Here is a 144,179-nt window from a genome sequence, read left to right as displayed (position 1 = left end):
CTTTGGAAATCTCTCCTTAGGCAACCTCCGCTTTCAAGTTTCGTCTGAAGCAGAAGCACGCAGAAACGATTCCTGCCTCTGGCGACGATGCCAATCACCTGATAACAGTACTGAGTGTAACTGCTAGCCTTCTTCAGGAATGAAAAATAACAAAAAAAAAATGTTTTTCCTTGTATATGGGCGATGGTGGTACGTGTCTACTCTGTGGCAATCAGAAACGGAAGTCCCCTGAAAGGAGCAAAGACACTCTGATCAATTTCAAGCGCCGGAGGTCGTCAACCAGTAAAACAGAATCCACTTAAGTCCTGACAAGTGACAAATCAAATTTGGAACAAAGGACAATTACTTACCAGCCACCTCTTCTAGAGAAGTAATCACTGTCCAAGGAAATCGCGAGAGCAAGAGCCACTGCCCTTTCAGGCAAAGTCAGCTGGCGAACAACATGCAATTCTTCAACCTGGAGCATATTTGAGACAAGCTAACTGGGAAAGGTGGGCACCCATACATTCAGGCATAACAAACGGCAAGTGATAACACTTACATCTGAAGCGAGAGCAAACTTGTGGCTTTGCCCCTCATCACCAAACCGGATAGCATACTGGCCAGCATCCGTGAAGAGCTACAGTGGTCATAAAAACATGGTAATGTTTATCATTCCAAACTCATTCATTCTTACAATCCCATTCCTTATATAGTCTAGGAGCAAATGTAGCATAGTTGAGAAATAAAAACAGTCCAAGAAGATGCAGGGTGTAGCATAATTAAATCAGATGCATCAGACTCCAACATGGATCTGTTGTGAGATAGAATATCACCATAATTGTGTGATCAGGCAATGACATGTCTAAAAAGTTCCTTACAAAATTTCCAAGTGTAGAAGCAAGCAAAAGCACCACGGCAATTTAGATAGACAGTTCTTAGCGATCTAAGTTTAAATCATTAATCTGTATCCATGTTGATGAAAACATTGTTTGCTGTCCAATATGCAATCAGTTCATAAGAGCATGCATGGACATGGACGCCCATTAGGTATAACAAAAGTGTATACTTTGATCAATATACAATGAAAAGGATATTACCTCAAAGCCGATGCCCCTCCAGTTACGATCAATCTGAGCCAACAGTTTATCATCTTCATCTACCAGGCTAAAGGTCCAGTTCCAGAATCCCGGATTCTCAACAACTGCAAATTGCCTATTCCTGAAATATGATGAGATGGTTTCAGGATAGTAAGACAGGAACGGCTCAGTGAACTGGGAGATTTGTGCTTAGTCAACAAGATAAGGGAAATGTATCAGAATACCATATTACCCTAAGTACAGGTCATAAATTCTCCGCCAAAGGTGCCAACGCCTGTGTACTACACCTACCTCCTGACAAAACCCAAACAATGAAGCTTTATCAGCACTTCCCCATAGAGTCATATGCAGATGATAGTTCTACCCTAGTTAGAGCAATCTAGTGAAGAATATTTACATACCTTACCATCCACTTCTGCATAAATTGAGCTGTTGATCCACCAAAATGGCCTGCGAACCTAAACCCAGTAGCACAATTCAATATTTTTTTCCACAAAACACCATAGTGGCTTGCAGAAATATTACCTTAAATATCTCGTTACCCATAGCATCCGTTATTTCTGCAACAAATGGCCGCCTTGTTCTAAGTAGCTGAAACATGAACAAAAGGGGATTGGATTTGCACTAGTAATCTCCAAGAAGTAAAAATAAATTATAAGGATACACTCTTTTCTTCCTAAAATCACAATTATAAAGCCAATACATATTTAATGCTTGACATCACGGTATCTATATACCAGTTATGAACTTTATGATAATAAGGCAATGCACTATTGAGATAATGTGCAATAACATGTCTAGACTAAATCAACAAGCACAACACCAAACATACCTTAAGAGGGGAAATAAGCATACAGAACAATTCTGAGAAACAACACCATCTACTGTACAAGATTAAAGACTGGGATGGCCAGCAACTTGCCACAAATTCCAAGAGTTGCCACACTTCAACCCACCCAATTATCCTCTTTGTCCATTTTACCAATCACAGAAGCTGGATTTAACTACCTTTAACGTTACATGGGAATATATTTAATTTAAATGTCTTGATGTGTGGTCTTACAGAAAACATTGCTGCCAACTCTAATTGCATCAGCCGCTACAATAACAAATTATTTGCCAAACCACCCAAGATAAGATAAGAGCAAAATAATATAACGGAGCCCTGATTAAGAAACTTTAGTTATCAGTCCAACCTACTCAATAATGATTCATGACTGAAAGTGAAAGCCTGCCAATACTTGTTCTCTAGCACAGGGGGAACAAAGATATTTTTTCAGTCTCTCAGTAGCACATGATGCATGAGGTAGTGATGATGTTTCATATGGAGATAAAATACAGTAGATAGTGACAAGGTACAATTAACAATATTGACTGCACATAGAGTATATAAGAATAACTAAATCCAAAATCCCAAGTATGCAACCAATTTGAAGTGAATGCGAAATCAGATACTTCCAACATAGGGACTAGCGGATTGCTACGCAGGTCAATTGAATTTTCTTGACCCTTGACTCAATTTAAAAAAAATGCCATGAAGACATAGAACAAGCTAACACAAGTTTATTTAGGATCAAGAAACCACATAGAATCATAGACATACCTGCCTAAAGATGACGTTGCTTTTCTCTCGAATAAAACCTACTGGCTGGACATTGCAAGAACAAGGAAGTCAATGCTCAAAACATAGGAGTAAAGAGTTAGAATACATAGATAATGCAGCAAGGGAACCGATTACAACAAGGACAGAATAAAAAACTTACAGATTGTGGAAAGAGTGGGTCCATTATGATATACCTGCTCTCCTGCAATCCAGATGATAATATATAAGATTTTGAAAAGAAATGGTGAAGCATCTTAAACCAGAAACTTGTTGCACATGCACTAGTCTGTACACACAATTCACCTGCTCAAAAGCAAACATGATGTTCGCCCACTCAATATCCCTGGCAATGATGAGGTTAGCTCTTGCAAGAAGCGGAGCCAGTTTGGCCTATAAACACATTAAAAATATATTATCGGTTATTCCAATAAAAAAAAAGGGCGTACCCAGTGCAGAGAGCTCCCGCTCTGTGCGGGGTCTGGGGAAGAGTGTCAGTGGCAAGCCTTACCCTCGCCTGTGCAATGCGAGGAGACCGCGACTCGAACCCGGGACCTTCCGCTCACAAGCGGTAAGACTCTACCGCTTGCACCAGGCCCGCCCTTCATTATCGGTTATTCCAATAGCTACAGAATAATTCTTCAAATTTGAGCACAGGGAACATTGCCAATCAAGATAAAGCACAAGTAGCCAGGCACAATCAAGCAAAGAAGGTAGGAAAGATTAAGAAATAGGGGATACTAATTCAATACATTTCTAAAGGATTGGACAGTATATAAAAACTGACAGGGCAGCATAGGATTCACGGATCAATTACTCTGCCTAACAAATGCATGTTGACCTCCAATTCCAACATTTTTTCTTAATTTTTGAAATACTGACTATATTATCTTCGTGCAATCTCTGAAGCCAGTTTGGCCTATAAATACATTTAAAAACATTATCAGTTATTACAATAGCTACAGAAAATAGTTCTTCAAATTTGAGCACAGGGAACATTCCCAATTCCCAATGAAGTTAAAACATCAAGTAACCAGGTACAATGGCCCCGTTCGCTTCGCTGAAAAAACAAGCCGAAACACTGTTCCGGCTGATTTAGTCGAGAGAGAAAAACACTCTTATAAGAGAAGCGAACAGGGCCAATCAAGCAAATAAGTTAGGAAAGATTAAGAAATATGGAACAATAAAACAGATGGTTAACTGGGTGAGAAGTTTTTAACTGACTGGGCAGTATAGGATTCTCACACTAATTAGTAATTATATTACTCAGCCTAACAAATGCATATTGACCTCCAATTCCATATTTTTTCTTAACTTCTGAAAAGTGAAAATAACGAGAGTATACTCTCTTTGTGCACTCTCTGTAGCCCAATTATCGAATAGTCTAACATAACATCGGATCAAATCAAATGTTACCACACACAACAATGTAAACCAAACTACAAACAGAAGGTTCAATTAGAATTTCAGAATCCGCTTGCCTCGAAGGGGTTGAGGTCCCGGTATTCGTACTGATAGTTCCTTGACGGTGCCTCCCTGGTCGCTCCCGCAGCCTCCACAGAACTCGCGTACGCGCCGAGCGAAGGCTCCGCACCGCCGCCGGCGTTCCCGGGTGACGCGCCGACGCCCCACCTCCTCGCGGCCTCCTTCTGCTTCCTCAGCTCGTCTACCCACAGCTTCCGCAGCCACTCCCGGGGCACCGCCGGTGACCCATCCCGGCCGCCGCTGGCGAACCCGTGGGATCCTCCCTTGACGAGACTAGGGGTGGACCTCGCCGCCGCGGAGGCCCTCCCGGCCGCGGCGGCGTGAGAGAGCAGCCTCGATAGCCACCGCATCGCCGCAGCGCAGAGAGGCTGGGAGCCGGGAAGGGGAGAGACGCGGGTGTTCTGAATTCTGACGTTCTAGAGGATTCTAGAAGTTTGATTGATGGATGGATGAGTTCCAGTCTGTGACTCGGTGCTGACTCCCCCCGGAGATCGAGAAGGTGGTTGTTGCTGCGGGTGGGCTTGTGTCAAGTTGGGCTATGAGCCTTTATGCGGGCCGTAGCTCAGAACTGGGCTTTGTGTACTCCAGCCCACAGGACGAAGCCGCCGTTGCCCGGGAGCTCGGCCGCGAGCTAGGCGGTGACGAGCGACTCCGGCCTATAGTAGCTCAAAGTGTTCCACACATGATGGTATCACATCTCATAAAGCCATACGAGCATATCAGGATTGGGGGAAATCCAATATGTGTGAAAAGTTTTTACATGCCAGCTCAAATAGTCGGAGTAGTTCGCTGGCACACTGTTTCGTGAATGCATTAATATACTATTGTGTGTATGTGTGCACGCGTGAGCAAGAGGATGGCCAGATTCATAGCTGGAATAATAAATAAGGTATTTCACCACTGGATCATAAGCTTTTGCTATATGGACATCTCTAGCAGTAGCATGAGTGTGTGACAGAATTTGGAAATGTCAACCATAGTATGTCCCCAAAAACTTGTCCTGTCTGAAGCCATAACTTTCATTAAACAATAGAACCATTGGCTCTGATACAAGTGCATCTCTAACACTTCACAATGATCAGAATTCAGAAACGTTTGGTATGCTTTTTGATCTTACCTTGTGACATTAAAGAGTAATTAGCAATGGAAATCAGGCATGGAGTCGCAAGCAGGTACCTGTAATGATTTTCTATATGAATGCCCGGAGTTCACATTTTTTAGGAGTGTGCAGTTACAGGTCCCTGTATTGATCCAATCACACAGCTACTTCTGTATGCAGTATCCATGGGCTATGTCTGCAACTACCATTTTCTCATTTGACTGAATATGAAGCACATCAGCAAGACAGTACACACCGGATAATTAGGATTCCTCACGTTCACAAACCTGTCAACAAGTAAGATGTGGTTTTAGATGTACATAACTAAGGTTAATATACAAACTGTAGTTGCAGTTACACTCACTTTTTACGTTTTCTTGCTAGAAAACGCTAAACTTCGTTCTAACTCCTGAAGATTTATATTCAGGCTCAGAGCGCAGCTGAAATTAGAAAGCTGTTTATCTGCAATTTTGTCAATCCACTCAAGACCGCTTGATTGCAGAAGCAACTCCATCACTGCATTCTAGTGCAATGTACTGACCGTTACATGCGGGATTGAAGCCCTGAAGGAGCATCAAGAAAGTGATTTCAGTAGCTGAGTGACAGGATCTTTTTTGGGAGGGCTGAGTAACAAACTCTGCGACACTAGGTACTGACTAGGCCGTTTTTTCGGTCGCTTGTTTGTATTAATAACTTTTGAATCTTGTGCAGCCTGAGCCACTTCTAGGTTCGGGTACGTGTTTGATCACACTTGCTTTCTTCTTAGGTCCTGTTTGAATCCTTAGAATTGAATTCATCTTAATAATCATAATTTAGACACATATTAATTAAGTTAATATGGTCGTATATAGATTATATTTGTATATATTATTGGCTACATAAGAGAGATACTTATATGTTGCATTTCTACCGTAGGGGAGCGAGTTGAAGAAGGTGTTATAGTAGAAACATAGAATATTGATCTATAGAATCAACTTCCATCTCCCACCCTATAATTTTGAGATAGGTTTATATGTGAACTGTAGAGAGTGGTGGAATGTCCAAATTCCAAACAAAATAGCCTAATTTATTAAGTAGATTTTAATTCCTCTAAATAAAATGGATCTAAATGCCCCCTTAATGACATACGAGCAAATGAGCTTGTAGCTCAGTGGTAGGACATCCAGTAGATGTGCCACCCACCCAGGCTCAAATCCGGGATGCTGCACAATAAAAATCCCCATCAGCTGGCGCAGCCAGGGTTTGGGTTTTTTTCGTGACCGGGACAAGTCGCTTCGTTTTAATGAACTAGGGTAGGAGGCATCTCCCTCTCAGCAGCTTTTTTTAATGAAATACGCGCTCAGGCATGTGTTGCGAAAGCATCTGGCAAGTAAAAAAACTCGACTTGAAGGGGTTAAGACTGCCCCCGCAACATTCCAAATAAGAAGAAGACCTTCTCACCAGGACCAAGAAAATCCCCGAACCCCCGCCCCCCCCTTACACGGTGGCTTTCCGCCGCCCAAGTGAGAATTGGGCCGGTGCTCCCCACTGCTTTGGATATGGAACGAACAAGGAGATTTTTTAACCCTCAGCCTGAAATTCGCTCCCATGAGGAGTCGAACCCAGGACCTGAGTAGTGTCGCCGGGTACTCTGACCAACTGGACTAGAGGACCCTTAAGAATGATGAAGGTTTCAAGCAGTATGGAGCTGGCGGGGTTGACCAACGAGGATGCGTTCCCTGCGGCTGCGGACTTGGCTCGTCGGCTCGATCTGGTAGGGGTCAGGCCACGCGTCGGCCATCCAGGTGATGTTGGGTTCATGCCCTCATGGTTAATATACACAGCGGATAATTATGATTCCTCACATTCACAAACATGTCAACAAGTAAAATGTGGTTTTAGGTGTACAAAATGAAGGCTAATATGCAAACTGTAGTTTCAGTTACACTCACTTTTTACGTCGGGCTCGGACCAGGCCCGTTGGTCAGGTTCGCATCCGCAGGCACCAACAACACGTCTGCGCGTGGCCTGAGAAGGTCTCCTCGGTGCGTGGACCCATGAAGCGTGAGGGAAGTCAGTAGAAGCTGGTATTTTTTAGGTCTCCCCAACGCAGGCAGCCCTCAGCGGCAAATCCAGGACTTCTCCCCGGGAAGCAGCACGCCAGATAGCCGTTTGGTTATTGAAGCTGAAATTATGAAGTTGCCTTGAAGCGGTACTAAACAGGCACTAACGACATGGCCCAGCTCTGAGGGCTGATGCGGGAGCGATGCCAGCCATCCAATCAGAGTGGGAGGTCGGGATTTGACCAGCCGAAGTTAATGGGTATAAGTGACCCGACGCTATAGATGGCCAACGGGCCTGAAAGCATCTAGGTCCCCTAGTTGGGTTTCAGTGATTAATGACAATACACAATTACTACGATTAGCGTGTGTTTTGCAGAGGCAATTAAGTTAGGTCATGGTAATGGAGATCGATTGGGCTATCATGGTGGTCATGCCCCTACGATGGAAATCGTTTCAGTTTTTAAAGGATGGACGACAAGGTTAAGGATGGACTAGTTCTAAGTGTCGATTGGAGTTGAAGAGACACTTAGAGTAGTTTAGGACTTTGTTTTTTCCTTTGGCCGTACTATTAAGGGGGTATGGATGGGTAGCTTGACCTAGGTGAGTCTAGTGAGTTAGGTGTGGTGCACACTTGATAAATCTAGCACTAGGTAGCTCCTAAAAAGCCCTTAGATCCATTGGAGCAAACTTTATTCACATATGATCGAGAGTTAGAAGTGAATGGAGGGTCAAATATTGACCAGATGCTGGCTCCGGAGTGACCGGACGCTGGCGCAGAGTCCGGTCAGTTCATTTGATCAAGGTGAAATCGTCTGGTGCGACCGGACGCTGAGAGGTGAAGTGACCGGACGCTAAGTCCCAGCATCCGGTCAACTCCAGTAAGGTTCCATAGAGGGAAAATCATGGCCGGATGCGTCCGGTCAACACAGACAGCGCCTCCCAGATGCCCTCATGGCGGTATGGTACCCCCTACAGATCTAGTCCGCTATTGCTTCACAGAGCCATTCGGCGAGGGGTCTAGTAGGACACCTAGTGATCTCACTCCCACTGCTAGAGTGCTTGATGCTATTATGATGAGGACACTGCTTCCGAGGATGAGGTATCGTGAGGGCCTGACTCACATACAACTATGACTACTGAACTCTCTAATGCAGCAGACTGTTTGACATTTGGGATCTCCTTCTATTAGAGACGGAGGATACTATTGCAAAGGGGTTTAGGGGTCATAGGAAGCTGTCATATGCTCACTGGATTACATTCCTGATCCATAGGGCAGTTACTGTGAGGCCACCTGAGATGCTAGCAGAGTATAGTGGTGCTACCACAGAGTTTCCTGCATACAACATGACTCAGATGATCCAACATAGTGCAGTGAGGACACCCAGCCAGCCGAGCCGATGTCCAGAGGTGCCAGAGACCGCAGCTCAGCAGGATGAGACCATTAGAGGCATAGCGGCTATAGAGGAGGAGCAATTTGATGCTCAGTAGGAGGGGATGGTCGAGAGCGACCCCAACGATAGCTCAGATGAGGACTACCACGATATCCCTCAGATGCCTCCACGACGACATGACCATGAGGCCGGTAGCTCTAGTTCAGCTCCACCTGCGTCACAGACAGACCCCGCTCTTCTTGCCATCCTTGAGCGAATGAGGCAGGATCAGGCTCCCAGGCACAAGAGACCGCCCCTACTTTTGCACAGTTCCAGACTCGACAAGATGAGTTCAAGCGACAGCAGCAGGCGATCCAGCAGCAGCAGCAGGCTATACAGCAACAGCATAGGCCATGCATCAGCAGCAGCTCCTCATGCAGCAACAGCTACTTGGGTTTATGTAGCATGTTGTGACAGCTATTGGGGCTCCACCACCACAGCCTTCACCTTAGATTGGCCCGCCTGCCACCACTTCTATGACTCCAGCATTACAGCCTAGTGGGGGACAGCCACTGGCACAGTTTGCTTCACCTACAGAGCAGGTGTCCTAGTGGTTTGCCTCGCCAGTGCTAGCCTCGTAGTTCACATCTCTTCAGACGGGCTTCACACTGGCTTAGACTTCCTCGCTGCTAGTGTCAGATACCTCAGTCTCTAGGAGCCTTGGAGCGACTTTCAGTGAGTTGACAAGGCAGCCTACTTCACCATATTTACATGTCCTAGGTCCTTCTATAGTTGCACCTATTATTGGGACTACAGAGATGCTCCCTTCTTCTGTTGCATCATCAGAGCTACCTGCTTCAGTAATACCTGCACAGTCTACGGCCGCTCCAGTCCCTGATCTGACCTAGACCGCTTAAGCATCGCTTCCAGCTACACAGGGTCAGATAGCTCAGAGCTCAGGATCAGATGATGATGGCACACAGTTCTAGCTTGCTCCTCATACCTCAGCGCCCGACTCGTCCGCTACAGCCCCACCGATCAACCCTTAGGTTTTGGTGTTTGATGCCAAAGGGGGAGATGGATCGAGTATGTTAGTCATAGGGGGAGCGATACATTTAGGGGGAGTCTATCTATTAGCTTATGTATTACATTGGAGTTTTATGTGTGATACATTATGCATTCATGTTTACTATTATGCATTGAACTACTTAAGTGTGATCGTAATCGTGATATTTATGTGATATGTGACATGTGTGCTCTCTACTTTGAATCATTTAAATGTCATATCACTTGTGTTATGCTCATTTGCTTTGCTTACGTGTTTTACTCCCATGCAAATGAGCTTTATTACTTGTACTCATGCTTATTTCATATCTTTTGAGTACATCATGTTGGTTTGGGTCATATAAGCTTGCCTAACTCCTTTGTTCTTATTGTCAAAAGCTTATATGAACTAAGCATGTTAAAAACCTCAACTCTTTCACATACTCGAGGTGGTATTGTCATCAATCACCAAAAAGGGGGGATTGAAAGCATCTAGGCCCCTAGTTGGGTTTCAGTGATTAATGACAATATGTGATTACTATGACTAATATGTGTTTTGCAGAGGCAATTAAGTTAGGTCATGGTAATGGAAATCGATTGGGCTATCATGGTGGTCATGCCCCTACGATGGAAATCATTTTGGTTTTCAAAGGATGGACGACAAGGTTAAGGATGGACTAGTTCTAAGTGTTGATTGGAGTTGAAGAGATACTTAGAGTAGTTTAGGACTTTGTTTTTTTTTCCTTTGGTTGTACTATTAAGAGGGGTATGGATGGGTAGCTTGACCTAGGTGAGTCTAGTGAGTTAGGTGTGGTGCACACTTGCTAAATCAAGCACTAGGTAGCTCCTAAAAGCCCTTAGATCCATTGGAGCAAACTTCATTCACATATGATTGAGAGTTGGAAGTGAATGGAGGGTCAAATGCTGACCAGACGCTGGCTCTGGAGTGATCGGACACTGGCGTAGAGTCCGGTCAGTTTATTTGATCAAGGTGAAATCATCTGGTGCGACCGGACGCTGAGAGGTGAAGTGATCGGACGCTGAGTCCCAGCATTCCAGTCGACTCTAGTAAGGTTTCAGAGAGGGAAAATCACGACCGGACATGTCCGGTCAGTGTTGACCGAACGTTGTCCAGCGTCCGGTCACAACTTAAACACTAGAGTTTGGGAAAAACTGACTAGAGCGTCCGGTCAACATGACCGGAGCATCCGGTCACCCCGCAGAGGCACATAACGATTCGTTTTTCAGCCATGGTTATAAATACTTCCTCCATTCGTGTGTGGAGGCACTTTTTGCTCATTCCAATAGTCGAGAAACACCTTTGAGAGTGCCAAAAAGAGTAAGGTCCTAGTGAGGTGATTGAGATTTGAGAATCCCAAAGAGAGCCCTCATTAGTGAAAGCAAGAGTAGCAAAGTGTGCATCCACCCTTCTCATTAGGCTTGTCGTGATCAAGTGAGAGTTCATACTTGTTACTCTTGATGATCGCCATCACCTAGATGGCTTGGTGGTGATTGGGAGTTTGGTGATCATCTAGCAGAGCTTATGGATGACCCAACTCAAGTTGTGAGTGGTTGTGGGTGATTTACCGTGACGGAGTGTCAAAGAATCAACCCGTAGAGGGCACTTGATCCTTGCGCGGATCAAGGGGGAGCTACACCCTTGCGTGGGTGCTCCAACGAGGACTAGTGGGGAGTGGCGACTCTCCGATACCTTAGCAAAATATCGCCGCGTTCCTCCTTCTCTCTTTACTTTAAGCATTTACTTTAAGCAATTCAATTCTTGTCATTTACATTCATAGAATTGCCATGCTAGAGTAGGATTAGAACCTAGGTTGCTAAACTTTTGTGCAATAGATCAATAGAAACACTTTCTAGGCACAAGAGGTTAATTGAGCTAACCGTAGGACTTAATTATTGCAAAGAAATTTAGGATTAGCCTAATTCACCCTCCTCTTGGGCATCTTGATCCTTTCAATTGGTATCAGAGCCTCGTGCTCACGTATTTAGGCTTAACTGCCTAGAGAAAGATATCTCATGGGGATAGACCTCCTCCTATCTTTGAGGGGGATGATTTTCCATATTGGAAAATCCACATGGAGGCGTATCTAGAAGCTCTAGATGTTGGAATACTTAGAGCCGCCTCACAAGGCTTTCCAAAACCTTGGGATGCTACACACCTACAAGGCGATAAGGTGAATTATAAAAAGTGGAATGCAAAGGCTTGAAACACCATCTTTAGAGGCCTTTGTAAAGATGTGTAAACAAGAGGCCTTTGTAAACACCTCAAGTTGGAGAAAGAGCATCTCAAGATTGGATTGAGCAAGTTCACAAGAGGCAAGCATCTTCAAAGTGAGCTACTAATGAATACCACCATGAAGATGGATAGAAGTGGCATGAGGTACTTGGCAAACCAAGAGAAGAAGGCTCAAGCCCAACAACAACATAAGTCAAAGCCAAAGCCAAAACCAAAGAGATATTTTGAGTGTGGACAAGAAGGCCACTTTGCCCATGAGTGCCAAACTCCACCACCACAACCCTTGCCCAAGCATGCTAGATCTTTTGCCTTCAATGTTCATTACATGCATAGAAAGGATTCTAGTGGAAAGATGAAAGTCATGTTCTTAGAACCTCCAAACAAGAATAGGCCTAAGAAAATTTAGGTTGTAAAGTCACTTGTTGAGAAGGTGAAGGGCCCTCAACAAGTTTAGGTTCCTAAAGCTTAATCTCTTGTGTGTAGGTGAATTACAAGACCGATGGAAGTCTTTGGGTTATTGATAGTGGTTACACACAACATATGACCGGTGATCCTCGTATGTTCACCTCACTAGATAAAAAAGTAGATGGACAAGAAAGAATTACATTTGGAGATAATTCAAAGGGCAAGGTTAAAGGATTGAGCAAAGTGGCAATATCAAATGATCATTCTATCTCAAATGTGCTATTGTTGCTTCATTGAGCTTCAACTTGCTATCCATTGGACAATTGTGTGATCTTGACTTCCAATGCTTGTTTATCGAGAAGGAAGTTGTTGTATCTAAGAAGGATGATGATCAAGTGATATTCAAAGGATTTAGATACAACAACCTATATCTAGTAGACTTTACCTCTGAAGATGCTAACTTGAAGACATGTCTATTCACCAAAACAATACTTGGGTGGCTATGGCATAGAAGACTTGCTCATATTGGGATGAGTTCACTCAAGAAGCTAATGAAGAATGATTTGGTGAGAGGGTTGAAGGATGTGAAGTTTGAGAAGGACAAGCTTTGTAGTGCATGTCAAGCCAGCAAGCAAGTTGCAAATACTCATCCAACAAAATCTTTCATGTCAACCATAATAGTGCTAGAACTCCTTCATATGAACTTATTTGGACCAACAACATACAAGAGTTTGAGAGGAAATCTTTATTGTCTTGTGATCATTGATGACTATTCAAGATACACATGGGTATTCTTCCTTCATGATAAATCTGAAGTTGCATCTTGCTTCAAGAAGTTTGCCAAGAGAGCACAAAATGAGTTTGAAGTGAAGCTCAAAAAGATTAGAAGTGACAACGGTAAAGAATTTGACAACACAAATATAGAAGCCTATTGTGATGAAGTTGGGATCAAGCATGAGGTCTCCGCAACTTATACTCCTCAACAAAATGGTGTAGTTGAGAGAAAGAACCAGACATTGATCACTCTTGCAAAAACAATGCTAGATGAGTACAACATCCCTGAAGCTCTATGGGCGGAAGCTATCAACGCCGCATGCTATGCATCCAATCGCCTATTCCTTCAAAAGTTCCTTGGCAAGACACCTTATGAGTTGCTCAATGGGAAGAAGCCGAACGTCTCCTTTAGGGTGTTTGGTTGCAAATGCTACATCTACAAGAAGCGGCAACACCTAGGGAAGTTTTAAAGATGTTGTGATATTAGTTTTCTTGTTGGTTACTCATCAAAGTCCAAAGCATATGGAGTATTTAATTATGCCACCAGCTTGGTTGAAGAAATATATGATGTGGAATTTGATGAATCTAATGGCTCCCACGGAGCACATGAGAATCTTGATGATGTAGGTGATGAACCATTGAGGGAGGCTACGAAGAACATTCTGGTTGGAGATATCAAGCCTAAAGATGATGAAGATGATGTACAAGTGATTGATCCACCTTCTTCATCAAATATGGCACAAGATGGTGATAAAGATGGGAGAGTAAAAAATAAAGACACTCATGTCTCCCATGATCAAATGGTGGTACAAGCACAAGATGTTGATGCTCCACAACCTCCTTCTCAAGTGGTCAATAGAAGAAACACACCTCTACTACAAGATCATCCACAAGATCTCATCATAGGGAGTCCATCAAAGGGTATAATGACTCGCTCACAAAAACTTGCTTCATTTATTGCATATTACTCCTTTGTCTCTTGCTTTGAGCCTACTAAGGTAGAAGAAGCTCTTCAAGATCCGAATTAGATAAATGTCAAGCATGAAGAGTTGAACAACTTCACCCGCAATGAAGTTTGGATTCTTGAAGAGCGGCCAAAAGGTGCAAGAGTCATTAGAAAAAAGTGGGTGTTCCGCAACAAGCAAGATGATCAAGGCGTAGTTGTGAGGAATAAGGTAAGACTAGTTGCAAAGGGGTTCTCTCAAGTTGAAGGTTTAGATTTTGAAGAGACCTTTGCACCGGTTGTAAGATTAGAAGCCATCCATATCCTTCTTGCATATGCATCACATCATGAAATGAAATTATATCAAATGGATATGAAAAGTGCATTTTTAAATGGCTTTATTAATGAACTAGTCTATGTTGATCAACCTTTCGGGTTTGAAGACCCTAGATATCCTAATCATATTTATAGGTTGTCCAAGGCGTTATATGGGCTTAAGCAAGCCCTAAGAGCTTGGTATGAGTGCCTTCGCGACTTCCTCATTGTGAAGGGCTTCACCATTGGGAAGGTCGGACACCACACTATTTATCAAGAAGCTTGATGGGCATATCTTCATTTATCAAGTGTATGTTGATGATATCATCTTTGGATCATCAAATGAAGATTCTTGCAAAGAGTTTGGTGAATTGATGTCGAAGGAGTTCGAGATGTCAATGATTGGAGAGCTTACATTCTTTCTTGGTTTTCAAGTCAAGCAAATGAGAGAAGGGATTTTCATCTCTCAAGAGAAATATACAAATAATCTTCTCAAGAGATTCAAGATGGATGAATGTAAGCCAATCAAGAGACCAATGCCAACTAATGGACATCTCGACCTAGATGAGGGAGGTAACATAAGAATCCTTAGGTATCTTAAGCACACACCAAGCATTGGCCTTTGGTATCCCAAAGGAGCTATATTTGAATTAGTTGGTTATTCTGATTCGGATTATGCCGGTTGCAAAGTGGATAGAAAAAGCACATCCGAAGGGTGCCATTTGCTTGGTAGATCACTTGTGTCTTGGTCCTTCAAGAAACAAAATAGTGTGGCTTTGTCCACCGTCGAAGCGGAATATATTGCTACGGGTGCTTGTTGTGCACAAATACTTTATATGAAACAAACTTTGCTAGACTATGGTGTAGTTCTAGAAAAAGTAACTCTTTTGTGTGACAATGAAAGTGTGGTAAAACTTGCAAATAATCCGGTTCAACACTCTCGCACCAAGCACATAGATATCCATCATCACTTTCTTAGAGATCATGTTGTAAAGAATGATATTTCATTAGAAGGTGTAAGGACCAAGGATCAATTGGCGGATATCTTCACTAAACTGCTAGATGAAGCAACTTTTTGTCAATTGCGGAATGTGCTCAATGTGCTTGATTTTAGTAACTTCACTAAAAAATGAGCTTGTGTTGTCCCTTGCATTGCATTGTAATATACAACAATTTTAATCTTTGGTAATGCATATAGGGCGTGTATAACATGGTTAAGATAACCGTTGTAAAGCGAGTGAAGAAGCTTAACCTTGGATCAAACTTGACAAGCAACTAGATTTACTTTCAAGTATTGCATTGCATATGCATGAATGTTGCTTTGTTGTTTATCTTCAATTGCCCTCTTATTGCCTATTTTCTTAAAAAGAATTATAGCCTAAGGCAAAATATTTTAAAATTTTTTGAGGGTTTCAGAGAGGTCACTCACATCAGTCCCAATTGGTGTTTATTTGAATCTTATTGAAGTTGGGACTTGATTGAGAACAGGCATCACGAAGGACTTTGAAGATTAGCTGGAAAAAGAGTGACCGGACGCTGCACCGGACTCTGAAGTCCAGCGTCCGATCAGTTCACAAGAGGTGAACTGCTGTTGTGAAGGAGTGACTGAATGCTGAAATAGTGCTTTCCCAGCATCCGGTCAGATGGCGATCCAGCGTCTGATCAAGCGAAGAAGACGAAGTCAGGATCGATCGGACTCTGCCTACGTTCAGTCAGTGGTGATCGGACACGTCCGGTCTTGATTCTATGGGTTTTGGACCTCTCTGGAATCGACTGGACGCTGGGTGGCAGCGTTCGGTCAGTAGAAAATGTACGGGATCCGGTTTTTTCTCTGTTTCCTTTTCTAATCCATCGGGGGTCACCATAAATCGCATCGCGCCAAGACCTAAAGCCGCATACGCCATCATCGTCGCCGTGCCTCCTTCGCTCGGACCCTAGCCGCTGAATCCATGCCAGCGCCGCCACCCGCTATGCCACCTCCTGTGCCGTCGTGCTGCACCACTGCCTACCCGCAGCTGCACCGCCACACCCCGTTCGCACCCGCGCCCGTGTGCCACCACGCCGCACCACGCCTTATCGAGCCCGCACACCGCCGTACGCCTCGCGCACCATGCCATCATAGCTTGCTCGCGCCGAGCCCACGCCACCAGCAGCACTTTTGCGCCATGCCCTAGCTCTGCTCTGCTCCGCCATCCATGTGCCAGTGCCGCCACCAGACTTGCCGGAACCCTAGCTATCCTCCACGCCGTGCAGCATTGCTCCAGTGCCTACATTGGATCTTCCCCACTGCCTTCACGGGCATCTCTAGTGCCCACATTGGATCTCCATGGCCGATCCACGCCGACCAGTGCACCCTAACCCTAGGATTCCCAGTGGTTCCCCGCTTGTCGTTCCTCTTCTCGTTAATTTGCCTGTTCGTCAGGTTGCAAGCCCTCATTTCAATTCCGCATCTATTGCTTGCTTCTTAGGGTTTCGTATCTCTACATATGTTGTAATTATTTATAAATCAAATCTGTTCTAACATGCAGCGAGTTGGTGTTTCTGAGGTCTCAGTGGCAGTTGACAGTCAACTCGGGGCCAACCTACAGTTGCAAAAGGCAAGGCGACAAAGAAGCTAGCAATGAGGAAGCACAAGTATCCTGATGCAGATATAACGAGAGCAGCCGCAGTTGTAGAGGCCACAGAGCGTGCAGAAAGAGGAGATACTCAGAGTGGTGTTGTTATTGCAGATCAGCTTTTATTATCTACGAGGGCTGCACTTGAGTAGGTTGAGCGTCGTCATGGTGGTCTAGCTAGGACTATCATGGTTGGAGGACGGCATGTGGCTATTGATGAGAGTCAGCCTCAGGGGGAGTCACAGCAGCAGCCACAGCTAGCAGAGTAGACTTAGGAGGGTGAGCATGCCGAGGAGGCAGAGCAGGCACCTCAACCATAGCTTCACTGCTCTGGTCGTACCCGTGCTCTAGTCACACTGAGATCAGAGACACAGCGGAGGGGTTCTCGTCCACCGCCTAGACCACAGGGTTAGCCTCTAGTGCCTCATCTAGATTTGAGGGCCGCCACGGCCAAGCAGGTGTAGCAACTCAGATTTGTGGACTTTGAGCAGTGGTTCCTGTTGAGAAGGGATGAGCGAGCTTCAGAGGGCTTCTACACACCACTGCAGGAAGAATTTTATAATGCATATATTAACAGTGGGGCAGTATTTAGATCTCAGAGGGTGTGCAATATTGAGTTCATTGTAGCAGCAGCTGGAGAGCATATTCGCCCTTACCTAGCTTACCTACCAGGGCTGACAGATTTACTTGGATGGATAGGCTTATATGTTTCATCTTGGGTCCATCAGTTCTATGCTTCACTCTGGATTGAGCCACAGCATAGATTCATTCACTTTGCTTTCAGAGGCAGAGATTACAAGCTGATGAGCTCTAGGGTCAGAGAGATTATCAGGCTTCAAGAGCAGCCCGTCCAGCTACATGAGGCTTTCTATGGACATATAGTGCCTCCCAGATGCCCTCATGGTGATATGGTGCCCCCTACAGATCTAGTCTGCCATTGCTTCATAGAGCCATTCGGCGAGGGGTCTAGCAGGACACTTAGTGATCTCACTCCCACTGCTAGAGTGCTTGATGCTATTATGAGGAGGACACTGCTTCCGAACAATGGTGTACCATGAGGGCCTAACTCGCATACAGCTATGGCTTACTGAACTCTCTGATGCAGCAGACTGTGTTTGACATTTGGGATCTCCTTCTATTAGAGATGGAGGATACTATTGCAGAGGGATTCAGGGGTCACAGGCAGCTACCATATGCTCACTGGATTACATTCCTAATCCACAGGGCAGTTACTGTGAGCCCACCTGAGATGCTGGCAGAGTATAGTGGTGCTACTATAGAGTTCCCTACATACAACATGACTCAGATGATCTGACATAGTGCAGTGAGGACACCTAGCCAGCCAAGCCAATGTCCAAAGGTGCCAGAGACTGCAGCTCAGCGGGATGAGACCATCAGGGGCATAGCAGCTATAAAGGAGGAGTAGCTTGATGCTTAGCAGGAGGGGATGGTCGAGAGCGACCCCAGCGATAGCTTAGATGAGGACTACCGCGATATCCCTCAGATGCCTCCACAACGACATGACCATGAGGCCGGTAGCTCCAGTTTAGCTCCACCTGCGCTGCAGACAGACCTCACTCTCCTTGCCATCCTTGAGTGGATGAGGCAGGATCAGGCTCGCCAGGCATAGGAGACCACCGCTACTTTTGCACAGTTCCAGACTCGGCAAGATGAGTTCTAGCGACAGCAGCAGGCGATCCAGCAGCAGCAGTAGGCTATGCATCAATAGTAGCTTCTCATGCAAGCAGCAGCTACTTGGATTTATGCAGCATGTTGTGATAGCTATTGGGGTTCCACCGCCACAGCCTTCACCCTAGATTGGCTAGCCTGCCACCACTTCTATGACTCCAGCATTACAGCCTAGTGGGCTTCAGAGTCAGGGACAGCCACCGGCATAGTTTGCTTCACCTACAGAGCAGGCGTCCTAGTGGTTTGCCTCACCAGTGCTAGCCCCGTAGTTCACACCTCTTCAGACAGGCTTCACACCGGCTCAGACTTCCTCGCTGCTAGTGTCAGATACCTCAGTCTCTAGGAGCCTTGGAGCGACTTTCAGTGAGTTGATAGGGTAGCCTACTTTGCCATATTTACATGTCCCAGGTCCTTCTATAGTTGCACCTATTATCAGGATTACATAGATGCTCCCTTCTTCTGTTGCATCATCAGAGCCACCTGCTTTAGTGATACCTGCACAGTCTACGGCCGCTCCAGTCCCTGATCCGACCTAGATCGCTTAAGCATCGCTTCTAGCTACATAGGGTCAGATAGCTCAGAGCTCAGGATTAGATGATGATGGCACACAGTTCCAGCTTGCTCCTCGTACCTCAACGCCCAACTTGTTCGCTGAGAAACACCTTTGAGAGTGCTAAGAAGAGCAAGGTCCTAGTGAGGTGATTGAGATTTGAGAATCCCAAAAAGAGCCCTCATTAGTGAAAGCAAGAGTAGCAAAGTGTGCATCCACCCTCTCATTAGGCTTATCGTGGTCAAGTGAGAGTTCGTGCTTGTTACTCTTGGTGATTGCCATCACCTAAACGGCTTAGGGTTAATTGGGCTAACCGTAGGACTTAATTATTGCAAAGAAATTTAGAATTAGACTAATTCACCCCCCTCTTGGGCATCTTGATCCTTTCAATTGGTATCAGAGCCTCGTGCTCACATATTTAGGCTTAACCGCCTAGAGAAAGATGTCTCACAGGGATAGACCTCCTCCTATCTTTGAGGGGGATGATTTTCCATATTGGAAAATCCGCATGGAGGCGTATCTAGAAGCTCTAGATGTTGGAATACTTAGAGCCACCTCACAAGGCTTCCCAAAACCTTGGGATTCTACACACCTACAAGACGATGAGGTGAATTATGAAAAGTGGAATGCAAAGGCTCGAAACACCATCTTTAGAGGCCTTTGCAAAGATGTGTTCAACTGGGTGAGGAACCACAAAGACGCCCATGCATTATGGTCGGACGTTTGTGCGCTTCATGAGGGAACAAAGACTGAGTGTGAGGAACGCTATCATCTTGTCATGAAAAAGCTTAACTCTTTTGAGATGCTTCCCAAAGAATGTGCTAATGAAATATACTCATGCTTGAATGTTATTGTAGAGGAAGTCAATGGGCTTGGAATCACTCAAATGCAACCATCCGATGTTGTAAGAAAGATCTTGAGTGTCCTCCCCATTGACAAATATGGGCGTATTGTGACCGTGCTTCATCAAGGTGATCTTTCCACTGCTACACCGACACAAATCTTGGGAAAGATCAATGCTCATGAGATGTACATGCACATCACACCTCAAGATGGCTCATCCTCTAACAAAGAGAAAGATAAAGACTTGGCATTCAAGGCTAGCCAAGAGAAGGGCAAAGCAAGACTTGAATATGAGAGCTCAAGTGATGATGAAGTTGATGATGCAAGCCTTGCTCTCATGGTGAAAAGAACCACCAAGATGCTAAAGAAGCTCAACAAGAGTGGCATCAAGTTCGATGGCAAGAAGAAGTTCTTCACAAGCTCTAGAAGGAAGCCAATCTCAGAGATGGATTGCTACAATTATGGAGAACTTGGTAATCTAGCACATCAATGCACAAAGCCCAAGAAAGACAAGTACAAGGGCAAGAATAACCTTTTTAACAGGCCAGGCCGACCCGGTCCATGGCCTACCAAGTGCCAGGAGAGATCCAAAGACTCTTCCTCATCGTAGCTGAGCTAGAAAGAGTGAGCGGTGGGGGAAAGAAGACGCAGTCGCGGCAGCAAGGGAGGTGGAGGCCGGTTCCACCGCATAGAACACCAGATCCGCCGCCTAGAAGGTGAAAGCTCTAGTTTGGTTTTAGTGAATTGATGAAACTCTAAGTGCTAACCTAGTTCATCTTAGTGGTCATGAGATAGGTAGCATTATTCCAAGTGGTGAAGCAACAGTGAAGATCATGATGATGGTGATGCCATGGTGATGATCAAAGTGCTTGGACTTGGAAAAGAAGAAAGAAAACAAAAAGCTCAAGGCAAAGGTGAAATTGATAGGAGCTTTTCGGTTTAGTGATCGAGACACTTAGTGAGTGTGATCACATTTAGGATTGATAGCCGTACTATTAAGAGGGGTGACACTCGTATCGAAATGCGGTTATCAAAGTGCCACTAGATGCTCTAACTCATTGCATATGCATTTAGGATCTAGTGGAGTGCTAACACATATGCACAAGGTGATACACTTGGTGGTTGGCACATTTGAGCAAGGGTGGAGAAGTTGGTGATGTGAAGGAGGTGAAAGTCAGTGAAAAACAATGACAGGACGCCGGTCACGTGGTGCCCGGACTTGGGGGAGCAGCGTCCGCTCATTTATAAAATCAGTGGTGTGCTCGGGCTACTCTTGGCCTGAGACTAGATGCAGGTGATCGGACTCTGGCTAAACATTATTCAGCGTCCGGTCCTGCTGATGTGGCGGCGCGTAGAGAAGAGGAGGAACGGACGCACCAACGCGTCCGATCATGGTGGACCAGACGCGTCCGGTCGAAGAAAACCTGGCTATGGTGTCTTACTAGAAACGACCAGACTCCAGTGATGGAGCATCCAGTCACTTTGAGCAGTGTGTTCGATTGCAACTTAACACGTGGTGCGAAGCAGACTAGCTGTTAAGATCGGGCGCTCAACATTTGAGGCTAATGACACGTGGCCAGCATCGGGCGATCGGACACTGGGGTCCTATGTCCGGTCAACCTGACCGGCGTGTCCGGTCAGCCCGTGTTTCACTAGACAGAGGAGCTAACGGCTCTATTTGTGGAGGCTCTCTATTTAAGCCCCATGGCCGGCTGAAGCTCACTCTCTTGGCCATTTACATTGACATAGCAACCTTGTGAGCTTAGCCAAAGCCCTCCCACTCATCTCCATCATTGATTCATCATCTTTGTGAGATTAGGAGTGAATCCAAGTGCATTGCTTGAGTGTTTGCATCTAGAGGCACTTGGTGTTCGTGTTTCGCTATGGAATTCGCTTGTTACTCTTGGTGGTTGTCACCACCTAGACGGCTTGGAGCAGCGAGGATCGTCAAGCGAAGATTGATGATTGTCTCTGGCTCAGATCATGGTGATTGTGAGGGGTTCTTGACCTAGCTCCGGTGAAGAGCCAAAAGGTACTCTAGTGGATTGCTCATGCTTGTGTGATCCTCATCTTGTGTTGGTTGTGCGGAACCCTATTGAGGGTTTGGCGTGTGATGCCAATTAGCACGTGAACCTCCAAGTGAGTGAATCGCCACAACGAGGACTAGTTTGACGGCAAGCAAGTGAACCTTGGTAAAAAATCATTGTGTCATCATTTGATTCCAATGTGATTGGTCTTCATTGGTATTCATTCCTCTGATTGATTGGTCCATTCCTCTACTCGGCAGTATAACCATTTTTCTCTCTCTCTTTACATTATCGCAAACTAGTTGTCAAGCTCTTTAGTGTAGCTAATCGTGAGAGCTTGTTAGTTTAGTTAGTGTAGCTCTTTAGTTAACCTTTGAGAGCACACTAACTTAGTGTAGTGAATAGCCATTGTGTGGATAGAGACTATAGAAACTAGAATTGTGATAGGTGGCTTGCATTTTAGTAGGCTAGCGTAACAATCACTTCGTCTCATATTTGTCTAACCGGTTTGCTAAGTGTTGTTGTAGAATTTTTTTAATAGGCTATTCACCCCTAAAAGCTCTAGTTTGGTTTTGGTGAATTGATGAAACCCTAAGTGCTAACCTAGTTTATCAAGTGATCATGAGATAGGTAGCATATTCCAAGTGGTGAAGCAAATGAAGATCATGACATGATGATGGTGATGCCATGGTGATGATCAATTGCTTGGACTTAGAAAAGGATAAAGAAAAACAAAAGGCTCGAGGCAAAGGTATAAGTGGTAGGAGCCATTTTGTTTCAGTGATCAAGACACTTAGCGAGCTGTGATCACATTTAGGTTTGATAGCCGTACTATTAAGAGGGGTGAAACTCATTTCGAAATGAGGTTATCAAAGTGCCACTAGATGCTCTAAATCATTGCATATGCATTTAGGATCTAGTGGAGTGCTGACACCCTTGAAAATGTTTGTGAAAATATGCTAACACACATGCACAAAGGTGATACACATTGTGTTTAGCACTTGGGAGCAAGGGTAAGAAACTTCACCATCGAAGTGTCCGCCCATAGAGTGCGGATAGTCTGACGGTGCCACCGATGCCCTATACAGAAAAAATAGGGCTTCACAGAGTGCATCGGAACGCTGGCATCTACTGGACCGGAGCGTCCGGTCAGTGGAAGTAGTGAAGACACTAGTGTCAGTCTTCGACCAGACTGCTGGGTCACTTCATGACCGGACGTTGATGGGGTGCGTCCGGTCCTACTGACATGGCACGCACAGAGGAGACGTTGAGTGACCTGGACGCTGGGTGAGTCCGGTCGTGATTTTTCACGAATGAAACCTTACTAGAAATGACCGGACGCTGGGGTCCTATGTCCGGTCACTTCGAAGCAGCGCGTTTGGTCATAACTTAAATGTACTGATGACCATTGAGATCGAGCGATCAACGTTTGAAGTAGGGGACACGTGGCGTGCATCGCGTGACCAGACGCGGTCGATCTGACCGACGCGTCCGGTTGCCCCGATTTTCAGTAGACTGAGGATTCAACGGCTCTATTTCATGGGGGCTTCTATTTAAGCCCCATGGCTGGCTCAAGCTCACTCTCTTGGCCATTTGTATTGACATAGCAACCTTGTGAGCTTAGCCAAAGCCCTCCCACTCATCTCCATCATTGATCCATCATCATTGTGAGATTGTGAGAGAATCCAAGTGCATTGCTTGAGTGATTACATCTAGAGGCACTTGGTATTCGTGTTTCGCTGTGGGATTCTCTTGTTTCTCTTGGTGGTTGCCACCACCTAGATGGCTTGGAGCAGCGAGGATCGTCGAGCGGAGGTTGGTGATTATCTCCGGCTCCACGTGGTGATTGTGAGGGGTCTTGTGCCTTCCCCGGCGGAGCGCCAAAAGGTAACTCTAGTGGATTGCTCGTGTCATTGAGTTACCTCACTTGCGGGTAGGTTTTTGCGGTATCCAATTGTGTGGACGAGGTTCATGCAACACCTCTTAGCCGTCGAACCATCAAGTGTTTGTTGACACAACGGGGACTAGCGTGCCGGCAAGCACGTGAACATCGAGAGAAAAATTGGTTGTCTCTTGCCCTTTGGTATTCTCCCGGTGATTGATTTAATATTCATCTTGTGATTGGTTCACTCCTCTACACGGCGGTATAATCACCCTACTCATTCATTTATATTCTTGCAAACTAGTGGTAGCAAGCTCTTTAGTGTAACTAGAATTGAGAGCTTGCTTTGTAGTTTAAGTTCATCTAGTGGAGCTCTTTAGTGTAGCAAGTGTGAGCGCTCTTAGTGAGTAGTGACATAGCAAATTGTGTGTTTAGTGATCATAGCAACTAGAATTGTTGGATAGGTGGCTTGCAACCCTTGTAGAGCTAGAGCAAGTTTGCATTTTGCTATTTGTTATTCTAATCAAATTGCTCTAGTTGATTTGTAGATTTTCAAATAGGCTATTCACCCCCTCTAGCCATATTAGGACCTTTCAACCCCCTCTAGCCATTAGGACATTTCAGAAGGCCAGATCCGTCGCCTAGAAGGCCAGATCATTCTGCTTCCTCGCCCTCTTCTTCGTCGCTCGCGGGAGCCGGGAGGTGGAGGCTGGATCCGCTCCGCTTGAAGCCGCAGCCGCCACTGCAGGGGCACCAGGCATGGAGGAAGAGGCTGAGCGAGCCGCTGACAGCGTGGAGGAGGCCGCTGCTCGCTGGCTTCTCTTGCGCGTGGACGAGGCGAGCAGGGTGAGTGCGGCGTCTACGAGACATCGAGAGTGAGCGCGGGCTGTCGGGCGGTGCCCGCGCGGGGTGGGGGAGGGGGTGCGTGCAGGGGGCTTAGGTTTAGGAGGGTGTTGTGTGCTGGGCTGGACTAGGGCGTAGGGATTTTTAGCAGGCCACACTAGCCATCGAGCCGCCACTAGGCCGACCTCTAAATGTTGGGCCATGTCCGGGTCGGCCCACATGCCTAGGGTGTAGCCCAAGCATGGCCCTGTGCATCGTACCGGTCTAGTCCGGGTCTACACAACATCGAACCGTGCCAGTGTTTTTGGTAGACTAAAAAAACCGTGCCTCGGCCGGGCCATCAGGGCTACCGGCTGTATGGCCATTTATACCCGACGCCGGTTGAAAACCCTCACACCCTCTTCTCACTCCCTCTAGTGGCTTAGTCCCTCCCCCCTGCGCCTGCCCTGGCACCACAGCAGCCACCTACAGCGCCCCTGCCCGGCCCCTTCGGCACCACGGTGGCGCGTCTCGCCGGCGCGCGCGTGCAGCAAATCCACGCGCGGCTACGTCGAGACCGCTACCGGGTGCCCTCATCGACCTTAAGGTGGCAGCGCGGACAAGGCGCACGCCGCCCGTGCGAGCGGGTCAAGGCGGTGGCGCCCCGAGGCGAATCGCAGGCAGGCGCCTGTCTGTAGATGCGGCGGCGGCCGGGGGCCCATCTTTTGGCCGTCGGGGTGCGAGGCCTGTGCCTGGTGCCGTGCCCTTATGTCACGCCGGTCGCGGGAGGATGACCAGGCCATGCGCATGGCGGCTGTCCTCATGACCATCAAGGTGGTGCATGTCCCAGACGCCTGTATCCCAGCGCGGCCGGACTACAGGTGATTATGCTTATGGTTAGGTTTCGGGATTGAGGAAAATTTGGGGATTTTGGTACTTTGTTCGGGATTATTTAAGGAAAAATTGGGGATTTGGGGGCTTTGTTGTGGATTTGCAATCGCCTCCTTCTAATTGCTTATCTCGGTCTGATTTGGTGAAAAGAAACATTAATTGTCTGGGATTCATACTAATGCGAGATTATGAATACCTATTTAAACATGGACACAATGTTTAATTAGGATTAATGAGCCAAATTGCTAAGAAGCAACATCTAATCCGAGGATGAATCTTTAGAACCGTGAGACCCTATGCTATTTGCTCGTTGATGCGTGTCTTTTGCATCTCAATCAAGTATTAAGAGATCAAAATGACTTAGGCCTGATTGGATTCATTAGCTGCTAATAGTTATTAGGTAGCTGATAGCCCATAGCCAATATGAGCTAGCTAACCATTAGATAGCTATCTATTAGCCGGGGGTGTTCGAATACGCAAATGTTTGAATAGGTGTCCATGCCCAACCAGAACTCAACGCTGATCATCTACCTCAGCGCTACCACTGCAGTGAGATGTCATAGATCTGCCCCTTGATGGTCATCAGCAGCGGTTTCTCGGGGTCGAATAAAGAGACGGGACCCAACCTTGTAGATCGCCACTGCGGAGCGCGGTGCAAGGAGAATGGGCCCACGCCCAACCTCAGGATGGCACCGACAAAGAAACTGGACCCAACCTTGTAGGTCGCCACTGCTGCCGCCACACCCGCGAGCACAAGGCGAGAGGAGGTGCCCCCTTCACCGCCGCCCACATCTCCGCCGCTGCGGCATCCACCAATAAAACAGTTTCCATGCGAACTCTACCCGAGAGGTTAGAGATTCAATGCCAGAGCTGCTTTGAAGGGACCTTGACCCTACCCCAGGCGCTACACCGCAAGCAGCAGGACACAGCCCTGCCATGGCAAACACCCTAGACACGTCGGCCGGAGGGCGCCGAGGCGAGAGCAAGGATGGAACAAGAAGCCATTCAGAAACCTGCTCCAGTGGAGAGTGGAGATTGTCTAGGGGTGGAGGAGCCCTTGCGCGAGGCCTCGTCCAAGGCCGGAGTCACTCTGGAGGGCCACCTGAGGCTGCCACCTGCCACCCGAGGCTGCCCTCGCCAGAGGGCCTGCTTGAGACCGGCAGCGGTGGATGAGCTCCCATGAGGCGCGTCCTAAGGCTGCCGCTGCTGGGATGGAGGAGCTCGTGGTGCAACTAGCCGGCATCTACGGCAGCAGGGCCAACGTGTGGCTGCTTGCAACACCTTGGTTTATGTGGGAGTGGATAAGGTGGGAAGTTTCACGTAACTCTGCTGCTAGCTAGGTTGGAGCAGCTAGTAAAAAACAATTAGCTGGGTATCTAACTAATAATTAGCTGCTCTATTAGCTAAACATGTATGGAATTTGGATCCATCCCAGCTAATTTTAGCAGCTAACTATTAGGCCTTGTTTGGATACACTCGTATTCATCTCAATCCACGTGTGTTAGAATGGATTGGGATGAAAACTAAATTAAGTTCTATCCCAATTCACTCAAACACACGTGGATTGAGATAGATACGGGTGTATCAAACAAGCCTTTAGCTAGGTGGATCCAAATAGGCCCTTAGCCCTTAGGCATGTGCAGAAAACAATCTGTCTTAGGCTAACCATGCATCAAACAATTTTTCTTAATCTAACTGGTATTTATCAGTGCTTATGGTCATCAGCAGCATGAATTTGAAGTAAAAATCGCTAGTATCTATCTAACCATAGGCTAACACGCCCTTAATCATAAAAACAGATCTAATATTGAGCTAACAGCTGACTAATCATGCTTTAGTTGATCTAACCTTATGCAGCCTTAACGGAATCATGTAGTACTGATCTAAATTGACATTAACAAAGGTTTGGACTTCAGTTGCTCTGGGTTAGGACCATGTTAGAACTAAGAAGGCTCTTAATAGCTAATCGTTGAAATTATGTTCTGAAGGTAAAAGACACATGATTCAGAACAAAGACATGATGAGTGATTTTTTTTATTTCCTTGACAGTCTCCTATAAGAACAGCAAGGTTATTGAAGGTTTTCTAGGTTTTGTAAAGGTAATGTGATACTCCCTTCGTCCCTGAATATAAGACGTGGTTTGACTTGGTGTGGTCTTCAGGAATATATTTTGACCTATAATTTCTCTTATAGTATACAATTTATAGGAACAAAAGTTTAATGGTTAGAAAGTATTTCTAAATACAAATCTAATGTAACTACTTTTATAATACAAACTTTTGATATAATTAGGCTAATTGTTAGTCAAGGCCTGGTGCAGTGGTGAGAGCTGTCTCGCTGAGTCATCCAGGTTGTGGGTTCGAAGCAGCCTCTCCGCATATTTGCGGGGAAAGACTTGCCTCAGTTTTTTTCCCTTCCCCAGACCCCACTCATGTGGGAGCCTACTGGGTCTGCCCCCCCCCCCTTAATTGTTAGTCAAAGATAACAAAGTTTAAATTTTGAAAGACGTGCATGCCTTATATTCGGGGACGGAGGGAGTATAACATTGAGCATGTATTTTACTATCAAGAGAAAAGGCTAACTATGTTATCAAGCAGTTTCTTTTGCATGCAAGTCTCAACAACAACATGAGTTAAGTTGGAAGAAACCCAGTGACAACGACAGGTAACCAACAATTAAATCAGGGTAAACATCTGGCATACCACACAAACTAGTAGTAACAGGTAAATATCACACCTCTTTATCAGGCACAAAAATAAAATAAAATGATGCTGCCAACTACGCTCCTGCTGCTTCACCACCTGAACATTTTGGGAGATATAGTTCTGCCTGTTTATGTAATTTGTGCATCCAGGAAAGAGATAAAATCAAAAGAAGCCCTTGCTATCTCAACATGCTTTACAATGTATCTGTGCACAATGCGGATAACCATAGAATAATTAATTTTTAACTTCAATTTTCTCTCTAACCAGAGAACTGGAACTTACAGAAAGAAAGAACAAACAAAAAAGTGATAATCACAGAAACACTGGTTTTGTTAGAAAACTTTTTCAACAGCTAGCATCTTGTATTTTAGGCCATAGAATTAACAAAGCCGGTTAACTTGACATTAAGTAAAGATCTATGGCCCCAAGATCAATTGATCCGGTGCTGAAGAGGACTAATAGGCAGCAGAACTGATTGTGCAGACATGCACATCATTCCCTGTTTACTCACTGCATTTGTTTATGTGGTTTTACATTGTTCTCTGACCTATTATCCAGTTTCAAATATTTTAGTAAGAAAAATGAACAAACCTGAAGCTCTGAAGCCTTGTGATTTATTTAGAAGTAAAGATGTTAAGTTATTCAGATCCTTGGTATTACACGAAATAAATGTGAATCACGGGTAGCATGGATGGAACTGATATAGGAAATATTTCATTAGCAAAATTTAGCAAGAAACAAGTCAAATATAGTATTGACTCTGCATTATCAAACCATAGCATGCTCTAAGTTTAGATCTGCTAAGTATGCAGCAATGTACATGGCTTCCATAGATTCGGGAAGATGATGGGATAAGTCTCTGTGTTGGCTGGTTTTTGTGGGGCTGCAGCATATGGTCCTTGTGGCTGCATGGTGGTCTTGCTGCCCATCAAGGACAGCATCCTTAACTGGCTAGGACAGCATCTTAGCATCTAGGACAACATCCGTTTTATGACAGCATATTAGCATCTAGCATTTTGGCATATGCTTGACTGGCTAGCAGCCTATAAATATATATCCCCAACCCCTCAGGTTGGCATGACATTTGTGTAAGAAATAAACCAGAAAATTGCCCCAACTCCTAGTGTCATCCTCTCTCGATGACAGTAAGAATTCTGCTACTACCAAGAGTAAGAATTCAGCGACTAACAAGTGGTATCAGAGCCATATTATCCGGTAGCCTGAGCATCTCATGCTCATCTCCCTTCCCAGCCTCGTAACAGCCCAGCTGGGAGGAGCAGCAGCTTCGGCCGCTCCTGCTCACTCCTCTCCCTCCGCGATCTCGTCTAAAGCAGCCCTCTCCCCATGCAGCAGCCCCCTGGTAGCGCGTCATGTCCGCAGGACAGTCTCAGCGCTCGATCGCCTCGAGCACGCGGCGTCGGCAGGAGGCCGAACTTGCCGCGGTAGAGGAACGCGAGCGAGCGGCGACAGAGACTGCTGCGGCGGCGGAGCTGACAGCAGCCAGAGCGGAGGCGGAAGCGGTGGCGGCGGCGGATGCAGCGCGTGCGGCGGCAGCAGAGGTCGAGGTTCTGCGCGACAGCATCAGCAGCTCCATTTCTGCTGATGACAACATCGACGCGGACCTCGAGTTGCTGGGGAGGGAGGTAGCGCGAGCGCGGGCGGCGTGGTGGGCAGCCATGCACGTCCACGAGAGCGGCGGCAGCCTAGATAGGCGCGGACGCGCCGGCGGCGCTCCTGGAGGAGGCGCGCACGGCAACGGTGGCGGACGGGTCGATGGAGAGCGCGGCCTTCACAGGCAGTGTGGCTCTCTCTCCCCAGATCGGTACCGTGGTTACCACGGGCTCCAGGCTATTGTTAGGGACGTCGGCCCCGGTGGTGGGTGGCCTACCCTCACTAAGAGCAACTACATCGAGTGGGCTGCGGTGATGAGGGTAAAGCTCTAGGTGCGGCACATGTGGGAGGCAGTCCGGTACGACGACATCGAACTACGACCAGGATCGACGGGCGCTGGATGCCCTCATCGCTGCAGTCCCATTCGAGATGTAGTTCTCACTAACCAACAAGCGGACTGCTAAGGAGGCTTGGGACGCCATCGCTGCGACATGCATCGGCAGCGACCGCGCCCATAAATCCACACTATAGGCACTTCGCAAGGAGTGGGAGAACCTGACCTTCAAGCTAGGTGAGGATGTTGATGACTTTGCTCTCCGTCTCAACACTCTGTTGCAGAAAGATGGTGCAGTTCGGCGATGACACCTACGACGAGGAGAGAGCTATCGAAAAGCTCTTTCGCTACGTCCTCGAGAAGTACAAGTAGATGGCTCACTCGATCAAGTCTCCGCTGGACCTCTCCATAATGTCGATCGAGGAGGCGATAGGTCACCTCAAGGTCGTCGATAGCGATGAGCCACAGTATCTCTCGGGGCCCATCACCACTGGCGGGAAGCTCCTTCTCACTCGGGAGCAGTGGGTTATTTGCCAAAGTAACCGGAAGAAGGGGGAGCCTTTTTCCGCGACAGGCGGCCACAAGTGTGGCAAGCCGCGCAAGACGCGCAGAGACGCCTAGGCCGGGGCGTGAGGACGTGCTGAGGGTGATGCCTATAGAGGCTCCCAGGGCGGCGCTACCGACAAGCACAAGCCGACATGAGACGACACCTACCGCAACAGCGGCCAGCTTGGCCATTGGGCCAAGGACTGTCGACAGCCACGATGTGGCTAGGCCCATGTCGCACAGGCGGAGGAGGAGCCGGCTCTGTTCATGGCACATGCAAGTATCGAGCTACCTCCAGCGGCACTGGCCGTAGCGGCTCTCCTCCACCTTGATGAGCCAAAAGCACACGCCCTCCTCGGCGACGGCTCTGGCAACGACAAGACTAACGGGTGGTGTCTCGACACCGGCGCCACCCATCACATGACCGGTCGACTGGAGTTCTTCATCGAGCTTGACTCTAGCGTCCGAGGCTCCATCAAGTTTGGGGATGCCTCCGGCATGGAGATCAAGGGCGTCGACTCCGTCACCTTCACCGCCATGTCTAGTGAGCACAGGCTGCTCATCGGAGTCTACTACATCTCCGTGTTGAGGAACTCTATCATCAGCTTGGGACAAGCTGGATATGAACGAATTTGCGCGTGGTGGTTGAGGATGGAGTCATGAGGATTTGGGATCGCCGTCGTCGCCTTCTTGCCAAGGTAACCAGAAGCGCAAATCGACTCTACGTCTTTAACGTGTAGGTGGCACAACCCCTCTGTCTCGCTGCTCGTTGGGATGACGAGGCGTGGCAGTGGCACGAGCGCTTCGGGCACCTTCACTTCGAGGCCCTGAAGCGGCTCAGTGCCACGGAGATGGTGCGAGGCCTGCCATGCTTCGACCATGTGGAGCAACTCTGCGATGTCTGCGTGTTGACGAGCGAGCTTTCAAGCCAAGGAGAGGCTTGACCTTGTGCACGGAGACTTGTGTGGCCTGGTGACACCAGCCACACCGGGAGGACGACGCTACTTCCTGCTGCTCATCGACGACCTCTCCCGCTACATGTGGGTGATGGTCCTCGGTAGCAAGGGAGAGGCTATGGACATCATCAGGCGCGCACACGCTGCTACGGAGGCGGAGTGCAGCCGCAAGCTGCGCGTGCTACGCACCGACAACGGCGGCGAATTCACGGTGGCTGAATTCACGTCGTACTGCGCTGATATGGGCATTCAACGTCACTACTCCGCGCTGTACAGCTCACAGCAGAACGGCGTCATCGAGCGACGCAACCAGACGATTGTGGGGATGCCTCGGGCTCTTCTCAAGTAGAGGGGGATGTCGGCTATCTTCTGGGGAGAGGCGGTGGTGTCAGTCGTCTACATCCTCAACCGCTCGCCTACCAAGGCGCTCGATAGTAGGACATTGTACGAGGCTTGGCATGGGCGCAAGCCGGCAGTCTCCCACTTGCGGATCTTTGGCTGCCTCACGTTCGCCAAGGAGCTTGGCCACATCAGCAAGCTCGACGACAGGAGCACTTTGAGAGTGTTCATCGGCTACGCGGAGGGCTCGAAGGCCTACCGCATCCTCGACCCAAAGACATAGCGTGTGCGCACAGCACACGATGTTGTGTTCAACGAAGGGCGAGGATGGGCATGGGACAAGGCGGTGGATGACGGCTCGGCTCCGACGTACGATGACTTCACTGTCGAGTACATTCACTTTGAGGGAGCTGGGGGAGTAGGCAGCTCTTCTTCGATGAGCGCATCTACCCTAGTCCCTGAGCCTCCACCGATCCTGGCGCCTGCTACTCTGATAGCACCACGCTCTCCAGCTCGGACCTTGGCTGCGATGAGTTCTTTGCCGGCTCCACCACAGCTGGCACTACCACGCACTCCAGCACCGATAGACACCTCTTCGGGCAAGTCTACTCCAACACCAGCTCATGTCGAGCATAGCTCGGTTGAGCTCGCTACTCCGCTCTCTCACGACGAGGAGCGCATCGACGCGTACCACGATGACGAGCCGTTGCGGTACCATACGATGGAGAACCTTCTCGGTGACCAGCCGGTGCTAGGACTGGTGCCTCATGACCTGGAGGCGTAGTTGCACCTTGCATGTGACGACGGCGAGCCTTGGTCGTTTGCTGAGGCCGAGAGACACGCGGCATGGCGCGCTGCGATGCAGTTGGAGATGGATGCGATTGAGAAGAACCGCACCTGGGAGCTTGCTGACCTTCCTCGTGGCCACCGCGCGATCACCCTTAAGTGGGTGTACATGCTGAAGAGGGATGAAGCCGGCACCATCGTCAAGCACAAGGCTCGCTTGGTGGCACGAGGTTTCGTGCAGCAGGAGGGGGTCGACTTCGACGACGCCTTTGCTCCCGTGGCATGGATGGAGTCCGTGTGACTCCTCCTTGCGCTAGCTGCCCAGAAGGGCTGGCGTGTTCATCACATAGACGTCAAGTCGGCGTTCCTTAACGGCGACTTGAAGGAGGAGGTCTACGTGCACCAGTCGTCGGGATTTGCGATCCCCAATAAGGAGGGCAAGGTGCTCCACCTGCGCAAGGCCCTCTATGGCTTGCGGTAGGCACCGAGGGCGTGGAATGCCAAGTTGGATTCCACGCTAAAGGGGATGTGCTTCGAGCAAAGCCCGCACGAGGCGGCCATCTACCGACGGGGCAGTGGAGGAAATGCTCTGCTGGTGGATGTCTACGTCGACGACTTGGTGATCACCGGCACCAAGGATGCGGAGGTGGCGGCATTCAAGGAAGAGATGAAGGCCACCTTCCAGATGAGTGACCTAGGGTCTCTCTACTTCTACCTGGGAATCGAGGTGCACCAGGATGACTCCAGGATCATGCTTCGACAGACCGCCTACGCCAAACGCGTCATTGAGCTAGCTGGGCTCACCGACTGGAACCCAGCTCTCACTCCGATGGAGGAGAGACTGAAGCTGAGCCACGATAGCACGATGGAGAAGGTGGACGCTACGCAGTACCAGTATCTTGTGGGGAGCCTTCGCTACCTCGCCCACACACGGCCGGACTTGGCATTCTCTGTCGGCTACGTTAGTGGGTTCATGCAGCGACCGACGACGGAGCACCAGCAGGCTGTGAAGAGGATCATCCGCTACGTTGCGGGGACTCTCGACCACGGCCTCTACTACCCTAGGTGCCCTGGGGCGGCACACTTCGTCGGGTACAGCGACAGCGACCACGCCGGCGACATCGACACCAGCAAGAGCACAAGCAGGGATCCTCTTCCTCCTCGGCAAGTACTTCGTTAGCTGGCAGTCGGTCAAGCAGTAGGTGGTGGCCCTGTCCAGCTACGAGGCCGAGTACATAGCTGGCCTCCACCACTTCGACTCAGGCAGCTCTGGCTCGCTTCGACTGCTTGGTGATCTCCTCGGTAGAGACACTAGAGCGGTGGAGCTCAGGATGGACAGCAAGTCCGCTCTAGGCCCTGGTAAAGAACCCTCGTTTTCATGAACGGAGTAAGCACATCCGGGTGAGGTACCACTTCATCCTGAGACTGTTTGGAGGAAGGGAGCATTAAGGCAAGCTACGTCAACACCAAGGACCAGCTTACGGACCTGCTTATCAAGCCTCTTGAGAGGATCAAGTTTTTTGAGCTCTGCTCCAGGACCGGGATGGTTCAACTTCCCACAGGACGACGCACAAGACTTAGGGGAAGAATGATGGGATAAGTCTCTGTGTTGGCTGGTCTTTGTGGGGCTGCAAGCATATGGTCCTTGTGGCTGCATGGTGGTCTTGCTGCCCATCAAGGACAACATCCTTGACTGGCTAGGACAGCATCTTAGCATCTAGGACAGCATCTATTTTAGGACAGCATATTAGCATCTAGCATCTTAGCATATGCTTGGCATATGCTTGGCTGGCTAGCAGCCTATAAATATAGTATCCCCAATCCCCTCAGGTTGACATGACATTTGTGTGAGAAATAAACCAAAAATTTACCCCAATGATGGGGGTATATCTTGTTGCTAGCCAATAGCTTAAGCGAGACTGCTCGATCATTTTCCTCTGTATCTTCATTCCAGTCTTGGTAATCACACTCAGTTTTTTGCTTCCTGAAAAAGTTCGTTGTTAAAAAAGGTCTAATCACAAATACACTGAACATTGGTGTTATAAATTAACCATTTACAACCAAAACACCCAGTTAAAGCCCAAAATATCCCCCCCCCCCCCCCCCCCCAATTTGTCAGGCTGTAGAGCTATCAAATGTCTATTTGCACAAGTAATTTTACAAGTATACATCAGTAATTATAAAAAGTTGTGCAATAACGGCTTTACACGTTGTAAGCATCAAATCAAGAAATAACAAGTAGTCGCATCAGAATTTTATCTCCAATTGTGCAAATAACATGTAAATTTAACAACACAGGAAAGATACTCGCTATCAAAATTCAATTGGCACCCTAAGTACCATCATTCTTCTTTGTTTTTATTTTGGTCACACTCATTGCAAGATAATCAAAAAACAAGGAATGCAGATATTTTTTTTACCCAGCACCATAGCTTGGGTCAACTATTTTATGTTTTGGAAAGATTGTTAAGACAGTGACACCGAATGTCCGAATAAGCTCATTGGAAATACTTTAAGACAAGACACCGAATAAGCTCACCGGAATACTTTACAACAATCTTGAATATGTTGTTTGAGAATGTAGTGACCTTTATATTGAATGGCCACAAGAAAATAGAAAATAACTCCATGGTGGAACAAGGCTAACATAAAACCTAACTTCCTATATGTTGCAGCTCAGAATTGTCAGACCAAGCATACCTTGATCTTGGATGGCTCCTGAGAGGCCAGTTCCAGTAATCCATCTCTATTTCTGTGTATGCCAATGTTGGCTCCTTCATCCTTTTCCTTAGCTCCGGCTCCATTGTTGGGCACCTTAATCATCGTAGAGGGATATGTTGACTTAATTTAATGATAGAAAGGAATGGACTCAGAAGCTAATGTTTTTAGATGACAAACAAATGATAGAATCACATAAAGGAGCGTAGTAAGACTATCTCCAATAGCTGACCCATATGGACACCCAAACCCAAAATGGGTAGCAGAAGATCCAAAATCAGCCTCCAACAGAGTACCTATACGGGAGACCCATTTTAGGTTGTCTGAGAGACACAACCCAAATATGAGTATCCTCTCTCTTAGAAACCCATTTGCAGAACGGATTCTCTTTTGGGTCCTGTTGTTGGAGAGGATATCGAATGGGTATCGAACCCTTTGACTGTAGCACTACCCAAACGTTGAATGGGTCTTGTATTTTGGGTGTTGTTGTTGGAGATAGTCTAAGAAGCTGACTGGGAATGTCAGCATAGGTAAACGGCGACCCAAACGCAAATTGCCTAGTGCACAGTGTTTTGGGTCGCAAAATCACGGTCCAACGGAGAACACAAACACGGCAGCCATCTTGCGTAGCAACCGACTCGAAAGGCAAAAAAGCGTCGTCGTTCTCGACGACGCAAAACACTGCAGAGAGAGAGAGGGAGGAGGGAGCAGGGGTAGGCGGCATCGGGCAGGGGAGGGGCTGCGGCGGCCATCGGAGGGAGCAGGGGAGGGGTTGCGGTCGTCGATGGAGGTCGGTGGGAGCAGGGACAGGCGGCATCGGGCAGGGGAGGGAGGATCCCGCCGGCGAGGTCCGCCTGCGGTGGAGTAGCGCCGCTGGCAAGGGCCACTCGCCGCCCTGCGGAGAAGAGCGCGAGCTCGGGGGAGCCGCCGCCACGCGCGAGCTTGGGGAGCCGCCGTCGCTTGGATCCGGGGGGCCACCGCCGCACGCGCCTGGACCTCGCCGGCCGCGGGTCAAGAGCTCACCCCCATGCCGGCGCATGTAGGGGAGACGACGCCATGGGCGCTCGTGCGGTGAAGCCTCACCGGGCAGGGGCAGACTCGCCGGAGCGCCGGAGTGCAGCTTCGCCGAGCGGGGGGCGGACTCGCCGGGGCGCAGAAGTGGATCTGCCAGGGCAGCCCTCTACGCGGAGCTCGAGCGCGGGTGACGGGGGTGGGGGGTGGGAGAGCACGTGCACAGTGGCGGCGGTGTGGACGGCCATGGCGCGGAGGCCGCGCAGGTGAGCTGAGACGGGCATGGCCATGGCGTTTGGAAGAGGAGAGAGAGAATACGGGAGGTGCCGTGTGCGCTTGCGGTGGTCTGTTGGAGAGGTGAAAGTTATGGGTACGTACCTCATTTACTGTACGTTACCTAAACTGTAGGGTCTCAGATTTAGGTCACGTTGTTGGAGTCAGTATAAGGCGACAAGCTGTTTTTAGTTTGATAATTACAAGAGTAATAGTAGAGTGCTAGTTACAGAGCTTATTAAAATGACTGAGAAGATGCAATATTCTTACCTGGCATTCCGTTGTCATCTGGTGAGAGAATTGCCCTTCTGAGGCTGCGGCATTATTGAGCACATTTGGGATGGGAGATATGTTCTCTTGCTAGCCAAGAGCTTAAATGGCCCAGAGTTGAGACTCTCATCACCCGTGAGCAGAGGACGAGATTGGACTATACCCTGAAAATTTACAGGATACAAGTATAAAATGTGAAATCAAGAACCATGATGAACTTCTCTAAAAAAAAGAACCATGATGAACTAGGTTTTCCCTTAGATTCTACATAACAGATACAGAATGGACAAAAGTACTCAAGCTATTCTTTATCCGGCTTTTTATTACTCCCATTTTTATCCGGCTTATTATTACTTCCATCGGGAAAAAAATCACAACTACCGGTTGGGAAAACAGAAACACTCGCGTTAAAAAAAAAGAGAGCGCAAATCGTCGCTGATGAACCATCAGCAGTTGAGTAATGCAAAGAAACCCAATTCAAAAAAAAAAAAAAAGAGAACGTCATCGCCAGTTGGAGAAACCCAGCCAAGAAACTGAGATCGCATAAAGAACTCCAAGCAGTACCACATGGAACTCACCTCATCCTCAATGGTCGCGCAGGAGGGCGAAGACGACGTTGACGCCAGCGGAAGCGCCGGCGGCTGCGGCGACGGATCCTTCGGCGGTGAAGGTGAAAGTCCTGGGAACGACGTTGACGGCGCCGGCGTCGTCGTCGTGGAGGACGAGTTCTTGGGCGAGGAACTAACCACTCGAGGGGGAGGCATCGTCGCAGACGACGAGTTCTTGGGCGTATGCCGAACCTCTAGAGGAGCGGCCGTTGCGGCGCTGTCGTCGTAGACCACGAGTTCTTGGGCTGTGGCGGCGGCGGCGGCGGCGTAGACAACTTCGTGGGCGAGTACTGAAGACCCAGAGTCTTGTCGGGCGAGTTCCGAATTCCTCCTGGAGGAGGAGGCGGCGGCGCCGCCGCCTGTCCGCCAGCGCTGCATCGCGTAGGCGCAGTGATGCTGAAAGTTATCTTTTTGCCAAAGATCCCCCTTTCCTTCGCCACTAGAAAGACGCGCGGCGTTGCCGCGCTCTTTGGTGAAGGGCCAGCTTGTATGTGCTAGCTCTGATCCGGTTTATAGCCTGTCACTTTTGAGTCATATACTATTTATAATAAATTAACAGCTACGTAGCCTGAATGGAAAGCTAAGTTGTCTGACAATCTCGGAGGAAATGATAGAGCAATGCTGCTTGTGCAGTACAGAAGTTAGCAATGGTGTCACCCGCTAGTTCCGCTACTGATAACAATGATCGCTATATATTTAGTTTTGTTCAGGGCTAAATAGATGCTCTATCTGAGTAATTTAAGAATAGAGGGGAGGCAGATGATTTGCAACTTCTGGTAGTGATTTTTAGGGCTCAAATTAGATGATCTAGCCAAGTAAATTAAGAACAAAGGGGATCTTGATGGTTTAAAACAACTCGAATCTGACTTATTTATAAACCCAATTAAATAGATCAAGAGTTAGAGTTGAATGAGGATTGTTTACCTTCTGGTTTTCCACACTCTTGTCTCACCCACGGGAGCCTCTGAAGCCAGCAGTAGGGCTTAAGGACGGTGGCCGACGATATTGCGGTTGTCAATTCGATCCCAGCAAAACTGGTTGTGGATTAAGGGTGTGATGATGGACTTAAGATTAGGCTTCTAAGCTCGCTCTGCACTTGTAGTTCTATCTTACAAAATACATGTAATATTCTGCAAGTGCAATAAAGAAACAGAGAGGCCGAGAGGGTCATGAAATTAGAATTAGGAGGGAGCACTCTGCAATGACCACCTACTGTAGAACTTGCTATCATACAGAAGCATGTTCCCAGAAGAGAAATTATGATTTAAAAAATGCAGTTGAAACAATTAAGATCCAAGAATATACTTGGGGCCTGTTTGGTTTACAGATTTTCAAAGGAATTCTAAAGGAATCAGAATCCTATAGTTTAAAACACTGTAGCAGTGTTTGGAATTGAGGATTTGTGAGTTCCTTTCCAGAGGAAAGGCTCCCGCAGACGCTCGTTTCAAAGGAAAAAAAGAATCCACTCAGATCTCTGGTTTTGATTTTCTTCAGCTGCGCAGTGTTACTTCCTGCGTTTTTCCTATGTTATGGATTCCTGCGTTCCAAACACCCCTTCTAGTTATTTTCCACGTTTTTTCCTTTCCTTTGTTTTACCACTACACACTCACCCCATTCCTACGTTTTTTTTCTATTCCCGTGTTTTAGATTCCTGCGTTCCAAACAGGCCCTTGAGGTGTGGAGCAAGCGGTAGCTCAGCATATATAGTAAAGAAAAGTAACTTGAAAGCAACATGTACTTTGAAATTATAATAAGATTAATGTGATTAATGCATTGGACAGCCTGACAATTGATTGACAAGCAGCCGCACAATTCATGTAAAGCCATACTTTTTAGCGAAGGAATAATGTTTTTTCTCTCATAATAAATCAGCAAACAGTACTTTCAGCTTGTCTTTTCAGTGGAGCGCATAGGGCCACAATTTTTAGTGAATAACACATTGATGTTGAAGAAATTTACAAACTGACATATGCAAAGTATCATGGAATTAAAAACAGATTTTACCTATGACCTCCTTCTCTGTGTTGATTGGCCTAAAAATTAATCATTCATTCCAGCATTTTGATTTTTCGCTTCTCAAATCCATATCATGTAAATTAAGCAAGAATGTAATCCAGGAAGTTTATTGTTATATGCATGTTGGAATTGAAGTAACGGAAGTGTTTGAGCCGTCAACTCTGATGCATTTCTTCCCTTTAGCTATTTGCGTACCTGTGTTATAAAGATGCTTGTTCAGAGGGATCGTTGTTGTCCGCCACCGGCTGGAGAAGGTCTCAAGGTACGTAGTTGGCGTCAATGCTCTCCTCGTCCTCGTCGCTGTCCATATTTATCAGGTGAAGGACCATAGGTGTGCTTGGCTGCGACATGGTGCGATGGCAGCGTGACCAATCCCACAAATGGCATTTCGTCAAGCAGGCACTGGCAGCGGCTAGCACTGGCACTATCCCCGGCCATCTGCGAACTGCCGTTCAAAGGCGTGGTGCAAACCCAGCCACGACCATGCGCCAACCCAGCTTCCACGACGCGGCCCATGGGAGCCGGGCTACGGTGGCGGCACCGTGGCAGCCACGCACAGAAGCGCGCGGTGAGGTCGGCTGCGTCGTGTGTGTTTTCTCGACCTGCAGCCCGCAGCTAGGCAAAAGGCGCTGGGGCAGAAAGGTAGGGTGCGTCCTTGCGAACGCAGCGGCGTGGAAGGTATAGCACCCAGAGGGCGGAGCGGCGGGCTAGGTCACTGTTTCTTGCGCCGCCCTTTCGTCGGTACCCCTGCCCCACGCCGGAACCAGTGCTGGTGACCTACCCCACCTCGCGCCCCACTTGATTTGCCCGCACCAAGTGCTGCCAGCATAGCCCGCTTTGCTCGTGCCTTCGGGGGAGGAGGGAGGAGGAGGTGCGGGGGACAGTGGAGCAGCGGGAGGAAGGAGACGCGCCGCGGAGGTGACGGGTCGGTTCGCGAGTATTCGTGACCTTCCGGGTTCGTGCCTTAATGGTGGGAGACCCGTAACTAGCCCGATCGAATGGTCCACAACGTGCTTTCGCCAGATCGGACGGCCAACGGGCTAACGGGCGACGTGACCCTATCCGTTAGCCTGCTTTTGATGCAGGATTCGTTTATAGAGATTTCACAGCAATTTCAAGAACGGGATATCCAGCCAACGGGGATGAGGAAGGGTCCCTGACTGAATTTTTAATTTCTTACAGGGTTCTCACAGAATATATGTCTTCTTTTTTCCGTCACCGACCCCTGGGTCCCACGAGCAGATGGAAGAGCCGCGCTGCCGGCAAATCCTTGCTTAGTAGCCGTTTTTTTTTAAAAAAAAGGCCGGAACTTGTTTACGGGAGAAGTCTTTTGACGCTCAACTTTCACAGTAGTCTGATTTTTTTCCATTTATAAAAACAAGGTTTTGAGTTTATTTCTTAAAAGCATTTGGTTTTGTATCCGGTGGACAGCAATTTTGCCTTATAGGTGCGAATGACTAAATCGTACTTCACACTACACCACAGCCTAAATATAGCGTCACACGGTGGGTCGTTATAAGCCATTTCAACGACTTACGGTCCGACGTTATAAACTTATAGCGTCAGATATATTAGCCGTTGATACTGGCGACGCTAAAAATCTATAACGTCGGACCGAATTTTAACGTCGAACCGTCTGACTTTATATAAAAGATATAACGTCGGGCTGTCTGACGTCTTTTCTAAACTTATAACGTCGCACTGTCTGATGATATAGGTTTATAGCGACCCACTGTCCCTCACTATGCATACAAGTAAACAACACATAATATCCTGTACTGTTTAGCTGTTAACCATATAATCAACACTGCCATGTCATACATTCAAACAATACAGTCAAGAACACATAAACTGGACCAAGATAGAGCTCACAAGTTATATTACAGTCATCATGATGTGTCATGCCATTTTACACATAATTCATGGCATACAAAAGCTAAGATGAAATAAGTTTGGCCAAATGCCAGACTAGGCAACCCATGTCTCATAGTTTGCTTCCACTCTTTACAAAATGATCCACCTCTAGTAAGGCCAAACAAAAGTTATCATCTATAGCTAAAATGTCCAAAACACGTCGTCATGAGCACTTTGATCCAATCATTGGCTGCAGTCCACTTCCAGCTATTTCCTCCCACCACCTGTAAATAAAAGTTGAAATTCATAAAAAAAAAGGCACAACATAAAACTTCATAAGATACTTTGATTTGTCATCCTGGATCAGTTAATAACTTTACTCAGTTTTCCATTAACACAATCAGCATACTTGCCAAGCTTTGCGACTAGCTTAAAATGTATTTTGGGCAAAGGTTAAGATTGCTAGATCACTAGAAAGACAAGCTGAAGGCAATGCAACAAGTTCAATTAAAAGTGCTTAAAGAATATGGAACAAGCTAAAAAAAGGCTACATAAAGTATACAATACACTAATCACTAGGATCAATACTAACTTCATATCTCTTGTTAGTTACAGAACCTATAAACTGAATATGTTGCCTATGGTCCTTCTGACTTTCTTGTTGGGTTTAAAATTTTGGCACGTCAATGAATATATTCTAAACATTTTAAAATCAGCACACTCACAATATACTTGGGAATAGTGCACAAGTAAATTTTTCACATCTAAGAAAATATGTAAGTTCTTCACTACTGAATTACACTAACACAGTCCTAAAATTTTAAAATGTTGGCTAAATTAGAGCTTTACAGACCTGTTCCCTGGGATGATTTCTTAGACTTGCAGACCTTGAGCTGTTAGAAATATCAATGATTAGAAAATCTGGGCACTCATTACATATGAAAAAAACAAACAATGACAAGTTGTGTTTGTTACCCTTTTATATGGCCAAGCAATTGCCATGTCCTTAGCATCAGCCATCTCTTCCACACCAGGATATGGGCGAGGTAGCTTTGCATCCCTTTTCATCACACATCTGATAACAACTAGACAGTGCTTCTTTCCAAGAGCTTGTCCTGCGTGCACGGTGACAGGATTAACTGAAATAATTATTCCCTTGGCCACAGGTTCATCTCTCTGGAGTGCATAGAGTATAATTTCATTGCCGATCTGAAGCAAACAATGTATTTATGAGAATTGTATACATTAAAAAATCACCATTGGACTAGAAGAAAAAAAATTGAAAAGCGATGAGAACATTACAAGGTCGTCATGTGAGATGTGATTTGCATCACCATTCCTTGATGGGCCTGCACTGTCAGGGCTACACTGAGGGGACTGAACAGCCGAGTCTGTAGGAATGGGGCTAGACTGAGGGGGCTGAACAACTGTGGTTGTAGGAATGGGGATAGAGTGATGGTGCTGCATAAATGAGGCTGCGGGAGATGTGTTGGGCTGCACAACTGGGGAGCTGCTGGACCGGTGGGGCTGCTGGACTGGTGGGGCTAAGTTAGTCCTATGCACAAGCATGTATTCATACTCATTAGAGTTATTTGCATAGGCACCATCTTCATGAAATTCAACAACTTGATTTGTCTCAGATCTTGGGCTCTATAAACATAAAAGTGGGAAGTTAGAGACATTCTGGAACAACACATGAACTTAGGGTGCAAATATTTATGAGTAATGCATATATATTCTCAGTACTTAGAGACAAGTGACTTGGTAACATATTAATGATCTCGCAGTAATGCATCTTCTATGTAAATCAGGACTGAAGCAAGGCTAATACCAATATGAGCCAATTATCTAGCCATAGAATCAAGGATTGATAATTGAAATTAGAGAATGTACAAATAATTTACCTCATGGTGACGTGAGTTAGAGCCATTTTGGGAGACATTTTCCATACTTGACCTTTCACGTGCCAACCTTTCATGCGCCAATTCAGCTTCTAATTCTGCTATGCGTTGTTCTAGAGCTGTTTGGTGACTTTCTAGAGCTGCTATATGACTTTCTTTCCTTTTACACTCTCGATCTTGCATTTGAAGCCTCGTTGGAGTGTAACCCTTGACCCCTGGTGTACCAACAGTTTGGGGAGTTGGTCCTAGGCCCAAAACCCGAACACGTCCTTTCGGTTCCTTTTTTCCACAAGCAGCAGCAAATGCATCACCTTCTTGGATGGATTTTTCGGTCAATTCAGGCTGGGCTTCAATAACTGATTTAAGTTTATTCTACACAAATAGGATATCATTGTAAATATGCCAAAACTAATATTTCAAAAAGTGATACTTGTTCAATGAAAAACTTACAATAATTGGTTCTGCATTCCTTGATGGAATTCCATTTTTTCTTGTATGTGTTTTGATATAGAGTTCGTCCCTTCGAGGAGTGCGCCCTAGTTCATTAGCCTACAAGTGTTTCACTTTTAGTACTTAATGCAGCACGTTACGTATTGAAAAAAAATCATTTGACATACCAGTTCATGCCTGTTACAAGCAAAGCTCTTGCTACCAGTTGTATGATGTATGGACAGCTTTGCACGGTTGGCTTTGGCAATTTCAGTTTGAGCCTATGATAGATATCGCTATATCAGAAAGATCAATGCAAGCAGCAAGCAACAAAGATGGCTGTAACCAGCAAGCAAAACTAGGAGTAGTACTCACTGCAAATTCTTGGGTTGACCAATGGTTTTTGAGAAAGTTCCAATCATCATCATTCAGTCTTTTACCTTGTTTTGTCCTTAAATTTTCCTCTGTTATTTCACCTTTAAAAAACTGTCTCTTCAGGTTTGCTTTAAAATCCTTCCATTTCTTTCCAGCAGCATCCAAAACCCAATCATAGGCTTTATCATCAATATCAAAGTATTCCTAGTGTGAAGAGAAAGTAGCAAATGAGTACTTATCATGAAGTGAGAAAATAATGAAGGCCTACAAATAAAACTAGAGCAGCTACCTTCATGTCTAACCATACTGCATCCTTTAAGTCCTCATCAACAAGCCTCCAATCAGCACAGGCAATTGATATTTTTTGTCTCACATGTACCCCAACAGCACCAGAAAACCTCCTAGCATTCTCACCAACAGGCTGACCATATTCATTGACCATAACTTTGATTTTAGGCATATCAGGTTTCCTTGCAAAGACTACATCCAATCTACTGATACCTCTTCCATTCCTCTTCTCTTGTGTATTGCGCTGAAAATCTGCTATAAATAAATGGAGAAATTAGAAGCAGGCATAACAAAAATCTACTATAAATAACTTGAGAAAATTTACTAGGATATACAAGACCTTCATTATCACATAAGAAATCTCCAATCGATTCAAATTCCCAATCATCTTCTTCAGCTATATCTTCTTCAGCTACATCTTCTTCACCTTGCCCATTCACATTCATTGCAAATCTTGTTTGTGGCCTTGGCCGCAGATTATGAATCCTGGTTGCTTGAACACTTGTGTTATGAGTTCTCTAAAAGAAGTAGTAGAACAATATCAGCAATATTAAATGAGCAAAGTCACTGTAGTAGAACAATTTATACAAGAGATGACCTTTGCTCTTTTCCTAGGTTCATTGCACATCATCTCTTGCGCCATAATGGTTCACCTTCCTTGCGTTTCTTTCTTGCTGGTTTCTTCCCAGATGGATCCTTGCCAAAACTAGTACTAAGGTCTTTAGTGCACTCCAAAATTTCCTCTCCAGAAAGTGGTTTAGGTGCAGGTCTGAACTCAGTTTTACCACCAAATTTATCGGCGTCAAACCTAAATGGATGATTTTCATGCAAGAATCTTCGATGACCCATATAGCATGTCTTGGAACCACTACCAAGTCTAATTGAATCAGTAAAGAAGTGGCAATCAGGACATGCTGCTTCACCAGATGTGACAGATCCAGACACATATCCTAGACCTGGGAAATCAGTAATAGTCCACAATACTGCTGCCCGTAGCTGGAAGTACTCACCTATGGAAGCATCATAAGTTCTAACACCATTTTCAAACATATCTAACAAGTCGTTGACAATTGGCTGACAAAAGAGATCAAAATTACCACAAGGAGAATCTTTCCCAGGAATGAGAAAAGACAAGATGAAATTTGATTGCTTCATGCACATTGAAGGTGGGAAATTGTAGGGAATACAAATGCCAGGCCAAATGCTATAGCTATTATTCATGGTTCTAAATGGATTGAAGCCATCGGTGGCAAATGCAAGACGGATATTGCGGCTATCCGCAGCGAAGGTTGGATGCTTTTCATCGAAGTCCTCCCATAGAGGGGAATCTGCAGGATGCCTTAGGAGACCATCTTTTTTCCGGCCTTCATCATGCCACCTCGTCAGGCTTGCTGTTTTAGAGGACAGAAATAACCTTTGGAGACACTTCTTTATTGAAAAGTAGCGGAGAACCTTCTTGGGAACATTATATACATGTTTCCCGTCTAGACTCTTCCTTGTTGATTTCCACCGTGAAACCTTACACTTTGGACATGAATTCAAATCTATGTTCTCCTTCCAATAGAGAATGCAATCATTTTCACAAGCATGAATACTAGTATACCCAATTCCTATGGATTTCACCAATTTCTTAGCTTCATGAAAGGTTTTTGCTACGGCTGAACCATCTGGGAATGCATCATTGAATAGTTCTAGTAGCAGGTTAAAAGATTTATCAGACCATCCTCCAAGGAGTTTGATGTGTAGTAATCTAATAAGAAATCGGAGTTGGGTATATTTCTTGCAAGTAGGGAACAGATCCTTGCTATTCTCTTCAACCAGCTTTTGAATAGCAACTAGCCCCTCACAAGGATCTAGATCAGGACTATTTTCCTCAAAATCACCTCTATCATCTAAGCCACCTGCTAAGTCCCTAAGCAAACCAGAGATATCATCATCTTCATCAGGATCATCCATAACCTCAACACCATCAACATCAATGTCACAGTTCTCATGATTCACAGACGGGGTGGGTTCTCCATGTAAATTCCATGTTCTGTATCCTTTTAGAAACCCATCACATATTAAGTGTTCACGGACTTCACTAGCCTCATACCAGAAAGAGTTGGAACACTTTCTACAAGGACAAAGTATCTTGCTACCAACAGCTGCATTACTAAATGCAAAAGCTAAGAAACGGTTCACCCCCTGCAAATATGCCTTGCCATGCCTACATGAAAGTTTATGTTAAAAAGCCACTCAGCCTATGTATACCCCTTTCAATATCTATTAAGTTACTGTATTTACCTAGCATCATCATCAATCCAAGATTTATCCATCAACCTTTACTAGGGGGAACCAGAAGCTGACCAAACAAACTCTAAAAATATAAACACAAGAATAGATCATGGATCGATCTAGGCAAAACAAGAGATATATATATAAGCAACAGATCAACACGGCAGACTGGGAATGAATGAAGAATTAGCAGCTAAGCAACAGATCAACACGGCAGATCTGGCAGTGTTGTGGGACACATGGGGAGAGGAGGAACCAGGAGGGGGTGGGGGCACTTTCCACGAGAAGAGGAGGAACCAGGAGGGGGTTGGGGCGCTGTCCGGGAAGGGACTGGGGCCGAGGAAGGGGCGAGCTGAGGTCACCGACTGTGCTCACCTGGACACGGCGTCGTTGGGGGTCGCCGACGGGAAGAACTGCGCTGAGGTCACCGGCCTGAGCTGTGGACGCCGACGGGATGGAGGAGCCGAGGTGAGGGAGGCCGACCGGAGGGCTGCAGTCGGCCGGCAGAGGCCCGGCAGGAGGCCGGCGGCGGCGGCAGAGGCCAGGCAGGCGGCCGGCGGTGGCGGAGGGCTGAGGGACGCAGCTCGCGCCGGCAGCGGCGCGACACTTCTGTTTCGCAAAGCAGCAAGCCCGCGGCGCTTCTGTCCGTGTGGTGCGTGGCGTTCCTGCTCGGCGGGCGGCGGGCGCGGCGGGCGGTGGGCGCCTGGGCCCTGGCGGCGGCGGGCGGGCGGATTGGCGCGGGATGGGGTAGCGGAGGGATTGGGGATTTGTTTTTTTTTGAGGCGAGGGTGATGAGCGCTAGTAGGGGATGGGCTGTTGGCGGGCTGGATTGGCGGGCTCCAATTTTTTTCTGACAATGTGGGTCACATAAATTTGGGCGGGAATTGGGCCAATATACTCCGCGCTAGGGCAGCCAATTCGTTGCAACGGACGGTGGGTCGCTAAAAGTAATATATAACGTCGGACCATCCGACGTTAAAGTTAAATAGAATTAACGTCGGATAGGCTGTGGTAAAAAACGAGATATAACGACACACCGTCTGTTACCGATCTTTAACGTCCGACCTTCCGACGTTAAATCGAAACTTTTAACGTCCCCCAACCGACGCTAATTTTGGGTTGTGGTGTAGTGTCACTAATACTCTAATAGTTTAGGTTCTAAACTAGACTATAAATATATTTTTGAAAAATTATCAAATATTTTTTAGAAAATTTATACAATTAAAAATTCTAAAATCTAGTCTATGAAAAATTATAAAAGATTGTTTTAGCTTAGAAAATTATCAAACTAGTTTTAGATAAAATCATGCTCAATCTTAGATTACCTAATAAATTGAAATTATTTGAATATTTTCTATAAACCATTTTATGTTTATATGCTAACAGATGCTCTTATTATTTATTATAATTAATTAACTGATATTGATCAGTCGGAAGGTCAAATGACACAAACTACTCTCGTTAATAAATACTCTTATTATCTATTTTTCTATTTTTTATTGGTTCAATATCCATTTGGCGTTCCCGGTAAGAGCCCCTTCTTTCGAGGATTTAAAATTTAAGTTAAATGCGTGAGAAATCTTTAAACTTGTCATGGGGTGTTACTTAGACCTCTGAACTTTGGAACTGCATTTTTTAGACCCTAAACTTTTGAAGCGATTCACCAGAGGTTCTTACCACTGTGTTTTATGTTTATATTTGTAAAAACCTCTTATATTTATTTTTCTTTCACAAGCTTACTCTTCCTTGTAGCGATGGACGCGCCGCGGGAGATGGTGTAGTCCATGAGCTCCTCGAACGTGCCAGACCGCACCACCCGGATGGCCGGATCTCCAGCGGTCCGATGGAGCCGTCCGCCACACGGCTCTGCCGGTACACCGAGTTGAGCGTCTCCTCCATCTCCAGGCAGCAGCCGCCCACGGCCACCTGCGCTCCCTTGGCCTTGGTGGCCAGCAGCTCCCAGTAGATGACGCAGTGGCCTGGGATGCTCCGCGTACACGCGTCGTGTACTCCACCACCGCCGCGCCGCCGCAGCGCGCGCGGAGCAATGCCGACGCGCGGTCCACGCGCTGCAGCTCTGCCTCGTCGGACTCGATGGAGAGCAACACGTTCTTGCGGCGCGCGAACCGGAACTGTGGCGCCGCGTTGTGGAAGCCGGCCACCCGGAGGATGTCCCTGACGCGGTACTGGTACAGCCCCGCGTACGTGTCAGGTCCACCAGCTGCGCCGCGTCGCACGACGCCACGCCGCTCGCCTCGTCCACGGGGAGGAACTCGAAGTAGCCCATGTTGGGCATGATGGTGTAGCACACCTCCGACGGGTGGCACAAGGGCCGGAGATTCAGCCCGAAGTAGCAATCGGAGGACGCGTACATGGTGCAGGCCATGGGCAGCCTGCCGCTGTAGTACTCCAGGATGGGGATGGCGCGGGTGACGATGCCCGCCCAGTGGCCGCGGGAGCACTCGGCGCGGACGAAGCGCGCCAGCTCCGGGTCCGGGCGGAGGATGCCCACGACGGCGTCGGGGACGGACGGGTCGGCCACGTACGGGGTTAGCGACCCGGCCTCGATGTCGTCGGCGAGCTGCTCCCAGTGGAGCTGCAGGAAGCGGATGGCGGAGCAGGCCCGACGCGAAGACGACGCCCACGTGGAGCACGTCCTGGCGCTGGCACAGACCGCACACCATCGATCATTCAACGTACCTACGCGCGCCAGTTATCATGCCGTGCTTTTCTCATGATCCCTCCGAGCGGCGTCCGGTGTAGTGACGTACGTGTGTAGTCGACGTGCTGCTCCGTGTGTAGTCGACGATCTGCATGGCTTCTTGGCACAGCAACCTTGGCGAGGGCGCCAATGCGTTAGTCGGCGCTAACGTCGTGGCCTTCGGTCATGATGTCCAGCAGCAGCGGTCGCTCGGTCCGATCCACTGGATGCCGCTCGTCCTAGCGCAGTCAGGCGCGACGGCGCGCGTGGCGGTACAGGTGGAGGGACCCGGTAGCTCAATTCCAATCTCGGGCGTGCACTGAATTCAAATCCCTGTCATGTAACTTTTCATTTTTGACAAAAAAATTCCACAACTTTCCTTTTTTGGAAAGTTTTCCTTTTTGGACTAGACTCATACGCTCACTCCCCTTGTACGCGCATGGCTGCCTGTGTCCACTGAAGTCACCGCTGACGTCATCTTAAAAAACAAGGATTTGCTTTAAACTTCTATAACTTCTTAACGGTGTATTCATTTTCAATTCTATCTACACCATGTGTTCTATGTGACGAGGCCAACAAAGTTAGACCTCACCTGCATTTGTTTGAAAGAATTTTATTTTAGTAGCAAATTATGTGCAATAACTATTTGCAGGAGCAGCAACAATTCCAGGCAATGGGCTGCTGTCCACTGATGATTCATCTGTGCAATTATACCCTACTCAGCCTCATCTGATAAAGAATATCTGCCATTCTCTGCCACATAATTATAATCTGTTCCACAGCGAGGATGAAAGAGTGGCGTTGGCAGTGTAGATCTTTTTCAGGAGATAGATGACAGACTCACACGGTTTGATAACGTACTGGAATCCAGAAGAAAGAAGGATGGGTTTGGGAAGGGCAAGGGCAAAGGTAACTTTGCAGCCGAGAGAGAGAGAGGCGGGAGCAGCTAATGTGAAGTACACGACTTTGAGAACTCTCTTTCCAAACCCTACCAAGGTTAGTCCATTCATCATTAGTTTATAATCTAAATTAGCTCTTTTGGTTGCAAAAAATATAGTGACTCTCAAGAGTCTCAATAGTATTCCAATTCACAAACCTGTCAACAAGTAAGATGTGGTTTTAGGTGTACACAATTAAGGTTATATATATACAAACTGTAGTTGCAGTTTACGTTTTCTTGCTAGGAAACGCAAAACTGCGTTCTGGCTCCCGGAGTCCCGGTTATTATATTCTGGTCAGACCGCAGCTGAAATTAGAACCGTGTTTATCTACAATTTTGTCAATCCACTCAAGGCCACTTGATTGCAGAAACAACTCCGTCACTGCATTCTAGTGCAATCACTACAGGAAACCGGGACTTTGCCCAGTGCTCAAATCTTTGCCGAGTGCCAAATATCGGGCACTCGGCAAAGGCCACATTTGCCGAGTGCCGCACTCGGCGAAACTTGGCACTTGGCAAATAGGGCTTTGCCGAGTGTCTGGCACTCGGCAAAATAAGGCACTTGGCAAATCCAAACTTTGCCCAGTGCCAGACACTCGGCAAAGTTGGGCACTCGGCAAAGTTGGGCACTCAGCAAAGAGGCGCCCGGGGATAACGGTATCCAACGCCGTCCTCTTTGCCGAGTGCCTTCTGTTTGGCACTCGGCAAAATATTGGCTTTGCCGAGTGCCTAGGGCTAGCACTCGGCAAAATATTCACTTTGCCGAGTGCCAAACCTTGGCACTCGGCAAAATATTTTTTTTTTGTTTTTTACCACCAACTTTTTTTCTTAGATTTGTATTTGTACCATGAACAACATGTTCAAATTTGGCACAATTTCATTGCTGTTTGCTATATTTCTTCACTTTATTTCGTTTTCTTGCAATTTTCCAAAAAATGTAGGTTTGAACTGCAGGTGCATCGAATAATAGTTTTGATCCATTCCAAAAATGTTATTCTTGTTTGTTAGTGTCACTTTATGCTAAATCTAGGAACTGTCTCCAAATTTTGATCAACGTGCTCATGGGGCAACATCGCGAACTTGCGTGCGAGTGGTTATTTAATTCTATAAAATTCAAACGAATCCCGAAAATCATGAAACTTGGCGAGATGTCGTGATATCATATGCATATGCGGTGGTAAAAATTTGAAAACGTTTGGAGGACGTCATCACGTATGGTGTTCACAAACCAGGACATCATCACATGTGATATGATGAGGAGAAGAGGAGAAGAGGAGAAGAAAGGTGCCGCCTCGGTTCGTCGACCCTCACGCCGTAGCGGTCGTCCCCGTTGTCGTCGCCGGCCCTCGGTCTTCGCATTCTCGCTGGCAAGGTATGCCCTAATGTTAGTATTAGTTAGTAAGTAGTAGTGTTAGTAGTAGTAGTTAATTAGTAGTGTTAGTATTAGTTAGTAAGTCGTAGTGACAGTAGTAGTTGTAGTTGTTGTTCATAGTTTTAGTGTTAGTAGTAGTTATTGTTGTATGTATGTGGTTGATGGCCTTCGTGCCTATGTTTGGTATACATGTGGTTGTTGGCCTTCGTGCCAATGTTTTCTACAGGTTTTGGGAACCTCTCCGTACAGGGGAGGTGCTGCCGAAATTTTCAATGGAGTCTAACCATTTGCCTTTTCTTTGCAGGACGAGGACCGTTGGGAGGCACTCGGTGACCCCGATCGTCTTCGTTGGCGTTGCGGTTCTACCTGCACCGCGTCGCCTCGCCACTGCAGCGACTCGCCACCGCCCCACTAGCCTGACCTCACCGACACCCTAGGTATAACCCATCTTGCATACTTGTATCTCGTGTAACCCCAGTTAGGCGTCTCCCGTCCGAAAGAGATACGGTCGTTGGTATGCAGATCTTTGCATACCAAATTTCGTACCTGTTTCGGATTGTCCACGTTTTTTGGACAGCCCGTGGATGCGTAGATGGGTTGGTTTTCGTGGCCCGCTCCTGTCTGAGACAGAGTTTCAGCACCACCTCCTCGTTGTTCTCCTGATACACAATCTCCCTGCCAGGACGTGTATCGGGAGAACAGCGGGGAGGTGCTGCCGAAATTCTGTCTTGGATAGGAGCGGACCATGGAAGCCAACCTCATCTACGCATCCTCGGGTGGGATTAGGACCTATCCTTCACCTATTAGATGTATAGTAGGAACGCCTTGTGGATTTACCTGCAGTTTTTATTACTCGCTTACATATGCATGTGCCAGAGGATGGATAACCGTGAGTGGATGTACATGGGCCACGCAAGTATGACCCTAGAATGGATGACCAAGACCAATGCTTTCCTGGAGCATGCATTTGGCGAGGCTGCTAAAGGGTCAGCCCGGATGCCGTGTCCGTGCAGCAGATGTGGCAACAAGAAAAGAAAAATTAAGAGGCTCGTGGGGGAAGATCTTATCAAGTATGGATTCACGGCAAACTATACCCGCTGGATCCACCATGTTGAAGCCGATCGTATTAGAGAGGAGGTGGTGAGACAGCGTCTCGAGGATTATGATGGAGATGGCGGGGTAGCAGACTGGATGGATGACATTCAGCAGGCACGGTTTGGTGAAGGATTGGAGGAGAAGCCAGAGGAAAGCGCAAAGACGTTCTATGATATGCTGTCTTCAGCGCAGAAGCCCTTGCACGAAAAGACAACGGTATCGCAGCTGGATGCAATTGGACGCATCATGGGGTTGAAGTCGTAGTTTAGCATGAGTCAGGACAACTTCGATGGTATGTTGGCAGTTTTTGGATCCCTGCTTTCGGAGGATCACATCCTGCCGAAGAACTTGTACGAGTCACAGAAACTTCTTCGTGCACTTAAGATGCCGTATGAGCAGATCCATGCTTGTCCGAATGGATGCGTCCTTTTTAGGAAAGATCACGAGGGAGCAACGCACTATCCAAAGTGCAAATCCTCTAGGTACCTGGAGGTCGACACTAGTGATGGCAAGAAGGAACAACTGAGTATCCCTACGAAGGTCCTACGGTACCTTCCTTTCATACCGAGGATCCAACGGCTGTACATGACAGAGGAGTCCGCGAAACAGATGACATGGCACAAAAATGGCAAAAGGTACAATCCGGACAAGATGGTACACCCATCGGATGGCGACGCCTGGACCCATTTCGATGGCATACATCGTGTTAAAGCTGAGGAGGCTCGCAATGTACGTGTAGCGTTGGCAACAGATGGGTTCAACCCATATGGATTGTCCGCGGCCCCATACACTTGTTGGCCCGTGTTCGTGATACCCCTGAATCTCCCCCCCGGTGTCATCTTTCAACCCAAGAACGTATTTTTATCGCTGATAATTCCTGGACATCCGGGGAACAATATGGGTATGTTCATGGAGCCTGTGTTTGATGATTTGATTGATGCTTGGGAAAAAGGGGTACTGACATACGATCGAGCTACAAAGAGAAACTTCACAATGCATGTGTGGTACCACTACTCCCTGCATGACTTCCTGGCATATGGCCTATTCTGCGGGTGGTGTGTTCACGGGAAGTTCCCATGCCCAATATTCAAGGCAGGTGTGAGGTTCACTTGGCTAAAGAGTGGTGGCAAGTTTTCTTCGTTCGACCAACATCGTCAGTTCCTCCCCCTTGACCATCCATTCAGACGAGACATCAAGAACTTCACGAAAGGTGTTGAAGTCACCGATCCTACACCTCAGATGATGACCGCTGCCGAGATCCGCGCTGAGATAGAGGCTCTCAAAGTTGATAAAGAGAAAGATCGTTTTGATGGATATGGTCAGTACCACATGTGGACTCATAAATCGGGCTTGACTAGGCTTCCCTATTTCAACGATCTTCTTCTTCCACACAACATTGATTTAATGCACACATAGAAGAATATCGCCGAGGCGCTTTGGGGAACACTCATGGACACAGAAAAGTCAAAGGACAATGTTAAGGCAAGAGTGGACCTGGCAGCACTGTGCGATAGACCAAAGCAAGTGATGAAGACTCCCGCGCCTGGCAAGAAATGGAAAAGGACTTTGGTCGATTTCGTTTTGAAGAAGGACCAAAGGAGGGAAGTATGTCAGTGGGTTCAGTCGTTAATGTTCCCTGATGGGTATGCGGCGAATCTAAGGAGGGGAGTGAACGTGTGCACTTGCCGAGTGTTAGGGATGAAGAGTCATGACTTCCACATATGGATTGAGCGGCTCCTTCCAGCGATGACCAGAGGTTTTGTCCCCGAGCATGTGTGGCGCGTCCTGGCAGAGTTGAGCTATTTTTTCCGCCAGCTTTGTGCCAAGGAGCTATCTTGGGCCGTGATTGATGACTTAGAGAAAGTGGCACCTGTGTTGCTCTGTAAGATGGAGAAGATCTTCCCACCCGGCTTCTTCCTCTCAATGCAGCATCTGATTTTGCACCTGCCTCACGAGGCACGAATGGGGGGGCCCGTGCAAGCCCGTTGGTGCTATCCAATCAAGAGATGCCTAAAGGTTCTTCGGAAAAAGTGTAGAAATAAAGCCAGAATTGAGGAATTCATTCTTGAGGAGGTGTCAAACTTCACAACATCATACTATAAGGATAGCCTTCCCAGCGTGCACAATCCAATCCCTCGTTACAACACCGACGAGAGGTCATCAAATCTCAGCCTTTTCAAAGGTCAACTTGGTAGGGCAAGCGCTTCGAGCACCAAGACCTTGCGGAATGATGAGTGGCACACTATCATGTTGTATGTGTTGTTGAACCTTGACGAAGTGAACCCTTATGTGCAGTAAGTTCTCAATGAGCTTGTTACATACGCCGTCACTATCGTCTATCTATCCAACCCCCTTGTCTCTTGCTTTTTCAGGGAATTTCTAAATACATACTGGACAGGAAATAGGGATCCTTCCCCTCAAGAACAAGATAGTCTTCTCAAAGGTGGTGTGCCCGATTTCATTTCATGGTTCGAAAAGAAGGTACCATCCAATTTACATCGTTCCATCTGTGACATCCCACTTTGCTCCTACGAGCGAGTAATGATCTATCCGCCCTCACCTTACAGGCACGCACGGATGCGGAAATGGATGAAGAGTTGAAACAGGTTGTCAAAGGCTTCCCCTATAGGGTCAAGTCATTCACCGTATATGATGTGAATGGCTATCGCTTCCACACAAGAATCCACGAGCTCAGTCAGCCCAATCGAAAAACCATGAATACTGGAGTTCGTATGCCCGGCACCGATGACCGCGACTACTACGACATAGTCGAAGAAATATACGAGCTCAACTTTGAGCTTCGCGGAGGTCATAAGCCAGTCGTATTCAAATGCCATTGGTTCGATCCCAATGTCACGAGAAGAGCCCCTAAGATTGGACAAGTTGAAATTCGACAAGATTCCCTCTATCAAGGAGACGATGTCTATATTGTGGCTCAACAGGCCACGCAAGTTTATTATCTTCCATGGGCGTGCCAAAAAGATCCCACTCTTGAGGGTTGGTACCTTGCGCAGTTGGTATCACCGCACGGCAAAGTGCCTGTCCCAAATGATGAGGATTACAACTTTGACCCAAGCACATATACAGGGGAGTTCTATCAACCCGAGGGGCTAGATGGCATGTTTCACATAGACATGTTTTCGCTGATGGGCATGGAAGTAGACAATGACATTGATGAGGACGATGGAGATGAGGACGATGGAGAAGAGGTGCAAAATGCCAAAGACTTAGCACTGCTTGAGCGATTACGGTTTGGCGTTGCCATTGATGACAACGATGGAGATGAGGCGGAAATGTTAGACAATATTGCTAGTGATGACGACACTTATGATCCGGCCGCTGCCGATCCTGAAGATTATTTCTAATTCATGTAATACTATATTATTATTATTTTCTAGTTATGTTTCGTTCATTTTGCATCTCTATATTTGTCTATATTGTGCTAACTGGTTTACTCTTTGTATTTGCAGGCACTCGACAAAATGCCGGGCGAAAGGCGGACCCAGACCTGCAACTCGCTCTACGCGAGGACGACTCAGGAGGTGGAGGCGGAGGCGGAGGCGGAGGCGAGGAGCCGTTTGGCCCGCCGCCCCCACGGCCGTCCGAGGAGGGCGATGCAGTCGTCTGCCGTCCCCCCGCCCGAGGAGGACTGGACGACGACCACTGACGACGAGGACCAGCAGCTGGCCCCCCAGATAGGAGGGGGTGACACTTCCTCTAGGGGGTGGAGGGGGGTGACACTTCCTCTAGGGGGTGGCGGGGGGTTCCACTTCGAGCACCTCATCGGTACTGTACTTGCGCGGGTCCTCGCAGCTCCCAACGCGACCGATCCTGTTTCAGAGGAGGCCGGTGATTCGTCCCAAGGGCGACAAGTAAGTATCCGTTCATTTTGCATCTCTTCTTGTTCATATGCTGAAAACCGAACTGCGGACTAACAATTCTTCTTACTGACTCCTGTAGGAACTAGGAACTTGTGTCCGGGGGCGATCATCGGCAGTGCAATGGGATCCTCGGCGGCCTGATCCGCCTGCACTACCCTGGTTTGGTCACCCACGCCCAGGTTGAGTCGCCTCCCTGGACGTGGGACCACTTCAACTCCACCATGGACGCCGTGTACGGCACCGTACAGGAGCAGATCAGGCGTGAGTTCTGGGTGAGTCTACATCACACTACATTGCTCAATACTATGAAATCATTAGACGTTCTTGAAATAATGAAAGGACACATGATGTCTGTATGCAGGACTTCTTCACGTTGGAGGAGGGGCATGACCCCGCCTGGGTGACGAAGGTGCAGGACAGGGCATGCAGGGGCCGAGTCACAGACCTGTACTACGAGGCGAGGCTGCAGTGCCACATCAACCACTCGTGCGACGTCCTTGGTCGGTACCCGGGGAAGAGCGCGGCCAGGACCATGACACTCACCAGGGAGCAGTACCTCGCAGTAAGTTATAAAACATTGTTACTGACTCATTCCATGAAGAATAGGTAGCCTCCATTTTATATTCTAACATTTCTAATACAATACTTGATGGCATGCAGATGTGTCCTTCTTGGTGCGCCAGGCACAGAGACTGTTGGGCGGCCATCGTGGACAAGTGGGTCTCCGATGAGTGGAGGGAGAGGCACGCCCTCCGTCGGGAGTGCCGCCTGCAGATGGGTGGGCCGGCGCACCACCAAGGCAACCGGCCCCTCAGTTCGTACGCCCAGGCCTGGGTACACGCTACGCACTTATTTATTTATTTGTTCTAACGCTCAATTCTCATTACTTCTAATCGTCTTTGTGTTTTCCTCGCAGTCCCAGTCGCATGATGGATAGGAATGCAACGAGTTCATGGCGTACGCCATGGCAGACAAGGGCAAGGCGACAGCCCCGGACACCATCTACAACCCGGAGGACGGGCCTGAGGCGTACAGCAACACGAGCGTCCACAGCAAGCTCACTGACTACGCCTCGTCGGCCCATGAGCGGCATGGGGAGGACTTCGACCCCGCCACCTAGCCCCTTGATACCGACCTCGTGATGAGGCTTGGAGGAGGGAAGCAGCACGGCCGGTACTGGATGGCCTCCAACATGGTCAACTCGACCTCTGTGCCCAACCTCGTCCAGATCCGAGCACAGAGCACGAGCTCCTCCGTCCCCATTCGACCTCGGCAGGCGAGCACACTGCAGCAGATGGCGGCACTCCAGGTTAGTTCTATTTCATTCGCCGTTCATTACTTTTACACATGTACCTTGCATTTGCATTGTTTAAACGTTGGTGATTGAATATTGCAGGCCACTGTGGAGAGGATGGAGGCCGAGAGGGAGGCCGAGAGGGTCGAGAGGGAGAGGGAGAGGGCCCAAAGGGAGGCCGAGAGGGCCGAGTGGGAGGTCCTGAGGGCCCAGAGGGCGGCCGAGGCGCAGAGGATGCAGGACATGTTCTCATTCATGTCGAGCCTCGGCACCACTCTCCCAGGTGTGGTGGTGCCCCAGTCGCTGCTCGCTCCAGTTGTGCCTCCTACTCCTCTGGCTCTAGGCACTCCGGTGAGTATATATATATGGTTGATCAAGTCCTTTAGCTTGTGTAGATACTAATGAATTCAATTCTCCTTTGTGCAATAGTCGTCGGGTTCGAACCCGACTCCTTCGCCTCAGCACACACACCCCAGCTGGACAGGTCCACCACCGCACGGAGGTGCCCCTTCAGGCTCCCATTGGGATCAGTGGCAGTAGGTGGTGCCCCTTCATGTTTCATTGACTTTTCTTGATCTAGGACTTATGTTGGATGAAGACTTCTTAGATGTTGTCATGGATTTGCACATTGGATGTGCGTGTGATGAATTATGCAGGAGGATGTGCTTGTGATGGATGTTGGATGTGCTTGTGATGTATTATGGATGTATGTGATGGATTATGTATGCGTTTTGTGTGATGCTAAATGCCTGTGTGCTGTCTCATGTATTATATATGAGTTTGCGTGTTTGCTTTCGAAGGAAAGCAACAAACAAAAAAATTTTGCAAATTTCCCAGCTTTGCCGAGTGCCAACACTCGGCAAAGAAGTCTTTGCCGAGTGCCAGGGGTGTGGCACTCGGCAAAGCTGGAAAAAAATGCTGCAAAAACAGCCACTTCCCCAGTTTTACCGAGTGCCACAGCCTGGCACTCGGCAAAGAGGTCAATTTTGCCGAGTGCCAGATGGTACCACTCGGCAAAGACTATTTTTAAAAAGATTTTTTTTAAAAAAAATTATTTCTTTGCCGAGTGCTGAGCCCTGGCTCTCGGCAAAAATTCAAATTTTGCCGAGTGCCAGTCCCTAGGCACTCGGCAAAGACGGCGTCAAATGTTGACGGCAGTTATTTTTTTGCCGAGTGCGGGCTTGGCACTCGGCAAAGACTTTGCCGAGTGTCGATTTTTGGCACTCGGCAAAGAAATTTTTACCGACAAAATCTTTGCCGAGAGACCGTTGCCGAGTGCGGCACTCGGCAAAGCCTTTGCCGAGTGCTTGGCTGGCTTTGCCCGGCACTCGACAAAGAGGGCGTCTGCAGTTGTGAATGTACTGACCATCACATGCGATATTGAAGCCCTGAAGGAGCATCACGAAAGTGATTTCAATAGCTGAGTGACAGGCTCTTTTTTTTGGGAGTGTTGAGTAACAAACTCTGCGACAGTAGAATTATCAACTCAGCATCTAGCACCAACTAGGTCGTTTTTCGGTATCTTGTTTGTATTAATAACTTTTGAATCTTGTGCATGCGGCCTGAGCCGCATCTAGGTTCGGGTACACGTGTGATCACACGTACTTGCTCTCTTCTTAATGAAATACGCGCAGATGAGCTTGTAGATCAGTGGTAGGACATCCATTAGAGGTGCCACCCACCTAGGCTCGAATATGGATGCTGCACAATAAAAATCCCCCTCGCTGGCACAGCCAAGGTTCAGGTTTTTTTCGTGGTCGGAGCGAAAAGCATATGCCACTAAAGTAATGATAAAGGTTGCAAGCAGTATATATACCTGAGCAGATGCCACTGGCGCTGGCGCCGACATGGTTCGGGGGGTTGGCCATGGAGCCGGCGGGGTTGACCAGGTCGGCCACGACGATGCGATCCCTGCGGCTGCAGACTTGGGCTCGTGAGCTTTGATCTAGTAGGGGTTAGGCCACACGTCGGCCATCCAGGCGATGTCGGGTTCATGCCCTCAAGGTTAATATACACAGCGGATAATTAGGATTCCTCACATTCACAAACCTGCCCACGCCGCCCTGAACGTCACTGGCATCGAGAAGAGAGGACAGAGGCGGTGGATGCCTAGCCGGCGCCGGGAGGAGGAGGGGACACCGAGGCGAGGCAGCAAAAGGCGAGGAGGGAGATGCAATACGCAATCTACTTTTGAAACATTCAAATGCAACACTTGCAACATATGTCTAAAGACAGATGAAACACTTGAAACATGCATCTAAAATATTTGCAAAAACACCTGAAAAACACTTAAAACCGTACCATTGGAAAAACATAAGCAACATCTAGATAAAACACTTGCAAACATATCTGTGAAACATATGCAACATCCAGCTAAACACACTTGCAACATACGTCTGAAAAAAACAGATGAAACATTAGGAACAAAAGTTTGCAACATACGTGTACAACCATTGAAATATATGCAACATCTCGATCTACTTTTGAAACACCCATATGAAACACTTGCAACATACCTCTAAAACACTTGAGACAGACGCTTGCAACATGCACTTTCAACTTCTTGCTGCGTGAAATTCGATGCTATGGAGTGGCGCGAAGGTCGCCAGTGTGAAACTCGTCGGCGGCACAGACCTTGGCAGGGGCCGCGGTAGGCGTATGGAGCGCGGCCGCAACAGGAGACGTGAGTCAGGGCGAGGGCACGCGGCACGGGCGAGGGCGAGGGCGAGGGCAGGGTCCATACCACGAGCAAGAGCTACGTAGAGTGAGCGGGCGGGATCCGTTCCACGAGCGGGCAACGCGGGCGGGTCCGTCCGGACGCCCTATCAGGAGCGTTATCACTTTAATTAGCATATCTATGTTATAGAATAACTACTACATGGTAAAGTGTTGGCAGAGAAGAGGGGGTGATGCCCAGTTTCGCCTCTGAGGTGAGGATCAAGAAAGTGATCGAGCTCTTTTTTTTTTGGAGGGCCAAGTAACAAACTTTGCGACACTAGAATTATCAACTCACCATCTCGCACCAACTAAGTCGTTTTTTGTCACTTGTTTGTATTAATAACTTTTGAATCTTGTGCCGTACGTCTGAGCCACTTCTAGGTTCGGGCCGTGCACCCGGACGGGCGCACCATCTTCGTGTCTGCAAAAGAACTGTGGTCGAGGGAGGGAGAGGGAGATACCACCCACTCCTTCGACACCCGGAGTTCGGTGTGGACGCGGCACGGCGAGTGGCAGCTGCCTTTCCATGGCCAGGGCTACTACGTCGACGAGGTGGACGCGTGGGTGGGGCTTCGCAGGGATGGGTTCCTTTGCTCCTGTGCCATCCCTTCCCGCCGTCGAACAGCCGAGCGGCCGCCGGACTCGAAGCTCGGGAGGAAGACGCTGTTTCGCGAGAATCCCAAGAGACATGTGGGGCAGCCTACAGGTGCCACGCTCACGTACATGGGCGACGCCAGGTTCTGCCTTGTCGAGTGCGCGGCCCGGCAAGGCGTCAGATGGCGGGACGCCTCGGACGGTGAAGTCGACGGCTGTGTCCTACATGTCACCGTATTTGGCGTCAAGTATGACAAGAGGGGCGGCCTACAAACTACGGATCACCATGAACGTTCGTACCTTGTCTCTAGGTATGGCCCCATGTTTGCAGCGCAGACGTTCTGGATGTAAAAGTTACTACTTGATTTACACTGCTTGAGAAGTAAACAGATACCGAAACATCCATGGTTTCAACTGAAGCAGCATATATCACCGTCTCTTTCTATTTTTCTTGTACTATTGATCAAGGATTTCATTTATGTAACCCAGTTGCATTTCGGTAGTCGATTTCAATTCTATATATCGTCGTTTTCACTTGTTAGCAGTTAGTTAATGGCCTAAACAAAGATTACTTTGAACATTTTTACGATAATTAGGGCAGTGCTAGGGTACTCCTTTTACATAGTAGGAGCCAGGAGGAGGTAATTGCTCAAATAAATCTGGACCATTGATTTTTTTAGATTTTATAAATTAATTAAATAAACTAGTAACCTAAGGAAAGGAGGGGAAAATCCATCGAGCCCCGTAGCAAAGCAAGAAATGGACCATTGACACAGATTACCAAAACATTATACAGTCTTATATTCAAGCTTAATTTTTTATTGTCCACTTCCTATTGAAAGCATGAAAGCTAATGCAATGAAGATCTCTAGAAGAACCAACAGTGATTTCGATGCATGTAACAATTCCTACGTATTAGTGTGACACCACACCAAATTCCAAAATCCCAAAATAAAAAGATTTGCCACATCCAACAAATTAGATACGCATCAATTAGATCTAGAGCAAAGTTTTTTTAATCTAGAACTTTCCTTATTTATCCAATTTTAACAAATAATAAATTAAATAAATTTATATTTTGAGGTAATAAGTGATTATAGTCATCCGATATAATTAAATGGACAGCTCAGAGTTTTTTGGGAGTATTACAGCAAAGCCCCGATTGTTAATCATAATTCATAATCAATTGTACATTGTCAGGAAGATCATCTTGGCATATGAGAAGAAGATAACATTTCAGCCTCCATGCTGCATTGTGTGCTTACTTCTGATGACTGCAAACTGGGAATTGGTCTGGGCTCACGTAGATGTTTCTCTTCCTGTTCACTATTTTCCCCTGCCCATTCATCTTTTCTTGTGGCAGTCTGGTCTATGGTGAATGACCTTCTTAGCCCATGTAAAACTGAAGCCACCACCACCATGGCAGGCCGTTCTTCTCCCTTCACGTTTAAGCACCGTACTGAAAGCTCTGCAACGGCATAACATTGGTCTTCGCCTGCTTCGGCCAAAATGTGCGGCTCTATCTCCTGAAGTAAGCGACGTTCATTAAATAGAACCACCAGATGCATAGCCAAGTTACATGATTCTTCCGGCCTTGCTGCAGAAATAGGTTTCTGCCTGGTCAATAGTTCTGCAAGAACAACTCCGAAACTGTAAACGTCACTCTTCTCAGTTAGCTGACTGGTTTGGAAATATTCGGGATCAAGGTACCCAATAGTCCCCTGAATAAGAGTAGTTATATGAGTTTGATCAAATGGGACTGATCTTGATGCACCAAAGTCTGCTATTTTAGCCACGAAGTTCTCATCCAGCAGAATGTTGCTTGATTTGATGTCTCTGTGTATGATTGGTGCAGAAGATGTGGAGTGCAGATAGGCAAGTGCATCTGCAGTTTCTGCAGCTATCCTTAAGCAGTCTTCCCATGTTAGAGGGCGAGGTGCATTTCTGTTGTGGATGTGCTGGAAGAGTGTTCCATTAGGTATGAACTCATAAACCAACAATGGTACCTGTGTCTCTAGACAGCATCCCAAAAGCTTCACAATATTTGGGTGGTCAATCTGTGACAAGATGGCAATCTCGTTGACAAATTGCTCCACTTGGCTCTCATCGAACACCTTGGACTTCTTTATGGCGACTATAGTTTGATCTGCAAGAATGCCCTTGTACACTGTGCCATGTCCACCTCGGCCAAGGATTCGACTCTCGCTGTAGTTGTCAGTAGCAGCCTTGAGCTCTTCTGCACTAAATATCTTTGCTGATTGGTCCTCTCCTTGAGACGTGGTTGTTGAAAATCTCTGCTGCAGTAGTAAGCCACCATTCTTCCTGAACAATTCTGCTCTGTTTCTTCCTAGCTCTCTTTTCTTTATCGCCCAGCAGTAGAACGACACAGCTGTGGTCACTGTAACCATAAGTGCAAGACCTACACCTGCAGATGTTGGAGAACACTTGTAACGTAAGTCTACTGTCCAATTGGCTCTCATGTGGGAGTAATACTACTGAGACCAATACAAATAGGACTGAATGATTGATGACTGTTGAATTGATTATTTTGCTGCAGATTGTGCATGATACAAGATTGACTGGCCCCATGTAGTAACATTGAGGTAATCTTTAGGACTAATGTAAACTATAATTTCTCTCTTTATCATTACCAAAGGCATGTTTAATCTTTTTTAAAATGACGTGTTTAATCTACTTTACTTCCTTTTTTATTCATAAACCATAATGCTAGCTTATATAAGATGGGGCCTTATGGAGTCTGTTGATTAATATGCATTGACGTAATGTGGTAAGCATATGCTATATATTATAAATGTATTGAGGAAGTTACCCAAAACTGTGTCTAGAGGAAAGTGCTTTTGAGAGCCAAAATAGCAGCCACTACCCTTTTTCTGGCCATCACCACTCATCCCTTCAGGGCAGCCGGTACCTGATAAATAGCCAAGGATCATCAACGACATCTCTTTGAAGAGATTTCTTTTCACAATAGAAAAAATCATGGCACTAAACACTACTGAAAAACTGTACTTTGCCGAGTGCCTGAGACTTTGCCGAGTGCTTTTTATCGGGGCACTCGGCAAAGAAATATTTTGCCGAGTGCCGCACTCGGCAAAATAAAGCACTCGACAAAGGTGGCTTTGCCGAGCGCCATGCACTCGGCAAAGCCTGGCTCTCGGCAAATCTAGGCTTTGCCGAGTGCCGCGGCACTCGGCAAAAGTCCCACTCGGCAAAAGGTGGCCGGCCCGTGACGGCGGGCATCTGCCGTCAGACTTTGCCGAGTGCCTAACGGATGACACTCGGCAAAAAATTTTTTATTATTTTTAAAAACTTATTTTGCCGAGTGTAAACCTTGGGCACTCGGCAAATTTTTTTTTTAATTTTTTAAAACTTATTTTGCCGAGTGCCAGCGTCAGGCACTCGGCAAAATATTTTTTTTTATTTTTGAAAATCAGCTTTGCCGAGTGCCCCCTGGGCCGGCACTCGGCAAAGCCCACTTTGCCGAGTGCCCCCCATGGCACTCGGCAAAATATATATTTTTTTTTTGATTTTGGGCCCAAATTTTTTTTGTGTAGCCTTGTGACAGTATTTAAAACTCTATTCTAAAATTTGGGGCAATTTTGACTTTTTTTTATATATTTCATTAGTTTATTTCGTTTCGTCTAATTGTTTGGGATATTTCAAATTTGAACTGCAGGTACATGGAATAATGGACTTTGGTCATCCAAAAATTGATACTCATGATATTTAGGGTATGTTTAGGCCGTATCCAGGAAGTCACATGAAATCTCGAGTATCTCGTTGACGTAACATGTCGAGGTACTTGCCGGAAATGTGATTTTAAATTATATAAAATGCAAACGAAGTCCGAAAATCATGAAACTTGTTGAGGCGTCGTGTTATCACATGTGGAGGCTGTGGTAAAAAATTGTAAAGGTTTCGAGCAAGTTGTGACGTCGGATGCCAAAAATCCAGACATCTCCACATGTGAAACGAAGTGATCACATGTGGAGATGTCTGGATTTTTGGCATCCGACGTCACTACTTGCTCGAAATCTTATCAATTTTTTTTACCACAGTCTCCACATGCGATAACACGACGCCTCGACAAGTTTCATGATTTTCGGACTTCGTTTGGATTTTATATAATTTAAATTCACTTTTCCCGCAACTAACTCGACATGTTACGTCAACGAGATGCTCGAGATTTCATGTGACTCCCTGGATACGGCCTCAACATACGCTAAATATCATGAATATCAATTTTTGGATGACCAAATTCCATTATTCCATAGACCTGCAGTTCAAATTTCAAATACGCCAAAAAAATCAACGAAACGAAATAAATTAATGAAATATACCTAAAAAAGTCAAAATTTCACTAAATTTTAGAGTAGAGCTTTAAATATTGTCACAAGGCTACACAAAAAAAATTGGGTCCAAAATCAAAAAAAAAATATATATTTTGCCGAGTGCCATGAGGAACACTCGGCAAAAATGTCTTTGCCGAGTGCCGGGTCCAAGAGGCACTCGGCAAAATTTAATTTCAAAAAATAAAAAAAATTTGCCGAGTGCCCACGGATGACACTCGGCAAAGTTTTTTTTTTAAAAAAAATAAAAACAAATTTTGCCGAGTGCCTGGGCCTGTGGGCACTCGGCAAAGAAAATAAAAAAAAACGCCCGTGGCCAAAATGGCCCAACCGGCCCACCCTCACCCCTCCCTCCAAACCCTACCTTCAGCCGCCCGTGCCCCCGACCCCCGCACGCGCCGCGCCGCCCGCCGCCGCAGCGCGCCTCCGCGCGGCCCGCGCCTCCGCGCAGCCCGCGCCCTCGCCGCCCGCGCCCGCGCAGCCCGCCCCCGCAGCGCCTCCGCGGGGGCCGCCTCCCGCCCGCGCGCGCCTCCGTGTGCGCCACCGCGCTCGCGCCGCACGCAGCAGCAGCGCCGCGCCCCCAGCCCACCCCGGCCGCTGCCGCGCCCTCGCCGGCGAGCCCCGCCCTCGCGCCCGCGTGCGCCCGCGCCCGCGACCGCGCCCTCCGCCGGCCGCGCCCGCTGCCGGGAATGGCTGGCCGGCACCAGCCAGCCGCCCCATCCCCTCGCCCTTGCAGCCATGGCCGGCTTGGATTCGAGCCGAGGTTCACTGGCCGCCAAACTCTGCTGTCCCGTTCCTCCTCCCCATCTCCGGCTATTTTTTTTCACTGATTCTCTGATTTTTTTTTCACTGGTCGGATCTGCATCTTCGCGGTGTCCGGACGGGTGGCGCGTGTGCCGCGGCAAGCTGATGTTTGGAATGTGTCTAATATTGATCTTGTTTTTGTTGCCTATTTCAGGAGACTGACATTTCAGATAAGAGGGCAATGGGGAGGCCAAGATGATCGATGAGTATGTGGATATCCGTGTTGAGATATACCAACAATGAATTATCATTCAGTAGCCTAGACAGCTAGCAAAGTAGCTCTTTAATTCAATAAAATTGCTTGCAAATTTTGACTCTGTCTGTGAATCAGATGCGGATGATGCACGCTCCCCGGACTAGGGTAGTTGCTGGCTCCTTTATCTGACTAGGATTAGCTATTTGGGACTACAAAGTTGGTTCCCCTTTCAAGATTGGAAACAGATTGCTCAAGTAAGAGAAGTCTCAGAAGCTTGCATTGGAGCACTCTCAGAAGTGGTTATTGCTCAAGACCAAAGCTCCAGAGCCTACCTATTTAGTACAAACTTGAGTACTGTTTTCTAATTAGCGATGCACTAGATTGGTCTACAATTGACATATTAGAAAGTGTTCTGTGCTTTTGTTCTATTTTTTATCAGGATGCAGTTTGTTGTCTGAGAATTTTCCACCATATACAAGACACTAGCATAAATATCCTTTCCCCTGCACACTGTTGTAAACAGTAGGAAATTCTTAACTCACATGAGGTGCATAATTTTTCAGATGGTGAGGACAGAAGATAGGAGGGGTTGACGTGTTTACATGGCTAGTGATACAGGGCATGTTTGGAGTCTTTGCTGACCTTGACTTGCCTAGCCAGTCTTGCTTCAGATTACTTATTTGTGCCACTTCATCAAGCATATTCATTTCAAGTTAGGGTGGTATCTTCAAGTTTCCATTTTGTTGATATAAATTCTGATTGTAGTTATAAATTCAGAGCTGTCAAAATAATTGAGGTTTATGCATGGTTAGAAATCACATCGTAACTGCAGTGATATATTGATTTATTTCAGTTCGCTGTAGAGATTCTATTTTTGCATATAAATAAGCTTCTTTCAGTTCCACATATCAGACATAGCAAAGTGCGACATTTTTTCCAGCATATATTTAGCACGGATTGGTGAGGGAATGTGTGAGCTTACTTGAGTATAGTGTCAGGCATGTTTGGTCTAATTTGGAGAAATCCTTGTCTCTTTTTTTTTATGTGTGAATGATCTTTTGCTTTCCATTGCAACAGTGTGTGTTGGTTTCCAGTCTGAATTCGAAGTTAAATAAAAAATATTCGTCAGACGTCACAATGTGTACGTACAGTAGGGATGTTGAACTTTGTGATGTTGAACTTGATTAATGTATGTATGTATGTATGTATGTATGTATATATATATATATATATATATATATTGTCTGTTACAATGGAATGTAAATATTTTTTTTTTTGCAATTCTCGGGGTCTTTGCCGAGTGCCATGGGCAAGGCACTCGGCAAAGATTTTTTTTAAAAAAATATATAATTTCTTTGCCGAGTGCCTCGCCGCGGCACTCGGCAAAGTATTTTTTTAAAAAAAATTCAGAAATTCTTTGCCGAGTGCCTAAACAGGGGCACTCGGCAAAGAAATTATTAAAAAAATAATAAAAAAAACTTTGCCGAGTGTCTGGGCAGGGGCACTCGGCAAAGTAATTTTTTTAAAAAAACTTTGCCGAGTGCCTGGGCAGGGGCACTCGGCAAAGTACTTTTTAAAAAAAATAAAAAAAAACTTTGCCGAGTGTCTGGGCTGGGGCACTCGGCAAAGTAAATTTTAAAAAACATAAAAAAAATTTGCCGAGTGCTGGGTCGGGCACTCGGCAAAATAACCGTTAACGGCCGGCGCCGCAACGGCCGAAAATATTTTGCCGAGTGCCGCCCCATGCACTCGGCAAAAAAAAATTTATTTTGCCGAGTGCCCGATAAAAAGCACTCGGCAAAGACCCTTTGTCGAGAAAAATTTTACCGAGCGGACTTTGCCGAGTACTACACTCGGCAAAGCCTTTACCGAGTGCAAAGGGCTCTTTGCCGAGTGTAAAAACACTCGGCAAAGCCGCGGCCTGCAGTAGTGAAAGAACCAGTAAAGGGTGATAAAGTCATGATGAACTAATGGACTCGTACACTCGTTGCAATGAACAAGTTACATGGTACCTTGCGGTTGGTGCGTAGGGGAATCTGCAGCACAAAAGAACGTTAATTGTTAGTCGTAGGTGTCGGGTTCATAAATCCGGGGTCCCTCACGGATCAGTTTCTCAACAAAGGCTCGGCCCAACAGGCAATGGCAAACAAACACGCAACTCATGGGCCGGTCCAAGTACCTAAACGACAGACCGGAAGGGCGATCCGAACACCGACCGGAAGGTCTGACCGAGGAGGAACGGCGCCCATTTCCGACTCCGGGCCACCTCTCCAACCGGAGCGCTCGCTTCGGTCTCCAGCCCACCTCCGGACGGCCTCTCCGACCGGAGGGCCTGGCCAAAGCACTACTTCCGACTCCGACCCGCGTCTCCGACTGGGGATGCATTAAACCCCTGCTCATTGCTCTTCTCCAACTGGCGCATTCAGAGCTGACTGGGACTAACCGACCGGGGACGCTCGCTCGGTAAGGACCAGGGAACGGATGGAGAAAGTAAGGCAGGGCGCACAAGTCAAACCGCAATACCAGGAACCGTACTATGTACACCAGCAGAAACAGTGCTCTACGACCTCTCTAGCACGACAGAACCGAAGCAGTGTTGTAGGCGCCGACATTTTCCTCTATAGTATTATGGGCGCCATTAACTTCCATACGGTAAGGCTCCCCCCACATGCCTCTAGGCAACGAAGTGTTGTGGCCGCCGGTATTTACCGTACCAGACAAACATGGTAAAACCCCTTGCATGCCTCCAGACATCAACAATGTGGCAGGCGCCGACGTCTGCCATACCTAAAGAAGATAACACAACCTCCCACGTGCATCTGACATTCGACAGTATTGTGGGCGTCTACCATCATCCTGTACCCGTCGGCGTGAGCAACAAGGCTTAGTAGCATACGTACTCTCTCCCTCTCAGTTGTAAGGCCATCCCCTTCATCTATAAAAGGGGATGCGCACTCTCCCAACAGATAGATTCATTCAGATCGATCAAGTTTACTAGTACACAACAGCAGAACCACCAGATTCTAACCACGAGCACACGCTAGAACACTTAGCACATAGCGGAGCTCCTGTCGCTTTCGGTCCCTCTGACCAGAGTCCGACCAGACCTCTTGTACCCCCCATCTTTCTCCTTCTCGTTTGTAACCCCACTGCAAACTTCGAGCACTTGGGCTCAGGAATAAAGTCACTGACCGACTCAAACTAGACGTAGGGCACGTTGCCTGAACCAGTATAAACCATGGGTTATTGGGTACTAGGCCACCTCCGATCATAACGTACGACAAAACTACAAATATTTACTTGTTGGTCACTTTCTGCACCGACAGTTGGCGCCGTCCGTTGGAAAGACGCTGTACGTTCAACACTTTTTGGTCATCGGATGGCCCACTTTTCTGCCACTTTCGCCATAGCGGGCTCAGGTGATATGACTCGCTTTGGCTCCCTGGAGTTTCCCGCACTCCCACCTATTGGGATGTGGGTTCCACCCGCCTTCGAGCCGTCCTAGGCCTTCCTCTTCGGAAGCCTAGACTTCGCGCCGACCGGCTCGGTGTACTACACCTCCATGAGGAGACACTCGTTCCGGCGCCCGTCAGAGGGGCGCCCTCCATCAGCTCCGGGACGCACGACGACTTCAACAATGAGACATCTGCGCTTCATTCTGAGCAAACTCTCTACTCAAACCCCGCTGTAAGTAATATGCTTATTGTTATTTACTCTCTATTTACTATATTTCACCGATTATCCGGAGGGGCCGTATTGACTGCACCACGAACATCGTACGATCGGTTCCCCTATGGCCTCGTGTCCCCCGCGGACGCATGCGCTCGGGGGCTCCGAAGGACGCTGACACCATCCTCTCTCACGTCCGAATTCGTGGGAATGGCGAGCTATGCTCCTACCACTCTCTACGAACTCCCGGATGATGAGGGTGAGAGCGACGGCTCCAGCATCAGCGACGTGGCACCTAGCCACCATCCGTCCTGGGAGTGCGCTATGGCGGACGCTCTGGGACAGCCGCCAGTGGTTGCAGAGTCTGCTCAGACTCACACCTCTCAGGACCCGCGTGCGGGGGCCGTCGTGTTTGCGCGAGAGCACGTCGAGGAATTACGACAACGGCGGCAGAGCCAGCTGTCGCCTGCGCCAGCGCGCTCGGTGCAGCACGTTGCGCCCCATGCACATGACCCGATGGGCGGCGCCCGGGGTCGCGCCCGCCAGGTCCAACACGACATCATCAACGAACGAAATGATCTCCCACAGTTTGCTTGGGCAAGCCAGAACATCATCGCAGCGGCAATGCTTCTGTGCGGCGTTCCCGAGCCCGTCGACCCCCAGGAGCGGGCGGTCTACCGGAACCTCCGGGTGCTGGTAGAAGCCACCACCGTTCAACAGGCGGAAAGCTCCGCATCGCGACTCCGACACGTGCCCTCTCTCCCCACCGGGGGAGTAGGGACGCGCCAGACGGATCGCTCCATCCGCTCACCGCTACAGCTGCCAAGCGCGGCTCGGGAGGTAGCGGCCGCGCCGCGGTTTGACTTGGCGCCTGCTCCACACCGACCGCCGGTACATGAACGGCCCGATCCGCACCAAGATGCTCGCAGCATCATCAGCAACCAGCACCAGGCCCAGCATGATGATGATGTCCACCGGGCGGCGATGAGGACAGGCGACACGGGTCCCGGCCGAACCATCGAGGGGAGCGGTGAGACGCGCCCCAGGCATGGTTGCCGACAAGATGTTCAGAGTCCTAGCCCTGAGGGCCCGGGACCACGGGCCTTTGACCGGCATATCCGAAGAGCGTCGTTCCCACAGCGCTTTCGATCGCCCACCAATATCACCAAGTACACCAGGGAGACAAACCCCGATATTTGGCTCAAAGATTTCCAGCTCGCCTGTCGAGCTAGAGGAGTGGATGATGACTATTTCATGATTCAGTATCTCCCCATATGCATGGGGGAACATGTTCGGGCATGGCTTGAATTCCTCCTGCACGACAGCATCCATGACTGGGCGGACCTCAAGAGGGTCTTCGTCGGAAATTTCTAGGGGACGTATGTCTGCCCTGGAAACTCCTAGGACCTCAAGAGCTGCCAGCAGGAGCCCAGCGAGTCCCTACGGGATTACATCCGTAGGTTCTCCCAACGATGCAACTCCCTCCCTGATGTCGTTGACGTGGACGTCATCAGCGCATTCCTCTCCGAAACGACCTACGAGTCCCTAATCCACAAGCTTGGCTGCCTGAAGCCCCATTCCACCCATGACCTGCTCGATGTCGCCACTAACCATGCCTCTGACGAGGAGGCAGTCGGAGCGATCTTCAATGGAGGCCAGGACAAAGGCAAGGCCAAGCACGCGGACCAAGACAAGGGCCCCTTCACACAGAGGGGTAAGAAGAACAAAAAGGATTGGTGCCGACCGGACAACACCACGTTGGTCACCGCAGCTGATCGCACGGGCAAGTAGCCCCGAAAGGGCCTACCTGACCACTTCAACAAGCTCATAGATAGCCCGTGCACCAACCACGCCTACCCTATCAAACATCTCTATAAGGACTGTGAGCTCCTTAAATGTTTCCTACGATAGGTCGGTGGGACGAAACAAGGAGACGGCAAAGAGGCGGCAACCAAGAAAGGAGGCGTGGCGGGCAAGGACACAGATGGCTTCCCCGACGCTGAGGAATGCATCATGATCTTCAACGGATCCGATGTCATCTAGTCCAAGCGCCAGCACAAGGTGCGCTATAGGGAGGCATGCGTCGCTGAGACGGCTATCCCCTCCTTCCTCAGCTGGTCGGAATCTCTGATCACCTTCGATCAGAGGGACCATCCCTCCCATGTCGCAAGACCGAGACGTTACCCGCTCGTTGTTGACCCTATCGTTCGCATGAAGCGCCTCACCAAGGTGCTGATGGACGGAGGCAGCGGCCTCAACGTCCTCTATGTCGACACCCTCGACGCCATACGCATCCCCGGGTCAGAACTCCGCCTAGCGGGCTCCCCCTTCCACGGGGTGATCCCGGGAGCGCAGGCATACCCACTCGGGCAGATCGACCTGCCCATCATGTTTGGCAACCGAGCCAACTTCCGCTCTAAGGTCCTCACCTTCGAAGTGGTGGACTTTCCAGGGTCCTACCATGCCATCTTGGGGCGGCCATGCTACTCCAAGTTCATGGCAATCCCCAACTACACCTACCTCAAGCTGAAGATTCCATGACCGAACATCGTCATCACCATGAGCAACATCTTCTCGCACGCCTTCACAGTGCGACCGCGAGCATTTCGAGCTCGCCACTGTGGTCATCAACTCGTCTGAGCTCCCGTGGCTCAGGGAGTCGTTGACCCTAGTAGTCCTAGACTACAACAAACAACCTCCTCGACGGCCTTCCACCCGCTCGAGGAAACCAAGGCGGTAGGAATTGACCCCACCGACCCATCTAAGATGGTGCAGATCGGGACCCAGCTCTCGGCCAAATAGGAATGTGAGCTCATCGACTTCCTACACGCCAATCGCGATGTCTTTGCATGGAAGCCATCTGACATGCCAGGCATACCGCGGGACATCGCCGAGCACGTGCTTCACCTCATCCTGGTCTCAAAGCCCACCAAGCAACGCCTGTGCTATTTCGACGATGAGAGGCGTAGGGCCATAGGCGAAGAGATCGCCAAACTCCTGGTAGCCAGATTTATCAGAGAGGTATTCCACTCTGACTGGCTTGTCAATCCCGTTCTTGTTAAAAAGAAGACCGGGAAATGGAGAATGTGCGTTGATTATACTGACCTCAACAAAGCATGTCCAAAGGATCACTTTCCTTTGCCGCGCATAGACCAGATAGTCGACTCCACCTCGGGTTGTGAGATCCTCTCCTTTCTGGATGCCTACTCGGGCTATCACCAGATCGCGATGAAAGAGTTCGATCAGCTTGCAACCTCGTTCATCACCCCATATGGTTTGTACTGCTACGTAACCATGCCCTTCGGCCTAAAAACGCTGGCGCCACCTACCAAAGGTGCATGCAACAATGCTTCGCCAACCAAATCGACCTGCTCGATCAGCCTGATCAAGCCAAGCAGCCAAGACCAACGATCACCGTCTATGTTGATGACATAGTGGCCAAAACGGCTCAAGCTTGCGACCTAATCGCAAACTTGGCCGCAACGTTCGTGAACCTCCGAAGGTTCAACATCAGATTGAATCCCGAGAAATGTGTCTTCGGGGTTCCAAAGGGGAAGCTGCTAGGATACATTGTGTCCGAGCGCGGCATCGAGGCCAACCCTGAAAAAATCATGGCCATTTCCAACATGGGTCCCATACGCAACGTCAAGGGCGTGCAAAGGCTCACCGGCTATCTGGCCGCTCTGAGCCGATTCATCTCTCGGCTCGATGAACGAGGGATGCCACTCTATAAGCTCCTCAAAAAGATGGACACCTTCATCTGGACTGAGGAAGCTCAGCAAGCTCTAGAGAGCCTCAAAGCATCCCTGATGTCGGCCCTAATCCTCGTCACTCCCGAATGGGGAGAACCCCTCCTCCTCTACGTCGTGGCCAGCAACCATGTGGTAAGCGTCGCCCTGGTCATCGAAAGGAAGGAACCAGGACACCACCTTAAGGTCTAGCGGCCCGTATACTTTGTCGGGGAGGTACTCACCGACCCCAAGGTCCGGTACCCCTAGGTGCAGAAGCTCCTATATGCCATGCTAATGGTGACTCAGAATCTCCTACACTACTTCACCGACCATGAAGTCACGGTCGTCATTTCATACCCGCTCAGAGACATCGTCCGCAACCGCGACGCCGCGGGATGGATCTCCAAGTGGGCACTCGAACTCATGGGCCACGACATAAGGTATATCCCCTGTACCACCATTAAGTCTCAAGCTCTCATGGATTTTGTTGCCGAATGGACGGAGGTCCAGCTACCGACCCCGGACGTCACCCACGAGTACTGGACAATGTACTTTGATGGGTCTGTCATGGCACCCAGATCGGGGGCTAGAGTGGGTTTGATCTCCCCAGATAGGAGCAGGCTCCGCTACGCCATCCACCTCCACTTTTTAGCCTCAAACAACGCCGCGGAGTATAAGGCCCTCATCAATGGGCTACGCATCGCCATCGAACTTGGTGCTACACAACTCTACGTTCGTGGCGACTCGAAGCTAGTCGTCGATCAGGTCATGAAGGAGTCCTCCTACAAAAGCCCCCTCATGGTGGCATACTGCTAAGAGGTGCGCAAACTCGAGGACAAATTCTAGGGAATCAAGCTACATCACATCCCTCAAAAGGACAACGATGCCACCGATTTTCTCACAAAATTGGCCGCTAGGCGGGATCCGTCCCCGAGCGGGGTCTTCATCAACGATCTCCATGAGCCATCCGCCCACGTCCTGCAAGGTCCGATCCAGACACACCCCGATGCCAAGCTAGCACTCGGGGGCTCTGATCCCGACGCCAAGGCGGTGCTCGGGGGCTCCGACCCCAGTGCCTCTATGACGACGTCACCCGCTAACGTCGCCATATTGGCACTCGATCAAACCGACTGGCGAGCGCCGCTACTCGCCTACCTCCTCGAGGAGGTTCTCTCGCCCAAAAGGACTAAAGCCCGATGGATCGCTCGACGCGCCAATACCTTCGTCGCGCTCGGTGATGAACTCTATAAACGGAGTCCATCGTGGGTGCTCATGAAATGCATCCCCACCAACCAAGGGAAGCTGCTCCTCCTTGAGGTCTATGCTAGGATCTACGGACATCACGTGGCCCCGAGGTCGCTGGTCAGAAAAGCCTTTCGCCAAGGTTTTTACTGGCCCACCGCACTACGAGATGCAGAGGAGGTCATCCGTAGGTGTGAGGGATGCCAATTCTATGCTCGACAAACTCATTTGCCGGCACAGGAACTTCAAACCATCCCCATCACCTGGCCATTCACGGTCTGGGGCCTCGATATGGTAGGACCCCTCAAAAAGGGCCCGGGCGGCTTCACTCACCTACTCGTAGCAGTCGATAAGTTCACCAAGTGGATAGAGGCCAAGCTCATCACCAACATCCGCTTGGAAGAGATGGTCAAATTCTTCCTCCACATCATCTACCGGTTCGGTGTTCCCAACTGTATCATCACTGACCACAGGACTAACTTCATCGGAAAGAAGTTCCTAGACTTCAGCGATGGATATGGCATCAGGATCGACTGGGCCTCGATCGGACATCCACGTACTAACGGGCAGGTCGAGCATGCCAATGGCATGGTAGCCACGCATCTTTGATCGACTCAACAAGTATGCCGGGCGATGGGTTGCAGAAGCCCCAGCGATCCTCTGGAGCCTGAGAATGACCGCAAACCGGTCCACATGGTTCACGCCCTTCTTCCTGGCCTATGGAGCTGAGGCAGTGCTGCCCTCCGACCTCAACCACAGCGCCCCAAGAGTGAAGGCTTTTGACTGTGACTGAGCCACGGAGGCTCAACAAGACGCAGTCGACCTACTCGAAGAGGCCCGTGAGATGACCGTCATCCACTTCGCTCGCTACCAGCAAACTCTCTGCAGGTACCATGAAACGAAGATCAGGGGGAGGATACTCGAAGTCCATGATCTCATACTCTGGAGGACCCAATCAACGAAGGAAAAACACAAACTCTCTCCACCATGGGAAGGACCCTATATGGTGACCGAAGTGATCCGACCGGGCACCTACCGACTGGAGGACGACAATGGCAACGTTCTCACCAACACTTGGAACATCGAACAGCTACGTCGTTTTCCCCCTAAATTTGGTCTTACTGCTTTTTAGTCAACACTTGCTCCTATAAAGCACCCTAGCCCTGAACACTTTCAGCCCGGGTCGCTCGGGGGCTCCATGAGGGTACAATACTAAATACTATCTCTCTTTTTTACTATCGCATGGTAACAACTTTGTCCCTGAACGAAAGCACATTCTATTCCTTTGATTGCCCTATGTAACTTTGTTCTTACTTCTAACCGAGCGCACCCCGCCATGACCTACGGTTATGAGCAGCCGAGCCCCGCGGGCCATGCCCAGGTTCTTAAAAACTATAGCCTATGGAACTAACGGGTAGGTGCGAAAAAGAAAGGTTAAAAAATAAAAGCTATGCTAGGATAAAAAACAAGGAACAGATAGTGGTTCTATCACAAAAACAGAACTGATGTATTCATTGATACAAAACTGTTCACATGGGGGCTCATCCAAGAACTCAACCGTTACATTTTCTAACTACTACTCCAAATACTACTATGGCTGTTCGACGACATCGCCTCACGCCAAAGGAGAGGCCACTACACATGTCGCTGGACATAACCACCACCACAAGGGCCCCACCCGGTTCTGCTCCCTCGACTTCAGTGAAGCGCAATGGGTACCTCAAGGGACCCACCCGATTCTGCTCCCTCGACTTCGGTGAGCGCAACTGGGAACCTTAAGGGCATCGCACCCATAGATGCTCAGTAGAAGAGCATGGAGCTGCTGACCTTCTCATGCAGTCGAAGCAGCTCCTGGGCAGGGACGCTACCACCGAGGTATGACCACCATGGCTAGAAGAGATCTCATCAAACTTTATGAACTGGCCAACCTGAGCAGCTGTAGGCACAGAACCCTCCACCAGCATGATCCTAGGCAACTTCCCCTCTGACAAAGCTCGTCCGATGAAGGTCCACCAGAAAAAATCCACACATGGCTCCATCCCGAAAAAGGCCTCGCAGATGAATCCAGCGCGCCACCTCCTTCGGCGGAAGCCTGCCCCTTCTTAGGCAAAGAAGGCCAACACCGCCTTTGGCAGCCTCCAGCTCAACATCGCGCTCCAGATTCACGAAAGGATCTGTAAGTCCTCCTCCTCGCTTACCCTCTCTCTCACTTAGGAACCGCCGTGGCATACAGGACACTCTTGTTGAGGAGGAAGGAGGAGAGGCAATAGTTGGAGAACAGGCAAAGGACTACAACGAGAAGCCCTCTCCCTCCCCCTATTTAAGGAGGAAATGTGACAGCTGAAGAAGGGCAAAAGATCAGAGCGAAAAACTCTCTCCCCTCCCCCATTCAATGCGGATGGGAAACGATAGGACGCACACTGACCGACAGAACGACGTCTGGTTAGATGGAATGATGCCTGGTCAGATAGGGACATGGCTTGGGTCAGCCGTGTGCAAAAACCAAAGTGTCACCACGCCAGGCGGCCTGTCCACCACCCCAGGCAGGACTTAGAAAAACCCAAACAACGGGATCTCTGCCAGGAGAGACCATTGGGCTTCCTAAGTCGATCGAATGGCTTAGAAAAACACACCGAGAGACAGGTAAGGAGTAAAGGGACGCCCCATATAGGCCATGCCGACTCCTTCACGAACGACAAGCACGGGCCCCGGTTGGACATTTCCGATTGGAGCTCTTCAAACCCTGTCACTCGAGTCATCAAGGTAAGACTACCGACCCCCACTGTTTCTTTATATATAATCATTCATACACGCATTCATACGCCCGTGCCCCCTGGATGATTCGGGCCCTGAATCGCCCAGGGGCTCGGGAACTAAAGCATCGCACGTGCAGCGAAATGCATCACAACGCTCTGTGTTGCGTCACGAAGCGGCAGTTGCCTCATTCGACGTGAGCAAACGACCGACTGGGGTTCGAAGGCCAGCCCACGAAGGGGAGAAAACACAGATGAGCCCCGTGCGGCCCTCGCCCAGTCTGCCCCAAAGCAGACAGGGTCATCTCAACCTTGTCGTTCGATCCTAAACCTCTGCCAAGCCCACAGAATCTCCATCGAGGGGAGGCCAGCAGGCCACCGGGTCGGTCTCTGGAACGACATAGGCATCTGTCCGGGTTGCAGGTAAAGGAGTAGTGGAATGCCACAAGTGGGCTATGCTAACCCCGTCACGAACAACGGACCCGGATTCCACTCGATCATACCCGTTAGCGAGCTCACCGAGCACGTCACTTAAGCCCGAGCGATCGAGGCAAGCGATAAAGCTCAGCCCCTCCGGTTGTGAGAAACCACGGACGGGGTAATGCACACAACTCAAACCGACCCCTACCAAGGCCCAATAGCGCTCAGGGGCTCAAGACACCAAAACGTCCTGGGTCTGTGACCCCAAACTCGCCCCATCCCTCGACTACGCTTTGACTGCACACCAAACGCCTGGGTCTGCCACCGGGAACTCGCGCCATCCCTCAGCTACGCCTCGATTGCACTCCAAAATGCCTGGGTCTGCGACCCCGAACTCGCCCCATTAGGATCCGCGAGCTACGCCTTACCCGATCCCTAAACTAACTGACTAAACTGCCTCGGCTGCGCGGGCTGCACCGAGGCCAGGATCCACGACTCCAGCTCGCCCGATCCCACGGCGCGCACCGACGCTAGGACCCGTGAGCTCCGTCTCGCATGATCCCAAAACTAACTGTCTCGTCCGATCCCACGGCGCGCACCGACGCCAGGATCCACGAGCTCTACCTCGCCCGATACCAAAACTATCCGCCTCGACTGCGCAACGTTGCCCTGGTTGATAACTCCGCCTCAAATAAAAAACACACACGCACGCCCGCTGACAAAAACCCCTCGGACAACTCTGCCCGAATCGCCCGAGGGCTCGGGGGCTACACCTGCGGGTGCGCTCGTGCGCACCCGCTAACAAAACGAAAAACTTCCCCCGCTGGCAACACGGAAAAACCCCCTAGACGATTCTGCCCGAATCGCCGGGGGCTCGGGGGCTACACCCGCGGGTGCGCTCACGCGCATCCGTCGTCAAGACAAATATCCCCCAGACGATTCTACCCGAATCGCCCGGGGGCTCGGGGGCTCCAATCGGGTTCATAAACCCGGGGTCCCTCACGGACTAGCTTCCCAACAAAGGCTCGGCCCAGCAGGCAACGTTGCAAACAAACGCGTAACTCATAGGGCCGGCCCAAGTACCTAAATGACAGGCCAAAAGGGCGATCCGAACACCGACCGGAAGGTCTAGCCGAGGAGGAACGGCACCCATTTCCGACTTCGGCCCACCTCTCCGATCGGAGCGCTCGCTTCGGTCTCCAGCCCACCTCCGGACGTTCTCTCCGACCGGAGGGCCTGGCCAAAGCACTACTTTTGACTCCGACCCGCGTCTCCGACTGGGAATGCACCAAACCCCTGCTCACTGCTCTTCTCCAACTGGCGCTTTCAGAGCCGACTGGGACTAACCGACCGGGGACGCCCGCTCGGTAAGGACCAGGGAACGGACGGAGAAAGTAAGGCAGGGCGCACAAGTCAAACCGTAATACCAGGGACCGTACTCTATACACCTGCAGAAATAGTGCTCTATGACCTTCCTGGCACGACAGAACCGAAGCAGTGTTTTAGGCGCCGATATTTTCTCCCTACAGTATTGTGGGCGCCATTAACTCCCATACGGTAAGGCTCCCCCTACATGCCTCTGGGCAACGACAGTGTCGTGGGCGCCGGCATTTACCATACCAGGCGAACATGGTAAAACCCCTTGCATGCCTCCAGACATCAACAGTGTGGCAGGCATCGACGTCTGTCATACCCGAAGAAGACAACACAACCTTCCACGTGCATCTGACATTCGACAGTATTGTGGGCGTCTACCATCATTCTGTACCCGCCGGCAGTGAGCAACAAGGCTTAGTAGCATACGTACTCTCTCCCTCTCACTTGTAAGGCCATCCCCTTCATCTATAAAAGGGGATGCGCACTCTCCCAACAGATAGATTCATTCAGATCGATCAAGTTCACTAGTACACAACAACAGAACCATCAGGTTCTAACTACGAGCACACGCTCGAACACTTAGCACATAGCGGAGCTCCTGTCGCTTTCGGTCCCTCTAACCAGAGTCCGACCGGACCTCTTGTACCCTCATCTTTCTTCTTCTCATTTGTAACCCCACTGCAAACTTCGAGCACCTGGGCTCAGGAATAAAGTCACCGACCGACTCAAACTGGACGTAGAGCACGTTGCCTGAACCAGTATAAACCCTGTGTCATTGAGTGCTAGGCCACCTCCGATCACAACGTACGGACAAAACTACAAATATGTACTTGTTGGTCACTTTCTGCACCGACTTTAGGTATTAAATGTCTAAATGTATTCAAGAAATATATATAGGCATATTACTCAGGATTCAAGCAAGTATTTCTTACATGGGAGACAATTGTTGAATGCAAGTGACTGGGAGTAACCAAAAGACAAAATGATTCGGTCAGTTGTAGAATGATTTAGAAGCTAACCTTGTTTCTTTAAATATCCCATAAATCTTTTTGGCATGTTGCATTCAGAAATTATGTTATAGTGTACTAGGGTCTAAGGGTTTATGTTTCATTTTTTTCTTTGAAAAAAATATAAAACAATAGGGATTAAAGATTTCTACATATGCTAAATTGCATTAAATTGCATTCAGAAAGTATGTTACAATGTACAATTGGCTACAATAAGCATAGGTAGCTAAAATCACTATTCCTCTGTCCACAGATATAAGAACTTCTAGAGTCTTTAAGGCGTTAAAAATAGATAGAATAGGCGCATGTACGGATGTGCCATCAGAAGTGGGCTACGGTTTTTTGCGTTAGTTGAATAGTTATGGCCCTATTGTTCAGTAACCCCTGGTTTTAAATGGCAAGTAATCACCTAAAAGAAAATATATTGAATAGTTGTTGAATTAAATTAATGCTTGGAGATTCGGTACCAAAATCCTTATATTCATGATTAACTCTAATACAAAAGTCCTTATGATACAATGGAGAAGGTTATGTTGAAATATTGCGTTCAGATAACAAAATTCTAAAATTACTATTCTACTATTACTAATTGAAGGCCTCTAACAGAGTCTCTGTATTAATTCTCATGAGACATGCTATAAAAAACAATATTCTAAAATTACTATTCTATTATTACTAATTGAAGGCCTTCAACAGAACCTTTTACGGGACGTGCTAGAAAAAAACAAGCCCTAAAAATTCTCACGAAAATAAGGAAGATCTGACCATTGATCCAGTAGAATTTAATTACTACCAATAATAGTAGGCACAATCCATTCAATTTTCTTAAAAAAAACTTGACATAGCAACTTCTAATGTGGAAAATGTCTAAATAACCATAAAATATAATTATATATGTTTATAAATCACATACTTTTGAAGCTATTAATACATAAAAACAATTTAAGGTAATCATAAATGATGTGCATACAATTTAACTTAAATATTATAATATATGTTTCTAAATTGTAAGCACTATATTTTTATAGAAAATACTATTGCACATATGATTCTTTGGTATAGAAATTAATACCATGAACAGTAGAGGAGGTTAGTGCAGACAAAATGTGTCTATGACCTTCCTTACTTTTTTATATGCCTTTTGAGTAAACAATAGTTATTAGATATAAATATTAATATTCTCTTGAGGTTAGTAGCATTGGCCCCTCCTACATTTTCTTTGAAGTTATATTGACGATTTTGAGTGCCTCGGTGCAAGCTTAAAGGACCATATTTTTTGCTATCATGGTAACTAAGAGCGCAATCTAAGGTCTAAAATTATTATTTCTAATAAAATAATGAAGTAGAGTTTTCATAAAAGGTACCATAAGCAAAAGACTTATATAGTATTGATTAATTTTTTATGATAAAAGTTGTACTAACTAATGAGATTAAAATTTGAAAATCAATGACGTCATGACTCATTAGACTTGAGTTTGTTAGAGTGCGCAGCGGATCCGGCCCAGCTCACTACACCCATGAGCCGGAGTCCCTCAGGCCCAGGTCCATCAGTGCCCACAACATACTAAAACCTTAGGCCTAACTCAGCCCAAAAGCCTGATAGGTGAGGGTTGCCCCTGCCTTATACGTTGTGCTCCTCGACCATCAATTATTGATGTGGGACTAAACCTAACAATCTCCTCCAGTTATACATCGGATTCAACGCTTCACATCGCACAACCCCGTGTGATCTCCAGAAGACCTCTGAAAGACGTTCTCCAGGCCCCGAGTCCAATGCTTCATATCACACATAACCCTTGTGACCTCTATATCATACACAGCCCCTTGACCTCTGAGAGGTTAACAGGCTCCCCTGTCACCATGCGACTCCAGAGATTTTCAGGTTTTCTGACCATGAGTTCTGATACCACTTATTAGAGTGCGCAACGGATGTGGCCCAGCTCGCTATACCCACGAGCCGGCGCCCCTTAGACCTAGGTCCACCAGAGCCCACAACATAACAAGACCTTGGAGCCTAACTCAACCCAAAAGACTAGTAGCCTGTTCGTTTGGCCGTGGCTTGTCGTAAACGATCGTAAATTTCCAGCTCGAACAATATTTTTCTCTCACACAAACCAGCCAGCAGTACTTCTTCACGAACCAGCAACGAAACGAACCAGCCAACCGAATAGGCTAGCATGATAGGTAAGGGTGCCTCCGCCTTATATGTTTCGCTTCTCCACCATCAATTACAGATGTTGGACTGAACCTAATAGAGTTGCGCTGCGGTAAGAGCTATTGTAAGCTAAAATTTTAACTAAATGCATATTGAAATACATGGAGGTGTCAGGTAGAAAAAGAGAACATATAGATATGGATGAAAAAATACAAAGTACTTGATAAGTTTATCACTGTCAGATAGAGGCCCTTTATATATAGAGAGATTGTATTAGAAAAATAAACAAAAAAGAGAGCAATATTTTAAACACAAACTTGTAATGATTATATCTCCTAATATTCTAACTTGTGCAAAAGCATGGGTTGAGAGATTATAGTACGCTAAATTGACAACAGTTCCAAACGTAGGTCATTATTACCAGGTGTCACAAGAGCGGTGTTGCAGCCTGTTCCTGTCCTGTAACCGTCACCAATATTGTTCTCGGGGCAAGAACAGGTATAGCCTCCCAAAGTATTGTTGCAGAGGTTCTGATAGGTGCAGTTGTTACTATTGGAGTTCCGGCATTCGTTGATGTCTTGACAAACAGAACAAAACAACACACTTCGTGTTCAGAAAGCAAGGTGAAACTATTTGTATCCATAACAGACTATAAAATTGTATGTTACAAATGAAAACTCTTCCATGAACCAGCATGAAAGAATAATACCAGACACCATTCAGGGCTCAAACTAATTGGTTGGTGTGGGAGGCATGAACAAGCATCCCAATGATATGTTTTGAATTCTCTTCAACTTTAATTGAGGTGATTTCTTCCTTCTTAATAAAACCGTTTAGCTCCTCATAAGTAGATTATTATCGTCTTATCTCAAAATCTGCCGGTCCAATTTCAATCTTTTAGAGGTACTTATATGGATAGGTTGTGTATACGTGCATTTATAGGGTTGAGTAAATGTGTATGTATGAATGTCTATGTCTCTACCATGTTTAAAAAAAAAACTATGTGTGCTTCCATATGAAATCGTAGTCGAACTGTTAGGAACTTACTCTCTCCGTCCTGAAATATAATGTGTTCTAGCTATTTTCGGACAAAATATGGAGAGTGCAATAGATGCATATATCCCACGCTTAGCTTCCTAGTCTATACAAATTTGATTCTATTCAAAATAATTAAAGGATGGACTCTCAGTTTTCTCATAAAATATGGCAAGTACTGAGTCATGTATTTCAATTTATTAGTGAAATATTATCTTTTTGTTCCCTGAGAAACTCTCTTCTGTTTTTCCTACTTTTGAGAAACATAAGAAACTTCTTGCGACCGTTTTGGACGGATGAAGAAGAAACCTTAATTTACCTTGGCATCCGTCACTGACGGTCTGACGTACGGATTTCCGTCGTACCCGTCAGGGCATTTGCAGAGATAGCCCGCTCCGCTGGGCGCGTCGACGCAGGTGCCGTACCCGCACAGTGGGTCGAAGGTGTAGCTCTGAGCTTGGTCGCAGGTGGTGCTCCCAGTCGCCCAATCCAAAATCATCCTGCGCTCACGTTGCGGCGACAAGGCCTTTTTTAGCGGCCGTACCTCGTCGCCAGTGAAATTGAAGACTGCCTCGTCTTTGTCCAGGAAGAACGCCGCGCTGCAGGTTCCGTCCTCCTCCTCGTCGTCGGTGCCGTTCGCCGTGGTCCTTTTGAACGATAGGCTGAACACCTTGGCGCCGTTCATCTGGTCCATGGAGGCCTCGCAGCAGGCTTCCCCATGGCAAGAGCCGCTGATGCTGGAGGTGGTGCACGTGGTGGTGCAGCTGGTGTGTAGCGGGCTGGGATCACCGGGCAGGTTGAGGAAGTTAGCCAAGAGCGTGCGGTTGCAGCCGAAGTTGACCAGCTTGTTTCTCTGGGAGAAAGTGAACGGCGTCCCTTCCAAGCTCCAAGTTAACGCCGTCCCGTCCAAGCTCTTTGCCCCGGGCGTCGGCTTGCCCTTGCCGTCGTAACACACCTGCGTTATGGGCTCCGCGAAGATGACCACGTAGCTGCCCGGCACCGACACGGAATCGATTCTGTACTCATGCTCGCCGATGGACAGCATGGCCTCCCTGTTTGGCCCGCATATCACCCCGAAGCCGCCAGGCAGAGACGTTGTGAAGAAGGGCTCCTGGACGTTGTCGCACGTCGTCGGCCTCAGACCAGGTGGCCGGAGTGGTGGCAGCGCCAGATCCAGCGAGTGCGCGGCTCGAGGCAGGGTAGAGACGAGAGCGAGCGCCAGGGCGAGTGGTCGTGCAACCGCATCAGCGGCTGATCGGCGGTTTCTTCCACGCGGCATGCCGGCGAGCGAGAGGGCAAGCAGGGAACTGGTATTGTCGTGGAATTGATTTCTTTCAGTCTTTGGCTGGTGTACGATGCTCATGATTTAGCACTTAGCAGCACCAGGAGGTAATGGGCGGTATCTCATCAATTAATTCCAAATTCCAACCAAGGTGAGTGGAAGACTTGGCACCATACGAGTCAACGCACCACGACGTTCGAATCCTATTCTTTTTCCATGGAAAAAGCCCGCATGAGGCAAGAGGCATGATGATACTAGGCAACAACAGGCCGTAAGTTCCAATGGGACTAGCTTGCGGATGACAATCATTGGTACTGGTGTTTGACAACCGCCTTACCGAAGGACTATATACCTTTTTAGATAATGAAGCTTTCCTGCCTTCATATTTCTTATACTTTGTTAATTTCAAATTGTAAGTCATTCTAACTTCCTAAATACATAGCTTATATTGCATACTCTCTCTATCTCTGAATAAATCATCAAATCCTAGTCAAACTTTTGAAGATCGACCAAATTTATATAAAAGAACGGCAAATTTATGACACCAAATTAGTATGATGAGACACACCATAAAATATATTTTTTTATAGTGTGCTTATTTAATGTCATATATATTCTATAAATTCGGTCAAACATAAAAATGACTTAAGACAACTTTAGGAATTGATTTATTCAAAGATAGAGGGAGTACAATAGATGCTTCGGCCGTCTCAAATTAAACTCAAATTTTAGAGTTGTTATAGGTTAAATTATTTTAAGATTGTCCGACTTTATATAGGAAAGAGCACCAATATATATGCCACCAAATTAGTATTATTAGATACATTATGAAATATATTTTCATAATATATTTATTTATTGTCATAGATGTTGTTACACTTTCATATAAAGTTAGTCAAATTTAAGATAATTTGACTTTAGGTGATTCTAGAAATTGATTTATTTTAAAACGGAGGTAGTATAAACTTCGTCTTGCTTTAAATGTTGTTCTCACGTACCAAGGAGTCAAATCTACTCAACTTTAATAAAATATATACAAGATATTACTAATATTTATGGTGCATAACAAGTATCATTAGATTAATCATCAAATATATTTTTATAATACTTTTATTTAGAGACACAAATATTGCTAATATTTTTTTAAAATATAATCAAATTTAAGAAAGTATGACTAGCACGAAAATCTAAATGACACTTAAAAAGGGACGAAGGAAGTACATATAAAAAATTATATACCTAAAAACCAAAATGACTTATAATTTAGAACAAGAGGGTAATAAAGATGCATCAGGACACAATTATTACGAAAGAATAACACGTCTCGACAAGCAAATATGTAGCTAAGACATTAAAAACTCTAATGTACCAAAGAAAAACAACAGACTAAAGAAAAGGAAAAAAAAATCAAAATCTTTAAATTCGCAACTTGAGTAATTCTCCTTTCAAACCTTGTTCCGTAATATCAACATGAGCCAATTCCAACATAGGGGAAGAGAAACAACTTCAATCTACTGCTTGAAGCTCTGACCACCATAACACATGTCCGTAATAAATGCTAGCTACAATACAAGAGTAATTTTATATGAAATTTGACTGGAGATTGACACAGCTTAAAAAGTTAATTATTATCTGTATTTGTTGTAATGTTAAGAAGGTGAAAATTGACCGGAGATCGACTCAGCTTAAAATTAACCTCATAGGGGTGTTTGATCCGGGAACTAAAATTTAGTCCCTGTCATATCGACTAAAAATAATGTAACTTGGATGTCAATTAGAAATGCTAAACATAAAGTAGTTATAAAACTAATTAGCCGTGACTAATTCACGAGATGAATTTATTAAGCCCAATTAATCCATGATTAGCATATATTTACTGTAGCATCACTGTCGACGAAATCTAGGTCGGCAGTCTACCGAGGGGTACGCCCACGGCAGCAGATGAATCGGTGGAGGTGCGCGTGATAGGAACCGGATGACGACATAAGCGCAGAGACAAGCGATTTAGACAGGTTTAGACCGTCTGATCAACGTAATACCCTACGTCATGTGTCTTCGGGGAATTGTATTGAATATCAGATGCATTCGAGGGGGTCCCTATCCGCCTTATATAGTCTAGAGGGTAGGGTTACATGTCGGTTTAAGTCTAGATCTATTCGGCTATATGGTAAGTATTTACAAGGAATACAATATCTATCATATCCGAACAAATCTTTCTTTATCGCCAAGATGTCTTCTGATTGCCTTGCGGTGCACGCTGACTAGAGCCGAGCTTAATCACAGTTTTTGGCAATATAATTTATTATGAAAATATATTGTATAATTAATCTAATGATATTTATTTGATATTCACAAATATTGAAACTTTTTTATCTGTAATTGATCGAACTTAGGATACTAAACTATGATACTGTGCTAGAATTGCATTCTTTCCTGGATGTAGGGAGTACGTACTATTTATATTAGTGTTTGTTACATTTTCTTTTCGATGGCAAGCGTGATAGTTTTGCTCAGTGCTAAGGGCCTGTTTGGTTTCTGCAGTATCTCCTAAAATTCATATCACATCGAATGTTTGGACATATGCATGGAGTATTAAATATAGACTAATTACGAAACTAATTGCACAACTTGCGACTAATTTGCGAGACGAATCTTTTAAGCCTAATTAGTCCATGATTTGACAACGTGGTGCTACAGTAAATATGTGCTAATGACGGATTAATTAGGCTTAAAAATTCATCTCGTAAATTAGCCTTAATATATGTAAATGGTTTTATAATTAATCTATATTTAATACTTCTTATTAGTATCTAAATATTCGATGTGACATGAATTTTAGAAGCGACTAAAGAATCCAAACACCCCTAACTAATACATCCATCTCTGACATGATATGATCAGATCATGGGTGGCAGGACGGTACAGGATAGAGTTCTTTTGGGATCTAAAAAAGATGTGACAGTGTAGCTACATAGAAGAGTTCCAGTAAGACCCTCCACAATTGGCGAGTGATGACATAAAAAAGGTACGTCCTGCAAACAGTATCAGGCATCGAGTACTTTATGGCTGTAGTGTGAGGAATCGAAGCTATCTCTTGTGTGCTGTCCTCAAACAGTAGACGCTTCAAATAAAATAGTGTTTGTGTTGGTTTAAATAGGACGGACGCACGGACGTTCTGCCAGTTCATGTACAAAGATTAATATTTTTTAATCAATCAAGCAGTGACGCAACTACTTGCCTCGCTCCTACTTTTTCAGGCACCACTAGAAGTTGGCATCTCCTCCTGCAGTGTATTGAGTGACTCATAAATTTTCTCTTTCATCTCCTAGCATCACTTAGACGACACGCTGTGGAAGGCCTAATGCCCTAATTTTTTACAATTTAGCTTTTTTTTAAAAAAATTACGTTTGATCACATGGGAGACTTAAACTCATCTTTAGACCCTAGGAGTCGACGTCAGGACTCATGGCGCCGAGGTAACACGCCTCGGCGCCATAGATTTTGGCAGCCGAGATGCCTGGCCGTGATCCTAACTGGCGTTGACGTGGTCGGTACCTCGACGCCATAATACATGGCCGATCTTGGCGCCGACCTCGGACACGCTGATGACCGGTAGACTGGGCGGCCGCGTTGCCTCGATTCCCGTGCTTTTCACAAAAAACTGACTGACCGAGCAGCGCTGGTGCATCTGCCTGCTTTCCTGCACTCCTCTCTCTCCCCCATACATCTCCGTGGCCGCATGCATCAGTGGAGTGGAGGCCGTGATCAATGACGAGTGGCCTGTTCGCGTCATCGCGTGGGCTGCTGTCCTTTGCGTGCTGGACAGTGGAGTGGAGGCCGTGATCGATTTGATTGCGCGGCTGACCGGCTGTACCAGTACCACCTCGAAGACCGGATTTTTAGGCAACCCCACTTCGCGTGTGCAGCAGTAGTAGCAGTGTGTAGGAGTCTAGGAGACTAGAGCACTCACTCCATCCAAAAATAATGTGTTTTCAAAGAATCAATGAATTATTACTAAATACTCCGTATATATATAAATAATTATATCTAATATCTGTAATACATAATAAGTATCCCGAATGAATTATAAATTTACTCTTATAAACTTATTTAGAGATATAAATATTGATAATATTTTTTTATATATTTAGTCATTCTAGAAGAAGTTTGATTTAGCCGAACCGGATGATATTCTTTTTGTGATTGAGGATCAGTTAGGCACTAATGACATGGTTAACTAAACCAATACAATCGAGAATTAATTCGTTGATGAAATCTGTATTCTGGCAACATATTTAGTACAAACTGTCTACTCTATGCAATCATGAAAACCCGTTAAGAAAAGTCCTAAGAAGTTAAAAAAAAACTTTTGAAACTATGCACGTGCATAGTGTATCTATAAAATTTCAGATTCAAAATTTAGAAGTATATAGATTAGAAGACAAAAGACAAAAATAGAGGCCAGGGTTAGCTTTGCGGCGACATTGTATCTCGCCTATGGGCTATTGTCCTGTTCGCTTGGCTGATAAGCCTATAAATGAAAGTACTATTAGCTAATTTATTGTGAGAGGAAAATACTGTTCGTTGACTGAAAAAGTATGGCTTATAAGCCAAACAAACAGAACGTAGGGCTAGACAACCGCAGCTGGGATGTGTAGCGGGAGATGTGAGACGGAGAACACACTGTCACTAGTGGATCATAAGATGGGGACCAAATACTGAGGCAAGAAATCATGCACTCGTATATGGACCCTTAGAGTAATACTATTATGCAATCTTAGATCTATTTTTTCCATCTTCAACAACAGGTATGCTCGTATGTATTACCACGGCCGTCCATTTTTCATTAGAACAAGTTGGCGATCGAATTTGCAGAGGACTGTAGAACCTATTTTTGCGGTTTAGTGTCATATGTTAACCTACTATATATGATCAATTGTGTAAGTTACTATCTGCGATCATTGTAAGTGGCACGCAATCGTTAAGTCACTTGTGCTGAAAACTACTAATGCACAACATTTTTACCATAAATAAACTCTTTTGTTTTTTTAAGTTTTTTTTTCTGTCTTATGCTTCCAAATGTTTTGGCATAACAACCTAGGCTACTGCTGCTGCACACGCGAAGTGGGGTTGCCTAAAAATCCGGTCTTCGAGGTGGTACTGGTACAGCCGGTCAGCCGCGCAATCAAATCGATCACGGCCTCCACTCCACTGTCCAGCACGCAAAGGAAGCAGCCCACGCGATGACGCGAACAGGCCACTCGTCATCGATCACGGCCTCCACTCCACTGTCCCTGGCAGGAGTTAATGCGATGCATGTGGCCACGGAGATGTATGGGAGAGAGAGAGAGGAGTGGAGGAAGGCAGGCAGATGCACCAGCACTGCTCGGCTAGCCTGTTTTTATGATGAGCACGGGAATCGAGGCAACATGGCCGCCCAGTCTGCCGGTCATCCACGTGTCCGAGGTCGGCGCCAAGATCTGTTGCGCTGACCTCGGCGCCATGTATTATGGCGTTGAGATACTGGCCACGTCAACGCCAGCTAGGATCTTGGCTAGGCACCTCGGCGTCAAGATATGTGGCGTTGAGACGTGTTACCCCAGGGTCCTAAGATCTCGGCGCCAAATGAGTCCTGGCGCCGATCTCAGGGTCCAAATATGAGTTTAAGTCTCCCAGAGAGGCTAAACGTAAAATTTCTTTAAAAAAGGGTCAAATTGTAAAAAAAATTAGGGTAGTAATGCGTGTTGCTTTCACGCGCATGCGGCGAGTGCTTGTCCTTCTCGCTCAATAGGCACAATGTGGTCCTGCGAGAGCACATCCGAAATCCGTTTGCTGTGGGCACCGTGGTCCGAATTGGAGCCCATTTGCTTAGATTATCAAGTGGGTTCCGATCGTTTCAGTTAGATCCAAAGTTTTGTATGAAAAGATCGATTTAACGCCTGTTCAAACCTTGACAATGGCACTCATTGATGTATTAGCGCAACAATTAGTGAGATTGTAGTCGTCGTAGTAGTAGTTTCAATCTGTAACCGCTTAGTTCCGATCTCCCCGAATAAGACCTGCAAATTAGTTTGTACTAATAAAAAAATATTCTCATTTCTTGTCGGCCATAGTCCACAGCAAATTGCTGCTGCCACTATCAATAGACAGTGTTTATACTTTGTACCCCATTAATTAGCACATTGGTTGAACATACCATTTACATTCACGGTACATGCTTCAATGTTTCTAAAGAAAAATGCATCAACATATACAACATCAACTTAGTTTACAGTGAAACATGCTTCAATGGTAATTTTTTTGTATTGGCATTGTAAACTCAATCAAAGTTATAGAATTTTGATTAAGCAAATAGCACAGTGTCATAGTTTAGTATCCTAAATTCTAGCACAAGGCCTTGATCTTATGGGTTGGACCTCCCCTGGCGGTGCAGCCCATGTTCATTGTCGTGGGTACCTAGGGTTATACCCCCCACAAAATCCTATTAACTCTAACCCACAAGTATTTCATACAATGGTCCATACTTCATACTAACTCATAGGAACAAAATATTTAAGCATTAATTAATTATTTCGTCCACAATAAATCGCCAAAATAGTAATTTAGACGTAAGTTCAAGTGTTTGCCGTTTTAACGAAAAGAGCTTATCTTAACTTCGAATTTGATTTTTGAGCTCCCAAGAGCAGTAGTTAACAATATTTATTTTTATTTTTCTTAACCACAAAAGTGAGTCACATAGAATTTGTTTATTATTTCAGCTAAGTTTTAAACTCTTAAACCCAGCGAACTTGTTTTGCTAATCTCTTTTAGGTCTTAATCTTGGTGCTAATACCTCTGGTGTTACGAGCTCGCTTAGCACAGAGATTACGACCTGAGAAATTGATCTATAAGTATAGTGAGTTAGTTTAATCAAATGCGATAATGAAAAACCTAATCCCTAGTTATATGGATAAGTTAATAGTTTGACTTAAAAAGTGTTTTTTTATAAAGCAATAATAATATAGAACGTGTGTTTGGGGTTTTAATAAAAAAATTAAAGTACAAGTCGAGTAGATGAAAACGCAACTTGGGTTTTTGAAAACAAATGTTGTTGACTAGGGTTTTTGCCAGCTCAAAAATCAAATTGGAAATTAAAATTAGCCTTTTCGTTGAATCGACTAAAATTTGAAGTTGCGTTGAAAATACACTTTTTGACGATTTATAAAATGCAAAATAGTTAAATAATGCCCTGCTGTTTCGGTTCTATTGTTTGGTATAAACTGTGTGCTATGTCGTGAAATGGTTGTTGGGGAAGTTTGATAAAGTTTTGTCTGTTTAAAAATTTGACCAAAAATGCTTAGGAACATTAGTTCTAACTGAAACCTTGAATTCTTTAAAGTACGAAATGATAGTAGATAATGCCATTTTGGCATTCCATTTCCAATAAAAATGGTTAAGCACTACATCTATGCTTTCGCATGATCGGTTACAGTTAGGTGTATGCTAGGACGTGGTGCAGGTCGTGGTTACGTTAGAGTTACGATGCTCACGCAAAAATTGATCGAACTTCGCTAGAACGCGTTGAGAACATGTCGTTGGCGCTCTGTTCGTGAACCGACACTTGTAGCAAGCGATTTCAGCCGCTCACCTCAACTACCTCGCCCCGCTCACTTTTGGTCGTTCATCCCACCTACCGAGTTGATATCCTCGCCTCTGCTCTCTCTCACTCTCTCGGCCTCTGCCTCTGTTTGCCTGCCTTGCTTGTCTCTGCCTGCCTTGCTTGTTTCTGTCGTTTCTGTCTGCCTTCGCCGAGCTGAGCAACCTCCGTCGTCATGTGCCACCTCGCCACGCCTCACGCCCGCCCGTCGCCGGCCCCCTTTCCCCCAATCTCGCGAGCGCGCTGCGAACCCCATGGCCCGCGCTGGACCGCCTGCCCCTCAGCGCTGCCCCTCCCAAGTGCGACAGCCGCCGCCCCCGCCGTCGTCCGCGCCGGCCCTCCCAAGTGCTTAATCTGGATGTAAAAGTTACTACTTGATTTACACTGCTTGAGAAGTAAACAGATACCGAAACATCCATGGTTTCAACTGAAGCAGCATATATCACCGTCTCTTTCTATTTTTCTTGTACTATTGATCAAGGATTTCATTTATGTAACCCAGTTGCATTTCGGTAGTCGATTTCAATTCTATATATCGTCGTTTTCACTTGTTAGCAGTTAGTTCTTAGTTGGCCTAAACAAAGATTACTTTGAACATTTTTACGATAATTAGGGCAGTGCTAGGGTATTCCTTTTACATAGTAGGAGCCAGGAGGAGGTAATTGCTCAAATAAATCTGGACCATTGATTTTTTTAGATTTTATAAATTAATTAAATAAACTAGTAACCTAAGAAAAGGAAGGGAAAATCCATCGAGCCCCGTAGTCACGCAAGAAATGGATCTGCACTTCCTTTCTCCCTATGCACAGGGAGAATGGACCCGCGATCCCATCGACGCATGGTACGCAAGCGGCGGATGATGGGGGTGTTGGCCAACATCAATTCCTTTTATTTTGATAATACACGGTTGATTTTACAAATCTTTTTATACACGGTTTATTTTACAAATTGACACAGATTACCAAAACATTATACAGTCTTATATTCAAGCTTAATTTTTTATTGTCCACTTCCTATTGAAAGCATGAAAGCTAATGCAATGAAGATCTCTAGAAGAACCAACAGTGATTTCGATGCATGTAACAATTCCTACGTATTAGTGTGACACCACCAAATTCCAAAATCCCAAAATAAAAAGATTTGCCACATCCAACAAATCAGATGGGTAAAATATCTTTACGTTTTCTGTATATGTCATTGCCTAACCATTATCTGTATGCCTCATATTTGATTGTTTGGAATATTACCCAACTATAGTTGTGGTTTATGGCTTCTTAATTATATGGAGTATTGGACCGGAAGTACTTTATCTGACCATGTAACCCAGGTACTTACTTAAGAATCTACTTCTAATACATATTAGTTATTTTTTAATTGGTTAGCATATAAGCAATTACTGTTTGCAGGAAGATATAAGTAACTTCAGGTTCAAGCTACCTGCGATCTTATATAACTCGCTGTTAAATGAAATAAGAGGGTTACCGGATAAAGAGCAAAAGACTAAGACCGACGATGACCTAGATGAACTTGTCGAAGAGCTCAATGACCTCGATATTTTGATGTCGGGTAACACGAAGTTGACAAGGACGCTAAAGTGGACAAATAGAGAAGACCTATTGATGACAATTTGCGGGTTGTTCCACTTGATCGCCGATGATGAGACTTTAGAGTAAGTCATGCATTCTAAAGTACAACATAGTGTTCTAATATAGATATTGCCTTTGTCCATTCTAGATTGCTACAGCAAGTAATTTGTTCCTTGTCCTTGTTTTTAGGAAAGAGTGGATACGAAGTATACGACCATATCCAATTTCTTTAAGTCTTAGACAAATTATAAATATTTTAGATGATGATAGACAGTTGGAACATGAAACCTTTAATATGGCTATTCGGATGGTCGCGTGCAACCAAGACATAACGCAGAAGAAACAAATATTCCACTACATGGATCTCAAATTTGCTGTAAGTTGATATATATAAATCATTCTAAAAGATTGTTTATACATGTCATACTTAAATTATGTAATTGTATAATTATCAGGAAATAACTCATTTTGGACGAGATCCACGATGTTGTCACAAGATTGACAAGGCATACCAAGATCAATTAAAAAAAGTATTTGAGTGCTGGCCGAAAAAGCAGTACGACATTAAAGAATGTAGCAATGTAAGTTGTGTTTTGTGTATTACTTTAAAACCTTTTAAATTATTTACCACTTACAGTCTGTGTGTTTGTTTATAGATTCTACTACCATATTATCAAGACGGTCTATACACTTTATTCATAATCGACATGCAAAAAATAATCGTGCATATTATGGATCCACTTCAAGATCATGTATGCTTGAAGGGTTATGATCACAGAGATTCATATATACCTACATTACACACTATTGCTAGAAGGTTCAATCTTGCCATGGGATTGTTAAATTATAAGATGAACGACAATATTTATCACTGGAAGCGAGAATACCCTCCGTGTGTAACAAAGGTTACACATAATAAACACTGGTAATCACTTGTAATATATTTTAACTTTCATATCACAAAAATAGTTATTTGATCTATGTACATCAAATAAATAATTGATCTTCTTCAGGAATTTGGGAGGCTTTCTTGTATACAGTTTCATGAAGTCATGGGATGGCATAAGATTGCTACCGATCAACAATGTAAGCATGTATAGTACATAACTAAGTTTCATAAACTACATTGAAAAATGATAACTTATTTATTGTTATCTGCCATGCACAGCTACCAACTTCGTTGGGGAGGGAATTCTTGGCCGATATTTTGACGAGTAATGCAAAAGAATGTAGCGACAACATCCCTGATAATCTGCCATACATGATTAAGGAGTTAGGTAGAATCTAACTTTACAATGTGCACTTATATGAAAAGTGTTCTCAAATTATATATAGACTCAAATACAATTGTTGTGTAATAATAATATTATGAAGAATAAATTGGTTATAATTATAAGCATCCCAAGATTAAAACCGTAGCGTTAGCACGGGCATTATACTAGTGAAAGCTAATGCAATGAAGATCTCTAGAAGAACCAACAGTGATTTCGATGCATGTAACAATTCCTACGTATTAGTGTGACACCACCAAATTCCAAAATCCCAAAATAAAAAGATTTGCCACATCCAACAAATCAGATACGCATCAATTAGATCTAGAGCAAAGTTTTTTTAATCTAGAACTTTCCTTATTTATCCTATTTTAACAAATAATAAATTAAATAAATTTATATTTTGAGGTAATAAGTGATTATAGTCATCCGATCTAATTAAATGGACAGCTCAGAGTTATTTGGGAGTATTACAGCAAAGCCCCGATTGTTAATCATAATTCATAATCAATTGTACATTGTCAGGAAGATCATCTTGGCATATGAGAAGAAGATAACATTTCAGCCTCCATGCTGCATTGTGTGCTTACTTCTGATGACTGCAAACTGGGAATTGGTCTGGGCTCACGTAGATGTTTCTCTTCCTGTTCACTATTTTCCCCTGCCCATTCATGTTTTCTTGTGGCAGTCTGGTCTATGGTGAATGACCTTCTTAGCCCATGTAAAACCGAAGCCACCACCACCATGGCAGGCCGTTCTTCTCCCTTCACGTTTAAGCACCGTACTGAAAGCTCTGCAACGGCATAACATTGGTCTTCGCCTGCTTCGGCCAAAATGTGCGGCTCTATCTCCTGAAGTAAGCGCCGTTCATTAAATAGAACCACCAGATGCATAGCCAAGTTACATGATTCTTCCGGCCTTGCTGCAGAAATAGGTTTCTGCCTGGTCAATAGTTCTGCAAGAACAACTCCGAAACTGTAAACGTCACTCTTCTCAGTTAGCTGACTGGTTTGGAAATATTCGGGATCAAGGTACCCAATAGTCCCCTGAATAAGAGTAGTTATATGAGTTTGATCAAATGGGACTGATCTTGATGCACCAAAGTCTGCTATTTTAGCCACGAAGTTCTCATCCAGCAGAATGTTGCTTGATTTGATGTCTCTGTGTATGATTGGTGCAGAAGATGTGGAGTGCAGATAGGCAAGTGCATCTGCAGTTTCTGCAGCTATCCTTAAGCAGTCTTCCCATGTTAGAGGGCGAGGTGCATTTCTGTTGTGGATGTGCTGGAAGAGTGTTCCATTAGGTATGAACTCATAAACCAACAATGGTACCTGTGTCTCTAGACAGCATCCCAAAAGCTTGACAACATTTGGGTGGTCAATCTGTGACAAGATGGCAATCTCGTTGACAAATTGCTCCACTTGGCTCTCATCGAACACCTTGGACTTCTTTATGGCGACTATAGTTTGATCTGCAAGAATGCCCTTGTACACTGTGCCATGTCCACCTCGGCCAAGGATTCGACTCTCGCTGTAGTTGTCAGTAGCAGCCTTGAGCTCTTCTGCACTAAATATCTTTGCTGATTGGTCCTCTCCTTGAGACGTGATTGTTGAAAATCTCTGCTGCAGTAGTAAGCCACCATTCTTCCTGAACAATTCTACTCTGTTTCTTCCTAGCTCTCTTTTCTTTATCGCCCAGCAGTAGAACGACACAGCGGTGGTCACTGTAACCATAAGTGCAAGACCTACACCTGCAGATATGTTGGAGAACACTTGTAACGTAAGTCTACTGTCCAATTGGCTCTCATGTGGGAGTAACACTACTGAGACCAATACAAATAGGACGGAATGACTGATGACTGTTGAATTGATTATTTTGCTGCAGATTGTGCATGATACAAGATTGACTGGCCCCATGTAGCAACATTGAGGTAATCTTTAGGACTAATGTAAACTATAATTTCTCTCTTTATCATTACCAAAGGCATGTTTAATCTTTTTTAAAATGACGTGTTTAATCTACTTTACTTCCTTTTTTATTCGTAAACCATAATGCTAGCTTATATAAGATGGGGCCTTACTTATGGAGTCTGTTGATTGATATGCATTGACGTAATGTGGTAAGCATATGATATATATTATAAATGTATTGAGGAAGTTACCCAAAACCGTGTCTAGAGGAAAGTGCTTTTGAGAGCCAACATAGCAGCCACTGCCCTTTCTCTGGCCATCACCACTCATCCCTTCAGGGCAGTCGCACAAAACAACTCCTTCCGAATCAAAGCAGTGCTCAATGTATGTGCAAGGGTTCTTTTCTGTGTTACACACGCCGGTACCTGATAAATAGCCAAGGATCATCAACGACATCTCTTTGAAGAGATTTCTTTTCACAATAGAAAAAATCATGGCACTAAAGAACCAGTAAAGGGTGATAAAGTCATGATGAACTAATGAACTCGTACACTCGTTGCAATGAACAAGTTATATGGTACCTTGCGGTTGGTGCGTAGGGGAATATGCAGCACAAAAGAACGTTAATTGTTAGTCAGTAGGTATTAAATGTCTAAATGTATTCAAGAAATATATATAGGCATATTACTCAGGATTCAAGCAAGTATTTCTTACATGAGAGAGAATTGTTGAATGCAAGTGACTGGGAGTAACCAAAAGACAAAATGATTCGGTCAGTTGTAGAATGATTTAGAAGCTAACCTTCTTTCTTTAAATATCCCATAAATCTTTTTGGCATGTTGCATTCAGAAATTATGTGTCGGGTTCATAAACCCGGGGTCCCTCATGGACCTGCTTCCCAGCAAAAGCTCGGCCCAGCAAACGACGTTGCGAACGACGCGTAGCTCCTGGGCCGGCCCAAAAACCTAACGACAGGCCAGAAAGGCGATCCAATCTTCGACCGGAAGCCCTGGCCAAGGAGGAACGGCGCTCGCTTCCGACTCCGGCCCGCCTCTCCGACCGGAAGGCCTCCCCAAGGTAAGGACAACGCTCGCTTCCGACTCCGGCCCGCCTCTCCGACCTGAAGGCCTAGCCAAGGAGGAACGGCGCTCGCTTCCGACTCTGGCCCGCCTCTCCGACTGGAACGCCTGGCCAAGGAAAGGACAACGCTCCCTTCCGACTCCGGTCCGCCTCTCCGACCGGAAGGCCTGGCCAAGGAGGAACGACGCTCGCTTCCGACTACGGCCCGCGTCTTCGACCGAGGATGTGCCGAATCTCTGCTTACAGTTCTTCTCCGACTGGCGCAGTCGGAGCCGACTGGGACCAACCGACCGGGGACGCTCGTTCGGTGGGGACCTAGGAAACGGACGGAGCAAGTAAGGCAAGGCGCTCAAGTCAACCGTAATACCGAGGACCATATCCTGTACACCTGCAGGACAGTACCGACAAGGCATGTTAGAAGGGTGCCCTGTAACCTTCCAGGCATGTCAGAACCCTAGTAAAACCCCCCATGCCTCTAGGCATCAACAGTGTTGTGGGAGCCGTCATTTGCCATACATGGTGAACACAGTAAACCTCCCCCACATGCCTCCAGGCATCAACTGTTGTGGGCGCCTACAATCATCTTGTACCCGACACGTGGGCAACAGACTAGTAGCTACATACTCTCTCTCTCCCTCTCTCTCTCACTTATAAGGCCGTCCCCTTCATCTATAAAAGGGGATGCGCTCTCTCCCAATACGGACGATTCGAACAACAGACGGATCACTCAGATTCACTCTCTGCTAGCTTTAGACACTCTAAGCTACACAGAGCACACGCTCGAACACTCAGCGCACGTAGGAACTCCCGTCACTCTCGGCCCTTTAGACCAGAGTCCGACCGGACCTCTTGCACCCCCCATCTTACTCCTACTCGTTTGTAACCCCACAACAAACTTCGAGCACCTAGGCTCAGGAATAAAGTCTCCGACCGACTCAAACTGGAGGTAGGGTACGTTGCCTGAACTAGTATAAACCATGTGTCATTGAGTGCTAGGCCACATCTGATCACAACGTATGGCAAAACTATAAATATTTACGTGTTGGTCACTTTTTGCACCGACAGTTGGCGCCGTCCGTGGGGAAGACGCCGTACGTTCACGCTTTTGGTCATCGGATGGCCCACTTTTCCACCATCTCTGCCATGGCGGGCTCAAGCGATACGAATCGCTTCAGCTCACTGGAGTTTCCCACACTCCCACCTGTTGGGATGTGGGTTCCACCCATCTTCGAGCTATCCTAGACCTTCCTCTTCGGAAGCCTAGACTTCATCGCCGACCAGCTCGGCGTGCTGCGCCTTCGTGAGAAGGCACTTGTTCCGGCGACTGTCGGAGGAGCACCCTCCGTCGGCTCCGGGACTCCCGGCGACTTCAACGACGAGGCGTCTGCGCTTCGCTCCGAGCCTATGCTGGGCTCAAACCCCACTGTGAGTAACGTACATACTGTTCTTTACTCGCGCGTAACCCGGCGAGCGGTGCCCGAGGTCGCGCCCGCCAGGTCCAGTGCAACATCAAGGACGGGGGGAACGATCCCCCATAGTTTGCTCAGGCTGGCCAGAACATCGCCGCTGCGGTGATGCTTCTACGTGGCCTTCCCGAGCCGAACGACCCTTAGGAACAGGCGATCCACCGGAACCTCCGGGCACTGGTGGAGACCGCCGCCATTCAACAGGCGGAAAGCTCCGCATCGCGACACCTGACTCATGGCCTCTCTCCCCACCAGGTGGGTGGGGACGCACCAGACGAATCGCTCCATCCGCTCACCTCTATAGTCGCCAGGCACGGAGTAGGAGGCCACAGCTGCACCATGGCCTGACCTGGCACCCGCTCCACACCGACCCCCCATGTGTGAACGGCTCGGGCCGAACCAAGAAGCTCGCAGCATCATCAGCAACCGGCTGTCAAGCCCGGCATGATGATGACGTTCATCGGGCGGCGGTGAGAGCAGGCGGCATGGGCCCTGGCCAGGACCATCGAGGGGAGCGGTGAAACGCACCCCAGGCATGGTCAGCCGGCCAGACGACCAGAGTCCCAGCTCGGATGGCCAAGGACCGTGGGCCTTTGGCCAATGCATCCAGAGAGCGTCGTTCCCACAACACTTCTGACCGCCCACCAACATCGCCAAATATACCGGCTCACCAAATACCCGGTATATGGCTCGAAGACTTCCTGGCTCGCCTACCGAGCCGGTGGAGTGGATGATGACCACTTCATAATTCAATACCTCCCCATCTGTGTGGGGGAATGTGTTTGAGCGTGGCTCGAATTACTCCTGCACGACAGCATCCGCAACTGGGCGGACCTCGAGAGGATCTTCGTCAGGAATTTCCAGGGGACGTATGTCCGCCCGGGGAACTCTTGGACCTCAAGAGCTGCCAGCAGGAGCCCAACAAGTCCCTGTGGGATTACATCCGTAGATTCTCCAAACGATGCAACTCCCTCCCTGATGTCATCGACGCGAACAGTCATCAGCGCATTCCTCTTCAGAGACAACCTACTAGTCTCTGATCCACAAGCTTGGCTGTCTAAAGCCCTGAACCACCCGTGACCTGCTCGACGTCGCCACAAACCATGCCTCTGGCAAGGAGGCGGTCGGAGCGGTCTTCAATGGAGGCCGAAACAAGGGCAAGGCCAAGCGTGAGGACCAAGACGAGGGCCCCTACACGTAGAGGGGAAAAAGGAACAAGAAGGATCAGCGCCGATCGGCCAACTCCAGTGTTGGTCACCGCGGCTGATCGCACTGGGCAAGCAGCCCCAGCAGGGCCTACCTGACCACTTCGACAAGCTCATGGATAGCCCATGCACCAACCACGCTTACCCCATCAAGCACCTCTGCAAGGACTACGAGCTCCTCAAGCGCTTCCTACGATAGGCCGATGGGCTGAAGGAAGGAAAGGGCAAGGAGGCAGCAGCCAAGAAAGAAGGCATGGCGGGCAAGGACGAGGACGATTTTCCCGATCCAGAGGAGTGCATCATGATATTCGGGGGGTCTGATGCCTGTCTACTCCAAGCGCCAGCACAAAGTGTGCTATAGAGAGGCGTGTGTCACCAAAACGGTCGTCCCCTCCTTCCTTAGCTGGTTGGAATCTCCGATCGCCTTTGATCGAAGGGACCATCCAGCCCACATCACCAGACCAGGGGCGCTACCCGCTCGTCGTCGACCCCACTGTCCGCAAGAAGCGCCTCACCAAGGTGCTGATGGACGGAGGTAGTGGCCTCAACATCCTCTACGTCGACACCCTCGACGCCATGCGCATCCCCCGATCAGAGCTCCTGCCCAGCAAGCTCTCTCTTCCACGACGTGATCCCAGGAGCACAGGCATACCTGCTGGGGCAGATCAATCTGCCCAGTCACGTTTGGCTGACCGAGCCAACTTCCGCTCGGAGGTGCTAACCTTCGAGGTGGTGGACTTTCTAGGGTCCTACCATGCCATCTTGGGGAGGCCATGCTACGCCAAGTTCATGGCGATCCCCAACTACACCTACCTAAAGTTGAAGATGCCCGGACCGAACGGCATCATCACTATGGGAAGCACCTTCTCGCACGCCTTCACATGCGACCGCGAGCATTTCGAGCTCGCCACTGTCGTCATCCACTCGTTCAAGCTCCTAGCGGCTCGGGGAGTTGTCGACCCTAGTAGTCCCGGACTACAACAAGCCAACCTCCTCGACTGCCTTCTGCCCACTTGAGGAAACCAAGGCAGTGGGAATCGACCCCACTGACCCAACCAAGACGGTGCGGATCGAGACCTAGCTCCCAGCCAAATAGGAATGCAAGCTCATCGACTTCCTACGCGCCAATCATGATGTCTTCGCATGGAAACCTTATGACATGCCAAGCATACCATGGGAGGTCGCCGAGCACAGCACTGTGCCTCATCCTAGGCTCGAAGCCCGCCAAGCAGCACCTGTGTTGCTTTGATGATGAGAGACGCAGAGCCATAGGTGAGGAGATCGCCAAACTCCTCGCAACTAGATTCGTCAAGGAGGTATACCACTCTGACTGGCTTGCCAATCATATTCTTGTTAAAAAGAAGACTTGGGAAATGGAGAATGTGTGTTGATTATACTGGCCTTAACAAGGCATGTCCGAAGGATCATTTCCCTTTGGCACGCATAGACCAGATAGTCGACTCTATCTCGGGGTGCGAGATCCTCTCCTTTCTGGATTCCTACTCAGGCTATCGCCAGATCACTGATGAAAGAGTCCGATCAGCTCGCAACCTCATTCATCACCCCGTATGGTTCGTACTGCTACGTAACCATGCCTTTTGGCCTAAAGAACACTGGCGCCACCTATCAATGGTGCATGCAGCAATGCTTCACCGACCAAATAGACCCGCTCGACCAACCTGATCAGGTTGACCGGCCAAAACCAACCATCGCCGTCTATGTTGATGACATAGTGGTCAAAACGGCCCAAGCTTGCGACCTGGTCGCAAACTTGGCCGCGATGTTCGCGAACCTCTGAAGGTTCAACATCAAATTGAATCCCGAAAAATGTGTTTTTAGGGTTTCAAAGGGGAAGCTGCTTGGATACATCGTGTCCGAACGCGGCATCGAGGCCAACCTCAAAAAAATCATGGCTATCTCCAACATGGGCCCTATACGCAACGTCAAGTGCGTACAATGGCTCACCGGCTGTTTGGCCACCCTAAGCCGATTCATCACCCGGCTCGGCAAATGGGGGATGCCTCTCTACAAGCTTCTCAAAATGATGGACGCTTTCGTCTAGACCGAGGAAGCACAGCAGGCTTTAGAGAGCCTCAAAACATCACTAACATCGACCCCAATCCTCGTCGCTCCCGAACGGGGAGAACCCCTCCTCCTCTATGTCACGGCAAGCAATCACGTGGTGAGCGCCGCCCTAGTCATTGAAAGGGAGGAGACGGGACACCACCTTAAGATCTAGCGACCCATATACTTCATCGGGGAGGTACTCACCGACCCCAAGGTCTGGTACCCCCAGGTGCAAAAACTCTTGTACACTGTGCTGATGGCGACCTAGAAGCTCCTGCACTACTTCACCGACCATGAAGTCTCGGTCGTTAGTTCATACCCGCTCGGAGACATCATCCGCAACCGCAATGCCGTGGGATGAATCTCCAAGTGGGCACTCGAGCTAATGGGCCATGATATCAGGTATATCCCCCGTACCACTATTAAGTCTTAGGCTCTCGTGGACTTTGTCGCCGAATGGACGGAGGTCCAGCTCCCGATCCCAGACAGTCACCCACGAGTTCTGGACGATGTACTTCGATGGGTCCATAATGGTGCTCGGCTCGGGGGCTGGAGTGGTTCTGATCTCCCCGGGCGGGAGTAGGCTCCTGCTACGCCATCCGCCTCCATTTTTTCGGCCTCAAACAACACCGTGGAATACTAGGCCCTCATCAATGGACTGTGCATCGCCATCGAGCTCGGCTGCTACGTGACTCTACGTTCACGGTGACTCGGAGTTGGTCGTTGACCAAGTCATGAAAGAGTCCTCCTGCAAAAGCCCCCTCATGGTAGCATACTGCTAGGAGGTGCGCAAGCTTGAGGACAAATTCTAGGGGATCGAGCTTCATCATGTCCCTCGAAAGGACAATGACGCTGTTGATTTTCTCACGAAGTTGGCTGCTAGGCGGGTTCCGTCTCCGGACGGGGTCTTCATCAACGACCCTCATGAACCATCTGCCCACATCCTGGAAGGTTCGATATAGACACACCCCGATGCCAACCTAGCGCTCAAGGGCTCCGACCCCGGTGCCTCCGTAACAACGTCGCCTGTCGACGTCGCCATGGTGGCACTCGATCAAACCGACTGGCGAGCGCCTACCTCCTTGAAAGGACTAAAGCACAATAGGTCACTCGAAAGGACTAAAGCACAATAGGTCACTCGATGCGCTAAGACGTTCGTCGCACTCGGTGACAAACTTTACAAACGAAGTCCATCGGGGGTACTCAAGAAGTGCGTCCCTAGCAACCAAGGGAAACAACTCCTCCTCGAGGTCCACGCCGGAATCTACGGACATCACGTGGCCCCGGAGGTCGCTGGTCGAAAAAGACTTTCGCTAAGGTTTTTACAGGACCACCGCGCTACGAGATATAGAGGAGGTCATCCACAGGTGTGAAGGATGCCTAGTTCTACGCTTAGCAAACTCATTTGCTGGCGTAGGAGCTCCAAAACATCCTCATCACCTAGGCCATTCATGGTCTGGGGCCTCGACATGGTAGGACCCCTCAAAAAGGGCCTAGATGGCTTCACTCACCTGCTCGTAGCGGTCGACAAATTCACCAAGTGGATAGAGGCCAAGCCCATCACCAACATCTTCTCGGAAGAGGCAGTCAAGTTCTTCCTCGACATCATCTACTGGTTCGGTGTTCCTAACTAGTATCATCACTGACCATGGAACAAACTTCACCAGGAAGAAGTTCCTAGACTTCAGTGATGGATATGGCATTAGGATCGACTGGGCCTCGGTCGAACATCCACGTACTAACGGTCAGGTCGAGCGTGCCAATGGCACGGTCCTCCTAGGACTTAAGCCACGCATCTTCGACCGACTCAACAAGTACACCGAGCGATGAGTTGCAGAGGTCCCAGTGATCCTCTAGAGCCTAAGAAGGACCCTGAACCAATCCATAGGGTTCACACCCTTCTTCCTGGCCTATGGAGCTAAAGCAGTGCTGCCCACCGACCTCAACCACGATGCCCCAAGAGTGAAGGCCTTCGACTATGACCGAGCCACAGAGGCTTAGCAAGACACAGTCGACCTACTCGAGGAGGCACGCGAGACGACCATCATCCGCTCCACTCGCTACCAGCAGACTCTCTGTAGGTACCATGAAAGGAAAATCAGAGGAAGGATCCTCAAGGTCGGAGACCTCATGCTTTGAAGGACCCAATCGACCAAGGAGGAACACAAACTCTCTCCGTCTTGGGAAGGACCCTATATGGTGACCGAAGTGATCCGACCGGGCGCCTACCGACTGAAGGGTGACAACGGCGATGTTCTCACCAACACTTGAAACATCGAACAGTTACGTCGTTTCTTCCCCTAAAGATTCAGTCTTACCGCTTTCTTTCATTCAACATTTGCTCCTACAAGCACCCCGGCCTGAACACTTTCGGGCCAGGGTCGCTCGGGGGCTCCACGGGGGTGCGATACCACCTCTCTTTTTTACTATCATATGGTAAATACTTTTCACCCGAACGAAAGGGTAGTCCATTCCTTTAATTACCTTACATAACTTTGCTTTAAACGTTCTGACCGATCACACCCCACCACAACCTATGGTTATGAGCAGCTGAGCCTCGCGGGCCATGCCTGGGTTCTTAAGGTTGCAGCCTATGGTTCAAAAGGGCAGGTGCAAAAAAGAAAGAATAAAAAACAAAGCTATGCTAGGGTAAAAATAAGGAACGGATGGGACAAGCTTCCCCATACAAAGTGACTCATCACAAAACAAAATTGATGTATTCATTAATACACAAAATGTTCACACGGGGGCTTTCCCATGAACTTATCCTTTACATGTGTTGATTTCCTTCTACTTTAAATACTACTGTGACCACCCGGCGGCATCGGCTGACGGCGCGACAGGTGAAGGTAAGGGTTGCTCGCTCTCCGGCACGGCAACACTGGGCTCGGTCAGAGGAGGGGCGACGTTCGCTTCCGATCCATTCTCCGCTCCATCCGTAGGCTGGGCAACGTCTTCTTGACGCCCGCCTTCGGCCAGGCTCGCACGGTGAGCATCCATCACCCACTACGCAGAGACTTGCTCGGCCACCAACTGTGTGTGTGGCAAGCAAGCTTTCCTCGAGCTCATGAATGGCGTCCACGCTCCAGCCATTGGCGTACCCCCTATAGATGGCAGCAAAATCCAGGTCTGGGTGATGCGTCGCCACTGAAGTCAGCACCCCTGACGTCCCGTCGAACATCCCATCGGTGATAAGGGCCCGAACTTTGTTCGGGACCTGCGCCAGTCGGATGGCGGGCATGCTGGTGCTTGGCGACGACCCAAACACTTCCGAGACGACGACCTGGGTGACATTGCAGATCTGGTCAAGCTCCCCCTCAAGAGCACGTCGCTCTTCAAGGAACTTGGCCAGCACCTTCGCATTCTGACCAATCGTCGCCTTGGTCGTCTCTAGGTCCTGCCCCAGTGACTCAACCTTTCTGCCTAGCTCTGGAAGAAGGATGACAGGCTCAGAAGCAAGGGAAAGAGAAAGCCAAGACATCAACCAAAAGCAGAATGGGTACGTACCGAGGTGGGTGTTCTCGAGGATGGAGAGTCCTTCCTCCTGCCAAGTCACCTACTCACGTAGCCGGGCGTTCGTCTCCTCTGTCCCAAGCACTGGCCCCGGAGCGTAAGCACTTCCTGGTCGACCTCCGATCGGGCCTTCCGCTTCGACTCCAGGGCCTCTAGGGAACTCTAGAGCGCCATCTCGGTCTCTGCCAGGGACTTCTAGAGCACCGCCTCGGTCTCCGCCTAGTGGACCTTTGCCGCATCAAGCCCCCGCTCAGCGGCGGCCGCCCGTGCCTCCGTTGCCTCGATCATCCGGTCTTGAGACTCATGATGGGCGGACTCCAACTGGCGCTCGAGCTCGGTGACCCGCCACGATACCGCGGCTTCTCGCTCCATCCGAGCATGCTCCTCCCAGAGGAAACATGACTTGCGGCTTGACATCTCCTCCAAACCCTGCAAGGCAAGAAGCAAACACGCTAAAAGCAACCAGCTAGAAACCAAGGAATCAAGGACAAACATAGAAAACTTACCTCTGCGACGTGGGGCTAGTCAACCATCACCGCCTGATGAACGAACTTGACCCACTCCAAGGCCTCCTCAAGCCTCGCCCTGGTTTGGGTGAGATCGGACTCCATCGCGAGTCCTCTCCCCCCAAGTATGTCCTAGAGCTGCACCTCATCCTCATCCCGAAGGATGAACCAAACCCTCCTTGGGTCTCTATGGCAGGGCCACACCAGGTCGGTGGTCGCCCCCAACACGCTGGAGGGCCTAGCCGACGACCGGACCACCGCCAGCTGCAACGACGACACCGGCGGATCCACCCTATCACCTGCTTCGCCGTCGGAGGGGACCTCCACTATCTCTATTTCATGGCCTGCCGGTGAACGTTCCACCTCTGGCCTGGCCGCGTCTCCCCCTAACACCTCTAGCTCCGACTGGGAGGGTGAGCCATGTGGCCCTTCGACCGGCGAGGCAAGGAGCCCGGTCTCCCTCTCCTCTTCCACCATAGCTGGTGGGGGAGGGGCCGCAAGGGTCACCTCCGACCCAACCTCCGCCATTGTCACCGGGATCGCCGCCAACACCATTGTCGCCGTCGCCACCGTACTTACTGACCGGCTGGGAAGGAACCACCCATGGAGGGTAAGGATGCACCACCACCAGTCTTCTCTCTCCGCTGCTCATCATAGCTTGATGCAGGTTGGGGGTCCACTTCCACCTGCACGGGAGCCGGGGCGATGCTCAACCCCATCAGTATTTGGCCCTGTCAAAAGGAATTGGTCAGTCACTCAAAAAACTAAAACTATGAGATTGAAAAACAGAGAATGCATACCTGGACATAAGCGGTAGGGCTCTGAAGCCCTGGCCCACCTGACAATGGGCCCGCTGGACGAGGGCCTGCTCATGGGTTGCTGACTCGCGCCCCTCACTCCGACCGAGGGGGGAGTCGACCCTGGCTTAGGGCGCGCCCACCGAAGCAGCTGGCGGGGCATCCCCCATTGTGGGTCGCACGCCAGCACTGGCCCCTAAAGATGTGTGGGTATGAGCCTGCTCCTCCGATCGATCGGTCTGCCCCACCATGCCCGGAGCAGGAGGGGACAAGGCCGACGATGCCTCCGAAGGGCACGGCGACCGCGTCCGCTTCGCCTCCCGTTCGCCGATAGTGTCTAAGCTCATGGTGCTGCTTCCTTGGCGAGGGAACATCACCACGCCTCTCTGTGTCCCGCCCACCATTGGCAGACATAGGCCACAGGCTCGCGATGCTTCGCCAAGGTCGCAACGACAGTCCTGGCCTCCACCATCCTCGGAAGAGCTCGCATCATCCCCCACCTCTGTGGGCTCCTCCGACTCGAGCTCCACCTCAACATCGCTCCTACTTTCACCTGCCCGGACCCACCGGGTGATCTCCATCTCCTTTTTGTGCTTCCTCCGAGCCTTCTTAGCTCTCTTCTTCTTCTTGGCGTCCTGCTGCCTCCTTTAGGGTGGCTTATCGAGCCACGCCCTCCGGCCCCTTCAGAAGATGCGGCCGAGACTTATAACGTTCGAGTCCCTACGAAATGGATGACTTAAAGTCAAGATTATAGGAGAGCGGGATCAAAAGGGACATGAAATAAGGAGAGGAGAACATACCAGCTTGGATAGCTTTGAGGTGTGAAGAGGTCTGGGCTTTCTGTCAAGGGACTCTTTGGCCCTCAGTCGCAGCATACGGTCGAGTCAGCTCCAGGCTTTGTCCTTCGCCAACTCCTCCGGTGATGCATGGTCAGGGTCTGTCGGGCCAGGTGTACATCCACATTGGCTGCATCCTTTCCACCAGTGGGGCGACCCGACGATGGAAGAGGTGTGGAACACCTGTAGCCCATCGAGGCCATGCTGCAGCAGCTTCTAGAGTTCTAGCCCGAGGATCTCCAGCTTGTTCTACCGACTGGAAGGGCCCCACGACTAGCTATCCCGCCTCTTTGGCCTTCTACCGGTGAATGACGGGAATGGCGCCTCCGCCGGGTTTCTGATGTAAAACCACTCCCCATGCCACCCCCGATTGGATCACAGGGGGAGTACGCGGGGTAGGCACCTGACGAACTTGGCTTCTTCTGCAAGGCGAAGCCCCCAACCGGCACGGTCCTAGGAGGGTCCCCCTCTGACAAGGCTCACCTGAAGAATAGCCGCCGAAAGAAGACCACGTGTGGCTCCATCCCGAGGAAGGCCTCGCAGATGGTGACGAAGCTAGTGATGTGCAGCACCCCAGTCGTATTGAGGTGCTGTAGCTCTAAGCCCCAGAGGAGCCCATGTAGGAACCAGTGTGCGGGATATCCTAGCCTATGCTCATGGATGGCGAGGAAGGAAACCACTTCGTCGGCCTGAGGTTGCAGAAAAGCATCCCCCGTAGGAGCCCTCTAGTGTGCCACCTCCTTCGGTGGTAGTAGCCCTTCTCAGTGAAAGCGGCCAGCATCGACTCGCTTACACTGGATGACCTCTAGCATGACATTATGCTCTGGGTTCATGAAATAGATTTGTGAGTTTTCCTCTCCCTCGCTCTCCCCCTTTTTCCTAGGAACCACCGTGGCACACGAATGCTCTTAGGCAAAAAGGAAGAAGGAGGAGAGGCGGTAGTTGGGGAATAGGTGAAGGAATGGGATGAAAACCCTCTCCCTTCCCCTATTTAAGGAGGAGGCACGGTAGTTGGGAAAAGGCAAAGGATTGGGGCGAAAAAACCCTCTCCCTTCCCCCATTCAATGTGGATGGGATGTGGATGGGATGCGTCCTGACTGATGGGATGCGCCCTGCCCGACGAGACGGTGCCTGGTTAGATGGGACGTGGCCTGGGCATGGCCCACCACTACCGAATGCCGAGCGCGGGAAACAAGGCGCAACCACATGCAGGCGGCCCTCCGCCTTCCTAGGCAAGACTTGGAGAGGCCCAACAATAGGATCTCCACTCAGGAGAGATCAATGGGCTTCCTGAGTCGATCGAATGTCTCAGGCGAATGCCGAGAGGCAGGTAAGGAGCAGAGGGACACCCCATGTGGGCCACACTGACTCCATCACGAATGATGAACATGGGTGCCATTCGGACATATCCGATAAAAACTCCTCAAACCTGTCACTTGAGTCAACAAGGTAACTCTACCGATCCCTCTTACTTTATTTCTTTTGATGCATGATCATTCATTCATCCATTCCCATACACACATTCACACATTCATCCATGCACGCATTCATTCATCCCATGCATCCAAAGCATCGCATATGCAGCTTGATGCATCACAATGCTTCGTGTTGCGTCACTGAAGCGGTAGTTGCCTCATTCAACATGAGCAACTGAGGCTGCCTCACGTCAAACAGAGCCAGGGGAGAAAACACAGATGAGCCCCAGTGGCCCTCACCCAATCTACTCCGAAGCAGATAGGATCATCTCAACCTTCTCGTTCGATCCTAACCTCGAGCCATGCCCACAGAATCTCCAACGAGGAGAGGCCAGTGGGCCACCTGAGTCGGTCTCTGGAATGATCCGGGCATCTATCGAGACATGGGTTAAGGAGCAGTGGAATGTCACATGAGGGCTATGCCGACCCTATCACGAACGATGGACCCAGATTTCACTCGAACATGCCCGTTAGCGAGCTCACCGAGCGCGTCACTCGAGCCATCGAGGCAAGCGATGTTAGCTTAGCCCCTCCAGTTGCGAAAACCATGAATGGGGTAATGCACGAAACTCAACCGACCCCTACCGAGCCCAATAGGGCTCAGGGGCTCAGGATGCCCAACCCCTCAGCACACCCACTGACTACGGCCGATGCCTGGGTCTGCGAGTCTGTCTCGCCCGATCCCTCGGCTGTCCCTCGGCGTGCCTGACGCCTAGGTCCATGACTCCGACTTTCCTGATCCCTGGATCCGCGACTCCGACTCACCCGAACCCTCGGCGCGCCTGATGCCTGGATCCATGACTCTGATTTGCCCGATCCCTCGGTACGCCCGACGCCTAGGTCTGTGAGTCCGTCTCACCCAATCCCTCGGCTGTCCCTCAGCGCGCCCGATGCCTAGGTCCGCGACTTCGACTCGCCCGATCCCTGGATCTGCGACTCTGACTCGCTCGAACCCTCGGCGCGCCAGACACCTAGATCCACAACTCTGATTTTCTCGATCCCTTGGCACGCCCGATGCCTGGGTCCGCGAGTCTGTCTCACCCGATCCCTCGGCTATCCCTCAGCGTGCCCGATGCCTGGGTCTGTGACTCTGACTCGCTCGATCCCTAGATCCACGACTCTGACTCGCCCGAAACCTCGGCGTGCCCGACGCCTAGATCCACGACTCCAATTCGCCCGATCCCTCAGCATGCCCGGTGCCAGGATCCACAACTCTGCCTCGCCTGATCCCTCGGTGCACCTGACGCCTTGGTTGGTGACTCCGACTCGCTCGATCCCTAGATCCGTGACTCTGACTCACCTGAACCCTCGATGCGCCCGACGCCTTGGTTGGTGACTCCATCTCGCCCGGTCCCTCGACCACGCCTAAATGCCTGGGTCCACGCTCCTGGATACGACTGGATCAGGAACTAGAAAGAGGAGGCTACTGCCCACCTAAGGTGCACACACACACACGCCCGCTGACAAAACCCCCCAGACGATTCTACCCAAATCACTCGGGGCCTCAGGGGCTACACCCGCAGGTGCGCTCGCGCGCACCCGCTGTCGAAATAAAAAATTCCCCCGCTGGTGACACGAAACCCCCCCTCCCAGACTATTCTACCCGAATCACTCGAGGGCTCGGAGGCTACAACCACGGGTGCGCTCACGCGCACCCACCGTCAAAACCAAAAAAATTCCCTAGACGATTCTACCCGAATCGCCCGGGGGCTCCTGTCGGGTTCATAAACCCGGGGTCCCTCATGGACTTGCTTCCCAGCAAAAGCTCGACCCAGCAGACAACATTACGAATGACGCGTAGCTCCTAGGCTGGCCCAAAAACCTAACGACAGGCCAGAATGGCGATCCAATCTCCGACCGGAAGGCCTGGCCAAGGAGGAACGGCGCTCGCTTCCAACTCTAGCCCGCCTCTCCGACCGGAAAGGCCTGGCCAAGGAAAGGACAACTCTCGCTTCCAACTCCGCCCTGCCTCTCCGACCGAAAGGCCTGGCCAACGAGGAACGGCGCTCGCTTCCGACTCCGGCCCGCCTCTCCGACCGGAAGGCCTGGCCAAGGAAAGGACAACGCTCGCTTTAGAGTCCGGCCCATCTCTCCTGACCAGAAGGCCTGGCCAAGGAGGAACGGCGCTCGCTTCCGACTCCGGCCTGCCTCTCCGACCGGAGGGCCTGGCCAACGCCGCTTCCGACTCCGACCCGCGTCTCCGATCGGGGATGCGTCGAATCTCTGCTTACAGTTCTTCTCCGACTGGCGCAGTCGGAGCTGACTGGGACCAACCGACCAGAGACGCCCGCTCGGTGAGGACCCAGAAAACGGACGGAGCAAGTAAGGCAGGGCTGCTCAAGTCAACCGCAATACCGAGGACCGTATCATGTACACCTGCAGGACAGTACCGACAAGGCATGTCAGAAGGGTGCCTTGCAACCTTCCAGGCATGTCAGAACCCAAGCAGTGTTGTGGGCGCCGACGTTTGCCCTACAGTGTTGTGGGCGCCATCAATTCCCATACCATACGAACATGGTAAAAACCCCCCACATGCCTCTGGGCATCAACAGTCTTGTGGGCGCCATCATTTGCCATACATGGTGAACACAGGTAAAACCTCCCACATGCCTCTGGGCATCAACAGTGTTGTGGGTGCCTACAATCATCTTATACCCGATGGCGTGGGCAACAAGACTTAGTAGCATACGTACTCTCTCTCTCCCCCTCTCTCTCACTTGTAAGGTCGTCCCCTTCATCTATAAAAGGGGATATGCTCTCTCCCAATACGGACGATTCGAACAACAGACGGATCACTCAATTCACTCTCTGATAGCTTTAGACACTCTAAAGCTACACAGAGCACACGCTCGAACACCCAGCGCACATTGGAACTCCCCTCACTCTTGGCCCTTCAGACCAGAGTTCGACCGGTCCTCTTGCATTCCCATCTTACTCCTACTCGTTTGTAACCCCACAGCAAACTTCGAGCATCTGGGCTCAAGAATAAAGTCTCCGACTGACTCAAACTGGACGTAGGGCACGTTATCTGAACCAGTATAAACCCTGTGTCATTGAGTGTTAGGCCACATCCGATCATAACGTACGGCAAAACTACAAATATTTACGTGTTGGTCACTTTTCGCACTGACATTATGTTATAGTGTACTGGGTCTAAGGGTTTATGTTTCATTTTTTTCTTTGAAAAAAATATAAAACAATAGGGATTAAAGATTTCTACATATGCTAAATTGCATTCAGAAAGTATGTTACAATGTACAATTGGCTACAATAAGCATAGGTAGCTAAAATCACTATTCCTCTGTCCACAGATATAAGAACTTCTAGAGTCTTTAAGGCGTTAAAAATAGATAGAATAGGCGCATGTACGGATGTGCCATCAGAAGTGGGCTACGGTTTTTTGCGTTAGTTGAATAGTTATGGCCCTATTGTTCAGTAACCCCTGGTTTTAAATGGCAAGTCACCACCTAAAAGAAAATATATTGAATAGTTGTTGAATTAAATTAATGCTTGGAGATTCGGTACCAAAATCCTTATATTTATGGATAACTCTAAAACAAAAGTCCTTATGATACAATGGAGAAGGTTATGTTGAAATATTGCGTTCAGATAACAAAATTCTAAAATTACTATTCTACTATTACTAATTGAAGGCCTCTAACAGAGTCTCTGTATTAATTCTCATGAGACGTGCTATAAAAAACAATATTCTAAAATTACTATTATATTATTACTAATTGAAGGCCTTCAACAGAACCTTTTACGGGACGTGCTAGAAAAAAACAAGCCCTAAAAATTCTCACGAAAATAAGGAAGATCTAACCATTGATCCAGTAGAATTTAATTACTACCAATAATAGTAGGCACAATCCATTCAATTTTCTTAAAAAAAACTTGACATAGCAACTTCTAATGTGGAAAATGTCTAAATAACCATAAAATATAATTATATATGTTTATAAATCACATACTTTTGTAGCTATTAATACATAAAAACAATTTAAGGTAATCATAAATGATGTGCATACAATTTAACTTAAACATTATAATATATGTTTCTAAATTGTAAGCACTATATTTTTATAGAAAATACTATTGCACATATGATTCTTTGGTATAGAAATTAATATCATGAACAGTAGAGGAGGTTAGTGCAGACAAAAAGTGTCTATGACCTTCCTTACTTTTTTATATGCCTTTTGAGTAAACAATAGTTATTAGATATAAATATTAATATTCTCTTGAGGTTAGTAGCATTGGCCCCTCCTACATTTTCTTTGAAGTTATATTGACGATTTTGAGTGCCTCGGTGCAAGCTTAAAGGACCATATTTTTTGCTATCATGGTAACTAAGAGCGCAATCTAAGGTCTAAAATTATTATTTCTAATAAAATAATGAAGTAGAGTTTTCATAAAAGGTACCATAAGCAAAAGACTTATATATTATTGATTAATTTTTTGATGATAAAAGTTGTACTAACTAATGAGATTAAAATTTGAAAATCAATGACGTCATGACTCATTAGACTTGAGTTTGTTAGAGTGCGCAGCGGATCCGGCCCAGCTCACTATACCCACGAGCCGGCGTCCCTCAGGCCCAGGTCCACCAGTGCCCACAACATACTAAAACCTTAGGCCTAACTCAGCCCAAAAGCCTGATAGGTGAGGGCTTGCCCCTGCCTTATACGTTGTGCTCCCCGACCATCAATTATTGATGTGGGACTAAACCTAACAATCTCCCCCGTCACACATCGGATTCAACGCTTCACATCGCACAACCCCGTGTGATCTCCGGAAGACCTCCTAAAGACTGTTCTCCAGGCCCCGAGTCCAACGCTTCATATCACACATAACCCCTGTGACCTCTATATCACACACAACCCCTTGACCTCCGAGAGGTTAACAGGCTCCCCTGTCACCATGTGACTCCAGAGATTTTCAGGTTTTCTGACCATGAGTTCTGATACCACTTATTAGAGTGCGCAACGGATGTGGCCCAGCTCGCTATACCCACGAGCCGGCGCCCTTAGACCCAGGTCCACCAGAGCCCACAACATACAAGACCTTGGGGCCTAACTCAACCCAAAAGACTAGCATAATAGGTAAGGGCTGCCTCCGCCTTATATGTTTCGCTTCTCCACCATCAATTACAGATGTTGGACTGAACCTAATAGAGTTGCGCTGCGGTAAGAGCTATTGTAAGCTAAAATTTTAACTAAATGTATATTGAAATACATGGAGGTGTCAGGTAGAAAAAGAGAACATATAGATATGGATGAAAAAAATACAAAGTACTTGATAAGTTTATCACTGTCAGATAGAGGCCCTTTATATATAGAGAGATTGTATTAGAAAAAATAAACAAAAAAGAGAGCAATGTTTTAAACACAAATTTGTATTGATTATATCTCCTACTTTTGAGAAACATAAGAAACTTCTTGCGACCGTTTTGGACGGATGAAGAAGAAACCTTAATTTACCTTGGCATCCGTCACTGACGTACGGATTTCCGTGGTACCCGTCAGGGCATTTGCTGAGATAGCCCGCTCCGTTGGGCGCGTCGACGTACCCGTACTTGCACACATGAGCGGTGTTGCAGCCTGTTCCTGTCCTGTAACCGTCACCAGTATTGTTCTCGGGGCAAGAACAGGTATAGCTTCCCAAAGTATTGTTGCAGAGATTCTGATAGGTGCAGTTGTTACTATTGGAGTTCCGGCATTCGTTGATGTCTTGACAAACAGAACAAAACAACACACTTCGTGTTCAGAAAGCAAGGTGAAACTATTTGTATCCATAACAGACTATAAAATTGTATATGTTACAAATGAAAACTCTTCCATGAACCAGCATGAAAGAATAATACCAGACACCATTCAGGGCTCAAACTAATTGGTTGGTGTGGGAGGCGTGAACAAGCATCCCAATGATATGTTTTGAATTCTCTTCAACTTTAATTGAGGTGATTTCTTCCTTCTTAATAAAACCGTTTAGCTCCTCATAAGTAGATTATTATCGTCTTATCTCAAAATCTGCCGGTCCAATTTCAATCTTTTAGAGGTACTTATATGGATAGGCTGTGTATACGTGCATTTATAGGGTTGAGTAAATGTGTATGTATGAATGTCTATGTCTCTACCATGTTTAAAAAAAAACTATGTGTGCTTCCATATGAAATCGTAGTTGAACTGTTAGGAACTTACTCTCTCCGTCCTGAAATATAATGCATTATAGCCATTTTCGGACAAAATATGGAGAGTGCAATAGATGCATATATCCCGCACTTAGCTTCCTAGTCTATACTAATCTGATTCTATTCCCCATAATTAAAGGATGGACTCTCAGTTTTCTCATAAAAATATGGCAAGTACTGAGTCATGTATTTCAATTTATTAGTGAAATATTATCTTTTTGTTCCCTGAGAAACTCTTTTCTGTTTTTCCTACTTTTGAGAAACATAAGAAACTTCTTGCGACCGTTTTGGACGGATGAAGAAGAAGAAACCTTAATTTACCTTGGCATCCGTCACTGACGTACGGATTTCCGTCGTACCCGTCAGGGCATTTGCAGAGATAGCCCGCTCCGCTAGGCGCGTCGACGCAGGTGCCGTACCCGTACTTGCACAGTGGCTCGAATTTGTAGCTCTGAGCTTGGTCGCAGGTGGTGCTCCCAAACGCCCAATCCAAAATCATCCTGCGCTCACGTTGCGGCGACAAGGCCTTTTTTAGCGGCCGTACCTCGTCGCCACTGAAATTGAAGACTGCCTCGTCTTTGTCCAGGAAGAACGCCGCGCTGCAGGTTCCGTCCTCCTCGCCGTCTTTGTCCAGGAAGAACGATAGGCTGATCGCCTTGGCGCCGTTCATCTGGTCCATGGAGGCCTCGCAGCAGGCTTCCCCATGGCAAGAGCCGCTGATGCTGGAGGTGGTGCACGTGGTGGTGCAGCTGGTGTATGGCGGGCTGGGATGACCGGTCAGGTTGAGGAAGTAGGCTATGAGCGTGCGGTTGCAGCCGAAGTTGACCAGCTTGTTTCTCTGGGAGAAAGTGAACGGCGTCCCTTCCAAGCTCGTTAACGCCGTCCCGTCCAAGCTCTTTGCCCCGGGCGTCGGCTTGCCCTTGCCGTCGTAACACACCTGCGTGATGGGCTCCGCGAAGATGACCACGTAGCTGCCCGGCACCGACACGGAATCGATTCTGTACTCATGCTCGCCGATGGACAGCATGGCCTCCCTGTTTGGCCCGCATATCACCCCGAAGCCGCCAGGCAGAGACGTTGTGCCGAAGGGCGCCGGGACGTTGTCGCACGTCGTCGGCCTCCGACCAGGTGGCCGGAGTGGTGGCAGCGCCAGATCCTGCGAGTGCGCGGCGCGAGGCAGGGTAGAGACGAGAGCGAGCGCCAGGGCGAGTGGTCGTGCAACCGCATCAGCGGCTGATCGGCGGTTTCTTCCACGCGGCATGCCGGCGAGCGAGAGGGGCAAGCAGGGAACTGCTAGGGGATCATTGACAGTCTGGATTCTGGACGTGTATTGTCGTGTGATTTTCGTGGAATTGATTTCTTTCAGTCTTTGGCTGGTGTACGATGCTCATGATTTAGCACTTAGCAGCACCAGGAGGTAATGGGCGGTATCTCATCAATTAATTCCAAATTCCAACCAAGGTGAGTGGAAGACTTGGCACCATACGAGTCAACGCACCACGACGTTCGAATCCTATTCTTTTTCCATGGAAAAAGCCCGCATGAGGCCAGAGGCATGATGTACGATGCTCATGATTTAGCACTTAGCAGCACCAGGAGGTAATGAGCGGTATCTCATCAATTAATTCCAAATTCCAACCAAGGTGAGTGGAAGACTTGGTACCATACGAGTCAATCGCACCACGACGTTCGAATCCTATTATTTTTCCATGGAAAAAGCCCGCATGAGGCAAGAGGCATGATGATACTAGGCAACAACAGGCCGTAAGTTCCAATGGGACTAGCTTGCGGATGACAATCATTGGTACTGGTGTTTGACAACCGCCTTACCGAAGGACTATATACCTTTTTAGATAATGAAGCTTTCCTGCCTTCATATTTCTTCTACTTTGTTAGTTTCAAATTGTAAGTCACTCTAACTTCCTAAATACATAGTTTATATTGCATACTCTCTCTATCTCTGAATAAATCATCAAATCCTAGTCAAACTTTTGAAGATCGACCAAATTTATATAAAAGAACGGCAAAATTTATGACACCAAATTAGTATGATGTGACACACCATAAAATATTTTTTTATAGTGTGCTTATTTAATGTCATATATATTCTATAAATTCGGTCAAACATAAAAATGACTTAAGACAACTTTAGGAATTGATTTATTTAAAGATAGAGGGAGTACATAGATGCTTCCTCCGTCTCAAATTAAACTCAAATTTTAGAGTTGTTATAAGTTAAATTATTTTAAGATTGATCGACTTTATATAGCAAAGAGCACCAATATATATGCCACCAAATTAGTATTATTAGATACATTATGAAATATATTTCCATAATATATTTATTTGTTGCCATAGATGTTGTTACTCTTTCATATAAAGTTAGTCAAATTTAAGATAATTTGACTTTAGGTGATTCTAGAAATTGATTTATTTTAAAACGGAGGTAGTATAAACTTCGTCTTGCATTAAATGTTGTTCTCACGTACCAAGGAGTCAAATCTACTCAACTTTAATCAAATATATACAAGATATTACTAATATTTATGGTGCATAACAAGTATCATTAGATTAATCATCAAATATATTTTTATAATACTTTTATTTAGAGACACAAATGTTGCTAATATTTTTTAAAATATAATCAAATTTAAGAAAGTATGACTAGCACGAAAATCTAAATGACACTTAAAAAAGGACGAAGGAAGTACATATCAAAAATTATATACCTAAAAAATAAAATGACTTATAATTTAGAACAAGAGGGTAATAAAGATGCATCAGGACACAATTATTACGAAAGAATAACACGTCTCGACAAGCAAATATGTAGCTAAGACATTAAAAACTCTAATGTACCAAAGAAAAACAACAGACTAAAGAAAAGGAAAAAAAATCAAAATCTTTAAATTGCAACTTGAGTAATTCTCCTTTCAAACCTTGTTCCGTAATATCAACATGAGCCAATTCCAACATAGGGGAAGAGAAACAACTTCAATCTACTGCTTGAAGCTCTGACCACCATAACACATGTCCGTAATAAATGCTAGCTACAATACAAGAGTAATGTTATATGAAATTTGACTGGAGATTGACTTAGCTTAAAAAGTTGATTATTATCTGTATTTGTTGTAATATTAAGAAGGTGAAAATTGACCGGAGATCGACTCAGCTTAAAATTAACCTCATAGGGGGTGTTTGATCTGGGAACTAAAATTTAGTCCCTGTCACATCGAATATTTAGATGTCAATTAGAAGGACTAAACATAAGGTAACTTGGATGTCAATTAGAAATGCTAAACATAAAGTAATTATAAAACTAATTACATAAGCCATGACTAATTCGCGAGATGAATTTATTAAGCCTAATTAATCCATGATTAGCATATATTTACTGTAGCATCACTGCCAGACGAAATCTGGTCGGCAGTCTACCGAGGGGTACGCCCACGGTAGTAGATGAATCGGTGGAGGTGCGCGTAATAGGAGCCGGATGGCGACATAAGCGCAGAGACAAGCGATTTAGACAAGTTCAGGCCGTCTGATCGACGTAATACCCTACGTCCTGTGTCTTCGGTGGATTGTATTGAATATCAGATGCATTCGAGGGGGTCCCTACCCGCCTTATATAGTCTGGAGGGTAGGGTTACAGGTCGGTTTAAGTCTAGATCTATTCGGCTATATGGTAAGTATTTACAAGAAATATGATATCTATCATATCCGAACAGATTTTTCTTTATCGCCAAGATGTCTTCTGATTGTCTTGCGGTGCACGTTGACTAGAGCCGAGCTTAATCACAGTTTTTCGCAATATAATTTATTATGAAAATACATTTTGTAATTAATCTAATGATATTTATTTGATATCACAAATATTGAAACTTTTTTATCTGTAATTGATCGAACTTAGGATACTAAGCTATGACACTGTGCTAGAATTGCATTCTTTTATGGACAGAGGGAGTATGTACTATTTATATATTAGTGTTTGTTACATTTTCTTTTCGGTGGCAAGCGTGATAGTTTTGCTCAGTGCTAGGTAACTGATACATCCATCTCTGGCATGATATGATCAGATCATGGGTGGCAGACGGTACAAGATAGAGTTCTTTTGGGATCTAAAAAAGATGGTGACAATGTAGCTACATAGAAGAGTTCCAGTAATGCCCTAATTTTTTATAATTTGATCTTTTTTTTGAAGAAAATTTACGTTTGGCTCCCTAAGAGATTTAAACTCATCTTTGGACCCTGAGGGTCGGCGTCAGGACTCATGGCGCCGAGGTAACACGTCTCGGCGCCACAGATCTTGGCGCCGAGGTGCCTGGCCGAGATTCTAGCTGTGGCCGGTACCTCGGCGCCATGATACATGGCGCCGACCTTGGACACGCTGATCACCGGTAGACTGGGCGGCCGTGTTGCCTCGGTTCCCGTGCTCGTCACAAAAACTGGCTGGCCGAGCAGTGCTGGTGCATCTGCCTGCCTTCCTCCACTCCTCTCTCTCTCCCATACATCTCCGTGGCCGCATGCATCGCATTAACTCCTGCCAGGGACAGTGGAGTGGAGGCCGTGATCGATGACGAGTGGCCTGTTCACGTCATCGCGTGGGCTGCTGTCCTTTGCGTGCTGGACAGTGGAGTGGAGGCCGTGATCGATTTGATGTGGGGTTGCCTAAAAATCGCATGCGTCAGCGAAGTGGGGTTGCCTAAAAATCCAGTCTTCGAGGTGGTACTGGTACATACGGTCAACCACGCAATCAAATCGATCACGGCCTCCACTCCACTGTCCAGCACGCAAAGGACAGCAGCCCACGTGATGACGCGAACATGCCACTCGTCATCGATCACGGCCTCCACTCCAATGTCCCTTGCAGGAGTTAATGCGATGCATGCGGCCACAGAGATGTATGGGAGAGAGAGGAGTGGAGGAAGGCAGGCAGATGCACCAGCACTGCTCGGTCAGCCAGTTTTTGTGATGAGCACGGGAACCGAGGCAACGCGGCCGCCTAGTCTACCGGTCATCTGCGTGTCCGTGGTCGGCGTCAAGATATGTGGCGTCGACCTCGGCGCCATGTATTATGACGCCGAGATACCGGTCATATCAACGCCAGCTAGGATCTCGGACAAGCACCTCGGCGCCAAGATCTGTGGCGCCGAGACGTGTTACCTCGGCGCCATGAGTCCTGGCGCCGACCCCAGGGTCCAAAGATGAGTTTAAGTCTCTCAGGGGCCAAACGTAAATTTTCTTCAAAAAAGAACCAAATTGCAAAAAATTGGGCAGTAATGCGTGTTGCTTTCACGCGCATGCGGCGAGTGCTTGTCCTTCTCGCTCAATAGGCACAATGTGGTCCTGCGAGAGCACATCCGAAATCCGTTTGCTGTGGGCACCGTGGTCCGGAATTGGAGCCCATTTGCTTAGATTATCAAGTGGGTTCCGATCGTTTCAGTTAGATCCAAAGTTTTGTATGAAAAGATCGATTTAACGCCTGTTCAAACCTTGACAATGGCACTCATTGATGTATTAGCGCAACAATTAGTGAGATTGTAGTCGTCGTCGTAGTAGTAGTTTCAATCTGTAACCGCTTAGTTCCAATCTCCCTGAATAAGACCTGCAAAAAGGTCTTTAGTTTGTACTAATAAAAAAATATTCTCATTTCTTGTCAGCCATAGTCCACAGCAAATTGCTGCTGCCACTATCAATAGACAGTGTTTATACTTTGTACCCCATTAATTAGCACATTGGTTGAACATACCATTTACATTCACGGTACATGCTTCAATGGTTCTAAAGAAAAATGCATCAACATATACAACATCAACTTAGTTTACAGCGAAACATGCTTCAATGGTAATTTTTTTGTATTGGCATTGTAAACTCAATCAAAGTTATAGAATTTTGAATAAGCAAATAGCACAGTGTCATAGTTTAGTATCCTAAATTCTAGCACATGCCTTGATGTTATGGGCTGGACCTCCCCTGGCGGTGTGGCCCATGTTCATTGCCATGGGTACCTGGGGTTATACCCCCCACAAAATCCTATTAACTCTAACCCACAAGTATTTCATGCAATGGTCCATACTTCATACTAACTCATAGCAACAAAATATTTAAGCATTAATTAATTATTTCGTCCACAATAAATCACCAAAAATAGTACTTTAGACGTAAGTTCAAGTGTTTGCCGTCTTAACGAAAAGAGCTTATCTTAACTTCAAATTTGATTTTTGAGCTCCCAAGAGCACTAGTTAACAATATTTATTTTTATTTTTCTCAACCACAAAAGTGAGTCACATAGAATTTGTTTATTATTTAAGCTAAGTTTTAAACTCTTAAACCCAGCGAACTTGTTTTGCTAATCTCGTTTAGGTCTTAATCTTGGTGCTAAACAAGCTCGTAACACCAGGGGTGTTACAACCTTTCCCCTTAAAAGAATCTCGTCCCAAGATTCGGAGCAAGAACCAAAAAGGGAAAACGCGATTACATTTCATAGATCTGAAGGTACACAGGAGGTTGCTTGGCTTCGCCCACTAAACCACTCGAGGATTTTAGGGACTACATGGTTACAACAAAACTAGCACAACCACTAGCTCACTCCAGAAATTGGCGAAGACGGGGACAATGGAAAATCAATAAGAAAACGAGTATCCAGAACATGGCATACGCCCAACAGATCCAGAAACAAGAGACTGAGAGATAGATCATCATGAACCCTAAGACCAAAATTAACCAGAGGTGGACTTGAACTTCTTTGACGAAAACTAGATCCTTTCTTCTTCTCAGATTACACAACCACCTCTGACTGGCGACCCTAGTTCTGCGAGCGACGGCTAGATCTCGTAGCTCCTTTTCGGATTCGAGGGGGAAATGGGGATGAAGGAGGAGAGCAAGTGCATCTTATAGCTTGGTGGACGGAGGTGGTGGTGCAGTGCACCGGAAAGTGGAGGCAACGTGGAAAGGAAACACTGGCGGTTCACGAGGTGGGGGAAGCGTCGGCCATGGTGTGCTCCTTGCGCGAGCTTGAGTGGAGAGAGGAAAAAAGAGAGAGGAGGGATTCGCTCGACGGGGGGGGGGGGTCTGGTACGGGGGCGAGGCGAGGATCGAGAGCCAACAGGGTGCCGGGAAAAGGGGAAGCGCACAGTGCATGAGTACGGTGGATGCGGCATAATGCCGTGGTTACACGAGGACGGGGTGCCAGTGGGCCCTGACACTGACGGCGTCCGCAGGGCACGTGGCAATAGTGATCTGGCGTGTGTAGTGTGGTCGAGCTAGACATAGGGCTTGGGACATGACGTCCACTCAGGCTTTTCCAACCACTCTCGACTTCCCAAGGACTAACTTTTCTTTGTTGCTCTTCTTTACCTTCCCTTCCTTGACTACAGTATGCGCTTGTCTTTCGTATGGACTAGGATCAAGACATCCACAGCACTTCCTCCAAAACCATAATAGCTTAGTTACTTGAAAGAGCACTACTCCATCAACCCATTGTGGATTTCCCGTTAGAACACAATGATATTTTTTCAAAGGAGAATATTTTGTTGCAAGAGCGGTACGGCGGTGTAACTTGGTAAAGGTGCTTGGTCAACAACCTTGATACCAGCGCATGCCGAGCAGCGTCACCATGTGGTAGCTGTTCCACAGGGGCCCTCGGTTTCGTCGTGGCACCATAAGCTATTAACCAGGCAACTATTACCAACTTACACGCAATGAAGGCAGTGGGGTCATATACCACAGAATTAGAGGAGTATTGCAAGGAAAGATTCAGGCAACAAGGTTCCTTTCACAACAAGAGACAAGGAAATCAAACCCCACAACAGATTTAATTTAAATAAATGCAAATGTTCTGTTGTGACATCCACAATTAGTTGATACAGTGTCCGCTGTTATCCAATCAAGGCCAGTTCTCTTGCATCGGAATGGTTGCTCTCTTGTGACTCGCTTGATGTCATCCCAAGAACCCTAAGCAAGTCTAATGGAACCTAAGGGTACTTTGATGTAAACACAACGGAATAAACAACATGCACGTTCTAAACGCCCTTATACCAGTACAACGTACAAGCACTTACTCTCCCACTCTCGACACATTGCCTACACCTATGACAAGACAATCATAACAACTACGGACAAAGTACAATGGAAGGATTATACACTAGAGGATAGCGATGAAAGGCACTACGAGTACATCTCCCCTAGGACAACTAATCTACTTCATTGGACCACACAGCTTCACTCTCGGGCTCGGTGGTTTCTTCTACTGCCCGGCTATGGATCTACCTTCTCTCTCGGCAGTGGCTGAGTGAGGGGAAGCAAGGGCTCTCCTTCTGACACCTCTGAAGGTGGGGGTGCTGGCGGTACTACAACATCGATTCTCTATCTTTCCGGTGGGTGGACAGGGATTCCCTCCAAGATCAAGGGATCCTACCTTTCTGTGGCAAGCGTCCTATGCTTGGCCCTTGTGATAAGATAGGCATCCTCCAGCTGCTAGATGTGTCGATCTTCAACCTCCTTTAGAGCTTCTGCCATGGTAGTTTCATGACTCTCTATGGCTGTCACACCGGCATGTGCTTCAGCGAGTTGCACCTAGAGCATCCTAGAGAAGATCTCGGCTTCCTCGGCTCGATGGAGGCACTCCCTTAGCTCCGAGGCCTATCGGTCATACCACTCATCCAGAGCAAGCAGTTATGTGGTCAAGTGCACCACGGTGGGACTGTCTTCTTGTGCATCCCACCCTTGCAAAGCCTCCATGCGAGCCCTCCATACCCGTCGATTCTTTTCCAAAGGTGGAAAGAACCTCATGGGGGTATAAGCAATGGGCTCTTCATAGATCTGGCAAAGGTGTTGCAAGGCTTGGTGGGCCATAACCTGGTAGGTGTCGACGAAGCAAAACCCGGTTGTGGTCACATTCTAGGCTTCGGTGATATCAGTGAACTCTTCACTCTTCCCAATATTGATGGTGACCTAACAACGCTCAGTGCCATGCTTCTCATACTCATGGCCCTCATACTCAGGACGATCTTTGACTCCAAGCTTTTGCAGGGTGACATACAGGATTTTGGGAAAACCCTCAGTGTTCAGGCAGTAGTTGCTAACCTAGGCTCCTGCCATCCTGATGGGTGATTGCAAGGTAGGATTGAGCGAAAAGCTTACTCAAGAGGAAGGGCTAGGTGAGCTGGAGTGCACCGCGTGGTGGTACCAATGGCTAGGCCAGGCCCTTTTGTAATGGTAGAGCGGTCAGTGGTCCTAGGCGTAGTCCACCTTCGGTTCCTGCGCGGGGTAACTACAAATAAACCAGCTAGAATTTTTGTGCGCTCGAGGCGAGCAGTGTTCGAGGCCATTAATGACTAGTACGACTGTAGGGCCAGGATCCGACAAGAGCGTAGAAAAACGGTACGGGAAACATGAACCTCGGTGGATTAAACCATAGGTGAACACGAAATACGAAGCCATAGTACAGCAGTAACTCTCGAACAAGGACTGGTCGGCTGTGCACAATTCGACATGCGTGACACCTATTAATGGCGCACCTACAAATAATACTGGCATGACAACTAAGGTAGTACCAATGTGACAGACTTAAAGATCGTATACTGCGCAAGAATTAGCTCCCCGGAGAAAGCCTAGTTAAACCAATTCTGAATACCTAACCATAACAATAGGGCTACATATATACTTCGTATGCAAACGCCCTAACTTCTTGCAAAAATAGGCTATCAAATTTTAGTTTAGAAAAGGGGTTTTGAAGCTTTATTTCCTCATTTATGCTCTAATACCACCTATGGCAGGAACCGCCTAATCTAATGCCCTCCCAAGAGTACTTGTCTTCTATTAGACACTAAGTACCCAAGAGAGTACACTAAATCATGATGTTCCGTCGAGCACACCCCAAGGGAGAACTCGAAAATCCACATTTTTCCATCAGGATCATAAATGAGAGATTAAAGCTTACAACATTCTTAAATATTTCTTACATCCCTTTATTACAACGGTAGAGTACTTAAACAAGTTGAATGCAATAGCGGAATTAAGATAGATTTATATGTAAAAGAGTGTATACATTTTAGGTTTACATTTTTATCTTGTAGCGGAAGAACAACATATGATTAGAATTACAACGGAAATAAAGATTAATGGTGAATCATAAAACTTTTCTTCTAAAACTTTTAGTGAGGGTTATAAATAAACACTATGGTCGTAGCATGAAAGGAATCCTCTCTGAGCCCACTAGGAGGTTTCCACACACAAAAGTCGTCTACCATCCATCGGTCACCTGCAACAGGAAGAATAAAACCATGAGTACTCAATTGTACTTAGCAAGACTTACCCGATAGGAGGAAAATAAAAGACTCCAAGGATATGCAAGGCTTATTTGGCTTGTGGGTTATTGCATCTGCAGAACCATTACTAAACGTGCATCCTTATATTAAATTTTATTAGCAGTCATCATTAGTTCATTAACTAACCATTCTATGTAAGCACCTATGCTACTTTCAAGTAGGTGGTGAGCAATCAGAACCATTTTACCATCTTTCATATTCTAGTTCTTACTATGGTGCTAGACCATAGCCAAGTTATACCGTCTCACGAAAATAGCGATTCATGAACCAATGTATCCCAGCTGGGTACCTTGAAACACACACCCCGTTTGTACCCCAGGCGCAAACAAGACCAACCCATTCCACTCCTGTCACGGGGTCTAGGTCCCCAGTCCAAACTTGGACTCCTATGCCCCCACACTTGAGACCTGTTCTCAATGTGGTGCTTAGACCTCCACCTTTCCCCGCCTCCAATTAGTTGGTCCGGAAAGAGCTGGAACCCACTAACAAGAGCGTAACGAGCCTTCCTGCTCCCATAAGCAAGTATGTGTTCAGAATAATAAGTCTGTGACCTGGCTACCATCCACAGCAACGGACGGTCCTCAATCAACATAGGTGGAACAAATGCAACCCGAGCCTCGCTCGAATGCCTAACCAAGTCTAGATCCAAACTACCATTCCGCCCGGTCTCCAATTATCATCCTGGTATATATATTCCATGTGATAGTAATATGATAATAACAACAATAATATCTTTCCTATCTCTCATGACTAACAGGTAATCACTCGACTTCTACCGGATCCTATAGCATAGCAATCTACACGATCCTGACATACTAGTAGGACTCATAGGATAATGATATATATATATATAGGGAGAGTATATTCAGTAGCCAGCTACAAAATAAGTTATTCTATAGCCACCTCCATTTACGATAATTTTATATACTAATTTACGATAATGTCAATACATATTTACGATAGTTAGGTTACTATAACACATAGGGATATTTAACATAACGTTATAGTAAACCACTTAGTAAGGAGTTACTATAATATCGTAAATTAACATAGTAATTATCGTAAGTCAAAATGGCTACAAAATAAGTTATTTTGTAGCCAGCTATAGGGTAGTAGTTCTATATATATATATATGTATATATATGCAAGTGATTTTCATTCAACTCCTTAAAACTTAATACACAACATAAATTAAAGTGCAGAATAATATGGGTTATGCACCGAGGCTTGCCTAGGGTAAGATATAACCTAAAAGTTAGCATCCCATCATGACGACATAATCATTAGGCACCACCTTTTCTGCTACTTTGGTCGACTCCATGATCCATCATTTCCTATTATGATGTTCATAGATGCAACGTAGAAACGTAATTAACCAACGGCAACCGCAATTCTAAAAACACGACTACGCCTCGCAAGCTAACAGGATAGCTCTAATGACTAACATACTAGGCTACGTATCCATGTCGTCAATTAAGACCTCATTTCCAGAAAATGTTTTAGTTCTACAACCCTAAGGTGCTTTGGTATTTTATTGATTAAATATATATATTTGAACTAGGGCTCATTTAGCTACCTTAGCAAACTAATTATTATGGAGCTACAAAAATTATAGTGAGCACCTAATATTGTTAGGAATTTACTGTGAAAGTTTTAGAGCCAACACTATCACCAATTTATCACAATAATTCCTACAAGTTTGGTCTTAACCATATTAAGCATCTTCGAATTAATTAAATAGCTCCTGAAAATACTATGACACTATGTAAACAAGATATACTAGCAAATAGAGCATGATTTTAGGAACCCAACAAAATTTGTTTCACAATTTTTGGTTAACTACACAATTTTATATTGAATTTACAAGTTTACCTTAGAATCTAAATTAGAAAATGCTTAGAAAAGGAAAAGGACCGGTGGCGACCATTCGGCCCAGCAGCCCAGCGCGAGCGCAGTTGCACGTGCATCGCAACGGCCCAACATGGTCCAAGGCCGAGGGAGCCCGCGCGTGATGGTGGCTTTGTAGAAAAGCCCCTGAGCTTTTAGATAATAACACGACTACTATACGCAATTTTCCTACCGACAGCGGTTTTGCAAACAAACCCTCGGTTGTTTCAACCTTTACCACGGGGAGGTCCCTGGGGATCCCCGCGCTCACCGGCGAGGCGGCCGACGGCATAGGGCGATTATGCCGGGCAACCTAGGTGTGCTACGACAGAAGTAAGGGGCCAACCAGCATCTATGACTAAACGCGCAAGGATGGGTAGCAGTTAGGAACTTGGAGATGTACTAGCGTGAGCGGCAGCGGCGAGTGGCATGGCCATTACGATGACCTAGGGCACTAATGGAGAGGTAGAGACAGCGAGGAAGCACCAGAAACTCACCGAGCACCAAGCTGTGGTGACGTTTGAAACCAGTAAGTGTTGAGCAGTCACCAACGCGTCGCCACGTCGTCGACGAGTTTTCTGGCCAAAATAGTGCAAGCACCAGATGGAGTAAGTTAAGGCGAACTTAGGGTTATGAGCAATTGAACTGTTACCACTTCTACGAGCCATACCCCCAACTCTACTGGCTCGGCGGCGCACCTAGCCGGCGGTGGGCAAAACGTCGAATTGGCCGACTACAAGGCTCGTCTGCACCTTAGTACGGGTCAGTTTGCTAGCTAGCTTCCAATCCTAGCCGCTGGGGTACTGAATTGAGGTGGGATATCAACTGTGTGTTTTAAGCTTGCGAAGCGGCACGGCTCCTTTGGCGGCAAGGACAACGGGGCAGTGGCTTCTAGGCCTAGCCAACCTCTGCCGAGGCTACATTTAATGAGTAAGAGTGTCCACATGATGCAGCTCAGATGGAGCGTGTTATGGGTGCTAGGATTGGACTGCTCGGCCTTGGTGGGACGCGGGCGGTGGTAGTGAAGCAGCGATCACACGAGGGGCCATCTCGGAGGGCCGATGCTACAAAACTGACATGAGAGAGGGCAGTGACACCATGACAAGGGCATTAGTGCAACATGACTATGGAGACAGGCAACGGCTCGGTGGGTAGGTGGATTGAGCAGCGAGACGAGCGCCACGATGGCCAGACGACTGACTGTTGCGGTGTCGGCTTGGCCTCATGCACGGCTTGGTCGGCAGCACGCATGTGGTAGCCACACAACTGGCAGCACCATAGCATCACTGAAAGGATCAAGATGCCCAAGAGGGGGGGTGAATTGGGCTAATTCTAAATTTCTTCGCAATAAATAAAACTTACGGTTAGCCCAATTAACCCCTTATGCCTAGAAAAGTGTTTCTATTGAACTAACGCACAAAAGTTTAGCAACCTAAGTTCCAATCCTACTCTAGCATGGCAATTCTATGAATGTAAATGACAAGAATTGAATTGCTCAAAGTAAATGCTCAAAGTAAAGAGAGGAGAGGAAATACGATGATGTTTTGCTGAGGTATCAGAGAGTCGCCACTCCCCACTAGTCCTCGTTGGAGCACCCACGCAAGGGTGTAGCTCCTCCTTGATCCACGTAAGGATCAAGTGCTCTCTGCGGGTTGATTCTTCGACACTCCATCATGGTGAATCACCCACAATCGCTCATAACTTGAGTTGGGTCATCCACAAGCTCTCCGGATGATCACCAAGCTCCCAATCACCACCAAGCCATCTAGGTGATGGCGATCACCAAGAGTAACAAGCACGAACTCTCACTTGACCATGATAAGCCTAATGAGAAGGGTGGATGCACACTTTGCTACTCTTGATCTCACTAATGAGGGCTCTCTTTGGGATTCTCAAATCTCAATCACCTCACTAGGACCTTGCTCTTGTTGGCACTCTCAAACATGTTTCTCAGCTATTGGAATGAGCAAAAGTACCCCCACACACGAGTAGAGGTGGTATTTATAACATGGGCTGAAAAAACAAACCGTTATGTGCCTCTGCGTGGTGACCGGACGCTCCAAGTCATGTTGACCGGACGCTCCGGTCAGTATACCCTGATCTCTAGTGTTTACAGTGTGACGCTAGCATCCGGTCAGCACTGGCCGGACGCGTCTGGTCGTGAATTTCCCTCTCTGGAACCTTACTGGAGTCGACCGGACGCTGCCTCTCAGCGTCCGGTCACTTGACCTCTTAGCATTTGGTCAAACCAGACGCAATCACCTTGGTCAAATGAACTGACCAGACCCTAAGCCAGCGTCCGGTCAAACTGGAGCCAGCGTCCGGTTAGTATTTGACCCTCCATTCACTTCCAACTCTCGATCATATGTGAATGAAGTTTCCTCCATTGGATCTAAGGGCTATTTTGGAGCTACCTAGTGCTAATTTTAACAAGTGTGCACCACACCTAACTCACTAGACTTACCTAGGTCAAGCTACCCGTCCATACCCCCCTTAATAGTATGGCCAAAAGAAAAAACAAAGTCCTAAACTACTCTAAGTGTCTCTTCAACTCCAATCGACACTTAGAACTAGTCCATCCTTAACCTTGTTGTCCATCCTTTGAAAATCGAAACGATTTCCATCGTAGGTGCATGACAACCATGATTGCCCAATCGATCTCCATTACCATGACCTAACTTAATTGCCTCTGCAAAACACACTGTTAGTCATAGTAATCTTGTATTGTCATTAATCACCGAAACCCAACTAGGGGCCTAGATGCTTTTCAATCTCTCCTTTTTTGGTGATTGATGACAATACCACCTCGAGTATGTGAAAGAGTTGAGGTTTTTAACATGCTTGGATCATATAAGCTTTTGTCAATAAGAACAAAAGGGTTAGGCAAGCTTATATGACCCAAGCCAACATGATGTACTCAAAAGATATGAATTAAGCATGAGTACAAATAATAAAGCTCATTTGCATCGGAGTAAAATGTGGAAGCAAAGGCAAATGAGCACAGCACAAATGATATGACATATAAAAAATTCAAAGTAGAGAGCACACATGTCATATATCACGATCACATAGATATCACTATCACATAAATAGTGTTTAATGCATCAATGTAAACACACGACGAATGCATAACAGTGTATCACACATAAAAACTCCAAATGTAGTATATAAGCTAATATAAAAACTAAGCTCCCCTAAATATGTCGCTCCCCCTAAGACTAGCATACTCGAACCCTCTCCCCCTTTGGCGTCAAACACCAAAACCTAAGGGTCGGTCGACGGGGCTGCAGCGGACGAGTCGGGCACTGAGGTACGAGGAGCAAGCTAGAACTGGGTGCCATCATCATCTGATCCTGAGCTCTGAGCAGTCTGACCCTCTATCACTAGAAGCGATGCTGTAGTAGTCTGGGTCAGATCAGGAACTAGAGCTGCTGTAGACTGAGCTGGTATGACTATAGTAGGCTCTGATGATGCCACTAAGGAAGGGAGCGTCTCTGTAGTCCTGGTAATAGGTGCAACAGTAGAAGGGCCTGGGACATGTAGATATGGAGGAGTAGGCATCCCTGTCAACTCACTGAAGGAAACTCCAAGGCTCCTGGACACTGAGGTCTCTGGTACTGGCAGCGAGGACGTCTCAGCCGGTGTGAAGCCCGTACGAAATGGTGTGAACTATGGGGCTAGGCACTAATGTAGCAAACCACTGGGACACCTGCTTTGTAGGAGAAGCAATTTGTGCTGGTGGCTGTCCCTGACTCTGAAGCCCACTAGGTTGTAATGCTGGAGTCATCGAAGTAGTAGCGGTCTGACCAAGCTGGGGCGAAGGCTGTGGTGGTGGAGCCCCAATAGCTATCACTACATGCTGCATAAATCCAAGAAGCTGATGCATGAGTATCTGCTATTGATGCATGGCCTGCTGCTGCTGCTGTAGAGCCTGTGTCTGCTGCTGGATAGCTAGCTACTACTGCTGGATCGCCTGCTGCTGCTACTAAAACTCATCCTACCGAAGTCTGGAACTATGCAAATGTAGCAGCTATCTCCTAAGCCTGGCGTGCCTGGTCCTGCCTCATTCGCTCAAGTATAGCAAGGAGAGCAGGGTCTGTCTATGGGGCAGGTGGTGCTGAACTGGAGCTGCCGGCCTCATGATCATGTCGCTAGGAGCTGAGGCATCGAGGGATGGGCTAGTAGTCATCATCAGAACTATCACTGGAGTCGCTCATGACCACTCCCTCCTACTGAGCAAGCTGCTCCTCCTTAGTAGCTGCTATCCCTCTGATGATCTAATCTTGCTGGGCTGCAGACTCTAGTACCTTAGGACGTTGGCGCGGCTGACTGGGTGCTGTAGGTGTACTATGCCTGATCATCTGTGTCATGTTATAGGCAGGGAACTCTGTTGTGGCACCACTGTACTCAGCAAGCATCTCTAGCGGCCTCACTATGACTGCTCTATGGATAAGGAATGTGATCTAGTGAGCATAAGGTAGCTATCTATGTCCTCTGAACCCTCAGCTATAGTGTCCTCCATCTCTGACAGAATAAGATCCCAAATATCAAAAATTGTCTACTGCATCAGAGAGTTGATCAGCCACTAACTAAATGTGAGTCAAGCCCTCGCGATACCCCATCCTCGATAGCAAAGTCCTCATAATAGCCTCTAGCACTCTAGTAGTAGGAGTGAGGTCACTAGGGTTCCTGCGCGATCCCTCTCCAAAGGGCTCAGCAAAGCAGTGGCAAACTAAATCTATAGGGGGCACCATACCACCATGAGGACGTCTAGGAGGTGCAGTCTATCCATAGCAAACCTTATGAAGTCTGACTGGCTACTCCTGAAGCCTCAGTATCTCCCTGACCCTAGTGCTCGTCAGTCCGGTAGTCTCTACCTCTGAATGCAAAGTGTATGAAGTTATGGTGCGGATCAATAAAGAGAGAAGCATAGAACTGACAAACCCAAGATGGAACATATAAACCGGTTCAGTCCAATCAGATCTATTAGCCCCAGCAGATATGCAAGGTAGGGGCGAATCTACTCTCCAGCTATTGCAACTATAGAATCAATGTGGCACACCCTCTGAGATCTGAATACAGCACCATTGTTGAGATAGGCATTATAGAAGTGCTCCTGCAGTGGAGTGTAGAAACCCTCTGAAGCTCTCTCATCCCTCCTCGGTGGGAACCACACCTCAAAGTCCATGAACCTCAGCTGCTGCACCTGCTTGGCCGTGGTGGCCCTCAAGTCAAGATGTGTCACTGGGGGCGGACCCTATGGTCTAGGCAGTAGATGACAACCCCTCCGTTGTGTGTCTAGCCTAGGTGTAACTAGAACACGAGTATGACTAGAGTGGCTGTAACTATGACTATGGTGCCTAGCTCTGTCTCCTCTGCCTGCTGGGCCTACTGAGCCTGCTCTGCTGGCGGTGCCTATTGTTGTGACTCCCCTAAGGCTGACTCTCATCAATAACATGATGCCATCCTACAACCATGACTAGTCCCAGGTGGACCGCCAACACGGCGCTCAAACTGCTCTAGGGCTTCTACTGTGGCTGGTGGAAGCTGCTGATCTGCAATGACTACTCCACTGTGAGCACCTCCTCTCTCAGCATGGTCTGTAGCCTCTACAACTATGGCTGCTCTGGCTATCTCTACATCTGGATATTTGCGCTTCCGGGTTGCTAGCTTCTTCGTTGCCTTGCCTTTGGCATCTACAGACTAGCGAGGCGGGGGCCTCCGATCCTCATCATCCGGGACCATCACCGACATTCTTTGTGCGATCCATCTGATGAATCTGAATAGAAAAACTGCCGCTGACAAAGATCAATTGTCAATCTGTCACTTCTGAGGCTTGGCCTCGATCCATACTCGCGAGCTTAGCTCTGAGTTAACTGACAACTGGCACTGACACCTCAACGACACCGACTCGCTGCACGATGGAATAGATAGGATATACAAATAAATACAATATATCTAATAGATACAAAACCCTAAGAAGCAAGCAATTTAGATACGAAATTGAAACGACTGGCTTGCTACCTGACGAACCAGAGATCTGAGAAGAGAAGAGACATGCGGGGAACCACCGAATCGGTAATGAAGCTAGGGTTTGCTGGTCGGAGAGAATCGGCAATGCAATGCAGTGAATCGATGGCCTGAGAGTTTGCTGTGTTGAAGCTAGGGTACAGGCTTGCTCGGCGGTGGAGCTAGGGCTATGGAGGTGAGGCACTGAGCTGCTGGCCTAGGGCACGATGGCATGGAGTAGTAGGGCAGGGGAGGCGTGAACGGTGGTGGTGGATCATGGCGCGGCTGGCTCGATGGTGCGTGGGCAGCAGTGCGGGAGCACTGGCGCGGTGGCTCGGCTGTGCATGGGGCAGGGCACGGCGGCGCTTGCAGCGAGGTGGTTATGATTGTCGGTGGCACTGATTCGGTGATGACGGTGTGGCTGAGAGAGCGGATTAGGTCAAGGTACGGCGCACACGTGGATTATATGGGGGTCCCCCAGCAGATCAGAATAGGAAACAGGAAAAGAGACCTGATGCCACATGATTTTACTGATCGCACGCTCCGGTGGTAGCGACCGGACACTACCATCTAGCATCCGGTCGATTCCAGAGAGGTCCAATTCCTCTAGAATCGTGATCGGACGCGTCCGCTAGACACCAGTCCGGACGCAGCCAGAGTCCGGTCACCTAGCCTTGAGGTCTTCATAAACGACCGAACGCAGAAGCTCCTTCTGACCAGACGCTGGGAAAACACTGTTTCAGCGTCCGGTCACTCTTGCTCGGCAGCAGTTCACCTCCTGTGAACTGACCGGATGCTGGACATCAGAGTCTGGTGTAGCGTCCGGTCACTCCTTTTCTAGCAAATCTTCAAAGTTGTTCGTGCTGCCTGTTCTCAATCAAGTCCCAACTCAAATAAGATCCAAATAAACACCAATTGGGACTGATGTGAGTGACCTCTCTCAAACCCTCAAGTTTTTCAAAATATTTTGCCTTAGGCTATAATTCTTTTTAAGAAAATAGGCAATAAGAGGGCAAATTAAGATAAACGACAAAACAACATTCATGCATATGCAATACTTGTAAGTAAATCTAGTTGCTTGTCAAGTTTGATCCAAGGTTTAGCTTCTTCACACGCTTTTCGGTAGTTATCTTAACCATGTTAGACAATCCCTATATGCATTACCAAAGATTAAACATGTTGTATATTACAATGCAATGCAAGGGACAATACAATCTCATCTTTTAGTAAAGTTGCTAAAATCAAGCACTATTGAGCTCATTCCACAATCTACAAAATGTAGCCTCATCTAGCGGTTTAGTAAAGATATCCGCCAATTGATCCTCGGTCCTTACACCTTCTAATGATATATCATTTTTAGCAACATGATCTCTAAGAAAATGATGGCGGATATCTATGTGCTTGGTGCGAGAGTGTTGAACCGGATTATTTGCTAAGTTTTACCGCACTTTCATTGTCGCACAAAAGAGGTACTTTCTCTAGAACTACACCATAGTCTAGCAAAGTTTGTTTCATATAAAGTATTTGTGCACAACAAGCACCCGCTGGCAATGTATTCCGCTTCGATGGTGGACAAAGCCACACTATTTTGTTTCTTGGAGGACCAAGACACAAGTGATCTACCAAGCAAATGGCACCCTCCGGATGTGCTTTTTCTATCAACTTTGCATCCGACATAATCCGAATCGGAATAGCCAATTAATTCAAATATAGCTCCTTTGGGATACCAAAGGCCAATGCTTGGTGTGTGCTTAAGATACCTAAGGATTCTTTTTTACGGCAATTAAATGTGTTTCCTTAGGATTAGCTTGAAATCTAGCACACATACACACACTAAACATGATGTCGGGCCTAGATACGGTTAAATATAACAAGCTACCAATTCATAGAATGGTAGAGAGTTTGATCAACCTTGTTACCTCCCTCATCTAGGTCAAGATGTCCATTTGTTGGCATTGGTGTCTTGATTGTCTTACATTCATCCATCTTGAATCTCTTGAGAAGATCTTTTGTATATTTCTCTTGAGAGATGAAGATCCCTTCTCTCATTTGCTTGACTTGAAAACCTAAGAAAGAATGTAAGCTCACCAATCATGGACATCTCGAACTCCTTCGACATCAATTCACCAAATTCTTTGCAAGAATCTTCATTTGATGATCCAAAGATGATATCATCAACATACACTTGACAAATGAAGATATGCCCATCAAGCTTCTTGTTGAATAGTGTGATGTCGACCTTCCTAATGGTGAATCCCTTCTCAAAGAGGAAGTCCTGAAGGCGCTCATACCAAGCTCTTGGGGCTTGCTTAAGCCCATATAATGCCTTGGACAACCTATAAATATGATTAGGATATCTAGGGTCTTCAAACCCAGGAGGTTGATCAACATAGACTAGTTCATTAATAAAGCCATTTAAAAATGCACTTTTCACATCCATTTGATATAATTTCATTTCATGATGTGATGCATATGCAAGGAGGATATGAATGGCTTCTAGTCTTGCAACCGGTGCAAAGGTCTCTCTAAAATCCAAACCTTCAACTTGAGAGAACCCCTTTGCAACTAGTCTTGCCTTGTTCCTCACAACAACGCCTTGATCATCTTGCTTGTTTCAGAACACCCACTTTGTTCCAATGACTCTTGCACCTTTTGGTCGCTCTTCAAGAGTCCAAACTTCATTGCGGGTGAAGTTGTTCAACTCTTCATGCATGGCATTTATCCAATACGGATCTTGAAGAGCTTCTTCTACCTTAGTAGGCTCAAAGCAAGAGACAAAAGAGTGATGAACAATAAATGAAGCAAGTTTTTGTGAGCAAGTCATTACACCCTTTGATGGACTCCCTATGATGAGATCTTGTGGATGATCTTGTAGTAGAGGTGTATTTCTTCTATTGACCACTTGAGGAGGAGGTTGTGGAGCATCAACATCTTGTGCTTGTACCACCATTTGCTCATGGGAGACATGAGTGTCTTCATTTTCTACTCTCCCATCTTTTTCACCATCTTGTGGCACACTTGATGAAGAAGATGGATCAATCACTTGTACATCATCTTCATCATCTTTAGGCCTGATGTCTCCAACCGGAATGTTCTTCATAGCCTCCCTCAATGGTTCATCACCTACACCATCAAGATTCTCATGTGCTCCTTGGGAGCCATTAGATTCATCAAATTCCACATCATATGTTTCTTCAACCAAGCCGGTGGCATGATTAAATACTCTATATGCTTTGGACTTTGATGAGTAATCAACAAGAAAACCAATATCACAATGTCTTTGAAACTTCCCTAGGTGTTTCCGCTTCATGTAGATGTAGCATTTGCAACCAAACACCCTAAAGAAGGAGACGTCCGGCTTCTTCCCATTGAGCAACTCATAAGGTGTCTTGCCAAGGAACGTTTTGAAGGAATAGACGGTTGGATGCATAGCATGCGGTGTTGATAGCTTCCACCCATAGAGCTTCGGGGGTGTTGTACTCATCAAGCATAGTTCTTGCAAGAGTGATCAATGTCTAGGTTCTTCCTCTCAACTACACCATTTTGTTGAGGAGTATATGTTGCGGAGACTTCATGTTTGATTCCAACTTCATCACAATAGGCTTCTATGTTTGTGTTGTCAAATTCTTTGCCATTGTCACTTCTAATCTTTTTGAGCTTCACTTCAAATTCATTTTGTACTCTCTTGGCAAACTTCTTGAAGCAAGATGCAACTTCGGATTTGTCATGAAGGAAGAATACCCATGTATACCTTGAATAATCATCAACAATCACAAGACAATAAAGATTTCCTCACAAACTCTTGTATGTTATTGGTCCAAATAAATCCATGTGAAGGAGTTCTAGCACTCTTGTGGTTGACATGAAAGCTTTGGTTGGATGAGTATTTGCAACTTGCTTGCCGGCTTAACATGCACTACAAAGCTTGTCCTTCTCAAACTTCACATCCTTCAACCCTCTCACCAAATCATTCTTCATTAGCTTCTTGAGTGAGCTCATCCCAACATAAGCAAGTCTTCTATGCCATAGCCACCCAAGTGATGTTTTGGTGAATAGGCAAGTCTTCAAGTTTGCATCTTCGGAGGTGAAGTCCACTAGATATAAGTTGTTATATCTAAATCCTTTGAATATAACTTGATCATCATCCTTCTTGGATACAACAACTTCCTTCTCGGTAAACAAGCATTGGAAGCCAAGATCATACAATTGCCCAATAGATAGCAAATTGAAGCTCAATGAAGCAACATACAGCACATTGGAGATTGAATGATCATTTGATATAGCCACTTTGCCCAATTCTTTAACCTTGCCCTTTGAGTTATCTCTAAATATGATTCTTTCTTGTCCATCTACTTCTTCATCTAGTGAGGTGAACATATGAGGATCACTGGTCATATATTGTGTGCAACCACTATCAATAACACAATGACTTCCACCAGTCTTGTAGTTTACCTACACACAAGAGATCAAGCTTTAGGAACCCGAACTTATTGAGGGCCCTTCACCTTCTCAACAAGTGACTTTGTAACCCAAATTTTCTTAGGCCTATTCTTATTTGGAGGTCCTAAGAACATCACTTTCATATTTCCACTAGAATCCTTTCTAAGCATGTAGTGAGCATTGAAGGCAAAGGGTCTAGCATGCTTGGGCAAGGGTTGTGGTGGTGGAGTTTAGCACTCATGAGCAAAGTGGCCTTCTTGTCCACACTCAAAACACTTCTTTGGCTTTGGATTTTGTTGCTGTTGAGCTTGAGCCTTCTTCTCTTTGTTTGCCATGTACCCAATGCCACTTCTATCCATCTTCATGACGATGTTCATTAGAAGTTCACTTTGAAGATATTTGCCTCTAGTGAACTTGCCCAATCCAATCTTAAGATGCTCTTTTTCCAACTTGAGCTTCTTGTTTTCTTCTTTGAGAGTATCATTGTTCTTCTCTTCCTTGAGCTTCTTGTTTTCTTCTTTGAGCTTCTCATTCTCAAGGACCAAATCACCATCATGATCAAGTGTTTCTAGCACAATGGTGTTGTGGGTTTGGAACACTTCAAACTCTTTCTTAAGCTTTTGATTATCTTGCTTGAGCTTGACATACTCATCATAATCATTGCACTCAACCACTTGCTTGCCTTTGCCACTAGATCCTTGCCCAATGCTCTCATCAATTAAATCATCACATGATGTAACTATATCAATCTTAACAACATCGTTAGTAGCATCATGTGGCTCATTGAATAAAAATTCTTGAGCAATGACAAGATTATCATGATTAATCTTAAGTGTTGTATATTCTTCTTTTAGCTTGTTGTGGCTAGTGATGAGCTCTTTGTGCACCCACTCAAGTTTATCATGTTTGTCTTTAAGCTCTTTCTTAGAAGATTTGAGCTCCTTGAGTTTGGATGACATAGCATCATTAGCTTCTCTAAGCTCAACCCTAGACTTTTCAGGCTATGTCACATTTAGCTAAGAGAGAATCATTCTTAATCTCAAGCATTTTGTTTTTAGCTCTAGTCTTTATAATGATCTTAGTGTATTTCTTTAGCAATTTAGCAAGATCATCATAAGTAGGTGATTCATATTCATCATCATCGCTATCACTATCATCACTATCATCATTATGAGCATGATCATCACCACTACTATCATCATCATGTGATACCTTTCGTTCACCTTTGGCCATAAGGCATAGGTGTGTAGAGGATGATGGCGCTGGTGGCGGTGAAGATGATGAAGAATCAATAACAATAGTGGCCACCTTCTCGTCGTCACTATCATCATCGGATGATCCACTAGATGAATCAATGTTCGTGAGCCAATCACCGACGATGTAAGCCTTTCCACTCTTCTTCTTCTTGTGGAAGTCCTTCTTCTTGCCATCTCTCTTCTTGTATGGCTTGTTCTTTTTCTTCTCATCTTCATCTTCATTGCTTGAGTCATCTTTCTTGCCCTTGTTCTTGTTCTTGAACTTATCTTTCTTGGGCTTTGTGCATTGGTGAGCTAGATGACCAAGTTCTCCACAATTGTAGCAATCTATCTTGGAGATTGGCTTCCTTCTAGAGCTTGTGAAGAACTTCTTCTTCTTGCCATCAAACTTGGTGCCACTCTTGTTGAGCTTCTTTAGCATCTTGGTGGTTTTCTTCACCATGAGAGCAAGGCTTTCATCATCAACTTCATCATCACTTAAGCTCTCATACTCAAGCCTTGCTTTGCCCTTCTCTTGGCTAGCTTTGAATGCTAAGTCTTTTTCTTTCTTCTTTGTAGAGGATGAGCCATCTTGAGGTGTGATGTGCATGTACATCTCATGAGCATTGATCTTTCCCAAGATTTGTGTTGGTGTAGCAGGTGAAAAGATCACCTTGATGTAGCATGGTCACAATATGCCCATATTTGTCAATGGGGAGGACACTAAAGATCTTTCTTACAACATCGGATGGTTGCATTTGAGTGAGTCCAAGCCCATTAACTTCCTCTACAAGAACATTCAAACATGAATACATCTCATTAGCACATTCTTTAGGAAGCATTTTAAAAGAGTTGAGCTTTTTCATGACAAGATGATAGCGTTCCTCATGCTCACTCTTTGTTCCCTCATGGAGCATACAAATGTTCGACCATAGTACATGGGCGTCTTTGTGGTTCCTCACCCGGTTGAACACATCCTTGCAAAGGCCTCTAAAGATGGTGTTGTGAGCCTTTGCATTCCATTTTTTGTAATTCACCTCATCGCCTTGTGGGTGTGTGGGATCCTTAGGTTTTGGGAAGCCTTGTGAGGCGGATCTAAGTATTCCAATATCTAGAGCTTCTAAGTACGCCTCCATACGAATTTTCCAATAAGGAAAATTGTCCCCCTCAAAGATAGGAGGAGGTCCATCCCCGTGAGATATCTTTCACTAGGCGGTTAAGCCTAAATATGTGAGCATGAGGCTCTGATACCAATTGAAAGGATCAAGATGCCCAAGGGGGGGGGTAAATTGGGCTAATTCTAAATTTCTTCGCAATAAATAAAACTTACGGTTAGCCCAATTAACCCCTTGTGCCTAGAAAAGTGTTTCTATTGAACTAACGCACAAAAGTTTAGCAACCTAAGTTCCAATCCTACTCTAGCATGGCAATTCTATGAATGTAAATGACAAGAATTGAATTGCTCAAAGTAAATGCTCAAAGTAAAGAGAGGAGAGGAAACACGACGATGTTTTGCTGAGGTATCGGAGAGTCGCCACTCCCCACTAGTCCTCGTTGGAGCACCCGCACAAGGGTGTAGCTCCCCCTTGATCTGCGCAAGGATCAAGTGCTCTCTATGGGTTGATTCTTTGACACTCCATCACGATGAATCACCCACAACCGCTCACAACTTGAGTTGGGTCATCCATAAGCTCTTCGGATGATCACCAAGCTCCCAATCACCACCAAGCCATCTAGGTGATGGCGATCACCAAGAGTAACAAGCACGAACTCTCACTTGACTACGACAAGCCTAATGAGAAGGGTGGATGCACACTTTGCTACTCTTGATCTCACTAATGAGGGCTCTCTTTGGGATTCTCAAATCTCAATCACCTCACTAGGACCTTGCTCTTGTTGGCACTCTCAAATGTGTTTCTCAGCTGTTGGAATGAGCAAAAGTACCCCCACACATGAGTAGAGGTGGTATTTATAACATGGGGTAAAAACAAACCGTTATGTGCCTCTGCGTGGTGACCGGACGCTCTGATCATGTTGACCGGACGCTCCGGTTAGTATACCCTGATCTCTAGTGTTTACAGTGTGACCAGACGCTGGCCAGCGTCCGGTCAGCACTGACCGAAACCATCCGGTCGTGAATTTCCCTCTCTAGAATCTTACTGGAGTCGACCGGACGCTGCCTCTCAGCGTCCGGTCAAACCAGACGCAATCACCTTGGTCAAATGAACTGACCGGACCCTGAGCCAGCGTCCAGTCAAATCGGAGCCAGCGTCCGATCAGTATTTGACCCTCCATTCACTTCCAACTCTCGATCATATGTGAATGAAGTTTCCTCCATTGGATCTAAGGGCTATTTTGGAGCTGCCTAGTGCTAGTTTTAACAAGTGTGCACCACACCTAACTCACTAGACTTACCTAGGTCAAGCTACCCGTCCATACCCCCTTAATAGTACGACCAAAAGAAAAACAAAGTCCTAAACTACTCTAAGTGTCTCTCCAACTCCAATCGACACTTAGAACTAGTCCATCCTTAACCTTGTCGTCCATCCTTTGAAAATCAAAACGATTTCCATCGTAGGAGCATGACAACCATGATTGCCCAATCGATCTCCATTACCATGACCTAACTTAATTGCCTCTATAAAACACACGTTAGTCATAGTAATCTTGTATTGTCATTAATCACCGAAACCCAACTAGGGGCCTAGATGCTTTTCAACCACCTAGACCCACAGAAGATGGCTGGGGTCGACATAGCCCAACGTGTGGTGGGTAGCCAACGAGGTCAGCCAGTAGAGCCACGGCCAGGCAGCGGTGGCGTGCTCGCGTGGTTTTGAGCTTTTGTTACAATTTTTAAAAGGCCTAAACCCTATTAACTCCAACCCACAAGTATTTCATGCAATGGTCCATACTTCATACTAACCCATAGGAACAAAATATTTAAGCATTAATTAATTATTTTGCCCACAATAATTATCGACGCTCCCACTCAGCACTGAAGGCGGCAAATGGTGGTTTTGAGCTAGTCGGATGATGATGGCCCGACAACAACTCGTGTGGTAGTAGAGGCAACTACTCTAGTG

The 144,179-nt window shown here is 47.2% G+C and overlaps 5 protein-coding genes, 3 long non-coding RNA genes and 1 pseudogene across 10 annotated transcripts in view; 4 read left to right on the top strand and 5 right to left on the bottom strand.

The window, feature by feature from the left end:
- The window catches only part of LOC136493593 (altered inheritance rate of mitochondria protein 25-like), a 4,798-nt gene extending 130 nt beyond the window's left edge, over positions 1–4,668 (bottom strand). The window contains exons 1-11 of one of the 2 annotated variants that reach the window (XM_066489692.1): positions 4,161–4,668; positions 2,986–3,072; positions 2,843–2,884; positions 2,683–2,727; positions 1,605–1,670; positions 1,481–1,537; positions 1,312–1,373; positions 1,080–1,200; positions 542–619; positions 351–457; positions 1–228 (exon numbers count right to left, since the gene is read on the bottom strand). The exon at positions 1–228 is cut by the window's left edge and continues 130 nt beyond it. In XM_066489692.1, the coding sequence (XP_066345789.1) occupies positions 198–228; positions 351–457; positions 542–619; positions 1,080–1,200; positions 1,312–1,373; positions 1,481–1,537; positions 1,605–1,670; positions 2,683–2,727; positions 2,843–2,884; positions 2,986–3,072; positions 4,161–4,514 (1,050 nt within the window). In that variant the 5' untranslated portion in view covers positions 4,515–4,668 and the 3' untranslated portion in view covers positions 1–197. The remainder of the gene's footprint in view (positions 229–350; positions 458–541; positions 620–1,079; positions 1,201–1,311; positions 1,374–1,480; positions 1,538–1,604; positions 1,671–2,682; positions 2,728–2,842; positions 2,885–2,985; positions 3,073–4,160) is intronic. The other variant, XM_066489693.1, reaches the window with a different exon arrangement.
- A 32,609-nt stretch (positions 4,669–37,277) lies between these two features.
- Positions 37,278–38,140, bottom strand: LOC136492946 (uncharacterized). Its single transcript, XR_010768249.1, has 2 exons — positions 37,857–38,140; positions 37,278–37,442 (listed from the first exon to the last, which is right to left on the bottom strand). It is a non-coding gene; the product is annotated as an uncharacterized lncRNA (long non-coding RNA).
- A 3,883-nt stretch (positions 38,141–42,023) lies between these two features.
- LOC136492305 (uncharacterized) lies at positions 42,024–45,195 on the bottom strand. The gene is made up of 9 exons (XM_066488367.1): positions 45,090–45,195; positions 44,751–45,001; positions 44,275–44,367; positions 44,108–44,206; positions 43,661–44,029; positions 43,059–43,406; positions 42,732–42,965; positions 42,610–42,649; positions 42,024–42,040 (listed from the first exon to the last, which is right to left on the bottom strand). Exons 1-9 carry the CDS (start codon positions 45,193–45,195, stop codon positions 42,024–42,026), a joined length of 1,557 nt encoding a protein of 518 aa, XP_066344464.1.
- A 181-nt stretch (positions 45,196–45,376) lies between these two features.
- LOC136492304 (uncharacterized) lies at positions 45,377–47,067 on the bottom strand. The gene is made up of 2 exons (XM_066488366.1): positions 47,036–47,067; positions 45,377–46,958 (listed from the first exon to the last, which is right to left on the bottom strand). The coding sequence occupies exons 1-2, from the start codon at positions 47,065–47,067 to the stop codon at positions 45,377–45,379; spliced, it is 1,614 nt and encodes a 537-aa protein (XP_066344463.1).
- A 133-nt stretch (positions 47,068–47,200) lies between these two features.
- Positions 47,201–49,764, top strand: LOC136492303 (uncharacterized; annotated as a pseudogene).
- A 2,159-nt stretch (positions 49,765–51,923) lies between these two features.
- Positions 51,924–58,783, top strand: LOC136492733 (uncharacterized). The gene is made up of 3 exons (XR_010768174.1): positions 51,924–52,039; positions 58,412–58,660; positions 58,739–58,783. It is a non-coding gene; the product is annotated as an uncharacterized lncRNA (long non-coding RNA).
- A 3,899-nt stretch (positions 58,784–62,682) lies between these two features.
- LOC136491362 (wall-associated receptor kinase 17-like) lies at positions 62,683–118,681 on the bottom strand. Of its 2 annotated transcripts, XM_066487639.1 has the most exons (5): positions 117,519–118,681; positions 116,488–116,736; positions 83,764–83,919; positions 64,452–64,550; positions 62,683–64,046 (listed from the first exon to the last, which is right to left on the bottom strand). In XM_066487639.1, the coding sequence occupies exons 1-5, from the start codon at positions 118,456–118,458 to the stop codon at positions 62,827–62,829; spliced, it is 2,664 nt and encodes an 887-aa protein (XP_066343736.1). In that variant the 5' UTR covers positions 118,459–118,681; the 3' UTR covers positions 62,683–62,826. The 2 variants fall into 2 exon arrangements, with proteins under 2 accessions (XP_066343736.1, XP_066343737.1); XM_066487640.1 differs by lacking the exons at positions 62,683–64,046; positions 64,452–64,550; positions 83,764–83,919 and adding exons at positions 96,562–97,902; positions 98,314–98,487 and having other exon boundaries at positions 117,519–118,665.
- On the top strand, positions 63,946–67,789 carry LOC136491363 (uncharacterized). The gene is made up of 3 exons (XR_010768027.1): positions 63,946–64,073; positions 64,179–64,224; positions 66,947–67,789. It is a non-coding gene; the product is annotated as an uncharacterized lncRNA (long non-coding RNA).
- Positions 94,072–96,176, top strand: LOC136493835 (uncharacterized). The gene is made up of 6 exons (XM_066489969.1): positions 94,072–94,136; positions 94,553–94,622; positions 94,702–94,964; positions 95,071–95,257; positions 95,538–95,806; positions 95,895–96,176. Exons 1-6 carry the CDS (start codon positions 94,072–94,074, stop codon positions 95,986–95,988), a joined length of 948 nt encoding a protein of 315 aa, XP_066346066.1. The 3' UTR covers positions 95,989–96,176.
- Positions 118,682–144,179: the final 25,498 nt, after the last annotated feature.

The sequence above is a fragment of the Miscanthus floridulus genome, chromosome 11, assembly GCF_019320115.1.
Source record: "Miscanthus floridulus cultivar M001 chromosome 11, ASM1932011v1, whole genome shotgun sequence".
NCBI classification, from domain to species: domain Eukaryota; kingdom Viridiplantae; phylum Streptophyta; class Magnoliopsida; order Poales; family Poaceae; genus Miscanthus; species Miscanthus floridulus.
The sequence above is the reverse complement of the archived record's forward strand: the minus strand, read 5'-3'. Positions and strand labels throughout refer to the sequence as shown.

What these genes read in the sequence shown, in the direction of transcription:
- LOC136492305 (XM_066488367.1), bottom strand. Translation starts at nt 45,195, where the DNA reads ATGAATGTGAATGGGCAAGGTGAAGAAGATGTAGCTGAAGAAGATATA. An exon ending in CTTGTAACAGGCATGAACTG is followed by an intron (nt 44,207 to 44,274) that starts GTATGTCAAATG and finishes AAACACTTGTAG; the next exon opens with GCTAATGAACTAGGGCGCAC. An exon ending in TTGCTTGGCCATATAAAAGG is followed by an intron (nt 42,650 to 42,731) that starts GTAACAAACACA and finishes TATTTCTAACAG; the next exon opens with CTCAAGGTCTGCAAGTCTAA.
- LOC136493835 (XM_066489969.1), top strand. Translation starts at nt 94,072, where the DNA reads ATGGATCTGCACTTCCTTTCTCCCTATGCACAGGGAGAATGGACCCGC. An exon ending in CGCGATCCCATCGACGCATG is followed by an intron (nt 94,137 to 94,552) that starts GTACGCAAGCGG and finishes ACCCAACTATAG; the next exon opens with TTGTGGTTTATGGCTTCTTA. An exon ending in TATCTGACCATGTAACCCAG is followed by an intron (nt 94,623 to 94,701) that starts GTACTTACTTAA and finishes TACTGTTTGCAG; the next exon opens with GAAGATATAAGTAACTTCAG.
- LOC136491362 (XM_066487639.1), bottom strand. Translation starts at nt 118,458, where the DNA reads ATGCCGCGTGGAAGAAACCGCCGATCAGCCGCTGATGCGGTTGCACGA. An exon ending in CGTCAGTGACGGATGCCAAG is followed by an intron (nt 116,737 to 117,518) that starts GTAAATTAAGGT and finishes CTGTTTGTCAAG; the next exon opens with ACATCAACGAATGCCGGAAC. An exon ending in CACCGCTCTTGTGACACCTG is followed by an intron (nt 64,551 to 83,763) that starts GTAATAATGACC and finishes GCTATTTATCAG; the next exon opens with GTACCGGCTGCCCTGAAGGG.
- LOC136492304 (XM_066488366.1), bottom strand. Translation starts at nt 47,067, where the DNA reads ATGGATAAATCTTGGATTGATGATGATGCTAG. An exon ending in TGGATTGATGATGATGCTAG is followed by an intron (nt 46,959 to 47,035) that starts GTAAATACAGTA and finishes ACTTTCATGTAG; the next exon opens with GCATGGCAAGGCATATTTGC.